General features: G+C 43.0%; 1 protein-coding gene across 5 annotated transcripts; it reads right to left on the reverse strand.

The window, feature by feature from the left end:
* Nucleotides 1–2,459: 2,459 nt before the first annotated feature.
* HAT1 (histone acetyltransferase 1) lies at nt 2,460–117,734 on the reverse strand. Of its 5 annotated transcripts, XM_030209531.1 has the most exons (12): nt 117,037–117,356; nt 97,192–97,357; nt 89,865–89,936; nt 82,915–82,990; nt 69,457–69,577; nt 55,889–56,068; nt 55,352–55,473; nt 54,746–54,850; nt 53,960–54,066; nt 36,535–36,686; nt 12,982–13,098; nt 2,460–3,284 (listed from the first exon to the last, which is right to left on the reverse strand). In XM_030209531.1, the coding sequence occupies exons 3-12, from the start codon at nt 89,923–89,925 to the stop codon at nt 3,117–3,119; spliced, it is 1,209 nt and encodes a 402-aa protein (XP_030065391.1). In that variant the 5' UTR covers nt 89,926–89,936; nt 97,192–97,357; nt 117,037–117,356; the 3' UTR covers nt 2,460–3,116. The 5 variants fall into 5 exon arrangements, with proteins under 5 accessions (XP_030065391.1, XP_030065388.1, XP_030065387.1 ...); XM_030209528.1 differs by lacking the exons at nt 97,192–97,357; nt 117,037–117,356 and adding an exon at nt 117,434–117,734; XM_030209527.1 differs by lacking the exons at nt 97,192–97,357; nt 117,037–117,356 and adding an exon at nt 117,386–117,734.
* Nucleotides 117,735–144,179: the final 26,445 nt, after the last annotated feature.

The raw sequence follows: 144,179 nt of genomic DNA on the forward strand, positions 1-144,179 counted from the left end.
TCTCATAATCTCATCCCAATATAATACATATAAACCCACAAACAAACACCCCAGGTTACACCCTTCCTATCTCAGAAGACCTGAAAATTTTCGGTGTTACAATCGACCGGAACCTATCACTAGAGAACCAAGCAAAATCTACAATAAAGAAAATGTTTCACTCAATGTGGAAACTCAAACGAGTGAAACCATTCTTCCCGAGGGATACATTCCGCAACCTGATACAATTAATGGTACTAAGCCAGGCAGACTACTGCAATGGAATTTATGCGGGATGCAAAGAACAAATCATAAAGAAACTTCATACCGCTCAAAACACAGCAGCCAGACTTATATTTGGAAAAAAGTGTTTTGATAGCGCCAAACCCCTCCGAGACAAAACTGCACTGGCTCCCAATCAAAGAACGCATTGCTTTCAAAATCTGCACCATGGTTCATAAAATCATTTACGGTGAAGCCCCAGGATACATGACAGACCTCATAGACCAACCAACCAGAAACACAACAGGCTCAGCACGAACATACCTAAATCTCCAAGCTGCAAAGGCCTCAAATACAAATCAACGTATGCATCCAGCTTTTCCTATTTAAGCGCACAACTATGGAATGCACTGCCAAAAGTCGTAAAAACGTATGACCACCTAACATTCCAGAAATCACTAAAAACAAACCTGTTCAAAAAGGCATACCCCACCGACCCAACATAAAGACTGAATACCTGCAACACAACAAAACCAAAGCACGTAATAGACATACTTAACTCTTCCTCTCTAAGATCCCCAATGTGTATATCATACACGTACCTTATTGTACCATAATATCACCTTGTATTTGTTCATACCGGAATTGGCAAACGCCGATACGGTACAATGTAAGCCATATTGAGCCTGCAAATAGGTGGGAAAATGTGGAATACAAATGTTAACAAATAAATAAATAAAACTTTTAAAATACAACAGTCTTAATACTCATTTCATGTACTTTCTTTATGAACTTCCATGAACAACCAAATGGCACCTCGATGTCTTAACAGCTATTTATTAGTTCTTCCAACCAATCAGATTAGGCTAGCAACTGGATTGGTACTAGTCTTCTACAAAATTCCTCATCAATATATAACCTTTTGTGATTTTCAAAATGGACCAGCTTTCTAACTCATCTGAACAATGAAAGTTCAATTCCTTAGTTTTGACTTTTTGAGAAGTGGTAGTACTCACACTCATTTTCTAATAATTTAAAGCTCAGAAGGGTTTTATGCTGATAGATGATTTCGTGAGTACAAATTTGCCCAATATATATCTGAGGCTTTTTCTTCTAAAATAACCGCTTTATTTAGTGAGATTACATGAACATTAGTCAAGTGGAGCATTTTGTTTATATACATTTCAACAAGGAAGTCAGCTAGGAGGACTGTACTCTCATCATGTCTCACTAGAAGGGAGAAGGTGAGGCTTTCCCTTCCAATGAGAGAAAGCTTTCTCCGAGTATGTGTGGACAGTCAAGAGGAGACTCTGAGAAGCTGAATTCCAGGAGAATGAGAATTCCAAAATCCACTGTAGGTAACATAGGGATACATAGGAAAAAAGCAACAGAACCTGAGGTTATATAGAAAAAAGGTAATAGAATTTGGAAAACTAGTGACAAAAAATAAACTTTCAAAAAGTTGGACCAGCAAACAAAAAAGTGGCAAATATACAAATAGAGCAGGAAATATAAAGTAGAAAACCTCAACAATCATAATAAAAGGAACATAACTTGAACCAAAAGATGTGAAATTGGTAACTGTGATACAGGATTAGTGGATTACACATACAAATGGAAAGCACAGACTGAAGCATAGAACTGTAGACAATTTCCCATCTTGTAGCTGGCTGGTACATGCTGATGTCTTTACAGAGAAAGACACAATAGAGGTAGCACAGCTCATCTATTGGAAACTGTATAACTGTTATAACATTGCAGACCTAGAGGACTAGCGAGATCACAACCTTGAAAAAACTGCAGAGAATAAAGGCATTGTAAGCACATGGCGCACTGATAAACCAATGGAAGCTAGAGAGTCAGACTTAGTGATAAAGGAGAACAAAGGTATTACTAAATATAAGCATCAGAAGATAATCAAGTAGCAAAAGATGCAATCTGAGCAAGAAAATATGTTAGAAAGATATAGATATAACTCCAATTGTTTTGGGCACTACCACCTTATTAAGAACTTATACGGACATAGTGTGTTGCCTGGGTGTATTACACATCTTGCAAGATCCCAAAAGAAAGTCTTTTAGTAATTTAATACTTGCATTGTGACAGTCAATCCAAAAGACTGAGATCATACTGAGAATCTGGAATAAGAATAAAGTATGTTCCTGCCATAGTATGTGCAAAGTAAAACTCTTCTAGAGACGCTACCACTGAGAAAACACATGGAGATTGATCTATAAGGACAGTAACTGTGCCCACAATAACTGCTGTTTAATTTTTATTTTAAAAATGTATACAGTCTAGGGGTCGATATTCAGCCAGCAGTGGTGATTTTTTTAGCCAACGTTATTCCCGGATCTTCAGTGTTAGACCATGTACAGGCAGCTAAGTGCTGCTACATATCAGAGGATAGCCTTGCACAAGTGATTTAACCGGCCCGGAGCCGTTTCTGGCTGGTTAAATCACTTTGAATATCGACTCCTTAAGATCTAACATATGATGACTAAAAATAAAAGAACTAGAAAAAATGCCAAATAAGAAAACAATAAGGAGAACACTGATATTCTGAAGAATCTACCCAACACTTGCCTTTCACCTGTCAGTTCTGTTTTAGTATTTACCATCTCTTGCTTTCACCCGCAGTTCTTTAAAAAACACAAGCACTAACTTGTTAGATTAAGTGAAAACAGCAATTTAAGTGTGTCTTAGAAGCACAATAATATATACACATTTTATTTTATCAATAAGAAAACAGATATATCTATTTTCAATCTATAGTACTGACACAAAAATATCAAATACAAAGAAAACCAGCAAAGAAAGGCATGTATAATATGAACAAAACCACACTGACAATTTTGTTAAACAGTGACACAGTGTATGGAAACTTGTAAAGCTCTGTACAGAAAAGTTGATTCTTATGCCTGAGCCAACCGTTCTATGACTCTTCGGTAGTCTGAAATGAGCTGCTGGTAGCTCTCTTCCAACTGTTCATGTTGCATGTTGAGGTCTATTTGGTTCATCTGGTTTGTCAGCTCTTCAGGTTTTAGACATTTCCTCATCTTGGCAAGCTCTCTCTGGTTTTTCTAAGAGGTTAAATAACAGTTGTATTAATAAGGCTGATCTTAATCATTGTTGATTATCCCTCTCTCTGGTGATTATTATTTTATCTGCTTTTTAAACAATAAAGATTGACATATAGCAACACCTAAATATTCCTAGTGACGGTTGGGTAAAGAATTTATTAAGCTAGGGAAAGGGATTTCATATTAGAATTATTTTGAGATTTACATGCTGAATGCAAACTGACCTTTTCTAAGTAACCACACATGTATACAAATATACCAACTAACATATAAAGAGACACCTATTTCAGTTATTAGGGTATGAATGCACATGTGATGTGCTTTAAAAAAATCAAGAGATAAGCACACACATGGTTTACAAGTAAAGAACATGGTACACTCGCCCAAAAAGGCAGACAAATACCACATACAATCCATAAAGTAAAGTTAGTCTGCTTTATTGAAAATTCAAAAACAGGACCTGACACCCCCCCCCCCCCAATTCTCTCCCTTTATTCTTACCACTCTCCCCATTAAAAAAAAAAAATATATATATATATATATATATATATATATATATATATTACATAGCGAGAGCCACGCTGGCTCAATCCTGTGGTTATAACTATCTGGTTTCTTTAAACATATAAGAGAGACAAAAGCAAGTTATGTTAGGAGCCAAAAAGCATGACCTAGTGACATCACAGGCTATGGGGTAACCAGATTGAGAAGTTGTAGCTTGCTGGTTCCAGAAACTATTGGGTCAGTGCTGGGAAGTTCACTGTGGCCAAATACCATAAAGAAAAGCCGCAGGGGCCTGTGTGGCTGAAAGTCAGGGCAACAAACTCACTGGTTTATTATAAAACTTGGTGGTACAAGATGCAGATGAGCGGAGGTGGTTAAGTATTGGATAGTACATAACCAATAAAGACAACACAAACATCAATCTGTTTAAGAAGTTATAGTACACAGTCAAGTTTCCATGGCAGGCAGTTGGATATATACTAGTGCAGGCCTGGTGGGGGGAAGAGGGGCAGGAATCCCCTCCAAGATCAGCAGCAGCTCTTTCAGAAACTGATTTACTAAGGCTCTTTTCCTATTCTGTGTCTGTGAGCCTAGAGCCTTTTGCAGAGGCACCTCAAGGGACAGCAGCATGGCCCTGATAGATTAAACAAATAGGCAATTGCCTCTATCTCACATATCACCATGGCCTGGTTCCTCACCAGTCTCTCTAATACACACCCCTCCCCAACGCCTTCACCCAGTCTCTCTCTCGCTCTCTCATACACCCCCCAAGCCTTCACCCAGTCTCTCTCTCATACACCCTCCAAGCCTTCACCTAGTTCCTTCTCTCTCATGCACCCCCCCAAGTCTTCACCCAATCACTCTCTTTCTCCCTCATAAACCCCTCAAGCCTTCACCCAGTCTCTCTCCTAAACGCCCCCCCCCCCCCCCCCCCAAGCCTTCACCCAGTCTCTCTCTCTCTCTCTTTTACACCCCCCAAGCCTCTCTCTTTCTCATATACACCCCAGACTTCACCCAGTCTCTCTCTCTCATATCCCCCTCCACACCTTTACTCAGTCTCTCTCTCTCCTAACGCCTTATAAATTTGTCTTACGGCCTGCCCCACCCTCCAACCATAGTTATCTGTCTCACAGGGCCCTGCTTTCCAACAGTTGTCTGTCTCATAGATCCCCACCCCACACTACTACTACTACCACCACCACCACCACCACCAAGGCTCTTTAAAAGTTTTTAAAGATTGTAGCTAGGCTGGAAACTCTTCCTCTGCATGCTGCTCCACTTGGGCTGTTTCTGTTGCTGCTACTCTGATTTCTCCACTTGTGTCTACTTTCACCGGGAAAGAAGGAAAACCGCGGGAGAGACTGTGGTCCACTATGTATGACAGTCCACGCAAAAGAGCAGAGAGACCAGCAAGGCATCTCCAATAACAACAGGAAGACGAAGATACAGTAGAAAAACTTTATTTTATAATGCCCGACATGGCACTGTGTTTCAGTAAAGTGCCTGCCTCAGGGGTCTACAATAAACAAATCAATTATAAAACAATGAATTATAAACAAACAGTAATATATTTAAAAAGTATACATACTTACATAAAAGAACGTGTGTGTAAATAAATCAATAAGTTGTAAAATAATGAATTATAAACAAATATATTAAAAAAGTATACATACATAAAAACGTGTGCAAATATGCACCTATGAGTATTGATAGAAAATATACATAAATATGAAAGAATGCATAAGTATGAAAATACCAAATGTGTATATAGTAATCATGGTGTTAATAATGTAAACACATATAAAAAGATAAAACCGCCTTATTATGAAATAGAAAAAAAGTGTTTCTATTATCACAAATATCATACATTTAAGTCACAATTGGAAAAAGGTATGAAGACATGTAGTGAGCATGACATTTATAAAATGAAACTGTGAGCACATAGGTGTTATCAGAAATGAAAAGAAACCTGAAAGGAAACACACCTTGAGAGACCTAAACACTGGCTGTCTGTAATGGGAAGAGGAATATATGAATATATGAGAAAGAGAGCCGACAAGTAAGTAGAACACAGAAAAAAGGAAAGGTGAAAATTAATGAAGAGACCGAGGTACTATATGTGAGGGGAGAAGGTGAGCATAAAAAAAGATGTGGAGAGAAAACCGTCGCATTAAGTGACAGACGCATAAATCTGTGAGAAGGGAAACAAAACACGAAAACGGCAGCAGTGGGAAAAAGACATTTAGGGTGACACAGAAGGAAAAAGCCAGATCACTAACACGAACCGTAGAAAAGAGAAACGAGGAAATGGTGCTAGAGGAGGCCAGGTGAAGGTACACAAAGGAAAGGAGCCCAGAACACTGACAGGGAGCCATGGTAAAAAGTGGGTCCCCAAGTGTCAAGAAGGTCTGAAAAAAAAGGGGCGCTAAAAAAGCGAGGAAAAGGCAAGCTTACCTTTAGAAAGATGCTCAGAGCGAGGAAAACCGAAAACAAGGGAACACAATACAGGTACATAGTACATAAGTAGTGCCATACTGGGAAAGACCAAAGGTCCATCTAGCCCAGCATCCTGTCACCGACAGTGGCCAATCCAGGTCAAGGGCACCTGGCACGCTCCCCAAACGTAAAAACATTCCAGACAAGTTATACCTAAAAATGAGGAATTTTTCCAGTCCATTTAATAGCGGTCTATGGACTTGTCCTTTAGGAATCTATCTAACCCCTTTTTAAACTCCGTCAAGCTAACCGCCCGTACCACGTTCTCCGGCAATGAATTCCAGAGTCTAATTACACGTTGGGTGAAGAAAAATTTTCTCCGATTCGTTTTAAATTTACCACACTGTAGCTTCAACTCATGCCCTCTAGTCCTAGTATTTTTGGATAGCGTGAACAGTCGCTTCACATCCACCCGATCCATTCCACTCATTATTTTATACACTTCTATCATATCTCCCCTCAGCCGTCTCTTCTCCAAGCTGAAAAGCCCTAGCCTTCTCAGCCTCTCTTCATAGGAAAGTCGTCCCATCCCCACTATCATTTTCGTCGCCCTTCGCTGTACCTTTTCCAATTCTACTATATCTTTTTTGAGATACGGAGACCAGTACTGAACACAATACTCCAGGTGCGGTCGCACCATGGAGCGATACAACGGCATTATTGCTAAGAAAGCGGTATGTACTGTGTAAAAAGCAGCATAGTGCAGAGGGGGTTTAAAAAGAAAAAAGGCGCCAAAAAGAAAAAGAAAAAAAGAGGACTATGACATCAGCAATGACATTTACAGGTAGAGGGGACGAGTGTGCAGGAGTGAGTAGGAGGGAAAAATGCTACTGGTCCAACTCTAAAAGGGAGAGAAATATCTATATAAATAAAATCCCCCCTCAAACGTTCTGAAGCTCAAATCCCCCCTCAAACATTCTGAACCTCACTCCCTGACAGTGAACCACTGAACTCCTGTACTGTTTGTAGGCTAGGCTATCACCCTCACTCATAGACCCGCCCTCAGCCACGCCCCATCTGCACATAAAAAGCAACCTCAACGTTCTAAGGCTCACTTTGTGGCTTCAGGGTTCGTAAGTTCGAAGCTCTGTAACCACTTTTACTAACCATCTATCTGTGCCCCGCCCTCACGTCACAACGTTATGATGTCAAGGGTGGGTCATAATGAACACAAGCTCTTTCCACTCCCCAACGCAGCCGTCATTCCCATACACTACCTACGCGTCGACCCCCCCCCCCCCCTCCAAAATCCAACCCCCCGTCTTACTCTCACAGATGCCCCTGCACGTCACCCCCCTCCAAAAACGACAAACCACTCCCATCGGTCTCTCAGCCATCCCTCCACCCGCGCAACGGTACTCCCCTCCCCGACATAGGCCCTGCCCATCCCCCTACGTGCACGGTCGCCCCCCCCTCCAAAATCGCTAGCCCCCATCTGCTACCCTCCCTTCCTCTTACTGGGGTCCCGGCGCAAGAACTGAGGGGCAAGGTAGATCGCAAATTCTGCTGCCTTCTGTTGTCTTCGCTATGAGCTCTGTGCCCTGACTCTCTGGTCCCGCCCAACAGGAAATGAGGGCGGGACCAGACAGTCAGGGCACAGAGCTCATAGCGAACACAACGGAAGGCAGCAGAATCTCCGAACTACCTTGCCCTTCAGTTCTGCTGCTGCGGCTGGGACCCCGGTAAGAGGAGGGGAGGGTAGTAGAGGGGGGTTGCCGATTTTGGAGGGGGGGCCGCCGTGCACGTCCGCGGGATGGGCAGGGCCTATGCCGGCCATCGGAGGACCTTGCTAGCGCCCGTTTCATTCCTGCCAGAAACGGGCCTTCATTACTAGTAATACAGAAAAGAAAAAGATACTAAATGGAAATGTAAAGATGAAAATACTTATGGGATAAGGAGAAGGAAAGATCACAAATAAACAAAGACAAGAAGAAATGAAGGAATTAGTGCACTGAGATGCACGTGTGTATTCATACCCACACAGCCACCTGGTAAAACTTCGCTCTCCTCACCACCGAAAAAATTTCCCATGCGATTAATAGGTTCTTCAACACTCACTGCAAATTGGACACCTGCCACAGCTACCTAATCCACCCCCGATCGCTTCATAACAGATCTCACATCCCACCTAAACTTCATGCTCTAACAAGGTCTCTTCCCTAAGGAAAATGGCAACATCCTACTCACCCCTATACCAAAAGATCCCAAGAAAAAAAAACAAGTGAACTCACCAATTACCACCCAATAGCATCTATCCCACTAGCAGTCAAACTGATGGAAAGTATGGTAACCAAACAACTTACCAACTACACAAACAAATTCTTAATATTACACGAATCACAATCAGGATTTCACCCCCTCCACAGCACCCAAACAGTACTAACCACTCTCCTGGCCAAATTCAAGCAGGAAATAGCAACAGGTAAAAGCATACTCCTCCTCCAATTCGATATGTCTAGTGCATTCGACATGGTGAACCACAATATACTAACTAAGACTCCTAGACTACTTCGGGATTGGTGGAAATATACTTAGTTGGATCAAGGGTTTCCTAACCACCAGAACATACCAAGTGAAATCAATCTCACATACATCATCACCGTGGAAAGCAGACTGCGGAGTACCTCAAGTATCACCACTATCACCGATCATTTTCAACCTAATGATGACCCCACTAGCCAAGTCCTTATCCATCCAAGGCCTCAACATCTATGTAGACAACGTTACAATATACATTCCTTTCATGATCTGACAGAAATCACTAACGAAATCAAGCTCAGATTGAATACCATGAACTCATGGGCAAAAGCATTCCAACTAAAACTCAATAAAGAAAAAACACACTGTCTCATCCTCTCATCCCAACACAACACATACACACCCACAAACTTAGACACCCCAGATTACACCCTCCCTATCTCTGATAGCCTGAAAATCCTCAGTGTTACAATCGACCGTAACCTCACACTTGAGAGCCAAGTTAACTCTACAACCAAGAAAATGTTCCACTCAATGTGGAAACTCAAACGCGTGAAACATTCCGCAACCTGATACAATCAATGGTACTAAGCCATGCTGACTATTACAATGGAATTTATGCGGGATGCAAAGAGCAACTCATAAAGAAACTTCAGACCGATCAAAACACAGCAGCCAGGCTAATATTTGGAAAAACGCGATTCGAAAGCGCCAAACCCCTTCGAGAAAAACTACACTGGATCCCAATCAAAGAACGTATTGCTTTCAAAATCTGCACTCTGGTTCACAAAATTATCTATGGCGAAGCCCCGGGATACATGACTGACCTCATAGACCTACCAACCAGAAACACAATCGGATCAACATGAACATACTTAAATCTCCACTAGCTGCAAAGGACTCAAGTACAAATCAACTTATGCATCCAGCTTCTCCTACATAAACACACAACTGTGGAATGCACTACCCAAAAGCCGTGAAAACAACGTACAACCACCTTAACTTCCGGAAATCACTAAAGACCAACCTGTTCGAAAAGGCATATCCTACCGTCCCAACTTAAGTGCCTGGATCCTGCAACACAACGAAACCTAAGCTTGTAATGAGCACCACATAACTCTTCTTCTCTACGATTCCCAATTGTGTCTGTAACACATGAACCTTATCCAACCTAACATTACTCTGTATTTGTTTCTCCACCGGAGTTGGCGAACGCCTTCACAGTACTATGTAAGCCACATTGAGCCTGCAAATCGGTGGGAAAATGTGGGATACAAATGTAACAAATAAATAAATATACACATATATCTATATGTATATATATATATATATGTGTTATGTACATGTCCATAGCATACATGCACATGCATGCACAAATATATAGTTCATGTAAAATACTAAATGATGGATAAAATAATTGCTATAGAGAAGGAAAAATAGTTAAACAGATATTTTAATGTGTATTCTTATGTATTATTGCTCATACCTATGCTAATGCTCAAAGGTTGTATTGGAGAGTGTGATCATATAAATGAATAGGAAAAGAGAGGGTAGAAAACAATGACATTTGTGCAAGTAAACATGGGTATATGTATATACATATATTTACATACAATATGTATAAAAATATAGAAATATTAAAAATATATAAAAAATGTCCATACACACCCACATTAAGATCCACATATCTTTGCGTGCTAATAAGTGTACATACCAGTGCCTATATCGAATGCATATGTAAAAGACAAGTGCAACTGTAACCATAAAATAAATAAAAATAAATATACATAAGATATATCAACAACCTTTCCTTTTTTTCTGTGTTCTACTTACTTGTTGGCACTCTTTCTCATATAGTCATATATTCCTCTCCCCATTACTGGCAGCCAGTGTTTAGGACTCTCAAGTCTATAAACATTCATATCAAGGTGCATTTCCTTTCATGTTTATTTTCACTTCTGATAACAACCTATGTGCTCACAGTTTCATTTTATAAATGTCATGCTCACTACATTTATTTTGGTCTTTCTTCTTGTCTTTTTTTCATATCTTTTTCCAATTGTGACCTAAATGTATGATATTTGTGATAACAGAAACACTTTTTTTTCTGTTTCATAATAAGGCAGTTTTATCTTTTTATATGAGTTTGTTTACATTATAAATGCCATGATTACTATATGCACATTTGGTATTTTCATACTCATGCATTCTTTCATATTTATGTATTTTTTTAAATCAATACTCATATTTGCACACACACGTTCTTTTATATAAGTATGTATACTTTTTTTATATATATTACTGTTTGTTTATAATTCATTGTTTTATAATTTATTGATTTGTTTATGGTAGACCCCTAAGGCAGGCACTTTGCCGAAACACGGTGCTGTGTCAGGTATTATAAAATAAAGTTTTTCTACTGTATCTTCATCTTCCTGTTGTTATTGGGGGTGCCACCACTCCCACTGCTCCGCTCTCAATTTTTTTGATAGTGCTGCTGCTGCTGCTACTACTACCCATTATCTTCTCTCATTACCATTCATTTTTCACATGGGCTGTAAAACCACTCCAGAAGAACGCTGGTGTCAAGAGGGGCGCTGAATGCCAACGTTGACCAAAGAAAGGCTGCTTGCCTTGCCCACCAATGAGATGCTGCTTTTATTGTCAAACAAGGCAAGCAACTTCTCTTTGGTGCACAAAGCAAGCAGCATCTCATTGGCAGACAAGGAGAGGTTGCCTGCCTTGCTGAAAAGGCATTTTTTTGTGACGCTGTTGGGCCTGCAAACATTAGGCACCAGTCCGATTGTTAGTCACCTGGGGTCGAGCCCTGTCCTAGTGCATGGATTAACATAGTATACGGTAACAGAACAGTTAGCACTGTGAATTAAAATGACTGGATTAGATAAGGGTATATTCTGGGAACTAACCAGTGAACACTATTGCCTTGGTCTCACCATAGTGGGCTTTTATCCAGTAGTAATTTCTCTCCCAGAAATATATATATATATATATATATATATATATATATATATATATAATCTGCTGAGTGAAAAGTTACTAAAAGTGGGATATGTGACTTATTAATACCACAAAATAGAGAAATATCAACTGCATAATCTTGCAAAATTTCAATCTCAGTTATTATGGACTAATAACATCTTTAAAAATGAGTAATCAAGAAAAAAGTAATTAATCCAGAAATCACATACCCCACTTTAGGTACCTGCAGTTTTGGAGCTGTAGAACATGTAAAACATCAAAGTTGTGAAAAACAAATTGCATAGATTGCCTATGCATACTACATCTTATGAAATCTAGAAAGAAGCTCTTTGGCCTGATGCAAGAACTACAGTGACAGCAATAACTTTGAGAGACATAGATCATATTCCACATACCTTGGCTTAGGAGTGTGGTTCATTACTGTCATGGTATGCTCAAAGCTATCCCATTTGGAGACATTGCCCCCAAAAACATTCAACATGGACTATCTATGCTCTAATGCATTTGCTGAGACAGGCCAGATGCTAAAGGCAAGAATCAACTCACACGCAAATCAACCTCCACAGAGAAGATAGAGGTGATGCCTCTGTGGGGAAAAAATGTTTGGACAAAACCATTGTATCCATGACTTTATGAGAAGGACACATGAAAAGTCAAAGTAAAAACAATCCAGGAACTTAATGTTGTCAATTACTGTACTTCACTATTAAAGCAAAAATATGAAAATAGTATGACATTTTAAATAACCTCAACTTGAACTCCCTCACCCCAAGCATTTTCTTTTAGAAAGATGCCAAGTTGCCCCTCTTCTTGTGAGCTCCTCTCCAAACTACTTGATGACTCTGAAATATGATGAAAAAGTTAGACGCCCCCTCCCCCCCACTAAAGCAAGGATCTACTTCCATACAAGCTTGGTAAAGCTAGGTCCATCTATCTCAAAGCTTTAAGGGGGTGGGGGGAAGATACATTGCAAACCTTATGCATTTCTGTTGATTTTGCTTCCTTATACCTCTCCAGATAACTCGCTAGCCTTGAAAAACGCATCCCTAAGGACTCTACCTCCATTCAAAGTTTGGTGAAGTTAGTTCCAGGATTATAATCTTAATGCACATTTTAACATCTGAAAAGTTTGTTCTACTGAAGCAAGACTAAAGATTAATAACATGAAAACATCAGATACGGGACAAATAGTTTACGTAAGTAAAAGTCATGTACAGACCTTGAATGGACCAATCAATCGTCTTTTGATATCCAGCCTATACAATCGAGCTTTTTCTGTATCACTCATATCTGTCACACGCATTCGAAGGATTTCATATATCCGTCTACAGTGTTGCTGTTCAAAACAAAAAGAACAAGAACCAAATAAGATCTTGTCAAATGAAAACCTCAATTCCTAAGTAAAAGGTTTCTAAATCTCATCCTTGAGGACCACCACATAGATCCATTTATCAATGCAACAAAAATAGGCATGTTAAGCATAGTGATCTTGTGGAAGTAATTAACCTACAGCTTGTGCATTTCCTTACCTCCAAGATTATTAAACCCCAGAGTTATTAGGGAAAGAGTACCTATGTGAAGATTTTCGTAATACTTTCAAATTGATCTTGGTATTATATCAATAACTTGAGACAGAGCACCCCTCGATTTGGCTCACAGATCTAGATGGAAGGAGGAACTGGGGACCCAGTATGGGGAGTATAATTGGAAAGCAATGGAAGAGGCATTGCCTCACATATCAAGGGCTGCCAATCTGCAGAAGAATGGGGTTAAAAATATGTATTATGGTATCTCATCCACGCTAGGCTCCATCATCTTTTTCTCCGTTACATTGGAGAAAGTGTGTATGCTCCTGCCCTAAGGCTAGAGAATTTTGGAAAGCAGTGCAATGCAGAATCAATCAATTTATTGTTTATATAGCACTGCATCCCTGAAACGGGTTCACCACAATTTACAACAATTCAATATTGTGTATCTGGATTTTCAGAAGGCATTTGACAAAGTACCTCATGAAAGACTCCAGAGGAAATTGGAGAGTCATGGGATAGGAGGTAGTGTTCTACTGTGGATTAAAAACTGGTTAAAAGAAAACAGAGAGTAGTGTTAAATGGTCAGTATTCTCAATGGAGAACGGTAGTTAGTGGGGTTCCCCAGGGGTCTGTGCTGGGACCGCTGCTTTTTAACATATTTATAAATGATCTAGAGATGGGAGTAACTAGTGAGGTAATTAAATTTGCTGATGACACAAAGTTATTCAAAGTTGTTAAATTGCTGGAGAATTGTGAAAAATTACAAGAGGACCTTATGAGACTGGGTGTCTAAATGGCAGATGATATTTAATGTAAGCAAGTGGGAAAAAGGAACCCGAATTATAGCTACATCATGCAAGGTTCCACGTTAGGAGTCACAGACCAAGAAAGGGATCTAGGTGTTGTTGTTGATGATACGTTGAAACCTTCTGCTCAGTGTGCTGCTGCGGCGGCGGCTAAGAAAGCAAATAGAATGTTAGGTATTATTAGGAAAGGAATGGAAAACAAAAGTGAGGACGTTATAATGCTTTTGTATCGGTCCATGGTGTAACTGCACCTCAACTATTGTGTTCAATTCTGGTTGCTGTATCTCAAAAAAGATATAGTGGAATTAGAAAAGGTGCAGAGAAGGGTGACAAAAATGATAAAGGGGATGGGACGACTTCCCTATGAGGAAAGGCTGAAGCAGCTAGGGCTTTTCAGCTTGGAGAAAAGGCGCCTGAGGGGAGATATGATAGAGGTCTATAAAATAATGAGTGGAGTGGAACGGGTAGATGTGAAGCGTCTGTTTATGCTTTCCAACTAGGACTAGGGGGCATGCAATGAAGCTACAATGTAGTAAATTTAAAACGAATTGGAGAAAATATTTCTTCACTCAACGTGTAATTAAACTCTGGAATTCGTTGCCAGAGAATGTGGTAAAGGTGGTTAGTTTAGGGGAGTTTAAAAAAGGTTTGGATGGCTTCCTGAAGAAAAAGTCCATAGACCATTATTAAATGGACTTGGGGAAAATCCACTATTTCTGGTATAAGCAGTAATGTTTTGTACTTTTTTGTGATCTTGCCAGATCTGGATTGGCCATTAATTAAATTGACTTGGGAAAATTCACTGCTTATTTCTGGGATAAGCATCAAAAATGTATTGAGCTTTTCTGATCTTGCCAGGTATTTGTGACCTAGATTGGCCACTGTTGGAAACAGGATACTGGGCTTGATGGACCTTTGGTCTTTCCCAGTATGGCAATACTTAGGTACTTATGTAATACAAAAACCATCCACATTGTAAAATAAAACAAAGCAACAATAAACTGAATAAATCATTAATCATCAAATGAAAACAGTTTTCAATCTCTTCCTAAAGACAATGTAAGATGTCCAGGCATATATATTTGGCAAAAGGACTAGTTTCAGGAGTGCTCAGATTTCAACAGAACCTTATTCAATATTGTTTAAATGCAGCTCAACTAATTTGGCAACTGCCTGGAAAATGGAGAGAGTGTAACCTATATATAAATGGATCACCAAACTTTGATACAATGTGAACATGGAGAAGCTTACAGCCCAGCAAGACTTTGGATGAATGGGAACAAATTTGGGGCCATTTCCTTACTCATTGCTCTTAGGATAATTTGGGCATAAATAATTTGGACTTGATACCACCGCACTCCTTTGTTATTTTTGTTTTTATTTGCTGGGGTTGAGGAGCTGAGAGAATATTTTTGAAGCTGGGGTGGGTGGGAGGAACTACTTTTTTCTAAAAAATTGGAGGCAACTGTTTGGGGCTAACTTTGTGAGGGTATTTGCTTTGTTCTGAAAGTGTTCTGTTTATTGTCCTTGTTTATTCCAGTGTTGTATATTTAACCTTCAATAAAAAGGCCTCTAATTTGTTTTAAATTATGCACGTTAAATCTGGTTCTCAAATAAGACTACCAGTCACTCTTGATTTAAGGGGAATATTATTCAATTCAGAGGCTTGTTTTTAGCAACACGTGTTTTCTTCCTGGATGTGTCCTTGATCATGAAGGTGACACTCATTGGTTGCCTTCAATCCTATGCATGGGTTAGATCTGACCAATCAGTCCATAAGGAAACAGGGGTTACTTTTCTCTGTGTAAGAAGTAGCGGAAAGGAGTAGGGCATTTTTGTCAGGCATAATCAGGCTGTCAGCCCCCGTTCCATGCAACCCATGCCAAGCTGGGAAAAACAATAGGCAAGACTGCTCCCATCCTAGATGTGTTCAATGTAGGCACTGGCTTTCTGCTCCAGAAGGGATCTGTGCTGGGTAAAAGTAAATGATGCTGGTATCTCTGCTGTTGCCCATTTCCCAACAAACAGAGTCCTGTTGGTGCTAATCATCTATTCTCTTCACAGCCTGGTCTGGGAAGAGTGTGAGGCCAGTTGTTAAGTACATCTATCCCTCTCTCTCCTGCCTGGTTCAGGTTACACGTTTTGAATCGAGCAGGAGGAAGAGGAGCAGGACAGAAGCCCTCCACCACAGGCTCAGCACCTTTTACAACCTGAGTGGTGAAGAAGGTGACAGGCCAAGAAGATAACAGGAGCAGCCAAACACAAAGTGGGAACTTGGGAGAAGAAGACCAAAGCAGGGGAACCTTCCCATGATATTGCTACTGTGAGCTGGACTGAACTGAACTGATCCATTGTTGCAACTCCAGGGAGAATGCTTTTTAATGCAGTCCTGGAGGCTCACCTATTTAAAAAAAAAAAAAAGATGTCTTGTTTTCAAGACATCCATATGACTATCCATGTATCAGAGACCAAAGCATATGCAAGTACCTAATGCATATTTATTGCAAATATTTTGGAAAACACACACACACACACACACACACAAAGACCTGTCTGAGGCCTAAAGTCTAGTTTCAGAAACTCTCTTCTACATACGCATCATGGTTTTGCTCCTCATATATACATAGCTTTGTTTATAATGTTGGTGACTTATGACGACTGTGACTTATATAGGGCTTATTAAGGATTCTGTGTTTTAGCCCTACTGCTTCCAAAAGCTACTGTAAACTACCATAACATGTGCTGTGATGGGTATAACACTGATGTGGTGTTCAAAGCAAAGAATAAGAAGAGGAGTTATTTCTTTCAACTGAAAAAAAAAAAAAAGGTATAGCATCTCTTTTCCCCCTTGTCTGAAAAAAGGAAAGGCAATTCATACATCAGCTAAGGATGTCTGCTTTATCTTGAAGATCTGTATCCTAGCCATCAGTTTTTGAGTATTTTTAGCCTATAATATTCACTGCACATTTCAGTCACAAATGCAAATCTCTACTTGTTATATGCATAATGGGACTGTTCATTATGTGTCCCTTTTTTCAGTCACTTAGGGCAGTGGTTCTCAGATCTGATCCTTGAGAACTTGGTTGTCAAGAGAGTCGCAATGAATATTTATAACATATTTGCATACACTTGGTCTGCCAGATTTTTGGCAGGCAACTCGGGGGGGGGGGGGGGGGGGCTCCTATTATCAGAGGTCTCCATAAAAATGCCATACAATTCCCCCTCCTCAACACCTCCTTCTTATTGTTAACCCTATGTTTGTCTGGGGTCCTCCACACCAGAAGGCAGGGGGACCTTCTATAAAAGTATGCTTCTATTTTTTGGGTTATTTTTCTAGTGGAGAGTGTTGCTATAAAATCATGAGACAGCACGTGCAGGCAAACAATGTCAGGACTGTAAAACCTGCTTGGGAGGATGGATTTTGTCTGGTAGCTCATTTAAAATCTTACTTTCCCTGCTCTGAATCTGTAGAAATAAAGGTTAGCAAACAAGCTGTAGGTGTTATATTTATTTAAAGTCCAATAAAATGTATCCATGACAAGCTTTCAAGAAGTAACCCTCTTTTCACCAGGTGAGTGAAGGAACATAAGTTACATCCACAATAACTCTTGAAGGCTTGTCACAGATAGTGAAGTTGCTCACCTGTAGCAGATGTTCTCCAAAAACAGCAAGACAAAAATATTCATATGTACGGGTGACGTCATCCAATAGAGCACAGTGCAGGAACATTCCCAGCTTCTTCTCTAGAAACGTTTGGGAGTCCTACCACTCAGGCGTGTGCGCCTTCCCCCGCCTGCTGTGACTGCATGGGACCAGTCTATTAAAAGGTTAATAGAAGAGAAGGGTGGGATATGTGAATATGTATCCTGCTGCCCTCAGAGAACACCTACTACAGGTGAATAAACCGTTTTCTCAGAGGACAAGCAGGACATAATATTGACACGTGGAATTCCTAGCTACCAGTGTGTTCGAAAATAGAAAGGGAAAAAATGAACGAGGCCTGCAGCAATCTAAGGTCTATAAGTTAAAACAAAAAATAAATGTTTTGTCTTTTCAAACAGCCTGAAACAGAAACAAAATGGGCCTAGGGTGGTGGAGTTGGATTCTAGACCCCGAATAGATTCTGTAGGACTGATTGACCAAGCTGACTGTTGCGTCAGGAATCTTGTTCTAAACAGCAGTGAGATGTGAGTGTGGACTGATGATGCTGCTGCAGTTCTGCAAATGATGTGAATAAGGTTGAGCTCAAGTGAGCTACTGACACAGCCACGGCATGACCCTCTGGAGTCAGCCCATCTTAGGCATAAGTAAAGGAAATGCAGTCTGTCAGCCAACTGGATACAGTATATTTGCAGATGACTGTCCCCAACCTCTTAAGGTCAAAAGAAATAAAAAGTTGGGTGAACTGTGTCTATGGGCTTTAATCTGCTCTAGACAAGCCGTTGATGCTCTCTTGCAATCAAGGTGTGCAGTTTCCCTTTTGCTGGGATGGGCATGTAAAACAATTGACAGGACAACTGACTAAGATGGAATTCTGACACAGTCTTAGGAAGGAACCTTGGATGTGTGCAAGAACTACTCAGTTATGATGAAATCTTGTGTAAGGTGGGTCAGTCACTAGAGCCTAGATCAAAGTTACTCTGCAGGCTGAAGTGACCACCACCAAGAACAATACCTTCCAGGTCAAAAACGATATGGAGATCCCATGACACTGTAGAAGATTTGACAGAGTCTGAGTAAGAGCAAACCTTTCATGAATCAAACTAGAAGCTGTTCAGAGATGGTCCTACGATCCACAGGGTGAAGGTAATTGCCAATTGCACTGAGGTGAACTCTACATAAGTACATAAGTATTGCCACACTGGGACAGACCAAAGGTCCTTCAAGCCCAGTATCCTGTTTCCAACAGTGGCCAATCCAGGTCACAAATACCTGGCAAGATCAGAAAAACTCAATACATTTTTGATGTTTATCACAGAAATAAGCAGTGGATTTTCCCAAGTCAATTTAATAATGGTCTATGGACTTTTCCGCCGTCCAAACCCTTTTTAAACCCTGCTAAGCTAACCGCCTTTACCACATTCTCTGGCAACAAATTCCAGGGTTTAATTACACGTTGAGTGAAGAAAAATTTTCTCTGATTCATATTAAATTTACTACTTTGTAGCTTCATTGAATGCCCCCTAGTCCTTGTATTTTTGGAAAAAGTAAACAAACGGTTCATGTCTACCCATTCCACTCCACTCATTATTTTATAGACTTCTATCATATCTCCCCTCAGCCGTCTCTTCTCCAACCTGAAGAGCCCTAGACACTTCAGCCTTTCCTCATAGGGATGTAGACACTTCAGCCTTTCCTCATAGGGAAGTCGTCCTATCCCCTTTATCATTTTCGTCGCCCTTCTCTATACCTTTTCTAATTCCACTATATCTTTTTTGAGATGCGGTGACCAGGATTGAACACAATATTAAAGGTGCAGTTGCACCATGGACCGATACAAAGGCATTATAATGTCCTCACTTTTGTTTTCCATTCCTTTCCCAATAATGCCTAACATTCTATTTGCTTTCTTAGCCGCCGCAGCACACTGAGCACAACGTTTCAACGTATCATCAACGACGACACCACAATCTCTTTCTTGGTCTGTGACTCCTAACATGGAACCTTGCATTATGTAGCTATAGTTCAGGTTCCTCTTTCCCACATGCATCACTTTGCACTTGCTCAAAAGTTGATCGAGACCAGACTGACAAGTGAAGGTAGTGCTGAAGCAGTTTTTGTGTTGGGCAGGAAAAGGAGTCTAAGGCCTTGCCCTCACATCAGACAGCAAACCTCCTCCACTTAAAGTTGAAAGACCTCATAATAGAATCTTTCCTGGAAGCAAGCAGGACTTGGAGACACCCTTGTACAGTTTGAGTGAATCAACTACTACCTTCTCAACATCCAAGCTGTGAGGACCAGGGATTGAAGACTGGGATGGAGAAGTAATCCCTCTTTCTGAGTGATGAAGGTCAGAAAGCAGTTTAGTCTCCTGGTTCTTCAGAAGCTAGCTCCAGAAGTAGAGGGAACCATATCTGCCTCAGCCAATAGGTGGCAACGAGGACTATGGTCCCCTTGTCCTGCTTGAGTTTCAACAAAGTCCTCACTATGAGAGAAATGGGAGGAAGACCTATTCCCCAATGAAGGAGAAAGGTATCCAAGACTAGGAGCAGGACTGAGGAATTTTGTTGTTGAGATGACTGGCAAGGGATCCACTGAGTGAATGCCCCACTCTCAGAAGATCTCCCAGGCTATGCCCATGCTAAGGGGCCACTAGTGAGGTTTTATCACTTTGCTCAGCCTGTCTGCATTTACCAGCTAGGTAAGTGAATCTGAGCAGCATCCCATTCCGGGAGGCACAGGTCCACAAACCTAACACTTCCTGACACAGAAGGTACGAGCCTCTGCTCCCAGCCAATCTCTGAAAGCTTTTAGAGCATTCCATACTGCTCAAAGTTCCAGGAGGTTGATATGCAGCTGGGATTCCTGGGAGGACCACAAGACACCAAGTATGAAACCCATCCACATGCACTCCCTAGCCTAGGTTGGATGCATCCACTGTCACTGTCTTCTGTGGAAGAGCAATTTGGAATGGAAGTCCCTGAATCAAATTGGACCAAACAGTCTATCACAAGAGAGACTCACACAGAGGAGGAGTGATATTGACAATGTCCACTAGATTCGGGCCACTGGGAAGATAGGGTCCACTGAGCAGTTCTCAAATGAAGATGAGCCATGGGTGTCACATGGACAGTGAAGGCCATATGGCTGCTGGCTCTGGCGGACCTGGGCTGCAATAAAGTAGAAAGGCCCAGCCTTGAACTCCAATCTTTGGACGAGGAGCAGATGGGACTTTGGGTACAGTGAAACACCGCTTGTACACGCACCATTATTGCACAGGACAAGATTATGTGCAACAGCAACATGCCTCCCAATGAAGCCGAGTTTGTACACCGTACAACATGGTAATCCTCGATATCTAAAAAGTGCTTTTTGGCAACTTTTGTAAGAGAACGCAAAAGGCAAATTTGCTTATACCTGGGTTTATGAGTACTTTTTGGTGACACTTATAAGAGAACTCTGGAGGTAGGTGGGAGGCAGCCAAAAAACCTGGTTATGTGAGTGCATCTATGGTGACTTTTGTAAGACAACTCCAGAAGCAGATTTGCTTATACATGCATCAATAGTACGAGGTTCCAAGATCTTTGCCTCCCATCTACTGTGTACTATTGGTGCTCTAATGTAGTTGATAATAAACCCTAGTAGCTCCAACACCTGACTAGTTCTGGATATGGATTCCTGAGCCCCCGCCCCTGAATGTGCTCTTGATCAGCCAACTGTCCAGGTAGTTTCAAGTTTATTAGAGGCTTATACCCTGTCCATCAAATAATACCTGAGCGACTTACAATCCTAATAGCTAAAAAGAGGAGGGGAGTGTAGTGAGAGCAAAACCATGAGGATGGTGGAGGAAATACAATAATGACAGAAAAGGTGGGGAGGGCAAAAGGAGAGTAACTCTGTGACATCCAGGATACAATCAGGTTCTGAGCACGAAAGACGCACTGTGTATTTTAGCTAATGGCATCCTTAAATGGAAAGATTTTTAGATCATTCTTAAAAGCAGATAGGGAGGATGACAGGTGTAGGTGGGTTAGCAGTTTGTTCCAGAGTTCTTCACTTTGAACTGAAAAGATGGATTGTCGTGTAGCGTCGTAATGGATGTCTCGAAAGGAAGGGATTACCAGCTGGTTTTCTTGGACTGAACGAAGTGTACTTGAGGGGCAATAAGGGGTGAGGAAAGTGGGATAGGTAGGCTGGCTCACCTGAGAAGTGAATCTTATAGACAAGGAGCAGAAGTTTGTAAGTGATGCGATAAGTCAATGGAAGTCAGTGTGCTGCTTTCAGGAGGGGAGCAACATTTTCAAATTTATTATGGCCAGTAAATGACTTTAATTGCTGTGTTTTGTACTAGCTGTAAATACCGTAGGTCCTTAATGCAAATTCCCTTGTATAGAGAGTTGTAGTAATTGAGTTGACTAATGACTAAAGAGCATATGAGGATATTGATGGCTAAAGAGTGCAGAAGAGTTTTGATGGAGCAAATAGTGCGGAGTTTGAAAAATGATTATTTGACTATTGTAGATATTTGGGGAATGAGCAAAATACCTGAATCAATGAGAACCCCCAGTATTCTGATGCTCCCAACTACAGAAACTGAAGTGGAACATAATTATATTGGGACTTCTCTAACGAGGCTGCAGGCAGGTTTGTACACTGAAGCTTAGATTTGTCTGGGTTTAGCACAAGTTTATTTTCAGTAAGCCAGTTACTTTAATTTTCTGGTACTGATGTGCTATATGTGTTTAGGGTTTGTTGTATCTAATGTACAGAGAATTTATATGTCATCCGCGCAGACATAGGAAGTGAGTTCTAGGGATTGGAGAAGCATCGGAAAAGGCAACAGGAAAAGACTGAAAAGTGTCGGAGCTAAGACTGAACCCTATGGAACCCCAGAGGGGAGTGGAAGTGGTGTTGCTTATTTGGAATGTATATGAATGGCCGAATAGGTAAGAAGCCAGCCATTCAAGAGCAGTGTCTCGTAGGCCCAATTGCTGAAGCCTAGTGAGGAGGATAGTGTGGTCAATTAGGTCAAATGCTGCCGTGAGAGATAATAGGAGAACTGAAGTAGACTGATCAAAATGGTAGCGTACATAGGTTGTGAGTCCAAGAAGGGATGTTTTGGTGCTGTGGTGGGGGCAAAAGCCTGCTTGATTGGGGTGAAGGGCTGGTATTTTGTCAAGAAAATCATGAAGTTGAGAATGAATGAGATTCTCTGTTATTTTGGTTATGAAAGGAAGATTGGTGATTGGGCGATAGTTTCTATATTCTTGGGTTGATTGTGATTTGTTCTTAAGTTTAGGTCTGATTGTGGCCCGCTTCCAAGAAGGGGGGGGGGGGGGGGGAAGTAATACTGATCAAGACTTTTGGAGATCATGGAATGAATGTAAGGAAGGAGAGAATCAGAGAACTTTTTAATAAAGGATGACGGGATAGGGTCTGATGGGGCAGTGATAGATCTCATGATTTTAACAGTATGTAGAGATGGCAAAGAGAGAGAGAGGGGTAAATTAATCCAAAGTACTACAATGGAGCGAACTGGAGAGGGCAAGTGTAGTGGCAGGATTAGTAGCACCACTGGAAGGTGCAGCAGTAGAGGCACGCAAAGGAAGCAGTTTGTTTTAAAAATGAGATGACAAAATCTGGGCTGTGGGCATGGTGCTTATGGGGGGAGACTTATTCGTCAGGACAGTAAGAGACGTAAGTACTTTATATAAAGTGGCTGTGTTGGGGGCCTTAGAGATCTTCTTCTTTGTGTAGTATGTCCTTTTTGCAGCCAGAAGGTAGAAAGAGTGCTTTGGGTGCACTGGTGATGCCAAATATAAGCCTGGCTGCTGTGTTTTGGGCGGTTTGAAGGTTTTTTTTACGATTTGATCTTTGCATCCCGCATAGATTCCATTACAGTAGTCTGCATGGCTTAGTACCATTGTTTGTATCAGGTTTCAAAATATTTCCGTCGGGAAGAATGGTTTCATGCGTTTGAGTTTACACATTAAGAAAAACATTTTTTTTTATGGTGGATTTTGCTTGGGTCTCAAGTGAGAGGTTATGGTTAATTGTTACTCTGAGAATTTTCAGGCTGTCTGAGATAGGGAGGGTGTATCCTGGGGTGTTGATGCTTGTGGGTTTGTATGTATTGTATTGTGATGAGATGATGAGACAGTGTGTTTTTTCTGTATTGAGTTTTAGTTGGAATGCGTTAGCCCATGAGTTCATGGTGTTTAAGCTGAGCTTGATTTCGTTGGTGATTTCTGCTAAGTCACGTTGAAGGGGTGATGATACGTTTGATTTTGATTTCACTTGATATGTTCTTGTGGTTAGAAAGCCCTTGATCCAATTAAGAGTACTGCCATCGATTCTGAAGTGTTCTAGAAGTCTTAGTATGTTGTGGTTGACCATGTCGAATGCACTTGACATGTCAAATTGGAGGAGGAGAATGCTTTTGCCTATTGCTGTTTCCTGCTTGAATTTGGTTAGGAGCGTAAGTAGTACTGTTTCGGTAGTACGTAGGGGTCAAAATCCTGATTGTGACTCATGTAGTATAGTGAATTTGTTTATGTAGTCGTTGAGTTGCTTGGTCACCAGACCTTCCATTAGCTTGACTACTAATGAGATAGATGCTACTAAGCGGTAGTTGGTAATGTCGTCTGGTTTTTTTTCTTGGTATCTTTTGGTATTGGAGTGAGCAGGATGTTGCCTTTTTCTTTAGGGTAGGTACCCAGCTGCAGCATGAAGTTTAAGTGGGATGTGAGATCTGTTATGAAGCGATGGGGGGCAGATTGTATTAGGTAGCTGGGACAGGTGTCCACTTGACAGTGGCTACTGGAGTATTTTTTAATCGCCTGGGTGACTGTATCGTTGCTGAGGGGGGCGAAATTTGACCATATTCGGTCAGCAGGGTATTCACCAGGGGTTGGGTCTAGACCATTAATGAAGTTTTCTATGTCCATGTTGTTCCTAGGTAGGGCTTTGCGTAGATTCACGATTTTTTCATTGAAATATTTAGAAAGTTGTCTGCAGATGGGATGTCAGTGTTGGTTGTGGTGACCGGCGTTGTGTCCAGTAGTTTGTTCGCTAGATGGTATAGTTTCTTTGTGTTTTTGTAGTCCGGCCCAATTTTAGTTTTGTAGTACGACCTTTTGGTCTGCCTTATTGCGTATTTGTATTTCCTTTGTAGTTGTTTCCAAGCGTTTAGTGTGTGTTCGATTTTCATTCTTTTCCACGAGCGTTCCAGTTTCCTAGATTGTGTTTTTAGTTTTTTCATGCGAGCACCCAGGCTCACTCAAAACAATGAACACTGGTCAACTGGGCCTCGCAACGGTGAGGACATAACACAGATTGACCTGAAACCATAAACAACTGAGAGTGCAGCCTGGAACAGAACAAAAATGGGTCTAGGGGGGTGGAGTTGGATTCTAAACCCCGAACAGATTCTGCAGCACCAACTGACCAAACCGACTGTTGCGTCGGGTATCCTGCTGGAGGCAGTAGTGAGATGTGAATGTGTGGACTGATGACCACATTGCAGCCTTGCAAATCTCCTCAATGGAGCCTGACTTTAAGTGAGCTACTGACGCAGCCATGGCTCTAACATTGTGAGCCGTGACATGGCCCTCCAGAGTCAGCCCAGCTTGGGCATAAGTGAAGGAAATGCAATCTGCTAGCCAATTGAAGATTGTGCATTTTCCGATGGCGACTCCTCTCCTGTTGGGATCAAAAGAGACAAACAACTGGGCAGACTGTCTAAAGGGCTTCATCCGCTCCACGTAAAAGGCCAATGCTCTCTTGCAGTCCAAGGTATGCTTTCGCCAGGGTGGGTATGAGGACGGGGAAAGAATGTTGGCAAGACAATTGACTGGTTCAGATGGAACTCTGACACCACCTTTGGCAGGAACTTAGGGTGTATGCGGAGGACTACTCTGTTGTGATGAAACTTGATATAAGGTGCATGCACTAACAAGGCCTGAAGCTCACTGACTCTGCGAGCTGAAGTTAACTGCCACCAAGAAAATGACCTTCCAGATCAAGTACTTCAGATGGCAGGAATTCAGTGGCTCAAAAGGAGCTTTCATCAGCTGGGTGAGAACGACGTTGAGATCCCATGACACTGGTGGAGGTTTGACATGGGGTCTTGGACAAAAGCAAACCTCTCATGAAGGGAACAACTAAAGGCTGTCCAGAGATAGGCTTACCCTCTACACGGCGGTGATAAGCACTAATCGCACTAAGGTGAACTCTTATGGAGTTGGTCTTGAGACCAGACTCTGACAAGTGTAGAAGGTATTCAAGCAGGGTCTGTGTAGGACAAGAAAAAGGATGTACGGCCTTGCTGTCACACCAGACGGCAAACCTCCTCCATTTGAAAGAGTAACACCTCTTTATGGAATCTTTTCTAGATGCAAGCAAGACTCGGGAGACACCCTCTGAAAGACCCAAGGAGGCGAACTCTAAGTTCTCAACATCCAGGCCGTGAGAGCCAGAGACTGGAGGTTGGGATGTAGAAGCGACCCCTCATTCTGAGTGATGAGGGCTGGAAAACTCTCCAATCTCCATGGTTCTTCGGAGGACAGAAGAAGAGGAAACCAAATCTGACGTGGCCAGAAAGGTGCTATCAGGATCATGGTTCCGCAGTCTTGCTTGAGTTTCAGCAAAGTCTTCCCTACTAGAGGTATGGGAGGATACGCATACAGAAGAGGCCTGTCCCCCAATGCAGGAGAAAGGCATCTGACGCTAGTCTGCCGTGGTCCTGAAGCCTGGAACAGAACTGAGGGACCTTGTGATTGATCTGAGTGGCAAAAAGATCCACCGAGGGGGTGCCCCATGCTCGGAAGATCTTGCAGACTACGCCGTTTAGAGACCACTTGTGAGGTTGCATTATCCTGCTCAGTCTGTCGGCCAGACTGTTGTTTACACCTGCCAGATAAGTGGCTTGGAGAAACATGCCGTGACGGCGTGCCCAAAGCCACATCTGGACGCCTTCCTGACACAGAGGGCGAGATCCGGTGCCCCCCTGCTTGTTGGTGTAGTACATGGCAACCTGATTGTCTGTCTGAATTAAGATGACTTGGTTGGACAGCCAATCTCTGAAAGCCTTTAGAGCATTCCAGATCGCTCTTAATTCCAGGAGGTTGATCTGCAGACCTTTTTCCTGAAAGGACCAGGCTCCCTGAGTGTGGAGCCCATCTACATGAGCTCCCCACCCCAGGAGAGATGCATCCATCAGCACTTTCTGTGGCTGAGGAACTTGGAATGGTCGCTCCATGGTCAAATTGGATCGAATCGTCCACCACTGAAGAGAATGCCAAAAGCTGGTGGACAGTTGGACTACATCTTCTAGATCCCCCACAGCTTGAAACCACTGGGCAGCTAAGGTCCATTGAGCTGATCTCATATGTAGACGTGCCATGGGAGTTACATGAACTGTACAGGCCATGTGCCCCAGAAGTCTCAACATCTGCCGAGCTGTGACCTGCTGGGACACTCGAACCAGGGACAGAAGGCTGTCCGCCCTTGCCTCGGGAAGATAAGCTCGAGCTGTCTGAGTGTTCAACAGGGCTCCAATGAATTCCAATTTTTGGACTGGGGTGAGATGGGACTTGGGATAATTTATGACAAACCCCAGTAGCTCTAGCACCCGAATAGTCATTTGCATGGACTCCAGAGCACCCTCCTCCGAGGTGCTCTTCACCAGCCAATCGTCGAGATAAGGGAACACATGCACTCCCAGTCTGCGTAGCGATGCAGCAACTACAGCTAGGCATTTGATAAACACTATGGGTGCAGACGCCAGGCCAAAAGGCAGTACACGGTACTGAAAGTGCTGTGTTCCTAGCCGAAATTGAAGATACTTCCTGTGAGCTGGGAGCATCGAGATGTGGGTGTAAGCATCCTTTAAGTCCAGAGAGCATAGCCAATCGTTTTCCTGAATCATGGGAAGAAGGGTACCCAGGGAAACCATCCTGAACTTTTCTCGGACTAGAAATTTGTTCAGGCCCTTAGGTCTAGGATGGGACGCATCTCCCCTGTTTTCTTTTGCACAAGGAAGTACCTGGAATAGAATCGCAGCCCTTCTTCCCCTGGTGGAATGGGTTCGACCGCTTGGGCCTGTAGAAGGGCGGAGAGTTCCTCTGCAAGTACCTGTTTGTGCTGGGAACTGTAAGAATGAGCTCCTGGTGGATAATTTGGAGGTTTGGATTCCAGATTGAGGGTGTATCCTGACCAGACTATTTGAAGAACCCACCGATTGGAGGTTATGAGAGGCCACCTTTGGTGAAAAATATCAACCTCCCCCCGACCGGCAAGTCATCTGGCACAGACACTTTTTCTGAGGCTATGCTGAACTGGAGCCAGTCAAAAGCCCGTCCCTTGCTTTTGCTGGGGAGCCGCAGAGGCCTTAGGTGCATGCTGTTGACGAGAACGAGCATGCTGGGACTGAGCCTGGACAGGCTGCCGAGAAGCAGAAGTGTAGCTCCGCCTAGCATAGGAATAGGGAGCACGCCTCTTCTCTCCAAAAAAACCTCCTAGATGAGGAGGTAGTAGCAAAAGACGCCCGGCAGGAGACAGAATCCATAGCATCATTGTGCTTTTTGAGCTGGTCAACCAGATCCTCTACTTTCTCACCAAAAAGGTTATCCCCCCCCCCCCCCCCCCGGCAAGGAACATCTGCCATCCACTGCTGGACCGAATTATCCAGGTCAGAGATACGCAGCCATGAGAGTCTGCACATCACTATACCTTGGGCAGCGATTCTGGATGTTACATCAAAAGTGTCAAACGTACCCCTGGCCAGGAATTTTCGACACGCCTTCTACTGCCTGACCACCTGGCGAAAAGGCTCGGCCTGTTCCGGAGGGAGCACATCAACCAAGCTAGACAGTTGCCTCACCAAGTTCCGCAAGAGGATGCTCGTGAAGACCTGGTATGTCTGGATTTTGGCAGCGAGCATAGTGGCCTGATACGCCTTCCTCCCAACAGAGTCCAAGGTTCTAGATTCTCTGCCTGGGGCGCCATGGCATAGTCCCTAGTACTCTTGGCTCTTTTGAGACCGGAGTCCACCACCATGGAATTGTGAGGTAGCTGAGACTTCATCAATCCAGGTTCCCCGTGGATCCAATATTGGAGTGGAGGAGTGGCCTAGTGGTTAGGGTGGTGGACTTTGGTCCTGGGGAACTGAGTTCAATTCCCACTTCAGGCACTGGCAGCTCCTTGTGACTCTGGGCAAGTCACTTAACCCTCCATTGCCCCATGTAAGCTGCATTGAGCCTGCCATGAGTGGGAAAGTGCGGGGTACAAATGAAATAAAACAAAACAAAAAATTCAGTTCTTTTTGGGATCACAGGGTTCGACAGAGGGAACAACCAGTTTTGCATAAGGACTTCCTTCAGTACATTATGCAAAGGAGCCGTTGCAGCCTCTCTAGGTGGAGAAGGATAATCCATGACCTCGAGCATCTCAGCCCTGGGTTCATCCTCAACCTCCATAGGGAAGGGAATAGCCGCAGCCATTTCCCGGACAAAGGAGGTAAAGGATAGACTCTCCGGTGTAGACAGTCTCCTGTCTGGTGGAGGGGAAGGTTCAGAAGGAATCCCAAAGGACTCATCAGAAGAAAAGTACCTGGGATCATCCTCTTCCTCCCACGAGTGCTCATCTTCAGTATCGGACAAGACATCTCTCAGAGCAGTCCGAAACTGAGCCTGCCTCGACACCGAGAAGTCGACGCCTGCCTGGACTCCAGTGAAGCTTCCTCCACCGACGTCGAAGGAGAGTCGACCTGGGTGGCAGCCAACACCGATGCCGCAGGCGGCACCGAGGTCGGGGACCTCACCACAGGCGACGGTACGGAAGGTGCAAGCAGCCCCGACACCAAAGCAGCCTGGTGCAGTAACTGTTCCAGCAGCTCTGGAAGCAAGGCCCTGATGCGCTCATCGAGAGCCGCCTTCGGACAAGGCTGCGGGGTCGGGATAGGAGCCAGTGGCAGAATCTGTCGACGCTCGGGAGCAGGTACCGGGCTGCTAGACCAACGCATAGGTACCTCCTGAATAGAGGGGGAGCGATCCTCTCGGCGCCGACACTTCTCCGGTGTCGAATCACTCGACGCCCCAGAGCTCCCGGCACTGTATGTCAAAGGAGAACGATGACGGTGCTTCTTCGCCTTTGCTCAACGCCCGTCATCAAGACTCCTCAGTACTGATGAGGAAGACGTGGAATCCTCACGTCTCCTCGGGGCCGGGGCCGAAGAAGGTCGGTCCCGGGGGGCCTGCATAACAGGAGGCCTCGAGACAGGTGGACAGCACGAGTTGGTTGTTCCACAGCCATTACCTTCGCTCCCGATGTCGCCAACCTCGGTACCGATGTCGGACTGGACTGAGCCCCAAACTTCTCTCGTTAGGCCTCTCGAGACGCTTTGGTCCATTTCTTCATGCGAAGACACAGACTACAAGCGGCTGGGCTGTGGTCGGGCCCAAGGCACCGGATACACCAAGCGTGAGTATCGGTACCCGAGATAGTCCGGTTGCACAGAGTACAACGTTTGAAGCTGCTGGGTGTCTTCGATGAAATGGAAGAAAAAACAGCTTCAGCGAAATCAAAAGACATGATCGTGCCTGTTAAAAGAAAAAAAGGTAATGAAAAGAAGGGAGCAAGCTGGCCGCGTCGAAAAACAAAGGAAACTTAAAACAGGGCAAAAAACAGTAAAGAAAAACTATGGGAGTTTTTTTTTTTTAAACTGTGAATTCTAACAAAAAAGAAAGAAAAAAAGACAAAAGTCAATGCAGAAAACTCTTTCCCGGGCCTGCGAGGAGCAGGAAAAAGTCAACTGCACCTCACCGCGGAGAAAAAATAACTGAGTGAGAATGCTCACGCGACGGGCGGGAAGACGGCCACGCATGTGCGCCAGAAGACTCTGGAAAAGTTTTTTTTAACATTTTGCTGGCAAAATTGCCAGTTTCCCGGGCTGACGCGGACGTCAACCCACATGTGAGAACAAGGAGCCTGCTTGTCCTCAGAGAATAAAGGCTTCCAAGTGCCACTACTGTGAAGGGGTGGAGCAGATGGAAGGGGAAGGAGTGAGGCAGCTCAAGAGCAAAAGGAGACAGAACAGAGCCTTGCCTTTATTACTTCCCCAGAGAGAGAGAAGAGAAAGGTTAGTGTCCCCTGAAAAATGGAGGAGAGAAAAAGACTACACTACCCAGCAGCCCCGGCGCAAGCCCTGGTACAGAGATTACCTTCCCCAGCAGGTCACAGGGGAGAACTCTGACAAGGCAAGGGAGGGGCCCCTGGAGGGTAATCAAGTGAAAGAGGAACAGCTGAAAAGTGGGTGGTATGAGGAACCCATGGAGTGGCAAGAGGCTGAGGGGAGTGAGAGAGAGGGGAACCCAGAGGAGCCGATGGACCTCACAGCCTGGGCTCATTCCTTAGGAAAAAAGCTGAAAAAGCAGGTGAACTCGTGGTATGGCAGCTGGGTTGTAAGAAGAAAGAGAAAGGGTCATGAGGGAGGAGGATCAGTGTATTGAGAGTGACCCAAGAAAGGGTGGGACCTTTTTGTTCTCCCCCAAAGCGAGTTCAGGCTGTTATGAACTGTGTGTTAAAGGTGCTGTTTGAAGAGAGATTATTGACTCCCCCTGTGTGAACTGTTCACAGCGGGAGGAAGCTGGTTGTGGGAAAGTGTTTGCTCAAGCCTGAAGAAGTGGTTTATTAGGAACTGTTTATTGGGACTGTTTGCCAAAGCACCAGGAGGAAACCGGGAGCAGTTTCTTTCTTTTTCTTGTGTTTTTTTTCCTTCACGGACATTCTTCCCCTTTTCAAAGGGGAGGGGGAGAAGGAGAGCACGGGGCTGTAGACTGCTTAAGGTGGAACAAACTGAGTTCTGGAAACAGTGGAGTGGAGTTGGGTTTACCCCTGTTGTGCTAGTGCCCTGAGAGGAGAAACAAAGGGGATTGTGTTTTGGATGCCTGCTTTATTTTTGTGTTGAAACTGCTGGACTGTGAATCCCAGAAGGAAAATAAAGAGACTTGCTGATTTTCTTTTGAGTTTGATTTCTGCAAGCCCTGCCTTGTGGACTACAGTGGGATAGGAGGTTGGGACATGAATCCTGGGTTGTAGCCGGATTGTCCAAGGCAGAGGCATGATCCCGCGGACCCCGAAGGGAGGGGCAGATCTTTCACACTACATGGGGTGTTTTACAGCAAGGCCTATGAAGCTTTAGATTCCAACAAGGAAACCATCATGCTTACTTACTGGAAGATAGTGACAATATGCAATGTAATTGACTATGTTGGCACAGCCTGGGATGGCATCACTACTATAAACAATTGTTGTAAAAAACTTGGCCGGACTGTGTAACAAACTTTTGAGGGCTTTGAAGGTGTAGCAGAAAATATGAATAGAAATGTGGAAATCATCAAGCACTTCGTGCGAAAAATCTGCAGAGGTGGCTTTGAAAACATGATACAAAAAAGATGTTGAGGAAATTTTGGCAGAGACTGCAACAGAGCCCAGTAATGAAGACCTGGGCATGATGGCGGAACAAGACATCAGACGCAGAGATAACAATGAAGAGATGGCTCTCACGTTGGCAAAAATAGTAGAATCAATGCTGGAAATGTTCAGTGACATGGAGGAATGTGATCCCATGCTGGAGCGCAGTCTAAAATTTAAGCATCTTGCAAGCTCTGTGGTTGCCCCTTACACTTAAGGATTGAGAAGGAAAGTCAAGCAGACAAGGATGACACTGTTTTTTCAGTCAGTGAATTGTGAGACCCAAGCACCTAAGGTTGATCTGGCAGAAGTAGACCCCTAAAGTAGATCTACTATCTACATCATCTACTATCATTCTGGAGTTGCAAGGCTGTCCCCTCTCCAGAGGTCAATCAGACAGAAGTCGACCTGCCAAAACCGACACCTTCATCGTCTCCATCTATGCAGGAGGAGCAAACTTGTGTGTCTGCTTCGCAAACAGATCTGTAGCATTCTAGTTGTTTAGGTGTTATATTCAAACACTTGTTTTCATAATTTACAGTACAGCATTTATTAATCTGTAATTGATTACTGTTGTGTAAAGTTGTTTTTTTTTTTTTGGGGGGGGGGGGGGGGGTTCCAAGCAGTATTTTCATAATGGTGCTATTTCTTTATGTTTGTTTCCCAGTCTGCACTGTAGCATTTTAGTTCTGCAGCTGTGTTTTGTTATAAACATATAAAATATGGTGACAAAACCAAGGTATATATTCAGCATTGGTTGATGAGTACACTAATTGCTTACTGCTGTGGCAATACTGCACAGTATTAATTTTCCAGCACTGTTCTGTGCAATTTCTTTAACAATGTTACTACTGTAAATGGTACAGCAATATGCAACATACTGTATGTTCTCAGCAAGCACAGTAAAAAATAAATAAAAAAATTATTTCCAGTACAGGTTTTGGTTACATGCTGTCCCATGCAGGAAACTAACCCTGTATTTCCCATAGGAATAATTATTCATTTTCCGCGGTTTTGTGAAAACATAGGTATAGCTGGATCCTAACCCCTATTTTCCAATATGGACACTGTTTCGGTGTTCGCAATGTTTTATATTAACCATAACTTCATGAATAGGAAGAACACACTATCTGTTCAGGGCCCTTATGTCTAGCATGGGATAGAATCACCCTGTCTTCTTGGGCAACAGGAAGAAGTAAAATACTTTCCCTTTTTCCCCTGGTGGAATGGGCTTCACCGCACTGCCCTGTAAAAGGGAAGAGAGCGCCTAAGAAAGCAGTTCCTGGTGATGACAGCTTAGTTTAGATGCTCTTGGGGAACAATATGGAAGAGGATTTCACCAATGAAGTGTGTAACCCATGAGATACAACTGCATACCATGGAGGTAAGGTATGCACATCTATCTCATGCATATTCATTATGAATATCCTGAAAACCTGACTAGCTAGGTGTGTCCCAAGGACTAGTTTGAGAACCCCTGCCTTAGACAGTAGTAGGGCCTCCTATGGTCAGTGTCCAAAAATCTCCTGGAAGGGGAGGGTGCAGTGGGAAGCAGGCCAGGAAAGCAACTTGATAGTAGCATGTTTCTTAATGAGGTCTGCAACCTCCTCCACCTTCTCCCCCCAAAAGGTTACCAATCTAGCAAGGGACATCCACCAGCTGCTCCTGAACTACTGGCTCCAGGTCAGAGGCACGCAGCCAGGCAAGTCCACACGTTCCAATACTCACAGCAGAGGCCCTGGACAACATATCAAAAGCATCACAGGTTGCCTGAGCCATGTGTTTCCAACACTCCTGCTGCTTAACTACTAACTGGAGGAGTTCTGCCAGCCTTCTTAGGCGATAGAGTGTCTGCAAATTCTGCCACATCGTTCACCAAGGACTTCAAGTACATTCTCATGGATAGCTGGTAAGACCGTATGCAGGAGGTCAGCACAGCATTCTGATAAACCTTCCTCACCAAAAGAGTCCAAGGTCCGAGCATCTACCCTCGGGGACGCCAACGAGCGAGACTTGGCATCCTTGGTTCTTTTGAGAGTGGACTCAACAACCATAGAGTGGTGTGGCAGCTACAGCTTTTCTAAGTCTGGGAACCTTTTAGAATCTATACATAGAATCAGCCTTCTTGTGAATGGGTTGGGGGTGGTGTCTCCCAGAGTCTCATCTGAGCAGCCTTGAGGATGCTGTGAACGGGCACTGTCACAGCTTCCTTAGGAGGGACCACAAAGTCAAGGATATACAACTTTTCAGCTCTGGGCTCATCCTCAACTTCAAACTTGAATGGGATGACCTCTGCCATCACCCTTATAAAACCAGCAAAGGAGAACTCCTCAGGAGGAATCTTTCTCCTTTTATGTGGTAGGGAAGGGTCTGATGAAAGTTACAGGGATTCCCCTTCTGAGAGGTCCTCTGGTTCTTCCTCAGATGCCCAGGAGTGGTCCAATTTAGACTCAGGGTAGTAGTCCTCTGTTGGAGTCCTCACTGGGGAAGCTCAGCACCAGGCACAGTGCAGGACCTGGACCTCAAGAAATCTTCCTCCCCCGAGAGACTGGACACCAACACCATCTCAGCTGGCACTAACCTTGATCCCCCCCTTTGGGCATCAGTGTCAGTGTACTGCCAAGAGTGAATGCATGGACCTCCAGGATCGGATGGACCAACATCAGGTCCAACACCAACAGCCTCAATTGTTCGGCATCATGTCAGGCTAGAAATCGCCCCAGCTCCTCCTGGAGTATGATCTCTATTCCACTCCTTGGTGACAGACAACAGCAAAGGTGAGAACTCAAGTCCAAAGAAGGAATCCAGTTGGGATGATCAAGTCCAAAGAAGGAATCAAGGCCAAATCGTAAACTGGCCCCTGTCTGGTGGAGGTTGGTACACTGGCATAAATTTCTTGGAAGGAGAGCAGTCCTCATGACGTGGGTGTTTCTTGGGTGTTGGCGACAGCAATGCACCGGTACACCTGGGGCGGTGCTTCAAAGAGGACCAATGCTGGTGCTTCTTGGCCTCTGCCCAAGGCACAGGATAAGGGTCCATCAGTGCTGACGAGGACACTGTCAAATCCTGACGAGTCCTTGGTGCCAGATCCAAGGATGCTCGGCTCCGGTGGGTGCTGCTGACACTTGATGTTGAGGCAGGCAGAAACCTCCTTGATACCAACACATTCCCAATGTCTGATGCAGCTCCCAGGGCCATGGGGACCGATGTCAATGTTGATGGAACAGACTTCTCAGCACCAATAAAAGTTCTGCACTGTTCTCAAGTGTCCTTTTGGTCATTTATGGACAGAAATGACAAGAGAGCTTCATGATTAGTTAGCCCCCAGACATTTAGTGAAAATGTACTTTATTTCTGTTATATCTTTAAACAGAATGGTTGGGATCAGGCTTGTTCCAGATAATAAATTCTTCTGAGATCAACAGAACCATATGAAGACAAATACTTTTCAGAAAAAAACAGAAATTTTCCAACAGAACATCAGTTTATATTTAAATCTGTTTATTGAAATATAACAACAAACAATGTAGCATCCTATACAAATGTTAAACAACAGAAGGGCGAACAAATTCATATATAACACAGTTGCGAGTATGGCTCCCGTAAGTTTTGTGCCTTTAGCTCAATTGTATAGATATCTTACATGATTGCAAGTTAACAGTGTAAATCAGATTTGCACTCATTAAAATTGAATTGTGTCTTTGGTACTGTAGTTTTTTTTTAGAAATAAAACCCATTGTGTATTGGCAAGCTAACCAGTCCACAGTCCTTCCTTTATAATGAGATCTTCGTTATTAAGCAATACTAGCAATGTCTCTAAAGTTCTGCATTATATCGAGGGAGCACTGTATATTCTTGTAGGATATTTCATGTTTCATTTTATTTTTTTGTTTATACATATTGTTCCAGTTCATTCAGCTTCTAAGTGCAACTGTTACATTTATGTGAACGGATGTCAAGCATTAGAACCCTTTAAAGTAAGACGTAAAACATCATTAAATCCATTTGTATTCTAACATAGAAAAGGCAAGCAGCCCCTACTTTAATAACTGCTTTTTTGTTTGTTTTTTTTCTCCTCAGCTAAGTTTGTGCTACATTTCAGTTTTGTTCTTCACACAGTAAATTATCTTGGGGCTCTTCTCTGCAGCACAATCCATGCATGTTCACATCTAACAAACAATTGTTTATGTTTTTCACAATGTGCCAAATGGTATATAATACAGTATAGTAAAGTATGTGGCTTATGGTGGATTAAAAAATTGAACACACAAAAACCCACAAACATCTCAACCTAAGAAAAAATACCTTGTTTATTTTGAGTTTCTGTTGTGTCTCCATCACCATTTCTTTACTGAAACCTTGAAATAACTTCTCATTGGAAAAGCACGGCAGATCTTGGCAAAGTTTCACAAGTACAAAGTCTCTTAGCTTCACATAGTTTTCAGATGGATCTTCAGCTGGGATAAAAATAAAAATGATCATGACTGTGCCATATATCACAGTATTCTTGCTTCCTGCCTTACATTTCCAAACATCTTGATACTTGGTGCAGATATTTCTACCAAAATACATAGGCTAATCATCTTTAAAATCACAGCATATACTTCACAACTTATTGTTCACTATAAAAGAGGCAACAAATCTGTTAAGCCATGATCCCAACAGGTTTTAATTTGGAATGCATCAGCAATAGCCTGTAGCTAAAAATGCAAGAAGACCCCAGTAAATAACATTTATAGATAAATATCGCAACTCTGAGGCATCCTTTCTTTGTCTGACTCAATCAATGACAGCTCTAGCAACCATATTAATCCTGATGGAAACTGAATTCACTGAAGTTTGATACCTTTTACCAGTCTAAGAAGCGATCCAAATGGGTAATTCTTCTGTTTGTCTAGTAAAAGATATCGTAACCAGAACTAAGGTATGAAAAACACAAAAAATTATCCCAAAATTAAATCATGCAAGTCAACACTTTGTAAAGACAATTTTCTATTAGAAAGGGTATGAACCTAAATTTCCTCCGATTTTGAGATGAGCATACCATAGGAATAAAAATTGCCTTCAAGTAAAAAAACAAAACAAAACCCCAACACACATGTGGAGGAACAGATGTCACTGACAGGCATGGACACCTAAGGAGGCACTCCAATCTGGGATGCTGAATCTTTCCCCCCAAAATGTTGGAAATAGCCCCTAGTAAAAAAAGGCGATTAGCACACGGGAAAAAAGCGGCAGAGCAGCGACTGACAAAAAAGAAATCAGATGAGGTTAGACCGGTGAACAGAGTCAAGTGAAAGGAGAACTCAAAGTGGGCCAAGTGGCATCATGCTTGCGGCCTTGGTGGAGATGGAGGGATCAGATTCAGATGACTAGCAGCAGAGTGTCAACCCAAGCAGTGCAACTGGCATAACAAGGGAGGACACAAGAGGGTGAACTGCAAAGATCAATGCCAAAATTATATCAGTTAAAGGGGATATTAAAGAAGTTTTGAGAGATATGAGTTGATCTGGTAGAGTTTAGACAAGATATGGTGAAACTAAAGCAGTTCACAGAGTATTTCCAAAAGATCAACAGTGATCCTATTAATAAAAACAGAAGATCTTGAAAATAAATAAATAAATATCCGCATCAGCGGGATCCCAGACACTGAAGAATATTGCAGTGCAGTTGCAATAGTCCAAAAGATATTACAGTGTGGTAGGGAGTGCGGACAGTGATGAATCGAGCAAGAGTATAAGAGTGAAAATGGACACGGCCCACAGGGTTCTAGGATCCAGGAAACATACACTTCTCAGGGACAACATGGCCTGTCTAAACAACTTTCAGGAGAAAGGGACACTGCTTAGTAAAGCCAGAGCAACAGGAACTTTTCACTAGAATAATCACAATACCAAGAATGCTTCAGAAGAAAATTTAAAGAGGTTACTGCTCTTTTAAAAAGGGAAAGTGTGTGCCTCACCCTTCCCAATCTTTGCAAACATTGTGAATTTTAGTCTTCAATAATTTGCCCTCTAGAATCCCTAACCCTCCCTTTTTTGTGTGTACTCCATTTGAAGCTAGTAGTATAATGGTAAATTCCTGGCTAGCTAAATATTGCTCACGTCTCCTCAAGGGTAGGTCTCTTGAATCAGACAAATATCTACCTGTTATCATTTCAGCTCTTTAAATAAAAGCCCATATTTGCCAGTACATCCAGCGGCAACAACCATTTTATCTAGTTATCTAGAGAAGGGTTTGTTGTCAAGTTAAAATCTACAACTAGTACCTCCTTGAAGCCTAGAACTCTTCAAAGGATCAGTACAGCCCTCTGTAAAATATTCTGGGAATTGGGAACATTCTGACATCCAAATTCCTAACTAGATGTCCTATGCAAAATGAAGCTTCACAAGTTGTAGTATTTTGTACTTAAGTAACATCTTTGCACACACTTTCCAATTTAGAATTTTTATGAGTGTTTGAGCACAGAATTCTTTTTCCACACAGAATATGTAATTAAAACGTCTACCAGTATAAGCTATAAAAAAAATCATTTGTTTTCAGAAGGCAGTTGTGCAACTGAAGATGTAAATTCCCCATAAATTTTAAAATTATCCATTCCTACTCTAGTTGAAATCATTTTCTTACACTTCTTCTGACTTCATATGCAATTTTTCCTTAAGCCCTTCATCTTTATTTCTATTAACTGCTGTTACTGCTCTATCTTATCTGTCTATACATTCTACCTTCACTTAAATCCTATGCTATTAAGGTGTTTTAATGTGTATTATGTTGACATTATAAGTAGCATACTATGCCATTAATTGGGGCAATTCTGTATGGCATCTAGAGATAGGCACTAGGTACTATTGTATAAGGTAGCACCTAAGCGCCATAGCATCCAACTGCAAGTGGGGGGGAGGGGGTATACATGTGGGCAGAGAATGGGCAGCCATGGGCGTGTCGTTTATAAAATACTATAAATTACATGTCACTTGGGACATCTAGGCACGCCATCTTACTCTTGCAATTGACATGGCATAAAAGGGCATACCTAAACATAGGCATGCCAATGCTGACCTTATGCTAGTATTCTATAGTGGAATCTTGGTGCCCAAGATGCCATTATCGACCTGACGCCACGCATACAGCATTGGGGCACCTAGACTGGGGTGTTATAGAATTACCCTCAATATGTATTATTATTTGAATATGTTTACTGCTGTTAATTGTCTATAGCAGCATTTTTCAACCATTGTGCCACAGTAGATCCCCACATGTGCCACAGGGATCTCCTCTGGCATATCCTTCCCTGGCTCTGCAGCTGTAGGAGCTCCCTGCTTTCTTCCTCTCTTTGCAGCTCCAAGCGACTGGTACTACTCTCAGTGTGCAGTAGAGGCTGGGGGTGCAGCTGCCCGGCTGATGATGCCAGAGGTGTGGACGGGCGCCGAGGCCCATGCAGGAGGTAGCACTGCAGCCCTGAGGCAGGGAGGAAGCTGCAGCTGGTTGTCAGTGACAAGCTGGCATGGAAAGGATGCCTGAGCGATGGCCTGGGTTCAGCAATGCTTCCTGCTCCACCTCCTAAGGGAGTGTACGAGCCTCTCGGTGACTTCCTACCTACCAAGGTCCTCCAAGACGTCCAAGTACCGCCTCCTCCCTTCAATAATTCAACAGCTACACTTGCTTTCTGCATGGGCTGATGCAACAAGGCTCACACTAACACATGCACAGGCCAGCAGCATCAGATCACCTGATCTACTGGTGCATGAATGTTGTGACTTCCACGTGCAGCTGGCCCGTGCATGTGTCAGTGTGATCCCTGCTGCATTAGCTTGGGCAGAGAACACGTGTGGTGCTGAATTACTGAAGGGAGGAGGAGGACTTGTGCAGTGCCAGTTAACTGTGGTTTGCCACTAATAAGTGATGTTCTGAGTCTCAGATGAAGAATGAAAGAAGTGTGGAATGTGGGTGCAGGGAGGGAGGCTGGAAAAAATATGGCTGGTATATGGCTGCAGAGAGGGGGACTGGAAAGGTGAATGGTGTGGGGGCCTTGAAAAAAGGTGAATGTTGTGTGTTTGTGTGTGCAGGGGGGGCCTGGAAAAAAGGTGGATGGAGTGTGTGCATGCAGGTGGGGGCTAGAAAAATGGTGTGTGTATGTGTGTGTAGGGGAAAATGGTGAATGGTGTATGGGTACAGAGAGGGGGTCTGGAAAAAATATGGATGGTGTGTGTGTGCTGGGGTGGGGCTAGAAAAAAAGGTGGATGGTGTGTGTGTGTATAGGGGGAACTGGAAAAAAGGTGGACAGAGTGGGGGGGCTGGAAAAAGGTGGATGAAGTGTGTGCATGTGTGTGTGTACCATGGGAATGGAGTAGAGGTCTGTATGAAAGTGCACAGGGAACTGTAATGGGGGGGGGGGGGGGGGTGGCGAGGTAATTTCATGCCTGGGGGAGATGCCAGCCCTTATAATAAGGGAATTCTGTGCAAAAAGTTACAAATAAGGTGTGCAGTATGTTGCAGCATTTTAAATTTTTCTTTGCACAGAATTCCCCCTGGAGTATAGGCTTCCACTGCTTCTACAAATTCTTCTCCTTTTACAGCTTGTCAGAGGATATCCCCAGAACCCTACTGTTGGTTTTGTACTGCTTCCTTCTGGTTTTCAAGATTTTTGCTAGTAGACTTTTGAATGCATGTTATTTGTGGCTAAATGTTTAAAACTTTAATTATTGAACTTTAAACAAAATCTTAATATTCATTTGTTAAATGATAAAAAAATATATAGCCGAAAAAAACTGATGGTGTGCCTTGACAATTTTTGCACCTTGTAAGTGTGCATTAGATGAAAATAAACACACCATCTTGTTGAACTTCCCCTGCATAATGCTTTCTTCGGAGCCAGGGATTACCTAAGACTCCACTTTCCAAATTGAAAAAGTGTTGTCTACAAATCAGTTCTTTCAACACTTATCAGGGCACTAAATGTTGGAAATCTCGCCCAAAATCTACATAATTACATGCAGTTTTGTAAAATGTTAAGAAACATTTCTTTTCACAGTTTATCATCAATGATTTATGAATTCCAGGATTAATTAACTTGCATGTTATCTTGCATATCACTTATGAACTATGTCCTTACTTATCTGAATGGTGCATGCTGTATCTTCTCTTATTTGTCTATACTTCAAATATCGACTGTATTGTAAGATGATCATTGTACACTTATTATTACCTACTTTATCTCAATTGTTAGCCATGTTGAACTCAAGTATAACTTGGGATAACGTGGGGTATAAATGTCTTAAATAAATAAGTAAATAAATAGAAAGAATTGGGAAATTCAAAAAATTATATATGAACAGGAACATAGTGTATACATACCAATATTGCTGCTTTGCAATTATGAAAAACAGATCATGAAATTTGTATTAAAAGCATATTATATATATTTATATTGTGTGTGTATGTGTGTGAAATTATATCTTCCCTGATAATTTTCTTTCAGTCCTATCAGATCAGTTATAGGTTATGTCCATCAGCTAGCAGATGGAGACAGAAAAAATAGTTCTCGTGATTTGCCCCTTAAGGGTATCGAGCAGCCATGAATGTTCAGTATTTTGAATAGGCAAGCAGTGGTGCACCTGACCATGGTGATGAACAGTGATGAAATTTGACCATTTGTCCTAACCATCCACCAAATCCAAGAAAGGAGGAAGCATATATGCAACTAGTATACAGGCATTTCACTGATGTAGGAGACATGCGAGACAGAGCACTTAGATAACATCTGAAAACTGAATGCATAAAACCTAACAAGAGCAAGAGAGGAAGGAATCCAGTGGAAGAATTGGGCGGGTGTCTGGACTGGTCTGATAGGACCAGCTTCTGTGCAGGAGTGGCTTCCAGAGAAGCCGCCAGCTTCTATACGGGAGTGGGTTCCTGAGCCTCTGTGGCTTACTTGTGCCGGCCTACGCTAGCTCCTGCCCTGTTCTGGACATAGGCCTGTTTGGGCCAGTCACTTTTTCTCCTTAATAGGGTTCAGTCTATCGTAGATTCCCACTATGAACCAAGGGCTCACTACCATGAAACATAACAAGCGTATTTCAAGGTCACATGCTGAAGAGTTGCAGCATGTAAGAAGCTGTGTTCTTTTATTTTCTATGTATTATGATGTTAGTTTTTGTAAGTTGTTGCACAATATAAATAAACTTGGAAAAAAGATTACCATTCTTGCCCATCCTTAATGTTTATTCACATTTTATTCTCTGATGAGAACTGTTAGGTCCTCACAGCTGTTGCTAAATATGTCTAGTCAGATTAAGATACCTGTACTAAACAAGCTTTTGCCTACTTTGCACCATATGCTTGGATAGTTCTTGCCTTGTATCTAAAAGGTATAGATTTGACTATTAAAAAAAAAAAAAAAAAAAAAAAAAGGCTAAAACCTCATCATTGGGGGATGGCTTTTACCTGAATTCAGAAAACTCTTCAACAGAATACTTGGGGATTATTCTGAAGTTTTAGAAGATCAAAAAAAACATCAAAACTGGATTACTGCAATGCACTATACAATGGTCTGACTACAAAGGGCCTGCACCAGCTCCAGTTGATTCAGAATGCAGCAGCAAGACTCATAGAAGGTTGCAAGCGACGTGACCATACCACACCATTTTTGCAAAAACTTCATTGGCTACCAGTACAATACAGGGCTAAATTTAAAACTCTTTGTCTGATCTTCTAGGCCATGAAAGGAAATGAACCTGAGTACCTGAAAAATAGGATGATCCTCCACACACTGCCCAGGACACTAAGGTCCTCCCAAGGACTTTCACTAACCACACCCTCTCCAAAAGACATTACACGATAAGATACCCGCAAGTGAGCCTTCTCTGGAGTAGCCCCCACACTCTGGAATGCACTGCCTGAAACGCTGCGCTTAACACAAGACTATCTCTACTTCAGGAAGCAGGTGAAAGCTTGGCTCTTCAACCAGGCCTTTACTGGAAGAAGTAACTAACTCATTAGTCTCACTCACACACACAAGGAGTGACTCGGGCTGCATATACTGCAGCACGACAAGTTTATCCACTCTTACTCTAGCTGAGATAACATTTAACCATTTCTCTGACCTCATGTGCAACTCATGTGACATGGAAGACAATGATGCACCAGTTTTTATTTAGGATTTTAATTAAGTGTTTTTATTAGTATAAATTTTGAGCTTTTAAATGGTGAGGCAGGCAAATAAAGTGGAAATAAATACATGAACGAAAGAAGTCTGATTATCATGTCCAGCCTTTTGTAGGAATAACAATTTGAACTCAACATGAACAACAGAGATGAAAACAATTGCATGGCTAGAATAAACAATACCTTCCTGCGTGCAGCTTCCTTCGCTCACAAATGGTGCTTTTCTCCTTCATACAAAGTCTCATAACAGTGTGTCTCAAGCCAGCCCTGGAGAACCCCCTAACCTGTCTAGTTTTCAGGACATATACAAAACATATGCATGAGACAGATTGCATGAGCATATTTTGTGGATATCTTGAAAACCAGATTGGCTAGGAGGTACTCCAGGACTGGCTAAACAAACACTGCCCTACAATATCTTAACAAATTGAAAAGTGTATATTCACAGAAGTGCATCTCAACCCTTTCCTGATGGTGCACCTTGCCAGCTGGGAATTATGAAAGTGAATATGCGCGAGCTAGATTTGCGCACAGTGGTTCTTCAATAGATTTATTTCATACATATATTTATTGTGGTATGCCTAAACACCTAACTAACTAGGTGTGTCTCCAGAAGACAATTGAGAACCACAAACGATGCAATTTTCCTTCCACTGTTATCAGATGGACTCATTTGTGTGTGGGACAAGTGAAGAAGAAAGTGTGTGTCTGTGTGTGATGAAGGAGTTTAAGGAGGGGAGGGGTGTGTGTGATGAAGGAGTTTAAGGAGGGGAGGGGTGTGTGTGATGAAGGAGTTTAAGGAGGGGAGGGGTGTGTGTGATGAAGGAGTTTAAGGAGGGGAAGGGTGTGTGTGATGGAGTTTAAGGGGGGAAGCGGTATGTGATGAAGGATTTTAAGGGTGTGTGTGTGTGTTGGAGAGGTATATGTGTGGGGGTTGTACTGTATATGTTGGAAAGAGGTAAGGACTGGCATGTTTATAAGGGGTGGAGGGACAGACCTAAGTGTGTATCTGTATAGGGGGAGGGTGGTCTGTATATGTGTATGTTTCTGTGCAGGGGGAACGAGGGACTGATTTTGTATGTATGGGAGGGAGCTGTACAACTTCCACATTGCTACCTTCCCCTTCTCTCTCCCCTTTTATTCTCTAGCCATGGGTACTCCTCCCACCTTCCCTTTTCACTAGCTCAAATGCACTGAGCCCAGCAATACTGGCCTTGACAGACAGCCTCAGATTGCACTTTCTCCCTGCAGCAACCATTCATCCCCTAATAGTCCCTGCCAACTGAGGAAGAAAGAGGTCCTCCTGCTGCCACATCTCCTCTATTTTTTGGGTAGCAAAGCCTGGTCTTCCCATCATTCCATAGCTCCTTCTCTCCTCTTCTGAGTCCCTATGCATGTTTGCACATGTGTAATGTGTGTGCATACAGACAGACTTTTGACAACAAATGCTATCACATCATTCAAAATGTGGCTTATACATTTGCACTTTAATACGCATACTAGCAGAGGGGGGGGGGGTTGTTGATTTTTTTTTTTAACAAAATGTGAGGGCACCATGAGCTGAAACAAAATCCACTCGTGTCAAAGATATTCCTTCAGGATTGTTGCAGTTGTCTGGGTCTTGCTGCATCTGAGTAACTGGAACCGATGTTTCAGCCATCGTGCTGTGGCTTTCCTTCAGGGCACCCTGCAGAAAGCTACAGCACAATGGCTGAAACATCAGTTCTATTTACTCAGACACAGCAAGAACCCCACAACTGCAACAATCATGATGCCAGCTGCGGAAGCCTAAGAGAACAAGTTCTTTCAGCATTACAAGAGAAAGATGAAGAAGTAAGAAGCTATAAATCAATGGTAAAAGGTCGCCATATGCACATTAAAGTAGAAGTCTGAATGGTACAAAATCTGCAGAAAGAACATAATTTTTATCTCTAAAGTAGATAGAACAGCCACTTCTTGGCAATCCACACTACTGGGCTGATCAGAACAAACATTCTCTCTGGTCTCACTGGGATGGAACAGAATATAAAACAAACATAATAGTATACAGTGTAATTAGCCACATTCTCTGCAGGAAGCCTCTTCAAAAGGTATTGATTTAACCAGTGGCAGTATATATTCAGCACAATTCAGCTGAGGTTTACTGCTCCCATTGAGTTAACAAAATGCAGTGTCTAGTATGATCAATAACTGAAATGTCATTTGAAAAAGTACTACAGAATCATTTACTAACAACACGTGATAACGCCGATACCTTGTGTTATCGGTCACAGGACCCATTAGCAGATAACTGTTATATACTAACCATTAATAAAAAGTTTCCCCACATGTTTAATATACTACAGTGCTTGCACTGTTATGCTGAAAAAGCTACTTTTATTAATTTATTTTCTTATTCAATGGTGCAAGCAAGATGAGAAGGCAGGAGGCAGTTGTATATGTCCCTACCACTGAGGTCCAGCAGGAACCTCCCAACATTAGAAAGATACGTGTACTCTTAGTTTGGGGGGAGGGATCTACCATTTCAGATATGTCTGCCTGAATAATCTGTAAAATACAGAATATGGTTGACCACTTCATTGTTACCTGCACAGAATATTAATACTAAACCCAATAGATGAACTCTTATCCACCAGAACTGCCAGGTTTGGGAAAGGGAAATGGGATATGATATAACGCCTTTCTGAGGTTTTTTGCAACTACATTCAAAGCGGTTTACATATATTCAGGTACTTATTTTTTCTACCAGGGGCAATGGAGGGTTAAGTGACTTGCCCATAGTCACAAGGAGCTGCAGTGGGAACTGAACTCAGTTCCCCAGGATCAAAGTCCACTGCACTAACCACTAGGCTACTCCACCACCGAGATAATGCTTAGGTCAGCAGAGGAAGCTTTGCTCTGCAGAAGCAATTACAGAGTTAAAAAGGGTATTTAAGCCTGGTTCTTTTGCTACAAAACCTTTGCTGCACTGTACAGAAAACAGAGAAGTTGCAGATCTTATATGTTACCCTTCAGAGAGTAGCATTACACTAATAATCTATCATAGATTGCATCCCAAGAAGCCTCTCCTTACTATCCAAATTAACACCAGAAACTACTTCTTCACAGTTCTCCATATATCCATCAAACAGCAGGGCCCCCTACTGCCTTCACTAGTGTTTACATACCCCTTCAACCTTTATTCTTTCTTTCTCTCTCCACCTTCTATAGAGAATACAGTACATAGTATTCTTAAAAGTCCAATCAGTGTGTCCCATAGGTTTCACCATTCGAGCCAAACATGAGTCTCCCATATTACCCCAGATCCATTTTTCTTCAGGGACGTTGTAGAGAAGTTCCACCTCCAGTCTGGCAGGGAGGAGGGAATCGCCTAAAAGGAGAGCATCACCCTTGGGGATATGGGAGGCAACCCTGTAACCAGGACCTGCCCACCAGGGGATGCAATACCCTCTTGCACCAAGGATGTGTCTCCAGGAGCTTCTGCCTAGGACAGAATATTTAGGACAGCCACTGAAGTTGGTGATTCGATCATCAGACATGTAGATAGCTGGGTGGCTGGTGGACGTGAAGATCACCTGGTCACTTGCCTGTCTGGTGCAAAGGATTTAAGATAGTGCTGGGGAGAAGCCAGTTGTCTTGGTACATGTGGGTACCAATCACATAGGAACATGTCGGAGGGAGGTTCTGGAAGCCAAATTTAGGCTCTTAGGTAGAAAGCTGAAATCCAGATCCTCCAAGGTAGCATTTTCAGAATGCTCCCCGTTCCATGAACAGGATCCTAGAGGCAGGCAGAGCTCTGAAGTCTCAATATGTGGTTGAAACAATGTTGCAGGGATTTAGATTTGTTAGAACTGGGCAACATTCTGGGAAAGGGGGAGCCTATTCTGAAAGGATGGACTCCACCTTAACCGAGATGGAACCAGGCTGCTGCCACTAACATTTAAAAAAGAAGATAAAGCAGCTTTTAAACTGAAATGGGGAGAAGCTGACAGTCGCCCAGGAACGCATGGGCTGGTGTGGAGTATCTTTGAAGGATACTATTGAAACAGAACATTTAGGGAATCCCAAGAGAGGTTTCAACAATGGTGAAAGAAACCCAGGAGTGTTTAAGGGGAGAGTAGAGTAAAAAATGCAAATTATTCCCATCAACTTCTTAAGCACCTTATAAATGCAAGAACCCCCCCCCCCCCCCCACACACACACACACACAAAATTTGAATTGCTGTATACAAATTATAGAAGCCTATGAGAGATTTAGAGTACAAAGCACTAAATGAAGAGGAAGATATGATAGGCATCTCAGAAACCTGGTCGAAGGAGGACACTGTGTTAACTGGGTACAAATTATATCGCAATGATTTGGGGGGGGGGGGGATTGCACTATATGTTAAACAGGGAATTGAGTCAGGCAAAATAAATATTCAACATTAAACAGATAGTAGCCCTAATGGATAGACATTCATTTGTGAAGAGAAGGAGTATACTGGTAGAGCTGTACTACTGTCCGCTAGGATAGAACGACCAGACAGGTGAATAAGTGTTTACAGAAATTAGGAAAGCTGGCAAACTGGGCAACAGTATAATAATGGGTGATTTCAATTATCCCAGTATTGACTGGCTAAATATCAGGGAGTGCTAGGGAGGTAAAATTCCTAGATGTAATAAATGATTGCTTCTTGAAGCAATTGGTCCAGGAACCGACAAGAGGAGGAGCTATTTTAGATTTAGTCCTTAGTAAAATGCAGGGTATAGTACAAGAGGTAATGGTGTCGCTATGCTCATATTACCCCTCTCCTCAACTCACTTCATTGTCTCCTTATGTTTCCACATACAGTTCAAACTCCTCTTATTGACTTTCAACTGCATTCACTCCGCAGTGCCTCAGTACCTCTCCACTCTTATCTCTCCCTACATTCCTCCATGGGAACTCCATTCATTGGGTAAATCTCTCTTAGTTCAAATCTGTTTATTGAAAGAATAACGAGGCATATCCAAACAAAAGAAATAACACAAACTGTATAGGGAGATTAGTTTCTTATAGCCCCCTTTCATGATAAAACCAAACACAGTCAGTCCACCCATCAGACCTTCTATTCCCCACCCCCTTAATCCTATCCCCCCCCCCCCCCCCAAAGAAATACTGATTAAGTGGAACCAAGAAAGCTTCAGTACACTCTACTATCTTCTGCCAGGTGTATACATATTATTCAGAATCATACTCCTTGCCATCTGTGTGAGAGATTGTACATATGGATCCCATACAGACAAGTGTGCTCTCTGTTAGTGGAAAGTGCTGCATCCCTCGCCTCCCACAATGCCAGGAGATGAACCCTGAACTGCCAGGTCTAAATAGATGGAGGCTCCAGGGATACCCAGGAACCTAGGATGCATTTTTTCCCTATGACAAACTTTAAAATTAGTGTCTTCTGTGGCTTGCCCAAGTCACTGGGCCCCTCCCTTAAATCAAATATAACCAAGTTGGGTAAATCTCACTTATCTGTAGCTTCTCCTCCACTGCCAACTACAGACTCCGTTCTTTTAATCTTGCTGCACCATATGCCTGGAATAGACTTCCTGAGTCAGTACGTCAAGCTCCATCTCTGGCCAGCTTCAAATCTAGGCTAAAAGCCCATCTTTTTGAGACTGCATTTAACTCCTAACCCCTATTCACTTGTTCAGTACCCATATCCATTTTATCATTCCCACCTTAAGTAATTCCCTTATTCCTTATTTGTCCTGTTTGTCTGTCCTGGTTAGATTGTAAGCTCTGTCGAGCAGGGACTGTCTCTTTATGTTCAAGTGTATAGTGCTGCATACATCTAGTAGCACTATAGAAATGATAAGTAGTAGTAGTTGGATCTGCTGGGAAACACTGATCATAACAATCAAATCTGAGTGAATATCTGGAGTGAAGTCACAAAGGAAATCTACTGTAGCAGAATTTAATTTTCAAAAGGGCAACATGATAAAATGAGGAAAATGGTTAGAAAGAAGCTAAAAGGATCAGCTGCAAAGTTTAAGACTTTAAATCAGGCATGGACACTGTTTAAAAATACTATCTTGGAAGCCCAGACCAGATGTATTTCATGTATTTACAAAGGTGGAAAGAAGAGCAAACAACAGCCAGTATGGTTAAAAGGTGACGTGAAGGAGGCTCAAAGAATGCAAAAAGGACCCGAATGAAAAAAAATAAGAAGCAATATAAGCACTGGCAAGTCAGATGCAAAGCATTGATAAAGAAGGGTAAAAGAGAATATAAAGAGAAACTTGCTACGGAGTCAAAAACTCACAGTAACAACATTTTCAGGTACATCAGAAGCAGAAAGGCTGTGCGGGAATCTGTGGGACCATTAGATCATGAAGGAGCAAAAGAGGCACTCAGGAAAGACAAGGTCATAGTGGAGAAACTGAACAAATTCTTTGCTTCAGTCTTTAAGGAAGACGATGTAACGTCGCTTACATTGCAAAGTATTCGCTTACATATGGCAACATAAACCACCTAGAGTAAGGGCAGCTATTATGTTTCAACATAAAGACAGGGGGGGCATGGGAGTACCCAATTTCCTCCAATACTATCAAGCTGCCCAATTACGCGTGCTGGTGGCATGGGGTTCCAAAGCTTTAAAGCCCTGGATACAAATAGAGCAATATTGGATGGGTATGAAGAACTTAGATACAATACTATGGGTCACACAGAGGCAATTACTAACATATATAGGAGGGGCGCCACTGGCAATACGGTTCCCCTTACAAACTTGGAATACCCTAAGGCAAAAATTTTTCCCAGGAAGGAAACACTTTAGGCGTATGAAGATACAGACAGCAATGGGAAGTCCTATAGGGACAGCTGATAATGTGTTTAGGATTTGGAAACATAAGGGATTAGAGGCTTTGAACCAGATATGGGAAGAAGGGACTATGATTCCATTTGCAGAAATACAAGAAGAATATGAGCTTCCAGGGTCACACCACTATCATTACACTAGAATCCACGATTATATAAATAGGAGGGCAAAAAAGGAATTGAATATGGAAGATACTGCCTTAGAGATAGCTATGGGAGGAAGTTATCAAAGAGGATGCATATCTCGGCTATACAAAGCATTGGGATCATATAATAATCCATTAACATATTACACCCAAAGGTGGGAGAAAGATTTAAAGATAAGCTATGATACCAACAAGTGGGATAAGGCACTGAGGAATATGCTAAGAGTTTCTATCTCTAGCTCACTGATAGAAAATGGATATAAAATGCTCTACCAATGGTACATGACTCCTCACAAAATAGCAAAAATGTATAAGAAAGGTAATGGATGGTGTTGGAGGGGGTGCGAGGAGAAGGGTGATATGACTCACATATGGTGGACATGCCCTAAGGCACAGAACTACTGGCGTGAACTAATCCAAACGCTAGAAAAAATCATAGGGAAACCATATGATTTTAAGGCAGAGACATGTCTACTACATTTTCAACCAGCAAACATCCCCATGGAAACATACCGGCTGGCATCGATGTGGCTAGTCGCAGGAAAAATTACAATGGCATCGGCATGGAAGCAGCCCACGATGCCACCAGTGATAAAGGTGACACACAAGATGGACTATCTTTATCAAATGTCTAAAATGACAGCGATAAAGTCAGGACGGATCACGCAATTTTATAAACAATGGGACAAATATTCGACATGGAGACGGACAGCGGGTGTGGATTTAGACACGCCAAAAATAATAGTAACTCCTTGATATCGAACTGGGCCCAAACAACAATATGTGGACATTATGGTCATTATCGATAACATATGCAGGGGGGGAGGGAAGGGAGGGAGGTTGGAACATGTAAGAAGGTGAACTAGATGTTGTTATGAGCATTTGTACTTTATTTGTTGAAAACTTAATAAAAATACTTTAAAAAAAAAAAAGGAAGACGATGTAAGAGATCTACCTGTACTAGAAAAGGTTTTCAAGGGTGATGATGCGGAAGAACTGAAAAATCTCGGTGAACCTGGAAGATGCACTGAATCAAAATCGACAAATTAAAGAGTAGTAAATCACCTGGACCAGATGGCATGCACCCAACGATACTGAAAGAACTCAAGCATGAAATTGCTGATCGGTTTGATGATCTGCAACCTGCGTTAAAATCGTCCATAGTACCTGAAAATTGGAGGGTGGCCAATGTAAAGCTGATTTTTAAAAAAAAGGTTCTGGAGTGATCCGGAAAATTACAGACCGGTAAGCCTGACTTCAGTGCCTGGCAAAATAGTGGAAACAAAGAATAAAATTATGTACCACATAGACAAACATGGTTTAATGGGACAGAGTCAGTATAGATTCAGCCAAGGGAAGTCTTGCCTCACCAATTTGCTTCATTTCTTTGACGGCGTGAATAAACATGTCGATAAAGGTGAGCCAGTTGACATAGTGTATCTAGATTTTCAGAAAGCTTTTAACTAATTTTCTCAGGAGTCTCTCATAAGGAATTTAAAGATCCATGGGATAGAAGGCAACAGTCTGTTGTGGATTAGGAATTGGTTATTTGACAGAAAACAGAGGGTAGGGTTAAATGGCCATTTTTCTCAACGGAGGAGACTGAATAGTGGAGCCTGCAGGGATCTGTACTGGCACAGATGCTATTTAACATATTTATAAATGATCTGGAAATCAACAACTACAAGTGAGGTGATTAAATTTGCAGATGACACCAAACTATTCAAAGTTGTTAAAACACATGTGGACTGTGAAAAATTGCAGGAAGACCTTAGGAAATTGGAAGATTGGGCATCCAAATAGCAGATGAAATATAATGTGGACAAATACAAAGTGACGCACATTGGGAAGAATAATCCAAATCAGAGTTACCCGATGCTAGGGTCCACCTTGGGAGTTAGCACCCAAGAAAAACATCTATGTGTCATTATAGATAATACATAGAAATTTTCTGTTTAGTGTGCGGCGGCAGCAGCCAAAAAAGCAAACAGGATGTTAGGAATTATTAGGAAAGGGTCAGTATATAAGACCAAGAATATTATAATGCCTCTGTATCGCTGCATAGTGCAACCTCACCTTGAGTACTGCTTGCAATTCTGGTTGCTGTATCTCAAGAAAAGATATAGCGGAATTAGAAAAGGTTCAAAAGAGCAAACGAAATGATAAAGGGGATGGAGCTCCTCTCCTAAGAGGAAAGACTAAAGAGGTTAGGACTCTTCAGCCTAAAAAGAGATGGCTGAGGGGAGATATGATTGAGGTCTACAAAATCCTGAGTCACGTAGAATGGGTAAAAATGAATCGATTTTTTACTCTTTTAAGAAGTACAAAAACTAGGGGACACTCAGAGTTACATAAAAATACTTTTAAAACAAATAGGAGCAAATTTTTCACTCAGTGAATAGTTAAGCTCTGGAACTCGTTGCCAGAGGATGCAGTAACAGCAGTTGGCATATCTGGGTTTAAAAAAAAAAAAGTTTAGACAAGTTCCTGGAGGAAAAGTCCATAGTCTGCTATTGAGATAGACATGGGGAAGCCACTGCTTGCCCTGGGATTGGTAGCATGAAATGTTGCTACTATTTGGGTTTCTTTGGCTACTGTTGGAAACAGGATACTGGGCTAGATGACTCAGTATGGATATTATGTTCATGATTAAGTCTCTCAACATTACATTGTTTAATTTCATATAAAAATGCTTAGTTATATGATCATAAAATATAGAAGCAGGATGTTGCTCTGGCATTTTTGCTTTTTTTTTTTTTTTTTATAAAACAATTATCTGGAATCAGATGGCTCAAGCCAAGTGGCCTTATCTGCTTTTTACAAAAAGACTTAAAACAAGAACATGTAACAAATCCTGGATTTATTCCTTCCAGCGCCATTTTAAATTCTCATTAACAAAGGACTATTTTTATGAAGTTACTCTTTTCCTGCCAACAGCTTTCTAAAGGTTGCAAGCAGTGCCAGTAGTTTGAGATACATATTCATTCTCACACTCACTTTTTAAAGGTATAGAAAGCAGTATGTTATGAAGTCCCTCAGGTAAGAGTTTCAGAGCTCATTTACTGACCCTAATTTATATTACACAGATCAACTCCAGAGGGATGTTTTCTTTGACACAATGCAAGTTTTTACAGCAAGTGTTGGCAGCAAATTTGAGAGACTGAGATCACGCCCCTCATACCCTGGCTTAGGAGTGAGATTCATTCCTCTTATAGTATACACAAAACTAACCCATTTGGAGAAATTGCCCCTGAGAGAAATCAACTGCATACAGTATCTGGATGAAATTGAGCAATGTTAACTCAGTCTCAATCAGATAGATGTGGGAAAGCCACTGCTTTTCCCTAGAATCAATAGCATGAATCTTGCTACTATTTGGGATTCTGTCAGGTACTTGTGACCTGAATTGGCCACTGTTGGAAGAAGGATACTGGGCTAGATGACCATTGGTCTGACCCAGTATGGCTATTCTTTTGTTCAGGTCAGAGTTTCCAATATATTTGCTCTTTGCAACTAGTCAATATGGAAAGTCATATTTAGCGTATGTATCTAATTCTACAACTGTCACACATTGTACCTGTAATATCCATCACCTTGGGAGAGGAAATGTAGTATCTATGAACAGATTCCAAAAGCTGAGCTCCATGGCCTTCTCCTTGGAACGGAGGTAAAACCAGCATCTGGCTATATAGCAGGGAAAAAAATTATTATTATTTTTTTTTTTTTTGGTAAAACTAAACAAGAACAAAATATTTTTGAAGAATATGGACGCACCCCCAAAATGGTACTGTATGATGAATTTCATTTAAAAAACATTCTGACAATGAAAGCCAAATATTAATTCTGTAATGAAATTACATTACAGAGCAAAACGTATTTCATTTAATTAATGCAACACAAATTTGGAGGTTTCTGTGCTCTCTGAATATATTAAATAGATGCAAGGTGTCCCATTTTAGGAACACACTCATACAATTGATAGCTTTCTTTTGTTAAGTTCCACTGTATAAATTAACATATTTAATCAAATAGTTCTGCCACACTAAATAACTATTGCAAGCAAACCAGAAAATAACTACATCCAAACCATCTCTTGTCATAACAGGTAATGTAAGTCAATTTTTAATTCTATTATGTCAGTACATATAATTCAACTTAAAAAAATAAAAATATATTTTGATTTATTTGCAACAAGCTCAATGGGAGCTGATGAAATAAATAGCAGTGCATTTACTTATTAAATCAAGAAGGGTTTTTTCCCTTTTTTTTTTTAAATCACAACCATTATATAAGCAGAACTGGGAACTTCAGCAGCGCTCTCCTCTGAAATAAAAGACAAGGCACGTGTTACACTGCCAATTACCTTACACGTGGCCGGGTTTTGTCTGGGTACACATAGTAATTATAGACTGTCATGTAGCCTACGGTCGCAAAGAGCGTAGCTCCGTCCTTATTATACTTCTCAAATCTGCAGATAAAACAGAGAGCCAAGCAGGTCAATTACAGTCGCGCTCCCATGCAGTGTCCATTTTCTTTTCCATTCTCCGGCTGGATTTTCAGTGTCAGCAAGCTACTCTGCGAGGCCCAACGGCTACACCTGCTATGCTCTGAATGAACAATTCACTTAATTGGTGTGCAGCAACTTGGATAAATCAGACCTCTTTACATCACTTCAGTGCACTTGCCTATTGTAAAGATGAATAGGTGGCAAGTAAAAGAAAACACAGGCAAAGCTCATTTTACTGTTTAAGCCTACATTCAGAGCTCCAACAGACAACGGCATTTAATTCAGCTCTATTCTGAAGGTCTCCCCACGCATAATGAAGGAAAACTCAGAGCTCCAGAAACAATGGCTTTTCTTTCCTGGGAAAAATATCATTATACTGTCCCAAATAATTGGCAAGCTACAATTAAAATGAAAGCTTTGTGGAGGTAATAAGGTCTACTGTTGCTTTAGAACTGTACTTACACTAGAAAGTAGTCCCATCTTTCATCGTCCACATCAATAAAGCTAGCCGTTTCAATAAACAACATTAAGAAGGTCTGAAGCCTTTCATGGTACTCTCGAAAGCCCGGACAGGTCATGTCCGCCTAGGGAAACAGCCACAAAAAAAATCAGGTGAAACTCATCACCAGAGCGCCCCAAAAACACACTTGCACTCTCCTGTGGGAAAAAGTTTGTATCAGGAGAATTCACCAGTGCAACACCGCACATGGAGTGCTAAAGACACAGGCATCCTCTCACACACAGCACTAAGGGCCATGTTTACTAAAGCTTAGTGTGCCTTAAGCACTGTATAGCCTATATGAATAAAATGGGCTGCACAGCACTTAACATGTGCTAAGCTTTAGTAAACACAGCCCCCTAAAAGATGTATCTGTATGCTGCAGCTGGGCCAAAAGTAAACAGCACCAAACAAAATAAAACAATATCAAAGCATCTGGGAAAAAAATCCATTTGTGACCCGTAGCCATGCTGTAACCTTAATTTTAACATTCTTATTACCTTGCAGATCTGATAGGTAATATCTTCCCCAGCTTCCTCATTATGGACAGAATATGTGTGAAGTATTGTCCCAAAGGGCCTGAAATTCACCTCTTTTTCCAGCAAAGAGATAAAGTCATCCATATTAGTACAAAATACAGGAGGAATTATTTCTCGAATTTTGCTTTCAACATCATCTGCCTGAAGTAGAAACAAAAGAAGATAATTCAAAATTAAGAATCACAGAAGCAATTCTATATGAAGAATGGTCATACACAGATCAACCTGCAGAGTTTAGAGTTCTACAACCAAAAATACATAAACCAGGCATGAATTTCAAGCCTCACTGTATTAACCAAAAACAAGAAGAAAAATAGGTTACTTATGAGACTTGTTCACTAAAATTGAACAGGGAAGTGGATTAGTGAGAAAAAGAAGTTCAACCTGTGATCTTTACAAATGGAATACATCCACAAATTGACACATGCACTAATGTGTTTTTCATGCAAGTACAGGTCACTGACAAGGCTAAGTAAAGGAAACAAGTAAAGGCCAATCTCAGACTCCATCTTTTTTGCTCACTAGTGAAAATCAGGGATGTTTCTGAAAGAGACACAATAGCTCTACAAATGAGGCTGCTGGTTCATGCCACTTGCATACCCCCAAGCTGAAGTATATCCATAAAGCATTTATGCCATCTAGTACATCCCACCTCCGTGGCAAAGGAACAGGTGCACCAATGACAGTGAAACAAACAGAAGTCCTAGAAACAAGAGCTAAATAGCAGAAAGGATCCCTCCTTTATCTATACATATTTTAAAATTATCATCAAAATATTACACAATTCTAATTTTCTTGAACAGTTTTTAACAACATCAGTTTGCAAGAGGAAAAAAAAAGACAAGGCCATCTAAGGCATCATAAGCAGATCTCAGAATTAAGCTTGTTAAACAGGCACAGTCACTGTTCAGACTGTCAGCTGAGCAGACTTCATATTCCCTTTCAGATCCTAGAAAGGCCACTTGAGTGAATACATTTGCTACTTATCTTTAACCATGAATATTTGATGAAGTCCCACAATAACGTATTACTGCTTCTCACCAGGCAATAAAACTTAATGAATTGGTCTCAACTTAACAAAACCATGCTCCTCAATACAGCCCCTAAAAGCCTGGAATTACATTCAACAAAATGAGCTTGCATTCTATTCAGACTTTTGGGAGGGGAAGAGATTGGGACAATAAGCCCAGGTTTTTACTCAATGGAGTTTGCTGCAAGTTCAGCTGTAATGTTTGTATTGTATCTATTTCCACAAGGACTGACACAAGAACACTGTGTGTTAACTTACTAAGCAGCTCTTTCACACCGTGTACATGCATGATGGGTATTAGTTCTAAACTAAGAATCTTGCTACTTAGCATTCAAAACAGGGAAATTAAGATGCTTAGGACAAAATACTCTACAAAAGGCTAATACAACATGCTACAAATTCCTTGTCCTTTCAACTATCATCCCCTAAGTAGAAGCAATGCACCTGCAGATGAAAAGCACTTTACTATCATTTAGTTACATTCTGATTTTAGAGAACCAAGCACGGCATGCAGCAAAAGCATTTAATGATTAGTACTGTTGCACCACCAACATTTATATTCAGCATCTCTATGTCTGCAAAATAAAATATTAAACAATATAGTTCTACCATCCTGTTTGAGTGCTTCCTATTTTCAGTTCTTATATTAGGCTATGCATCTATTTCATCTTTCGTGCAATAAAGAATTGTGGTATCTAATTAAACACAAATGCAGAACCATGTTTCCTTTCATGCTTTTTACAAAGCAAATAAATACTTTTCTTGTGAACCATCTAAACAAAAAGGAAAACAGACATTCATCCTCTTTCTCTCTAGAAAGTATAGTATAATCTAGATTCCTCAGTGGTTTACATACTAAACAAGAAATGTACTAACCAAAACCATTCACTACTTTTTTTCAACCTAGTCTCTTTGTCCAGGGCTATTCATTCTCACTCTCAGTAAAAAAACAAATAACCCCCCCCCCCCCCCAAAAAAAAAAAAACAACACAAAAACAAACCAGGTAATGCATTTGTCAGATATGATAGAAACACATAAAGAAAGAAATAACTACTACAGATATAGCCCATTTTAAAACCCAATAATTATTATTGCATCTGTAATTAAATCAGTTATATTGCTGTTGGGAATATGAACATTCTAGGAATATTTTAATAGAAATTGGATCACTATCTATCCCGATGACTCAGTGTAGCACGAGAAGCACAAAGGCAGATAATTTGGGATATGCTCCTGACTCAAGTTTACGCTCTGTGGGTAGATACAGTGTTCACAGCCTAAGGAAAAGAGGAGCACCCGTTATACTCAACCATCAACTACAGCAGGTGCAAGGAGAAACCCAAAGGAGAACTACAGCCTGGGCTCTCAGCCATGAGAGGTTCATACCGTGCCTGGCATACTTCCAAGCAGCAGGAGGTTGGGGGAATGGAAGAAATTAAAAGGCAAAAAAAAATCCAGGAGCTACAAATGGTAGCCCAATGGCACCAAAGCTTGAGGCACACAGTGAAAAAGTAATTACAGATCCCCCCCCAAACTCCCATTTCATTATATTTCATCAATATATGGGAAAATATTGGTACAAATGTTGGGAGCCAAACATGAGAACTGCAAGGTAAGGGAAGAGAAAGGTCTTCCAAAGGAAGGTTTTTTTGGGGGGGATCTGTGATTACTTTTTCATTGTGTGCCTCAAAGTCAAGAGAACAACAACTTTGTTTTTCTTGCCACAGTATGATGAGATCCCTTTCCCCCTTTAACTAGAGAGTGTTGTTGAGCCTTCACATTAAACCATGCCTATGTGCTAAACTTTATCGTCAACTTGAAATCATAGATTCCTGGTACTTAAAATAAAAACAAAAATTCAAACCCATAAGAGTTCACTTGTAAAGATTTCAAGAAAACTATTTTAAAAACACATTTATTTGAAATCTGTTTATTGGAGTATTAATTCAATGGCTCAACACTGCAGAAAAGACTTTTTATAATAACAATACTTAACAACCCTTTTACTACTGGCTCAATTTTTTAAAAAAACTTTCATGTTACACAGAGAGCCTTGTTTCTTATGGTCCCCTGGGTTAAATTCCCTCCCCCCCAAGTATTAGGAAGTGTGTCAGATTAGCAAGAAAAACAAATTATTTAACACATTTCTACAACAGAGACTAAAAATGTTTTTCCTTCAACTACCATGATCATAGAAACATAGCAGAATCTTCAAAATAAGCAGTAACTTGCCATAAAACAAACCCACTACCTCAAAAATTCACTGTATGGTCAAAGAGATTTTTTTGTAAGTTATGGGTCAGAAAGCAAGTAACTGATCATTCAATGGAAAGAAACATAAAAACTCCCCTCCAAAGGGACACCATCTTGTAGAGGTGGAGGGGCTTGTGTGTTTCAATGACTTAGAGGGCTATGCTGAAGGGTTACCCATATCAGACAGGCCTCTGAGGAGAAACCAGACAAAGAGTGTCCCAAACTGGGAGATTGGTAAGATGGTGACCTGAAGTTCGTATGCACAACGGCCCAGCTGCCCTCTGAAGTTTCATCTTCTTTATGTAAATTTCCTCTCTGCAATTGCAGTTACCTTAACTGAGAGGAAGGGGACAACCTGCGGTCAGCCGCCGATGGCCAGCGTTTTATCCCGAGCAGCAAGTGCGGGACCGCTGCGTGACAAACTGCCCACAGATGAAAGGGTTGACAAGTCCTTTGATTAGTGCCAGCGAAGGAGCGTCAACGCTCTTGGACCTAGAAAAAACAACTCCTTCACTCCCGAATTATTCAACCACCATGTCCAAAGGAGTGGAGGAGTGAGTTAGAGGTATATGCTAAACGGAGGACATTTACAGCAGAACCCGAATCGGCGGAACCACTCCTAAACACCTATGAGAAATCAACTTGGAGTTTTTGGCTCCCGTGGAGGTTACATTGAATACCATCTGGAAGGTGCTTCGGGACCTAACGGTGGCAGTGAATAATTTTGTTTCAGATATAATTTTATTAGAGAGTTACATGGACAATTCATCTGAACCCTTTCAGAGTAAAAAATTGATATAACAAATGATTCTACACAGTGGCGTAGCAAGGGCGGGGCGGTGGGGGCAGTCCGCCCCGGGTGTCATCGGGTGGGGGGGTGCTCTGCTCCCGCCGCTCCGCCTTAAAAAAATTTTTTTTTCGAAGTGCTGGAGAGTGGCAGGCAGCGCACCTCGCGTCTGCCCTGCTAGTAAAGAAGATCTCGCTGACGTCGTCACCCTTCCCACATTGAGTCCTGCCCCCCTCTGAGGCAACTTCCTATTACCACGAGGGCGGGCGGGACTCAGTGTGGGAAGAACGACGACGTCGACGAGATCTTCTTTACTAGCAGGGCGGACGCGAGGCGCACTGCCTGCCACTCTCCGGCGCTTCAAAAAAAATTTTTTGAGGCAGGACAGGGTAGGAGCAGCAGGAGAACGGATCTCAGCTGTCGGGTCGGGGGGGGGGGGACTCAGAGGGGAGAAGGGGATTGGGGAGGGGTGGGGGAGCTCAGAGAGGGGAGAAGGGGATTGGGGAGGGGTGGTGGAGCTCAGAGGGGTGCTTGAAGGGGATTAGGGAGGGTGGGAGAGCATCAAGGAGGGGAGAAGGGGATTGGGGAGGGGTGGGGAAGCTCAGAGGGGTGCTTAAAGGGGATTAGGGAGGGTGGGAGAGCATCAAGGAGGGGAGAAGGGGATTGGGGAGGGGTGGGGGAGCTCAGAGGGGTGCTTAAAGGGGATTAGGGAGGGTGGGGGAGCTCAGATGGATGCTCAGAGAGGGGAGAAGGGGGGGAGGGGAGTTCTCAGATGGGAGAAGGGATCTGAAGCTGGAACTGGGGTCTGACAAGGGGGCAGGAGGGAAAATGGGTCCATGCCTGGGGCAGGTGGGAGAATGGGTCTGGGGCTGAAAAGGGGGGATGCAAGGCATGTGGTGGATGAAGGGGGCTGAAACTGTGGGGACTAGGGGCTTTAAAGGGGACAGGGAGAACTGGCTGGGGCTGAAGCTCGGGACTGGTGAGAAAAAAGGGCTGGGGTTGAAACTAGGAGCTGAAAAGAGGACAGGGAGAAGTGGCTGGGGGCTGAAAAGGGGGGCAGGTGGGAGATGTGGGCTGGGGCTGGAACTAGGGGCAGGTGGAATAAGGGGGCTGGAACTGGGGGCTGAAAAGAGGGGGCAGAGAGAGAGGGGATAGAAGGGGGGAGCGTGAGGGAGGGCAGACCCTGGATGGATGGTAGAGGGAGGGCAGACAGATTGAAGGGGCAGAGAGAAAGGGCAGATGGTGGGTGGAAGGGGAGAGAGAAAGAGGGCAGACTGGGGCAAATGGTGGATGGAAGGGGCAGAGATAGAGGGTAGATGTTGATGGAAGGGGGAGAGAGAGATGGCAGACTGGGGCACATGGTGCATGGAAGAGGCAGAAGTGGATGGAAGGGAGAGAGGGCAGACAGTGGATGGAAGGGGCAGAGAGAGAGAGCAGACAGTGGATGGAAGGGGCAGAGAGAGAGGGCAGACAGTGGATGGAAGGGGCAGAGAGAGAGAGAGGGCAGACACTGGATGGCAGAGAGAGAGCGAAGACAGATGCTGGATAGAAGGAAGACAAGTGAAAAGATGAGGAAAGCAGAAACCAGAGACAACGAACTGTAAATATATATTTTTATTTTTTTGCTTTAGGATAAAGTAGTATTGTAGCTGTGTTAATAAATGTTTATAATAGAACATGTAAATAAGGTAATCTTTTTATTGGACTAATTTTAATACATTTTACTTTCGGAGAACAAAACCCCCTTCCTCAGGTCAGGATAGGACACTGTAACAGTACTATACTGAATTGACCTGAGGATGGAGGTTTTGGCCTCTGAAAGCTAAATGTATTGGTCCAATAAAATGATATTATTTGTGTTATTTCTATTTGTTAATTTGTAAAGTGGTGATTGATATTTGTTAGTTTTTCAAATTTACATCTGCTGTCTTTATATTTTGCACAGTACTAGAGGACATTTTCTGTTTCTGTGGTGTTGCACTGTATGCAGAGTCTGGCATCGGGGGTTCAGTTTAATTTTTGTCTAAATAGAAAGTTTATGATTACTTATTCTATAGTGGATTAGGGTGTATCTGTATTTGTGAAAAAGACATGGCTTTTGGTTGGCATTGACTGTGCAGGATCGATGATCTGTACTAATCTGTCTGTTTTCGTTTTACAATAGGTGAATTGATGTTCTAGTGCTCACTGTAGTGTTTAAGATGCTTTCCTTTTCCTTGTGTGACTCGTACAAATTACTGCTTATATGGTATGGTAGAATTGCTCTATAGGTCCTGAGTGTTTTGTATTCTCGGTATGCCTAGTACTGGATTTCGGGGGGGGGGGGGGGGGGGGTTAAAAAATGACCGGCCCCGGGTGTCAACTACCCTAGCTACGCCACTGATTCTACATAAGCAAGAAGTGGTTATGATAATAGACCAGAAATTTTGAATAATAAAATGAATATTGTTATAGATGATTAATATCGAGATTATTGTTTTTCCCAGAGTTCCGGGTATGACTCCTAAAGTTTTCCTCAGAAATATTTCCTCAAATTATTACTTTAAAAGGAGTGAAGCCTGTGAAAACTAGGATTACTTTAATCAGTGGGATTTGAATTAGAGACTTAAGTATAGGTATTGTTAAATAACTTCTGGTTTTTAAGAGAAAGAATGTAATCAGATGTATTATTTCTAACTAATATTGGACAATAAATATGTTTTTCAATGAAATGATTTGACTATACACCTTATTGGCCTTGAAGAAGCCAACCAGATGATCAATGTGGAATAATGAATTAGATGAGTAGTATCTGGGGATAATCAGGTTAATGCCACGGGGGTTTTTTTTTTTCTGTTTACTGTTTAATTGATCTCCTTATCTTGTTTCACTCTCCCTATTTGATGGTCTAATGAAGAGAATGGAATTACCTGACTGAAATAATTCCTACATATTATTTTCTCTGTATTTCCAGCAAGTTGTTTTATCGCTTGTAAAAATTTAAATGGTTATAAATAAAAAAATAAATAAAAAAAAGAAACATAAAAGCTGATTCCAATGCTGGGCCCCACCTGTGAGTGCTGCTGTAGCATTTTTAGACCCTAGGAGGAGGAATATGAGAAAATTAAGGTGATACCTAGTGACTGATCCAATAGTGGCAAAAGAAGTAGCTGTAAAGTGTCTTGTATTATTCTTTTCAGTCAGAGCAATTTGTTAAATTATTTCATCAATATATGGGAAAATATTGGTACAAAAATTGGGAGCCAAACATGAGAACTGCAAGGGAAGGGAAGGGAAGAGAAAGGTCTTCCAAAGGAAGACAAGAAAAAGAAAATAAAAACCTGTTACAGGTAAAACTGTATTAAATACAGCTGCACGACTGTAATAATAAATCACTTCTTTATGCTATTAGGATGCAATTACAAATTTTATGCTATTAGGATACAATTACAAATCGGGTTTTGCACTATCAGAAGGAAAAACAAAGTGAAGACTTAGTGTGATCAATGTCTATCAAAATATTGCACACAGCAAAAAGAGAAATTATGTCTTATCTGCTCATTTTCTTCCCTTTTGACCCACCAGATCAGTTCAGAACCTGTGGGTTGTGCCCATCGACCAGTGGATGGAGATATTGGGAAAAGTACGCAGGAATTTTTCTCTAAGGGCACTTAGGGCTTTAAGTATTTTGAATGTCTTACTTTCTCCTAATGTTCAGTTTTCTCCAACAGTTTACCTAAGTCCTGTTTAACAACAATATGAGTAAAGAAAAGGAACAGTTTCCAACCAGAACAGAAGAGCAAGATTACAGCAATTTAAAGCCAATTAAAAAATGGTGATATAATGGGGAATGCTCTGGATTGGTCTGGTGGAACTAAAGGAAAGGGAAGGCTCTCCACAGAGTGGATGAACACAAAATCCCACGGGGTAAAGATACAGAAAAACAAAGTGGGAAGTGGACCAGTGACTTCAGGACGCTGAGACTATGATGGTATATAAAGGAGTAAACTTTATTGTAGACTCGACACTGTGTTTTGTTTTTCCAGTTTGAAGTTACAGGCAGTTCTGTCCTGCTACACTTTAGTTTGACGATCGTGGAAGACTTTGATAAGACCAACAAGTATTGGATATTTTTTTTTTTTGCATCGTTCAAGACTAACCAGTAAATCAAAAAAACATTTTTTTAATCGCTCAAGACTCCTGAGGCAGGCCTGTGGCCGAAACACAGTACTGTGTCTCTACAATAACGTTTACTCCTTTATATACCATCATAGCCTCAGCGTCCTGAAGTCATTGGTCCACTTCCCACTTTGTTTTTCTGGAACTAAAGGAAAGAAAATTAGCACAAAAGACATAAATTTCTTCTACCTTAGCATCCTCACTAGACCAGTCCAGAACCAGTGGGATGTAGTAAAGTACTCCTCAAGATGAATGGAACTGTGAAATTCCTGCAAGAGTAAGTTCAAACCCAAACACAGCTAGCATTTGCATTCCTACCTCAAATCCAAAATGCCTTGCAAATGTACAAAAGAGACATCCATGTCACCATTCTGAAGACATTGACCATACTCGCCATGGTCATTTGCCCATAAGGTTGGAACATATTTGGTAGAAATAAAAAACTCAAACCTTTAGGAAGTTGCTTCCTAATAAATGCATACCAATAAAAACACATGCTTCTGTCCTTGAACAAAAAGTAGCCTGCAAGGCTGTTTTGTCATAGCTGGCTCCTGTTAGGATTAGTTCCGAGCTTATAAGAAGTGGACCCAGGCCCAAAAGAAAGGAACCCAGACATAGAAGAGAGCCAAAACTGACATCCAACTTCTGGGGACCACAGACCATAACTAACAGCTCCCAAGAAGGGTGAAAATAAATCAGTCCAACCTTCGAAATCTGGAAACAGCCACCTCATTTGGAAAGAAGGGGAACTGTTTTGATTGAAACAGTAGCTTATGACAACAAGCGAAAAATGTTTGCCCAATAAAGCTTGGATCGTAGAATCCTGAAAGGAAAAGGGACAGCTCCTAGAAAGACTGATTTGATGTCAAGAACCTTCAATGTCACTCTATTAACGGGCTGAAAAGACGGAAATCCTAGCACTTTGAGGACTAGAGGAACGTACAGAAAAATGTGTATGTGACATATTTCAGAGAATTGCAATAGAGCCAGATGAGTTGCCAGGAGGACCATAACAGAGGGCCTACAAGCATAAGAAAGGTGCAACTTAAAAGACCCCCAAGCCAATCTTCTTTATAGTCCATCCTAAATAAATACCATGATGAGAAGAACGCAGCAAGAAAGAAAATTGTGCTCTATGCGCAGCATGGCTCAAAAGTTGACACAGTCACATACACTCTATAAAGGTAGACCACTTCTAGTTTGAGGCAGTGTGGCACGGTCCTCCTGTGAGCAATGACAGTGCCTGAAGTGTGGCTGCTGAAGAGTGCAACTTTAAGAGAAAATGGAACTGAATTCTCCATGACAACCAGATCCTGAAAATGAGTTCCCTTCATTCAATTTGGAAAATTGCAGTGGTTGATCAATTTCAAAATGAGTTGGACGGACAAATCAAGATCTTCTGGTCTACACAAGAGCAATAAAACTACCATGCCTGAGTGAAATGGAATTGTCTGGATCAACTGTCCTAACCTCAGGCGCTTCCTTCAAGACCAAGGCTGCAAAAACACATCCAGACATTTGGATCCATTCTCCTTACATTGAGAAAGCAATGACAAACCTAGGAGTTGGCCTTTGCCATGATGTCTAGAAACATATATGCGTGCAAAGCTGCAGGAACATCTCCCATTCCCTCGGACTATGTGTATGTGTCATCTGAGAAAATCTGGTTGAAAATGTTATACTCTATTTATAGGTGCTGTTAACAGCAGTAGTAGAGCATCTCCGCCAAAGAAGCAAAAAGGTATACCTTCCAGTCACTACCACACTGTCATGCTTTCTTGCCTGTTGATGAAAGGAACTACAGTCACATAGTAGTAAACACCCTTACTGGTCTTCCGAGATGAGATCTAAGGCATGAAGAGCTAGACAAAACAAAAAGTGTACTACAAATGATAGCTCATCTAAGAACTGGTCCTGGCAGATCCGGTTTAGCTATATAAGCATAGCTGGGAAGTATTTAGATGAGGCATGAACAGTTGACAGACCATCTCAAACTAAGGGAAACATGCTTTTTGTATCAACTGAACCAAGGACCTTGCATCTCAGCCAATCAGGCTGATCTTTAATGAAAACACCATCCAAAGGGAGAGCCACCTGGCTCACCCCTTGGATCAGACTGAACACCTGAAACCAACCATTTCATATATACTCATATTTGCATCTGGACTAGATAACAATAGTAGCTGTGGGAATACGGCAACTAGCAAGACAGTAGAGAGTTCTGTAACAATCAGAGACAAACCAGCTCATGGGACTGATCTCAGTGTCTGCAATTAGTCACATCCTGAAAAGCAACTGGATTTCAGATTGAATTTGAATAACTTCTTCTTCCAAACAAAGATTATCCTTAACTTGATGACGAACCTTGCCCTTGAGAGAAATCTAGCTTGCTGGCACTCCCAAGATGGCACTAGAGTGACATGTGGCGATAAATTTTAAAGTATAAAATAAAAATACCAGTTACCTTTGCAAAAGTGTAACTACTTCTCCTTCTGCTACTCATCTGCATGTCAGACCACGGTAACAACGTTTGCAGTTCCGGCTGCATTGGGTGCCTCCACTGTAGGAGTAAGGAAGGCTCCAACTTAGAAGACAAATGCCTCATTTAGTCCTTTGGGGCCAATCTCTCCTCCTCCCTTGAATATGCATGCTGAGCAGCTAGAGCAATCTAAGGGGAAACCCAGGAGTGCATTTGGGTAAACTGTGCAGGTGGCTCAACTAATACCTCAATTGATGCCTGGTCAACACTGGTGCAGGAGGGAGAGGGTTCGAGGCAGGCACAGTGAGTGGCTTTGAAGAAACACCTACCAAAGTAGGTAGTACCCAAGTTGGTGACTTCCTTGCTCCCCTTGCCCCCCTTCAACCTCTTGTAAAGCCACTGGTTATTACTTTGGAGTCATCGTGGTCCACTCTGGAGAGACTCAACCAAGTATGCTCCTCTTTTGTTGGTCATCGCATCTCAAAAAAGATACAGTGGAATTAGAAAAAGTACAGAGAAAGGCAACGAAAATAATAAAGGGGATGGGTGACTTCCCTATGAGGAAAGTCTAAAACGGCTTGGGCTCTTCAGCTTGGAGAAAAGACGGCTGAGGGGAAATATGATAGAGGTATATAAAATAATGAGTGGAATAAAACAGGTAGATGTGAATCGCTTGTGTACTCTTTCCAAAAATACTAGGACTAGGGGGCACTAAATGAAGCTACAAAGTAGTAAATTTTAAACAAATTAGTAGCAACATTCCATGCTACCAATCCCTGGGTAAACAGTGGCTTCCCCCATGTCCATCTCATTAACAGACTATAAACTTTTCCTCCAGGAACTTGTCCAAATCTTTTTTTAAAACTAGATACACTAAACGCTATTATCACATTCTCCGGCAGTGAGTTCCAGAGCTTAACTATTCTTTGAGTGAAATAATATTTCCCCCTATTTGTTAATTTCATCGAGTGTTCCCTGGTCTTTGTACTTTTTGAAAGAGTGAAAAATCAATTCGTGAATCGATTTTTCACTCTTTCAAAAAGTACAAAGACCAGGGGACACTCAATGAAATTAAATAGGGGGAAATATTATTTCACTCAAAGAATAGTTAAGCTCTACACCACTCAGGATTTTACATACCTCAATCATACCCCCCCCCCCCCCCCCCCCCCCCCCCCCCCCACTTCAGCCATCCCTTTCCCAAGCTGGAGCTCTAACATCTTTAGCCTTTCCTCATATGGGAGGAGTTCCATTCCCTCTCTCATTTTGGTCATTCTTCTTTGAGCCTTTTCCAATTCCACTATATCTTTTTTGAGATATGGCGACCAAAACTGAATGCAATACTCAAGATGAGATCAAACCATGGAGCGATACAGAGCTTTGCTGATTATCCCAGACGGAGCGCTGCCCTGCGGAGACTGAGCCGGACTTTACCTTCAGCGACGAAACAACTCTCAAGGGCAGCAACGGAGCCATGCCTCGTCATCAGAAATGGAACTGTGCCCCAGAAAGGATCCGCAGCCATCAGGCACAGATGGTCATGTTTAGAGTCGGGACTAGGGCTGCATTCCACACATTAAAAAAAGGAAGGGTTTGCTCTCCATTCAGACATGCAGCCGTTCCATCCGACAGACAGAAAACTGGGAACAGCATCCTGAGACGGAACCAAACTGAGAATAAGACCAACGATGCATGAGTGGACCATGCTAGATATGGTGAAGTGGCCACCAGGTGTAGTCAGAACCGTGCTCCAAAGCCAAATACTAAGCAGTGAGGCATATGAAAAGGTGAAACTGTGCTGTACAGACTGCGATGGAGCCATGCTCCACATATACCAAGCTCCACAGCCATGAAAGAGCTGAATTCTGCCGATACCATAGATCCACGAGCTAGACAAGCAGCCGTAGCCATGCACTGAACTGAAGCTGTCACTGCGAGGCAAAGGCAGACAATGGCCACAGGAACTACCAGAGGCTGACACAGCTGGAGCTGCTAACAGCGAAGGAGTGCCTGTAGAAGCAAAGACACAATCAAGCCACATGCCCTGCAGAGAGAGAGAAAGAGAGAGAGAGCCTGACAGTATGTAGTAGGCAATGATGCCAGGCAGCCTGCGTAGCCCCCAACAGGAGGGTCCCCAAACAGCACCCATGAAAAGGCTGGTGAACGCGCCACAAACTGTCTTCCGCCGACCAGCAGCAAAAAATAGAAGACTGCAACCTGCCAGGTGCCCAGGGGGCATCCCACCTGGCACCTACTCTAAGCCGTAAGACTACAGCGGCCTGAAGGCCAATAATGCAAACGCGAAACAAAATGCTGACTGACCAAGGAGCACACCGCCCTATGGGGCAGAGTTCAGTTTGGTACTCTATCTCCACCTGCTGGTAAATGGTCATAACCCATAAGTCTCTGGATTTGTCTGCTGCTGATGCTAAGGAAAAAGTGTTATACACATATTAGGGAAGGGCACCCAGACATTTTTCATGTTTTTTTTTTCAGTTGGAAATGAATATCAGTAGGAGTGCAAACTACGCACACACAGTATGTTCTTTACGCATATAGTGTGCACTCTTTCCCAATATTATGTGAACCATCACCCATGCGTGTACCAACAGGAAAGAGTGTGCACTATGTGAACATTGTGATGCACTCTTACCAGCAAATGACATTTGTTTGAAACAACTGCCCATTCTTATTATATCTATATCCAAATACATACAGACATATATAGATGTACAGATAATCTATGCACACATTCGTATGCATAAAATCTGAATGTTTCCTATGTAAAAGTTATTGACATAAAACATTGTTCTAATTTTACCTGCACAGTGTCAAACTTTTCATCAACTTTGGAAGTATACTGGAGACGAAAAAGGGGCGAGAGGTTGCCAGCAGTATAATACAGAAATATCTGCAGTCCCTTATATCCAAAGGCAATTTCACTGGAGGAAGAGAAATACATGCAGATCAGTGAATGCAGTTACAACTGTTTGGTGAAAGTGTTCATATTAACACTCACATATTAAAGCTGCAATACTAATCAGATTCTTAACCGAGTACTTTTTTTTTTTTTTTAACAAACTACTTCCCTCTTGGAGTTTCATGTTTAGGCATTTCTTTGCCCCACTACATTTTATTTCAAATATATACTCTAAGATCACTCTTCATGCCTTTAGCAGGATTCTCCTGGGGATTAGCACCCTACTTTCCAGATGCATTTCACAAAAAAGCAAAACCACCTATTGTCGAGGGTCAGTGCATCCATCTTATCTGTGTATCTCTCCATACACATGTGCAAACATATGTGTACACATTAAAGCAAAAGAGCAAAGAAGGAGAAGTGAACTGTAGGATGGCCAGACTTTATCACAGTTACTGACAGAGAGGAACCAACAAATGATAACCATGAAATGTGTGTGTGTGTGTGTGTGGGGGGGGGGGGGGGGGGGGGGGGGGGAATGGGATGGCTTGAGAACTAAAACAGGACTATACCGAGCCAGAATCGCACCCACTTGGTTATGGCCAAGAGAAGGAGACAATGAACAGGAAGCAATTCTGGTACCCTCTCCTCCCTTGCACCTGCACAGCCCTCGGTACAGCCTTGGAGCTAAAAACAGTCTGCTCCTCACACGTACCCTTACTCCCAACCAGGAAAAAAAAACCTGTCCCGACATGCTGTCTGCCCACCTGTCAGCCAGCCTAAAGAGAGACACTTAATCATATCCCCAGACACAAGCATGCCTCACTTTGTTTACAGAGTAAGGAGGAAACAAACCATTTTACCACCCTAAGTATGCATTTTCCAACATGCTTTGGCTCAAAATGGTGGAAGTAAATAGAAACTAACTTTCCAACATGAATTAAATCAAAACCAGAATGAAAAAAGGAGGGATCTTAACAATCTTATTTCACTCTAAACAGTAATAAAAAAAATATGGTATTAATAATGCAGTTTTAGAGACATCCACTGTTTCTCAGAAAAACAAAACTATTTGATCTATTAGGATTTTAAAATTGTAAACTTCTGAAATATTAACAAACCACTGCCATCACATCTCAGACCCCAGAAGAGAAAATGACATATTTCACGCTTCCATATGCTTTTAAGAACATGATCTATAGGCCACAGACAAGCTGTGCTACTAGCTGACAGGTTTATTCATGGTAGAACACCAGCTTTGTCTAAGTCTTTGAAATATCACCTTCTATTGAAGCACAAATTAAGGCAGTTTACATATATAACTATTCAGGTACTTGCACTGTCCCAGATGGGCTCACAATCTAAGTATATTGTACCTGGGGCAATGGAGAGCTAAGTGTCTTGTCCAGGGTCACACCGAGCTGCAGAGAGAATTGAACCTGGTTCCCCAGGATCTTAACCCACTGCTGAACTTTAGGCAGCAGTGGGAATCGAACCTGGTTCCCCAGGTCTGCATCCCATTGCACTAACCATTAGGCCACTCTTCCACTTGCAAAAGAAGCAAGTTTTCTTGTTAGCCATAGCACATCCCAAAATATACTAAGTGAGACAAAAAAAATCTGATCAAAGAACATACTTCTAGTCAATCAAAGGAAAATACAATTTATGTTTTATATTAATTGATGATGAACTGAAGTAAATACCTCCAACAATCTGAATATACAAAGCTTCAAATATCAGAGCATATACAGTAAAACAAAAAGGTAGAATCAGCCATTAAACTTTGTAACATTTTCTCCCTCCCCACGTCTCCAACATCCCCCCAACCTAGTAAATGGTATTCTACAGCTTTATTCAATCGCCCAGCTTCCTGTATCATCTCTTCCCCCTACAAGTCCCTCCCTACACCACCCCCCAAGGTGGCTCCCCCAAGTCACTAAGAAGTTGAAATATTAGAAATTTAACAAACTACTCTGAGCTCTAGCAGACAACGTCAGCCAAAACAGCTCCCAAATTTGTTGGAATAAAGTCCCTGGGACACTGTCCAGTGATGCTATTCCTTGCCATTCTATCCATATCTGGAAAAGGAGTAATAACCGCCATCTTTGGAGAGTATGTCCTCTAGGTTCCAATCAATGCAGCAAAATGCCAAACAGTATTGCTTTGTGAAGAAATTTCTTAAATCCAAGAGGTACCAGGTCAGTGAGAACATACTGTCCAAACAATATAGGTGGGGCAAGTGTAATGGTATACAGATCCAGCAAGCTAGTATGTGGCCAACACCCTCCTCCAGAATCGAGAAACCATGGGGCAGTGCCAGAACATGTGCCCCAATGCTGCTGGTGTTATACCACACTTGTTACAAGCCACACTTGGAGTAATATTGTCTTGATAAGCTCTGTTTGGCACTATGTGAAGCCGCAATGCAATTTTATACAACATTTCCTTTAGGTCCATAAATATCGACAGTTTATGTAGCCCTAGTATATAGAGTTTCATATGTTCTGCTGATCCAGAGACCAACACTCTGTTAATGCAGCGTAGTTCAGATTCGGAGTAGTGTCTTTGAGATGTTGGTGGTACTTGCTGCTGTGATCCCAATGTATCAGCTTCCTCCAGTGTCTCCACTACGTCTTCCGTAAGGTCAGTCCAAGAAAGAGAGGACACATCGTGCCGAAGTTGTATATATGCAAAATAACACAAGTGTGGCAAATGATAGTTTTTCTGAAGTTCAGTAAAGGACATCATGCACCGCTAACCATCCACATGATGTGCCAGATACTGGAGACCCCTTCTTGCCCACCCCGTGAACACACTATGACCCTGCCCTGGGGGAAATGCTGGGTTATCACAGACACGCACTTTTACTGCAACTATGCTCTGCTGGAGCCAGTCAAAGCTTGTCCCTTAGGTGCATGCCGTTGAAGTGAACAAGTGCACTGGGGCCGAGCTTGATTAGGCTGGCAAGCCAAAAGATTGTACCTAAGCTTCGAATAGTAGTAGGGAGCATTCCTTAGCTTGCTAAAACCCCTCCTAGCTGAGGAGGTTGGTGCAGAAGGCATCCGGCAGGCAAAAGAAGAGATAGTATCAGTGTGTTTTTTTATTTAGTCAGCGACCTCTTCAACCTTCTCTTTAAAAACGTTATCCCCCCGGCAAGGGGCATCCACCAACAGCTGCTGAACAGAGTGTTCCAGATCTGAAACACGCAGCCGGATGCCACATCAAAAGTGTCGTAAGTGTCCCTGGCCAAGAACTTTCGATACACCTTCTGCTGCTTGACCAACTGGCGAAAAGGCTCGGCCTGCTCCGGAAAGAGCGCATCCACCAAGTCCAACAGCTGTCGCACCGAGTTTTGCAAGTAAACGCTCGTGAGGAGCTGATAGGATTGTATACGGGAGATGAGCATTGAAGCCTAGTACATCTTCCTCCCAAAAGAATCCAGGGTTCTAGCTTCTCTGCCTGGGGGTGCCGAGACATAGTCCCTAGTACTCCTGGCTCTCTTGGGTGCGGACTGCACCATCATAGAATTTTTAGGTAATTGAGGCCTAACAACAGGTTCACTGTGGATCCGATACTGGGTGTCAATCTTCTTGGGGATGACAGGGTCCAACAGAGGGGACTCTCAGTTCCTGATAAGGACTTCCTTGAGTACTGTTTTAATTGAACCCCTCTCTACGCCCCGGGGAGACCCTTTCCCACGGAGGTGTACAGAGGGTTTGTGCCTCCACAATCTGTTTGCGGCGGTGTGGAGGCATCAGAAGGCTCAGTTCCAATCTAATTCCCATGACCACAGCTTTCTGTCTATCTGGATTTAAATGAATCCTTGGCCATTTGTGTTCCCACATATATTATGAGTCCTTAAATTAGTGCAAAGAGTGTGTATTATTTGCATGTGGCTTAGTTTGTAGTATAAATGACAGGTGGAGAGTACTTGAAAATAGAGACAGAGATAGATTTCAGAAAGAAGGCTTTAATCTTACCAAGTTTTCAATCAAGTACAGACATCAAACAGATTCTGGGTTTAATTGCACAGAGCTCTGCCGTCCGAGAAGTGTTGGGGAAGGACTCCAACTCTCTGTCTAAATCTTATCTCTTTTATAGCCACAGATCCCAATGCAAGCCAATGGCAGGACCCATTTTTTCCTAATATTTCACAATTTCTGAGATCATATTTTCCTATCCGGCCAGGTGCTTCCGTTCTAGCTATTGCAAGTTATTGTGCAATTTCCTCTTTTGTCAACATGTTTTCTCTTCTGCCAGAACATCTTATTTTTAGCATATCAGTTTCACTTCCTCTTTTTTTTTTTATCATCTTATGATCTAAGTTTCATCTTATAGGAAGACAAACTCCATTTTAATAAGTGCTACATTCAATTTGTACCTGATTTTGTTAAGACTCATCTATAAGGCCATTAGTAGGTTATCAGGCCTAGTCAGTGCTTTTCAGCTGTACAAAGCTATGTAGCTTGGCCCACCACTATTCCAGTGGATAGATCTTAAACTAGAACGCATATTAACTTGCAGGAAAAGCAAGTCCTTGCTCAGCCAGTCATAGATTTTTAAACCTAGCTGGTATTTTTACAGCCTGAGTCCTAACCTTCCACCCTTCCGGTGGGCATCCAGTGAGGGCCTCTTGCTGTAGTATAATTATACATTCCCCACTTGTCACCCCCTCTGGAGAGGGGTGACACAAAGCTCGTCAAGCTTGTCATCATCCATTCCAGAAGGTGGCAAGCTATCAACGAGAGGGGGAGTTTTGGTCTTACAAATTGTTAGAAGGTATGGTGCAAGATAGGAAACTTCATTCTCAGGTGATATATTATTTGGGCATATGGAATTCCCTTTATATTACCTAATCCCTTGGGCTTAATCCTGATGTCATCTCTCTTGAGGTTTTATGAATGGGACAAATCCATGAGTTCATCTACAAAATCCCATGAAGTATAGGTATGCGGGTACTAGCAATTTCAGATGGATCATACTAATAAACACTTTCAGGTCTGTATATGACGTCTGTTATATCTGTTGCATAGCGCATGGAGAGATAATCTAATGTATCTATCTCAGTGGTCCTCGGAAGGAATAGTGGTTTTGATTAAGCATTGTTATGGTGGCTCAACAAATATATGGTTAGTACTCAGATTGCAAGCTGTTTTAGGTTGTAGGTATTCAGAATCCTTAAACAGGTCGGAATTCCTGGACCTTACTATTACTCATCATTGGCATCCAATCATGAGCACTAAAAAGTGGATAGCAAGTATGTGGTTGCCTTATACAGCAAAAATGGTCAATCCTAGGAAAATTTATATTAACAAAGGTCATGCATGTATCTTGACATATGCATAATGACCTGGAAGTATGGGAAGCATTTTATATATCCGCTACCCCACTTGGAGCTTAGTCAAACCTACAGAAAGACATGCAGCTTAAGTAAGCCTACACCAAAGTTAAACAATTGCATAACTGGTTGATACCAACAGGGTTTACACCTTCATTATGATATCATAGCCAGTATTAGGGTTTGATGTTACCCTTGTATCTGAGCAATATCAACTTCAATTTAAATGACATAAACAGAAATAACGGGGAAACTCTTAGAAAAACAATTAGAACAATAAAGGAAATAATAGGAAAATAAAATAAAACCTTTTCAATATATAGACAGGATTACTGCTAAACTGAAAATAAAACAAAATATGAATCTATAATGTCCGTAAACAGCAACAGTAATTCTCAAATTAAGTATCAGTTCTAAATTCTCTTTCATCGATCATGGTTGAGGCGGTGGAAGCGCTGAAGAATCTGGGCGAAGATCTGGGTTTTCAGGCTGGCCTGCTGAAGGAAGTGGCTGGTCTTGAGATGGTTAGGCTGGTAACCTCAGGTTCTGTGGCTGAGTAAACCCGTATATCTTTCACATGGACCCACAACTTGTGATCCAGTAGTTTGCAAGGTGTAAAGATTATTGCCACAACCTTGGGGGATCTAACATCATTTGGGCCTGGATAGATCTTGAAGACGTACTTGTGGTGTACAAACTTGGATCTTTCCATGTCTTTATTCTAGGCATGCCCCATCATACTCAGTCCATCAAGAGTCAGAGGCTGGCAAAGGAATAAGCAAAATAACTGTATGCCTGAATGATACATTGCTATATCTTGGTGGGCATAATCAGCGTGAACTGAATAAGCAAAATAATATATAGATGTCAAGAGACATGAAAGACAATGTAAACATGGAGAAAACAGTGCTAATTAAGTGCAAAAGCAAAAGCGAAACCATAAGGGTTCAATAATGAAAAGCCAATTTACATAAATAGCAACAGTATATATGAATTTATATCTCCTGATTGGTAATTATACAGTACCTTGTGGACAGGGGCAGTCACAGTCTCCTTAGGAGGAGATGTGAAGTCCAGGACTTTGAGCATCTTAGTCCTGGTTATCCTCCACTTCCAAAGGAAATTAAATGGAATCAACCATTTCCTTAACAAAAGATGGAAATGAAAGGCTCTCCGGTGGAGACAGTCTCCTTTCAGATAGAGGGGAAGGTTCAAAGGGAATCCCATAAGACTCATCTGAGGAGAAGTATCTTGGTTCTTCCTCTGAATACCCTGAGCGCTCCTCCTCAGTGTCGGACAGTATCTCCCTATGGGACTGCCGAGACAGAACCTGCCTCAATGTAGAGGAACCGTGCCCTCGAGAGCGGTGTTGAGGAGCCAGCTCCAATCTCGACTCCGGTGAAGCTTCCTCTGCCAATGAGGGGGTACCAGCTTGGGTGGCAGTCGACACCAGGGCCACAAGTGGCTCCAGCATCGGAAGTCACATCGCAGGCTGAGAGCTAGGCGGAGCCGCAACGGGAGGTATGACAGGTGCAAGCACCAAATACCGTTGCACACCACTGCATAATGCCATCCAGCAGCTCTGGGAGCAAAGCCTGGATGCGCTCATCCAGGGTTGACACCAGGAAAAGCTGGGATGCCGGTTGAGGTGAAGGTTGCAGAACTGCTGGGGTCAATGTAGGAGCAGGATCTCGGCTGCCTAGAGACAGATGCACCAGCACCTCTTGTACGGAGGGAGAGCAATCCTCCCGGTGCCAACACTTCTCAGGTGCCGAATCCTTCGACTCCCCGGAGCTCCGGGCACCACGTGTCGAGGGTGACTGATGACGATGCTCCTTGGACTTTGCCTGAAGAGTGTCACCAAGGCTCCTCGGTGCAGATAAGGACTATGTTGAATCCACACGTCGCCTCGGGGTTGTATCCAATGATGTACGGTCCCGAGGGGCCTGCACAACAGGAGACCTCGAGACACGTGGAGACCCACTCAATGCCTCACTGCTCCCAGTGTTTAAGGGTCTCGAAGCAGCCATGCTTACCAACACTCCCGATGCCAGTGCGATGCTCGACGTTGATGCCGACACCTCCAACTTTGATGCAGATGTCAAGGAGCTGGACTTGGCTCCAAAACCTTTTTTCTCGTTGAGCCTCTCAGGAAATCTGGGTCTTCTTCTTCATGCGAAGAGAGAGAACAGAGTTATCAGGGCTATGGTCAGGCCCAAGACACTGCAGACGCCAAGAATGGGTGTTGTTCCCAGAGAAAGTCCGACCGCATGGGGTACGGTGCTTGAAGTCACTGGGAGTCTTCATGGACATGGACGGGAAAACATCGTTGGCTAAATTAAACGACTCGATGGTGTCTAAAAAAGGGGCAAGGCATGGCAAAGAAAGGAAAGAATCCAATGATGGCCCAATGATGTCGAAAAAGGAAGAAAACTTAAACCCAGGCAAAACAAATTAAGAAAATAAAAATGGCCTGATGACGTCGAAAAAGGAAGAAAGCTTAAACCCGGGCAAAACAAATTAAGAAACTAAAGGACGGGTTTAAAAATAAAAGCCAAATAAAGGCCACAAGAAAAATTAGGAAAAAAATAGCCAAAAGGCACTGAAAGCTCTCTAGAACTGGGCGACTGAGGAGAGGAAAAAAAAAAAAAAAAAAAGAGCACCTTATCTTCACGCGGAAAAAAAAAGAGAACTGAGACCATGTTCATGCTACAGGCGGGAAGGCACTTGCGCATGTGCAATGGAGCGCAGCTCACACTCCACAAAGCTCTATTTTTATCTTTGGCAAAATGCCGGACCAGGTGGCATGGATCGGCGTCACCCACTTGTGAGAAGATGGAAGCCTGCTTGTCCTCAGAGAATCCTAAATATCTTAATGCCGTATCTTACCAAGTTAATGGAAAAAAATCCCTGCCACTGCTTCTTTACTTGCGTGCTCAAAGGCATCATGTTAGATTTATCGTATTCGAGCTTAAACCCTGAAATTGTACCTGAAATTGTGACTCAGTAAGGTCAACATACCCGATAAGGAATCCTGGGGAAATGCTAACCCCACTGTAAGGTTGTCCACATATGCCAACACCTTAATCGGGTAGCCATCCAGTTCAACCCCCTTGATGTCCGGGGCTGTATTGAGCACCCTTAAAAATGGTTCTAAGGATAGTATAAAAAGGAGAGGCAACAGGGGACATCCTTGTCATGTGTTTGCTGGATGGAAATAGTAGACCATCCCCCGTTCACCAGTAATTGTGCTTGTGGCAAATGGTAAAGGGCCTGGACAGTGTAGGAACCAGCCTGAAGCCCCCACGCTGCCAACACCCGGAAAAGATATTGCCAGTGTACCTGATCAAACACGTTGACTGCATCCAAACTAATGAGCAGGGCAGGAACATCATTTTTTTGACAATATGACATAGCCAACATCAGATGCATTCTATTAAATACTGTTTGCCGCTCTGGGACAAATCCCACTTGCGCTGGGCCCACAAGGTCAAATAAGACCTTCTACAGTCAAGAGGCGAGGACTAAACACATAAAAATTATTATTAAAAAAAAAAAAAAAAAAGAGGCGAGGACTCTCGCTAACAACTTGAAATCCACATTTAACAGAGATATAGGGTGGTAAGATTCAGCTTCAGTCTGTGGCTTTCCTGACTTCGGGATTAAAGAAATAAGGGCCATGTTCTCATGCTATGGAAAGGTTCCATCCTCCACTACCGCATTATAATAATCCAACAGCGGACCCAAAATCTGCAAATGCAGGGTCTTATAAATTTCCCCAAGAAGCCATCCGCCCCCGGGACTGAATAAGGTTTCAGTTTTTTTGAGCACCTGCTGTTCTTTTGCTTGTAATGGGGCCCCTAAAAACTCTGTCTGCAACATAAAGTTGTGGCAACTCAGCACAATCCAGGAATACATCTCTATGACCTGATTAGCTACTGTCAGACGAGCTTTGTATAAGGCCCAAAAGTGTTCCACTAGTGTGGCTTCTATCATGTCCGGTCTGTTAGTTATATTCCATAAGCCGTCCTGTAGTGCCCCAATTGTCTGCATTCCTCCCCAAGATTTAATAATATGAGCTAACATCTTACCTGGCTTATTGCTATACACGTGAAAGCGAAATTTTTGGTATACCAGGCTTCTCTCAGTCTGCTCATGTATTAGAGAGTTTAAAGCTATTTGTGTAGTTAAGTATGCCTCCTTAGCTCGAGAACAGGGTGCCTGTAAATATACCCACCGCTCTCGGTGAAGCTTCTTTTCTAAGTGTTGTATACTCAACGCCACTTTTTTATGCCTGGTAGTTACATGAGCAATTATATCCCCTCCAAGCACCACTTTGGCTGTGCTCCAAAATAGCTGCGGGTGATCAGCATGTTTCTGATTATACATAACATACTCCTCCCATCGGGAGATTAGATAGGTCTGAAAATCCGTGCTACATATTAAGTAACTGGGAAAGCGCCAACCTGCCAGAATGAAACTTTGGGATGGAACTTCCAAATCAACCCACACCACTGAGTGGTCCGAAATCATTTCTAAATTGATATGAGCCTCTGTCACAGAAGAAAATAGACATGGGTTAGTCAGTATATAATCCAGGCGGGGAAAAGTATGGTGTGCTCTCGATCTGTGAGTGTAGTCTTTTTCTAATAGGTGGTATCCACTAACGTTAATGGAAAGGGGGAAAGGGAAATGGGACTTGATATACCGCCTTTCTGAGGTTTTTGCAACTACATTCAAAGCGGTTTACATATATTCAGGTACTTATTTTGTACCAGGGGCAATGGAAGGTTAAGTGACTTGCCCAGAGTGACAAGGAGCTGCAGTGGGAATCAAACTCAGTTCCCCAGACTCAAAGTCCACTGCACTAACCACTAGGCTACTGCTCCACTAGTTAAGGATTTACTAAATGCCCTAAGAACCCCATAGCATGGCCTGGCCTTTGTCCACCTAGTGCTGTGCTGTCCAAAACAGAGTCTGCTGTGATATTCATGTCTCCCAAGACTACCAGATCTTTTTTCTTGGTAAGGAAATAACTGGGCCAGGAGAGCTGAGAAAAAGGCATTGTCAAAAGGGGTAAGTCCATATAATGTTAAATACAGTTCCCGTCCCTGTAGCCACAGTTTACGTAATATATATCTCCCCTCTGTGTCCTTCATTACACCTTCGAGGTGCATGACAAGGATTTATGAATCAGCACTGCAACTCCCCCCCTACGACCCTTTGGAGAGGCAAAGTGCACCTCTCCAACCCAGGCCCTCTGAAGTTTCCTGTGCTCTTCATCTGTTAAGACGTGTCTTCTGCAAATAGGCAATGCCAGGCCCACTCCACCGCAAGACAGATAGGATTTTCTTTTTGCATTTTATGGGGGACACAATACCCCCCATATTCCAAGTTATTATAATTCTACTCTGGAAGGCTGACACAGCCTAGACATAATGAGACTAACAGAACCAAGCACATCAACTTCTCAACCAGTCTTGGTGCCCAGCCCTCACCTAGAACAGCATATATGTCTCATTTGACACCTTGATGCCAACTTTTATACTGGGGAGAGCCACCCCCAAGATTTTTTAATTCAACCACTCCCACATCACCAGTACCCACCCAATACAAACCCATTATCCCAGTCATCACTCCAATCCCTGCCCTCCCTCCTCCCACCCATCTAACCAGTTCTCTCCTCACTCATCCCCTTCCACCTGTCCTGTACTCTTAAAAGACAGATTACTAATCACATCTTTGCAGGGGATCCCCCACCCGCCACCCAACTTTTTACAAGATCAACAAAGTACTGTAGCCAAGTAAGCATTGCAATGAACAAACATAAGCAGTATTAAGTGTACATAAACTCATAACACCTGTAAATTCAGTTTATCTAGGCAGTTTGGGTGCTGGAAGCACTTTCAGGCAGTCTTGCACCTCTGCAGGATTATCAAATGTGAGCCACTGCCCATTCAGGTGAATTTTCAGAGCCACTGGGTAGGCCAATGTAAAGCGGAGGACTTTTGTGGGGCACTGAGCACACACCGGCGAGAATTTCCTATGGTCCTCCTAAAGTGCTGCTGAGTAATCTTGAAAGATCAGCATGGGAGCATCTTAATATTTGAGAGAATACCATTTCTGTCTAAAGCCTCTCAGGATCTCCATCTTGTGAATGTAGTTATGTATTTTCATTATTAACACCCGACGTTTCTGTCAATCCTGTTGATAATGTCCCACCCAGTAGGTGTGCGAACTCACGGCAAAGCGGACCTCTACTGTTGGAGAGAGCAAATTCTTTGTTTAGCCAGGTTTCCAACATAGAACTCAAATTCCATTCTGGGATGCATTCTGGCAGTCCTACAATGCATAGATTACTGCGCTGAGATCTGTTCTCTATATCTTCAAGCCATTCACGCTGTTCCTGCACCCTGCTCTCTAGAGCAGTTAAGAGTGTTCGTTGAAACTCCTGCCATTTCTTCTAGAGTGGATACTCGTTGCTCCAACTCTGATGTCCGGCGGGTCATATCAGCCAACAAAGACTTGAGGTGGACAGTTGTGTGATGAATTGGGCAAAGCGTGACTCCATTGCTGTTCATACTGCCTCTGTTAACTGGGCAACCTGTTGTTTTGTAAATGCTGAGGAGCCTTGTTGTTCTGCTGCCACCATCTTTTCTTCAGTGCCCCGCAGCTTCGTGGCTTCTTTTTTGGCTTTTGCCCCAGTTATCTCACTCCCTACTTTATAGAGATATTTGTCCATAGATCAGCCACAGTCAGATAGGAAGAGAAGCAGCAGCTAACTGGTAGCAAAACCTGTGGTTATAGGCATTAGGGTGCAGGACCCCAAAAAGAGACAGGAACACGTCTATCTCCCTCCATGCATTACGTGACCTCGGAAAATACAATTAAAAAGAATACTTTTACTTAAATCACTTAGCTCTATTACATTTTGGAACACTTTGTTTGTTCATTTAGCAGAAGAGAAAATGCCTTGAACACAGTGGGCCCTGTTTACCATGCCGTGCTCTAGTCCCTGCTAACGATAGAGACACCCATTATATTCCTATGGGTGTCTCTATCATTAGCGTGCGCTAAAAAGTTTGCGCGCCTACAGTGCGGCTTAGTAAACAGGGCCCAGTGTTTTTTTTCCCCATAACCAGAGAAATGCTTTCACATGACTTATATTGTGTTTTATATAACACAAATTAAAATTAGGACAATTCAAGCAGCTACTGCCAGAAGGTATTTTTTCTTTTAAAGGTTTTACTGTTTCAATACAGTACACAAATTCTCTTTCCAAATATTCACACTAGCATTCTTCAGGTTGAGAATGTAAACAAAATCTATTTGAGTTTGTATACTATGGATAAGAAGCCAACTGAATTTCGGTTTTAGATTCAGCATCAAAACCGATCCAAACTCCACGTTCAGGTTTTGGTCAAAAATGTCTGTGCATTTTAGACAAACTCGAAACTCACTCCCCCATCCCACCTGAGTCTCCAGCCCCTGCTGGTTCCAACTGCAAAATGTCTGTCACAGACTGCCATAGGAAGTCTCAGCAGCACAGGGCAGGAATGAGTGGGGTTCATTCCTGCCCCTTAAGAGGCCACTAAACCACCGGGGCTTCTTAAGGTAGGCCCAGGAAGGGCCTTCATGTGGTTGGGGTGGAGGAGTGATCATGGGGAGGGGCACGAAGAGAGATGTGGGCCACTGCCCGGGTTGGGCTCAGGAGGGGGGGGCAGTTTCATTTAGTTTCGGTTTCTAACAAAATCGAGTGGCCAATTTCGCTCACAGATTTGGTTTTGGAAGAAACCGAAGATCCTAGGTTTTATTATAAATTATACTTTACATATACATTTTATAAATCAAGAGTCAGGCAAACTTGTCTCATCATTCATCAACACAGTAGAACATCAAGTTGCTAGAAGTCATTTCATAAATGCAACAGCACTCAATTTACATCTTAGGAGATGAGAGCAACAGAATATTTTTTTTCCATACTCTATTCACTCTTTCCTACATTTTGCTGCACTACTCACTCATCTCCGAACAGCTGGTGAGTGTATTCCGGATGAAAAGTTGTATTCTCATCTTCCAGATCATCTGGGAAACGTACTATAAAAATGTAAAAGAAAAAAAAATTATGCTAAACACAGAGACTAGCAACAACCTATTTTAAAAAGCTTAATATGGTGTGGTCATTTCAAAGGCTTCCAGCATTACTATTAGTACTCTTTTCTACAGCAGTAATAGACATAGGCAGATACAGATAAAAGAATGACTTGCACAAAATAGCTATGATTATAACCCTAACATCAGTGGTACAATGGCATTAGGTTTCCAACAAGGCAGCCATGGTTAGAATCCTATGGTGCTCACTTTCAAAGCAGATGGATGTCTTAAAATTCCTTTAAAAAAGGCTTATCTGCTAAAAACATCCAAATCCTGATTTTGAAAATCAGAATTTGGACATTTCATACTGCAGGTCATCTAAATAACAAGGGGTGTGTTGTGGGCATGTTTTGGGCAGGACTAGGGAGGGCCCAAAAGTAGAACTGGGTCCAACAGGAATTTTCGAACGGGAAGAAACATCCATGTCTAAAAAGATGGGTGTTTTTATTTAGACCTGTTTCAGTCATGTCCAAGTTACAAAAATTGTTTTAATTGAGCAGTTGACTACTGGAAGGTTAAGGCATAACCCCTTAATTCCCACAGTGGTTGCTATCCCCCTTCCTCTCCCCTGAAAGTGAAACCAGAAAGGAAAACCAGGTTCTGTATCAACTGCAGGTATTATGGCCATTCTGAACAAATCGGCAAGCGGGTCAGAGTAGCAGCTTAGTTGTTAGTACAGTGGACTCTGAACCAAGGGGCTCAGGTTCAAGTCCCAATTCAAATTTTTTTTTTAATAATTCAGAGTCTTCAAGAAATAGAAAAGTACCTACTGTACCTAAATATATAAGACACCTGCAAGCTTGAAGGCTATTGACGTGGTGTACATTCAGGAACCTGTGTCCCTTGGTTTACCAGTCCACTGCACTAACCACTAGGCTACTCTTCTGTTTTGCAGGGATATCTGTGTGGCTATATTTTTTGAAAATTATGCTAGACAGACATTCATGTCCCTTTTTTGTCATTCATTTTGAACATTTTCAGTGCAAAAACATCTATCTCACAGCCATAACTGAACAGGAAATCTAGACCTTTTCCCTGTTTATGGCTGTAAAATGTTTTGTTTTGGTCTCTTTTTTAAGATGTTATGAACTGGACTTAAGACTTTTTAAAAATACCCCTCTATGTCAACAACTATTGGTTACATGAATACTTGGAGAATCTTGCTTATTTCAATAGGAATTTGGATTGTTACAAAAGGTGAAAAGCAAAAATAAAGAACTTGTAAGAACCAAAGAGGCAGTTCAAGTCTAGAACAGACTACCAGTGGAAGTGGTGGAGGCCAGCAATGTAACATAAGTAGTATCAGAGAACAAAGAACAAAATGCTCCCAGTATGCCCAGTATAGATTCAACCTTTTAGTAGATGTGCATATAACATTTCTAAAGCAAGCCAATACGAATTCCTCTCTGGTCCATGTCTTCCACCCAGGAAGAAACTTAAATTTCTATTAACCTACTGTAAAAGTGTGTATTTATGCACTATATTACAATATCCACTACCTTGTGGTACCTCAGGTTAGTAACCCTCACAATAAATTGTATGGTTGTTGAAGATGGGAATATCTTGCGTTCCTAGCCCCTACAACACAAGACAGTGGCCCCAAGTTGGTCCTGCTATGTTTTCATGGCCTGGGCCAACAATGTACAAAAACTAGCCTCCTTCACATCCCACTCTAGGGCCGAACTCCCAATCACTGATCCTTAATAAAGTGTAATAATCTCCCCCTCCTGGGTTCTATCTCATGAAACCTTTTCAAAACAAAGAATGCTCACCCCTCTCCCCCAATCCTGATCCCTTTTAGGATAATGACGGCAAACCCTCCAGATTAGAACCCCAAATCTATTTTAAACATTGTGTGCCTCCATATATTCCACACACCCCTTGTTTGGCTTCCTGACATTTAGCAACAATACCACAAATCTACTGCCAGAGATCTATAGGCACCATTTGTGAAGTCAGTAACTGGTGCAGAAACAACCAACAATTGCTCCAGTCCTCCACTTTCATCAATGATTATGTTTATTAGCTAGCCAGTAGTGATCCAAAAATGTTTAAAGGGATCTGAAGCGCATCATTGTACAGATTAGGAACAAAGGTGCAAGCTCAGGGGGGCACTCTTTATATAATTGAGACTGGGAGCAGGGAATAGCTGTGTCTATATCACCAAAGCACTGGCTCTAGTGCATAAGTGGACAGACGCTACAATGGGAAAGTTAACACTTTCAGGTGTGGTTAACGTTCAATAAATAATGCAGCTTGCAAAATTTACTAAAAGCTGTATTATGCATTTTGCACAATGAGCTGCACTGCATGCTTTGCAGCTCATTATTATTTAACATATGTTAAAGTGCATTACTGGCAAAGAGCATTATTTTGCCACAAAGTAACTTAGTAAACAGAACTCTTAGTTTGTAAGCTCACTGGACTTAAAGAATAACTACTGTACCTAAATGTTACTCACTTTGAGCTATCAATGACATAGCATGAGTTAAATCCATATTCCTAGAAGAATTCTGCGTGACTGCATAACACACAATAGGCACAGAATGCCCACTTCAACAGATTGCGTAGAATTCTGCACAGCATCAGCTGCTTTCTCCAACTCCCCCACAAACATTGTGTAGAAGGGAGAGGAAGTGAACCACTGCACATCAGGTCACTTCCTCCTTTGCCTACTTGGACTCAATTTTTTTCCATGGCCAGGATCTTCTAGCCACACCTCTGAATTTACGTCATGCTGACGTGACCGACCCGGCCATCCAATAGAAAATGCTCTAAAAAGTTTAAAGTGAGCATGCTCAAGGATTCCCACCCTTACCCACAGTAAATAAATGAAAATGACATATCACAGAGCTCAGTTTTTATTTTGTTCGTGGATACGGAACGACCCGTGTCCACTTTATTTTCAGTCACTCAGTCAAAATTCACGAATTTAATTTATCAGATATTTTATTTTCTATGTCTAACCAAAAGACAGGATTTAAACGTTGTGCTACTTGCACACGTAAATTATCTATTACTTAACCTCAGGTGTCTCCGTTGTTTGGGGGAGCACCATGATACACTTAATTGTTTTTCCTGTAAGAGCATGTCACAAAAGTCACTTGAAACTAGAGCTGAAAGAATATTTAGCTACTTCACATTCGGGAACTTCATCAGCAAGTTCGTCAAGGAAATGTTCTACTGCTCAATGTGTACCTTTACCGGCAGCTTCAGCTCCACAAAATGACACTTCAATCCCTGCTCTCCCCCTTGCCTCAGTGCCCAGGGATCAGGTGGCTTTATTTCCTGCTCTCTCCCTTGCTTTAATGCTCATGGATCAGGACTTCTCTTCACAAATTCTACAAAGTTTGTCAGTATCAGCTCAGTTGCCTGAGGTAATTTTTGCCGATTCTCTGCCTGATGCTGATCCTTCCACCTCGACTTTTCATTCTTTGAAATCAGCTGATTCAACAAGACCAGCCCTTTCTCAGAAATCGGCTTCTCGGCATCGATGTTGACATTCCTCAACGTCATCATCAAACACTCTAACTACCAGTCGATGTCAAGCTTCTTCGACCTCTTCTTCATCTTCTGACACTCCCCCAACCAAATGGAGCCGAGCTCACTCTCGGCATTGACACCATAAGTCTGCACGACATCGACACTCCAGGCATTCATTATCTTGTGCCTCTTCTAAATCTCACAAAAAGCACAGGAAGTAGATCACAATCATCTTCTTCTAATGAACAGTTATAGTTTATTCATTTACTCACACAGGTCTTACAAAATCAGCAGCCTGATAAACTTGCTGCTTCTATTCCTCCTAAAGCTAAAGAGGTTATTACACCTCAGTTGCTCTCATCTAAAACATCCTCTCACCATAATCTCCTCATAGACATGAATTATGGTCTGTCTCTCCTTCCAATTCTAGAAAAGATGATTTTTCTCCAAATTCACCAGTTCCATCGCAAGCTTCTTCAAATCATACTTTACAACCTATTCAGCCTGTTCAACAAATACCTTCTACTTCTAGTTCAGTCACCTAAACAAGATGTACTTCCATCTGTACAAGATGATTTTATTCAAAGTTTCTAGTTAAGTTTTTTTTTTTAATTGAAAGATTTTTTATTGAAAATTCTGTAGTGCCATACATAATATAGCTGAAAAACTGTTACCACATACAGAAGCTAATACACTTACCAGCTTATTTTCGAAGGAGAAGGGCGCCTATCTTTCGACACAGATCCTCAGGGATCTGTCCTGGGACCTCTTCTTTTATCCATCTATACTTCTTCCCTTGGTACTCTGATCTCATCCCGTAGTTTTCAGTATCATCTTTACGCTGATGACTCCCAGAGCTACCTCTCCACACCAGAAATCTCAGCAAGAATCGAGGCCAAAGTATCAGCCTGCCTGTCTGACATTGCTGCCTGGATGTCTCACCACCATCTGAAACTAAACATGACCAAGACTGAGCTTCTTATCTTCCCACCTAAACCAACTTCCCCCCTCTTCCCCCATTCTCTATTTCTGTGGATAACACTCTCATCAGTTCGTAACCTTGGGGTCATCTTCGACTCCTCCCTCTCCTTCTCTGCACATATTCAGCAGACTGATAAAACCTGTCGTTTCTTTCTCTATAATATCAACAAAATTCGTCCTTTCCTTTCTGAGCACACTACCAGAACCCTCATCCACACTCTTATCACCTCTCGCTTAGACTATTGCAACTTGCTTCTTACAGGTCTCCCACTCAGCCATCTCTCTCCTCTTCAATCTGTTCAAAATTCTGCTGCACGACTAATATTCCGCCAATGTTGCTCCTCAAGTCACTTCACTGGCTCCCTATCCGTTTCCGCATACAGTTCAAACTCCTCTTATTGACTTATAAGTGCATTCACTCTGCAGCTCCTCAGTACCTCTCCAGTCATTAATGTGTTGGTAGCCTCCAGAAAGCAGTCAACTAGAAGTTCTTATTCTTTCAAGTGGACCAGATTTCTGTTATGGTGTAGACCATGTAACATTAATCCAGTCTCTTGTTCAATTTCTCCATTATTAGATTATTTTCTATAACTTTCTAATTATGGTTTAGCTTGTTCTTCAGTTGAAGTTCATGTTGCAGCTATATCGGTTTTTCATGATCCTATTGAGGACACAAAAATAATAAGGCATCCTATAACCAAACGTTTTATAAGAGGATTACTTAACCTGAAACCTCCTATTCAAACTCCTCCAGTAGTGTGGGACTTGAATTTAGTACTAGAGATGCTAATGAGACCTCTATTTGGACCTTTGCAGTCTGCCACCTTCAAATTTCTAACCTGGAAGACTTTATTCCTTATTTCCATTACTTGAGCTCGAAGAATTGGAGAAATTCAAGCATTAGTGTATTATGATCCATATACTCAAATTTTGAATGATAAGGCAATAACTACGTCCTCATCCAAAAGTTTTGCCTAAGATAGTCTCCTTTTTTCATATTAATCAATTACATTACCAGTATTCTAACCACTTCCACATCAGAATACCCAACAAAGTCGTCTTCATACACCAGAGCATTGTCAGTTTACTTACAACATACATCACAGGTTCACAGACCTTCTCAATTATTTCTTTCTTATAATTCAAATCATCAACAACCAGTCTCTAAACGTACATCATCATCGTATATTGCCAATTGTATTCACTATTGCTATTCAACATCATCTCTTCAGCATCAGCCATTGACGCCTGTCACAGCCCATAGACTACGTTCAATGGCCGCTTCAACTGCATATTTACATACAGCACCTCTTCTAGATATCTGCAGAGCAGTAACATGGTCATCAGTGCATACGTTTTCAAGATTCAAACTTTGGGTTGACAATTCTTTAGGAAGCAATATAACGATAACTATCCTCCTCCTCCTATCACAGGTAACAATTTCATATTAGAGATCAGTTGATTGAATGTGAATTTTATCAGTCAGTATATATGTTACCTGTGTATGCTTGGGAGTCTTCAGAGATGTGGCTAGAAGATCCTATCCATGGAAAAATGTTAGTTGCTTACCTGTAACGGTAGTTTTCCATGGACAAGGGATCTTCTAGCCACACAATCCATCCCTACCCTCCCTAAGTTGTCACAGCTATTTTTATTAAACTGAGCTTTGTGATATGTCATATAGATAGATAGATAGATAGATAGATAGATAGATAGATAGATAGATAGATAGATAGATAGATAGATAGATAGATAGATAGATAGATAGATAGATAGATATACACACACACACTGTGGGTAGGGACGGGAATCCTTGAGCATGCTCACTTTAAACTTTTTAAAGCATTTTCTATTGGATGGCCAGGTTGGTCACATCAGCGTGACATAAATACAGAGGTGTGGCTAGAAGATCCCTTGTCCACGGAAAACTACCGTTACAGGTAAGCAACTAATATTTCTTCGGTGCTTTTCACACTACTAAACATCCGGGCTCTTAAGCCCTCTGCTTTCTCACTCTGTACCTCTCTTTCCTTGCTCACAAATGGCATGACTCCCGCAGTTATGGTGCCAAAGCGCACTGCACCCCAACCTGCCACCGATGTTTGCCCTCTCTCTTCCCTACAGGGCACATTCAGGCTGCTTCCTGCTGACAGAGCCCGGGTCCTGTGAACCCGAGTGCCTTCCCTGACCAGCCCGGGAGCACTTCCGGGTCTGCAGGAACCTGCAGCCCCGCCCCCAAATGGCTCAACTCAGCCCCGGAGCTCCTGCAACCTGTCCCAATCCCCGGTAAGTATTTTTTAACCTGTTTACATAAAACGTCTTACTAATGTTTCATCATCAACATAGAACTTACCCAATTTCAGATCAATTGCTTCATTTGTGTTACATTTGAATTCTGCCAACTTCTTTTCCATACTGCTAAGCTCTGTGAAAACAGGACATAACACGTTTCCAGTGCAAAATATTTAAATATTAATTATAGAAAAGTGGCTATGAATGAAATAAAACAAAATCCTAATCTAAACAGAAACTGTTGTGATGTTTCCTTTAAAAGATAATGATTAGAGCTGCCCAACAAAGGAACTTCACTAGCCTCAAAAGTTTGCATTTTTAAACCTGTTAGCCTTTATAATAATAATAATAATAATAAAAGACATCACTATATACAATATATTTTCTTTCAATTTTAAAGTCAAGGTGGCACTCCCTTTCTACTTTCTGAAAATATTTAGTTTCAGATTTGACTCTCAAACTTGGTGAAAGAGGAGTGGGTTAAACCTAGAAGAGCACAGACCGTAAAATCTGGAATCACGCAGGTAAACAATTCAGAATCTGTGGACTCAGCAAACTTTGGATAAAATGTATGCAAGAGCAAGGTAAAAACTAAACACTGAAATTGACACAAGTTAACAAAATACCGAGGGACCAGTGTAGTAAGTTGTGCTATCCTTTAGTATAGCAGTTTACTCTTGATTTTCCTTTTCTAAACTTAATCCAGGTGCACTAAGTTTTTAATGTGGAAAAATCAGCAGTAAAAGCACCAAGCTAAAGGGTGGGTATGCAAAATGCTGAATCCAATATGCTCCTCATGTGAAAGATTATGCTCAATTTTGGTGCAGTGTTTTCCTTCCCCGATAGCACCAAGTAATGTAATCCAGGTCAGAGCTGAAGTAAGGCCCCAGATTGGGAGCAAAAGGGTCATCTGAGGTGAATGCACCACTTTACCTCAGAAGGCTGTTTTCAGGCAGGTTTCCCTAGTGACCCAGTGCCCCCCCCCCCCCGCCCTACTCCCTGTAAACATCTGCCTGGTGGCCAAATGGTCCTTAGAGCCTCCTATCCCCTATCATGGAAAGAGCTTCCTTGTGGCCCAAATGGGCCCTGACCCTCGACTCCCTGCACTAATTTTTGGGGCCTCTGTTGCCATCATGGACTTCGTATCAAATATCTGCACCAATCACCCAAATGTCCTATTAATAGGTGACATAAACCTGCACCTAGAAAAACAAAACACAAACACCAGGTCACTAACAAACTTCATAAACCAATGGAACTTCACAACAGCACAATGAGTCTCATCACACATAAAAGGACACCAATTAGACAAACTAGTCTACAGATTCTCAATGAGTAACAACCACATATTAACAAACCACACATGGGAAGAGGTACCATGGTCAAATCACGGCAAGCTCACTTTCACACTATAATGGAAAGAAAGCGGCAAGAAAAGAGAGCCAAGAACCCAACATACATTCACAGCCAGAGGAAAAGTAGACAACAACAATAAATGAACTCAATACCACCTGAGAAGAAACACTTCATGCAATGTGAAAACACAAAACAAAACAGCATCACTCAAAACAAAAAGCAACCAGATGCCTGGTTTAATGACAAACTACTACACATGAAGAAACTCTGTAGGAAACTCGAAAGAGCATGGGCAGCAAACAAAACCATATGGAGAAAAACCATAAGAACAAACAGCATAAAGAAAGCAAAAGCAAAACACTACAGCACATACACGAACCTTGACCAGACCAATATGAAAAAAATATTCGAACTCATGAACAAGCTACTGAAAACCCAGAACATATTGGCAACAACTGAAACACCACCAACTACAGACAAGATTGTTATTTTGTTTTTGAAGTATTGTGCAAACACAGGATCAAACCCTGCAAAACCACAAATAACATCACAGACTCCTACAGGAAAACACACAACAACCACACCGGAGTCTGTAACCACCTCTCCGGAACTATGTAAGCCACTTTAAGCCTATTAATAAGTGGGAAAAGGTGGGATAACAAATGTAACAAACAAACAAACAAACAAATAAATAAATAAATAAATAACCAGACTAAAAACTAGAATAGGAAGACAGCTGAGTCAAGCAGAAAAGGAAACCTTGTTCACAACCCAGGTCAGAAAGGAGTCCAGAACAGAATGTGAGAGAACAAGTTATTCTAGATCTGATACTAGTGACCTACCTAATGACAATGGGGACTTAGAACTGAGGAAAAATAAAACAGCCAACTGCCACAATCCCTTGACAGAGGCAACCAGAGCAACAGAATCGTAGCATGGATGTTGCAGCTACAAAAAACATCTGGGTGGTACAGCTGATAAAATAGCTGGGTGGCACAACCAAGTAGCTCATCAAGCAGCAATGCAACCCATCTAGGTGGAGCATGCAAACAACAGACCTATGTGGTGTAGATACACCTGACAGCTGGCAGGCACCCTTATGCAATACTGGCAGCTGAGGCAAACGAGTCCTACTTTTGTCTGGTACCACCAAGTAATAGAACCAGCAGGAGCAGTTGTGTGATACAGCTATCTGGAGCAGCAGATCAAGATAGATGACAGATGAAGCCAAGCAATATAATGTTGTAGGTATATAAATTAGCTGGTTGGTGAAGCCTAATATCAGAGCTGGCTGGAATAACTGTGCACCAGAGCTAGCTGGAGAGGTTACACACCAGAGGAGGATACAGTAGCTGTGCACATGAGATAGCTGGTATATCTATGTACTAGAGGTGGCTGATGTAACCATGGACCACGCTTAGCTGGAGTAACAAAACACTAGAGCTATCTGGTACAGCTGAGGCCTAGAGGTAGCAGGTGCTGCCATGCCTTACAGCCAGTTGGTGTAGCTGTACACCAGAACTAGCTGGTGTAGTCAAGCAGTAGAGCCAGACAGTGTAGCCATGCAGTATAACTGGCTGGGTTTACTGTGTATTAGAGCTAGCTGGTGTAGCCATGCACTAGATATTGTGGTATGATTAAAGTAGTAGAGTGTTCTTTTTATACCAGTAATTACTTTTTTGGTTTGTTTTTAAAGTCAACTGAAGTGATGTCAATTTTTTGATAATTTATATAGATATGTAAATAAATCTAATGCCATTATTGACCTGTCTTTTCTTTGTGACATTTTTATATGGAGGACTTTTACGATTTATACATTTATAATATATCCCCTGGTTTGATGTTTTGTTTTGAATTGCATTAAAGACATTTTATTTTTATTCTGGGGCCCTTCTTTCACTTATTTTTGAGACTGTGCTAATCTGCTGGATTAGATACTTGTGTGTTAAATTAAAATGATAATCATTGTCCCTATGCTTAGCATTATTTTCACCCTATGAGCCAAGTAATATGAATATTGTTATTGAGAGTTTTATTTTAATAAAGGCTCTATATGGTTAGGATTTTTATCTTGTTGAAGCTATACATTATGGGCAGTAATAATGATATTTAGGAGATTTTTATATGTTGACAGAGTATTGCAGTAAATGCACTGAATCAGTGTATTGTGGAAACCTATGTGGTAAAGTTTGCATTCTTCTTCTTATTATTATTATTATATAATCTATTTTAATGATCTTTCTTATACATTTATTGATTTTATGATATTTATTGTTTGTACACCCGTGATGAAGGTTTTTCCAAAACTTGGCCAGGTTGGGTCCTGTTTCAATTAAAATTGACATTTGGATAAACTCTTGCAGTGTTTGTCCTTCCTTGGATCAAAGTTGCTGTTTGGTTGTCTGTCAAGCATTTGTGTAACATAGTTGGCTGAAGCAATTGACCAGATCAGTATGTGCCTTATTGAGCTGAGATGCAGTTGTTCAATAAAATTAAAAGGTGCAAAAGTGCAATAGAAGTGTTTAGAGACACTGTGCCATATAGCTTGCTGGTGGCATTAGATAAAGCAGTGGCTGGAGGTGGTATGGAATAGCTTTGGCCAGTGTGCAATACTAGAGAGCAAAGATATTGTAGAACAGTGTTTCACAAGTCCAGTCTTGGAGTATGCCTTGCCAGTCAGGTTTTCAGAATATCCACGAAGAATATACATGAACTTGATTTGCATGCACAGCCTCCATTATATGCAAATCTCTTTCAAGCATATTCATTGTGGATATCCTGAAAACCTGACTGGCAAAGGATACTCAAGGACCAGACCTGGGAAACACCGTTGTAGAAAACCAACACAGATAAACTTTTGCACTGCAGCATAAAGCTAGCTGTCCCAGCAATGCAAGACTGCCAATTTCTATCACTTTAGAAACGAGTTGATCAGGCAATGTCACATTGTACATCCAGGCACAATGAACTACTTCTCAAGGCAGGCAACACAGAAGAGTGAAGTAAAATATGGCCCCTTTGAAAGAGCCCAGTGCCACCACTTGTCAACATAGCTATTTTATAGCGTCAAAGTTGCTATTTCCTAGGACAGTGTTTCCCAAGTCGGTCCTGGAGTACCCCCTTATCAGTCAGGTCTTCAGGATATCCACAAATAATACAAAGTATGGTATGGCATACTACTTACAATGTCAACACAATATGTAATTGATAGAGCATTATAATTGATAGTGAAGGGTAAAGCAAAGATGTAACATATAGAGAGTAAGACAGTAGGAAGAGATAGAAAGTAAAGTGACTGATTTAAAGAAAGTTGAACATGAATACGGAGAGATGGTCAAATATTATCTTAGCTAGGGTAGGAGTAGATAAACATGTCCTGCTGCAGTATATGCAGACCGAGTCACTCCTTGTGTGTGTGAGTGAGACTAACGAGTTAGTTACTTCTTTCAGTAAAGGCCTGGTTGAACAGCCAAGCTTTCACCTGCTTCCTGAAGTAGAGATAGTCTTGTGTTAAGCGAAGCCTTTCAGACAGTGCATTTAACTGCTTTAAACTGCTCAATGATATTGCAATGTGCTCTGGCATCCCTGAAATATTCACAGTAGTGAATTGCACTGCTTTTTATAGGAAATAAACAAAAGAAAAGGTCCTAAGGTTATGAGTATTGAAGCCATATGAAAAGCATGAGCCTGGAGTAACTCAGGGATCTATCATCTGTGGTACAAACATGAATGAAGCTGAACAATTTAAAAGTTATTGGGTGAGGGGCAGAGGCAATTGAGAGGAATAGAGGTGTGCAGATACAGACATGACAATATGACTAGCTTCTCTATGGGAGACCAGGCTAAATTTATTTTTCTGGGTAACCAGAAGAGGAGTTCCCTGACTGGCTAATAAGGGTAATAGATGTGGATATGAATGTGTGGTCAGCAGCAAAGGCAGACACAAGTAAGAAATGAGTAAATCTCCTAGAAGATGTTGATGGCAATATGTTCAAAACAAACAGACCTGCCAGCTAAGCAAGATCAGACAACAGAAAGAAATATATGAAATGTGGAGCATGTAGTATGTGTGACATTATGGATGAATGTGAAATTTTCACTAATCCTATGGACTTGAAACAATATCATCTACAGTCAAATACAAATTGTCAATCAACACATGTAGTATATGTCTTGCGATGCCCATGCAATAAAATATACTTAGGCAAAACGAGCAGGACTTTATATGTCCGGCTAATAGAACACAAGTAGTGTATATCCACCCACAAGTTAGGAGCTCCTTTAGTTCAACACTGTAAGGAAACTCATGCCTTTAAAGATTTTAGATGCTGCATTATACAGCAGGTGGCACCTCCCTCTCGGGGGGGGGGGGGGGGTAGGGGCGATCATGACAGGAAACTGACTCATTGTGAACAACGCTGGATACATGCCCTACAATCAATAGCACCTAAGGGGCTGAATTCCACTATTGAGTGGACAGCATTCCTTTAAGATTCTTTTGAGACTCTTTTTCTGAGATATATCTCTGTGAGATTTTGTTTTGCCAATGGTTTGGATTAAGCACAAGTTTGTCCTTTCAGAGACACCATAACTAGCCTCAACCAGCTGACTAGAACACACCCTAGTTTCCATGGTATTTAAATGAGAAGCCATTTTGTAGGAACTGTTGGTCCTGCTGTACAGTAAGAGTGTTGGAGAGTCTATTATGACATTAAAGTAGTAAGGTTAGATTTTGGGCTTTGACTTACTTTGTTTTTTAGGCATGTCTATACCCTTAAGAAAGCGGTGGAGCGAAACGGGTCCCCGTTGGAAGACAAGAGTAAAGACGTGAGACCATCCAGCATTTAAAGCTAAGTCAAAGGAAGTTTTCTTTTTGTGAAAAGTTACCTGAATAACAATTTGAAGGAGGTTTTTTTAGGTCAATGATGATTTTAGCCTGAGATATGCCTTATGATTTCTTCATGTATATGAGCAAGCTGGCATTTTGAGACCTTTTTCCTCCATAATTAAGTGAATCTCTCAACACATGTGTCAATATATATATAATTGAAGTCAGTCTATTGATGGCAATATGTTGCCATTTCCAGAAGCAACAAGCCCTTGCACATGTTCCACTGCTGCTCCCTGATAATGTAATAAATGTGCATTTAGTCAACATCTTTTCATGATTTCTGCATATGCTACATTGTATTCTAAAAGTATCAGTATCAAGAACAGCCAAGTTTCACCAAGAAACATTAAGACTTAATGAACAAAACAAAGTTAACTAAGAAAAATACACCCAGAATAGCGCCTTCCAAAGTAGAAATTTGTAACACTTCATTCCAGACTCAAAGTTGTTACATATCTTGCACACCGATCACAGCACTGCCTTGATTATAGCCAAAACAGAAAGAATTTTGGATGTACATTTTCATTTTTAGCACATATTAAAAATTTTAGTGTGCAGTAAACAAAATAGCATTCACTAATACATTCTAACGCATGTTACTTCTTTTAGCACAAACCAAAACAAAAGGGGCCCTTTCACTAACTATGCTAAGTATTAGAGCCTGTTAACTGATATACTAGAAAATGCAGCATGCTGTCACTGTAGCAGGTAGTATGGATGCATTTAGCGCCATTAGAGGCCTCGGACAAAGGCATCCACAAAAACGTCAATACAATTACTGAGTGCTAAAGATTTTTCTTATGCAGTAACTGTACAGGAAGACGCTGGAAATGCCCCAGTCACCATACAGGCTTGGCACCTACCATGCAGTAGCTGCAAAACTTTAACACACTTTAGTAAAAGGGCTCCAAGAAAGTCAGCATTCTCTCTGCATACTCTTAATACTATGGTGAAATATAAATGAATACAATCTGTCATTCTGTTTGATTAATTCACAAATTAAATGAATTGGTTTATGGGGATTAAATTAGGAGAAAAGACAACATGCCAAGAAATGATGTTCGTTGTTAAGAGTTCCTAGATTTACCAAATATTCTTTCATGCAAGTATGGGACATACTATTGAAATAAAGTTACAGTACCTCTGACATATCAGAGTTGTCAAACATTCCTCTCCAACCTCAAAAGAAATTTTAATTGTTTTTCCACCTCGGAGCATTTTTCTCTTTTCCTGGCCAGTGCTATTAAGATCTGAGTTTTCTATTTGTTGCATCTACAGTAGCTTTTCAACTTTCTCCCATACTTGCTCTTTGGTTACAGGAAATCACATTGCACAGCAAAGAGGTAGGGGAGCAAAAAGGAAAACAGATATGTCAGCAGTGTTTTAGTTGTGCTAATTTAATGTACACCAATACATACACTCCACTCTTTTGGAAAATAATTTGTATCTGTTCTGTCCAATTGTTTTATTGTACTGAAACTCATGTACATGTGTTTTACATGGTTGGTCTAGTACTTTGAAATGCCTTGTCACTCCATGCTCATCTAAAGGAAAATTTTATTTCCCTTAGCAAGAAAGTGAAAAGCCTACTTTCACAGAAGTGAAGCAATTTTCAAAGTTTCAACAATAGAGAAAACTATGCTAATACATGCATCTCTATTACATTCCCAGAAGAGACTCCAATAACAATAAGATGGAGACCTAGTCTGATATTTTAAACAAAGCCTTGGACAAGCTAGTCCCAAAATCATTAGCTGTCCATGGGTGGGAATAATGTGGGATATACAGTGGGGGAAATAAGTATTTGATCCCTTGCTGATTTTGTAAGTTTGCCCACTGACAAAGACATGAGCAGCCCATAATTGAAGGGTAGGTTATTGGTAACAGTGAGAGATAGCACATCACAAATTAAATCCGGAAAATCACATTGTGGAAAGTATATGAATTTATTTGCATTCTGCAGAGGGAAATAAGTATTTGATCCCCCACCAACCAGTAAGAGATCTGGCCCCTACAGACCAGGTAGATGCTCCAAATCAACTCGTTACCTGCATGACAGACAGCTGTCGGCAATGGTCACCTGTATGAAAGACACCTGTCCACAGACTCAGTGAATCAGTCAGACTCTAACCTCTACAAAATGGCCAAGAGCAAGGAGCTGTCTAAGGATGTCAGGGACAAGATCATACACCTGCACAAGGCTGGAATGGGCTACAAAACCATCAGTAAGACGCTGGGCGAGAAGGAGACAACTGTTGGTGCCATAGTAAGAAAATGGAAGAAGTACAAAATGACTGTCAATCGACAAAGATCTGGGGCTCCACGCAAAATCTCACCTCGTGGGGTATCCTTGATCATGAGGAAGGTTAGAAATCAGCCTACAACTACAAGGGGGGAACTTGTCAATGATCTCAAGGCAGCTGGGACCACTGTCACCACGAAAACCATTGGTAACACATTACGACATAACGGATTGCAATCCTGCAGTGCCCGCAAGGTCCCCCTGCTCCGGAAGGCACATGTGACGGCCCGTCTGAAGTTTGCCAGTGAACACCTGGATGATACCGAGAGTGATTGGGAGAAGGTGCTGTGGTCAGATGAGACAAAAATTGAGCTCTTTGGCATGAACTCAACTCGCCGTGTTTGGAGGAAGAGAAATGCTGCCTATGACCCAAAGAACACCGTCCCCACTGTCAAGCATGGAGGTGGAAATGTTATGTTTTGGGGGTGTTTCTCTGCTAAGGGCACAGGACTACTTCACCGCATCAATGGGAGAATGGATGGGGCCATGTACCGTACAATTCTGAGTGACAACCTCCTTCCCTCCGCCAGGGCCTTAAAAATGGGTCGTGGCTGGGTCTTCCAGCACGACAATGACCCAAAACATACAGCCAAGGCAACAAAGGAGTGGCTCAGGAAGAAGCACATTAGGGTCATGGAGTGGCCTAGCCAGTCACCAGACCTTAATCCCATTGAAAACTTATGGAGGGAGCTGAAGCTGCGAGTTGCCAAGCGACAGCCCAGAACTCTTAATGATTTAGAGATGATCTGCAAAGAGGAGTGGACCAAAATTCCTCCTGACATGTGTGCAAACCTCATCATCAACTACAGAAGACGTCTGACCGCTGTGCTTGCCAACAAGGGTTTTGCCACCAAGTATTAGGTCTTGTTTGCCAGAGGGATTAAATACTTATTTCCCTCTGCAGAATGCAAATAAATTCATATACTTTCCACAATGTGATTTTCCGGATTTAATTTGTGATGTGCTATCTCTCACTGTTACCAATAACCTACCCTTCAATTATGGGCTGCTCATGTCTTTGTCAGTGGGCAAACTTACAAAATCAGCAAGGGATCAAATACTTATTTCCCCCACTGTAAATGCCATAAATAAATAAATTATGTAAAATCAACTAGACCCTGGTTTACAAAAGATCTGACTTCATCAGTTTGGGCGCAGATGGAGAAATCAGCTATTGCGGTGAACTTCTCTGTATAAGGAAACCCTAGCTAAATATGAACTGATAAAAAATGTTATAAGGAACTTTGTTTCTAAATTGATAAGAAGAGATCTTCTCATCCAACTGTATCGTACAATTTATTCTCTCTCTCCTGAGGAAAAATATGTAAAGTCCTCTACTGATATCACCCCTGACCGTTTACTAAAGAAATGTTCTTTGGACAAATAATATACTGCAAGCTATAGACCAATCTCTAATTTACCTTTTCCATCCAAATTTTTAGAAAAAGAAGTAGTGACTCAGGTACTACGCTTTTGGAATTCCATTAATGATTTCATCCTTATCAATCTGGTTTTCACGAAGGTCACAATATGGAGACCATTTTGGTAAAGATATTGGATGAAATTATAGTCTATAGAGACAATCTAAGAGATGTAATGATCATTCAGTTTGACCTTACCACAGCTTTTGATGTAATTGATCACTCTCTCCTGTTGACAAAACTGGAACAGACTGGCATCTCCGGTGCAGTTATGAATTGGTTCCAATCATATTTCTCAGGATGGATGAATCAGGTATATGTTAATGGTCATCTTTCATAGCTACACCTTTTTATGGGATCTTATGAGATCTACCAAGGCTCTGTGTTGGCTTCCATATTTAATATATTTCTAGCACTTCCTGCATTAATTCAGGACCTGGGGCTACATGTGCTTTTTTTTATGCAAATGATATTGTTGGTTGTAGCTCACAACTCTTGGGACAATACATTCTAGATTAGCTTAGAGGAGAAACTAGGTAAGATTAATACCTGGCTGGATAAGTGGATAAGTTAGGGCCTTGTTTACTAAGGAGCGCTAGCGTTTTTAATGCATTCTAAAAATTAATGTGTACTAATGCTAGAGATACCCATAGGAATATATGGGTGTCTCTAGCGTTAGCGCGTGCTAATTTTTAGAGCACGCTAAAAACACTAGCGTGCCTACAGCGTGGCTTAGTAAACAGGGCCCTAAGACTGCTTTTGAATCCCACTAAATGCAAGGTGCTTTGGATATCCAGTACAGTGTCACCCCTTTTAACTCCAAAGATTGCTAAATGTCCCATATTTGTTGTTAAGAACTCATAATATCTTTAGGTGTGATATGGGATTCCCAATTTACATTTTCATCATACATTTCAAAGGTAATTAAATGTTTATAGTTTTACCTGAGAAAAATTTGCTCAATAAAGCACTTCTTAGATATGCAGTCAACTAAGATTCTTTTGACACTTTAGCAATCAGTAAATTTGATTTCTGTAATTCACTTTTTGCTGATGTCCTTTCAATTGTTGGTGTTTTTCTTACTGTTTTCTTAATAATTTTATAAGTTTTCATTGTTTATAATTTGTATGTTCACCGCTGTTATACTGTATATTAAAACAGCAGTATATTAATCATTAGATATAAATAAAACGTAACAAATACCAGATAAAATGCTTACAATTAATACAAGATACAACTGTTAGATTTCTTTACAGTGTTAGGTTTAATGAACACGTTATACCACTACTGCAAGAACACCAGCTTTGAGGGAGAACATTAAATTTAAGATCTTGATACTAGTTCACAGAGCCTATTATATGAGCATTCTGCTGTATCTCCGTATCTTACTGGTATCTTACCAACCATCTCGTACTTTAAGGTCTTCTCAGAACTACTTGGTTATACTATCCCATAAGACACTATGGTTCGATTCAGCATGTTCTATGGCATTTAGCCTTGTGGCTCCAACACTGGAATTCTCTCCAGTTAGAACTGTGTAGAGAAGTACCTTAACATACATTTTAAAAAGGGTTGAAAACATGTTTTTAGGCAGGTTTTTGATCCAATGCAATTAATCACATTTTTATTACACCATATACCCCCGGATTCTATATATTGTGCTGAGATTAACACGCAGAAATTGACGCATATTCCATAACAATGTGCACAACCTAATTGGTTAATAAGCCAATCAGCACTAATTGCCAATTAACAAGCAACTGACACTAATTGGCATTAATTAGAATTTATATGCAGAACTGTCTAAGAATGTTCTATAATGTGCTGTGTGTAAATTCTAAAGTTGCATAGTAAAAAGGGGGCATGGCCATGGGTGGGTCGTGGGCATTTCTAAACCTATGCATGACGTTATAGAATACACTTGATCTGTGTGTTATTTAGGCATCGGCACTTATACCAGGATTTACTTTACAGGATGGAGTTGGTCCAGAGGGCAGCTACAAAATTGGTAAACGGTCTCTGCCATACAACATATGGGGACAGGCTTATGGATCTCAACATGTATACGATGGAAGAGAGACGGGAGAGGCATTAATACACAAGAGGTGAGCCTTTTTCAAATGAAGGAAAACTCTGGAATGAGAGGGCATAGGATGAAGAGAAAATAGGCTTAGGAAGAATCTAAGGGAATACTGTTTCACGGAAAGAGTGGTGGATGCGTGGAATAGACTGTATTGGAATTCAAGAAAGCACGGGACAGGCACGTGGAATCCCTTAGAAAAAGGAGGAGCTAGTGGTTATTCAGGAAGGACAGACTGGATGAGTCATTTGGCCCCTATCTGCCGTCATGATCCTATGTTTCTATGTTAACTGCCTGTGACTACATTTATTTGTGTGGACCAGCGCTCAGCTTATTCTATAAACCATGTAGAAATTTAGGCTTATTCTATAAAAGTATGCCTAAATTAAGGCGTACTTCATAGAATGTGCTTAGGCGAAATTCATTTCTGTGCCAAATTTTTAGGCGTGATATATAGCCATACATCTAGTAACGCTGTAGAAATGATAAGTAGTAGTAGAATCTAGTTCATAATGTATGATTATTCAGAATTTCAATGCAGTTTTGATTTGTAGGGAATGCGGTCACAATGACATCAAATTTCTGGATTATTTTTAGTCACTAATATTGGGACTATTTTGTTTCCTTATGTATCACAGCTTTTGTGTGTGCACTGATTATACACTGTTGCCCTATAAATCACTTCCTTCTGTTTAGTTGTATGAAAATGTGTATGTTTTAGGAGTTTTAGTGTTCCATTTTGCTCTTTTAGGGCTCTTTTTTACAAAGCTATGGTAGCGATCACAGCGTGACAAAGCTCATAAGAATTAAATGGGCTTTGTCGCATTTGGTGCACTGCTAATCACTAGCACGGCTTTCTAAAAGGAGCCTTTATTCTGGTAAACCTCTTTGATATGGTTAATGAAGGGTGGTATATCAAGTACCCTAAAATAAAATAAATATGTTTTCTTTTAAATTTCATATCATTTTAGGATTACTTTGATGGTTGTATCTTTATATATCACTCAATGTGATGTATTATTTATGTTTTATTGTAAGACACCTGAACCTAATATAAATTGGAGAAACACAAATGTTTTTAAATAAATACTTAGAGGAACAAGTAGAAAAGACTGTAAAGGTAGTAGGTTCTGGTAGCACACTATATATATATATATTTTTTTTTTTTTTGTAATGTACAATACCAAAACAGTGTTATAGAATCACTTGTGATACCTTTCAATCTATTTTTAGTTGTTTGTTACCACTTTCAAGCAATTACAGCCTTCATAAGCTATGCTGAAGTAGCCGACATTAGCTTTAAAAGCTTAGTTGAACTCAGCAAGGGTGGCCTATCTTTCTTCAAATCTACTCTTTTTCACTGTGTCCAGTACTGAAGTAAATGCTTGCAAAAGTGATCTAATCACTATAAATGCTCTGAATTGCAAATTTAGTTTATATGAGCACATTGTGAGAGAAAATATTACTTACTATTCTAAGCCTTTGCTTGGTTCACGTGTTTTAAATTTATTTTCCCTATTGTGATGCATCACAATAAAAAAATAAATTGAAATTAACAGAGATGACTTATCCCTGCTAACCCAGTTCCCACTGAGTCATTACCTCATTTACATTGTTGCTGCATTAAAGAAGTAAACATTTTAACCATTTTCATTTCACCAATAGTGAAAAGGATCCACTTTGTTATCTTCAAAAATTCTTATGATTATTTTTCTTCCTCACCATGAACATGAGCATGAAAGAATTTGATTTTTTAGTCAAAGAAGTAGATACCCCTTGTAGATATGATGCAAATTTAAATTATTAGCTGCTCAATTTAAACAGCCACTTTAGTTTGCTATACAAATATGTTTCATCCCTCAGTGGGAACTTCTCTACAGTCTTCAAATATGAGGATGATCCAATGGAAAGAGTGCTCATTTGAATTCTATGCCACTGGGCAATGCAGAATTTGCACAGATTTCCCCACTGCACAGATTTTATCTTTGGTTCCACAGAAAATGCAAGATCAGGGGGAATGACAAGAATGAGCCAAAATCCAGACTTACCTAGCATAAGTACAGCATGGAAAAAGAGTCAGCTCAGGTAGACTACTGGAAGAGAAAGAGGACCAGGACCACTCTAAACGCCCCCTAAACTCTTGATCTTTCAGTGAACAGCATCTCCTAGGACTGCTTTGCTTGAAACAAGGAACAGCGCCTTCTTTTGTATAGTGCCAACCTTATGGAAAGTCTTACCATCCCAAGTGAGATTCGAACTATCTTACCTCAAATTTCACAAAGCTCTTAAAACATACCTTTTTCAGAAAGCATTTGGTGATATTTTAACAACTTGCAGCGACAAACTGAGAGTTCACTGACCCTCTTTTTTTTTTACCTCTATTTTTCCCTTGACATGTGTTTGTTAGCTATCCTATAATGTTTTGCATTCCTTTCACGCTCTATTTTAATTAACTGTATTTGATTGTGAACCACCCTGTGATGTTTCCAGGAAGGGTGGTATAGCAAACTGAAATAAACCATAAAGGAAGAGTAGTAGAACTTCCTATGATTGGATCTTCTAGCCTCAGTCAGACAGTAGTTCCTTCTCTCTTTTTTTGACATGTATTTTGATTGAGAAAAGCCAATGGGCAGCACTGGCTCCTCTCCCCCCCCCCCCCCCCCCCCCCCCACTGCATGTTAGAGAAGAGATAAGCTAGTGCTGCTGACAGAAGCAGAACAGCTTCTCAGCAGAGCCCCAGCAGCAGCACAATCAAAGTTACCACACTGTGTGATTAAGGTGCGGTCCCAACCTCTCCCTTCCCCTACTGAAGCTACCTTATCAGGAGCAGACTGACCATTTTCATTATCATTTTGGTCGCTCTTCTTTGATCCTTTTCTAATTCCAATATATCTTTTTTAAGATATGGTGGCCAAAATTGACCGCACTATTCAAGGTGAGGTTGACCCATGGAGCAATACAAAAGCATTTTAGTATTCTTGGTCTTATTTGCCATCGCATTACTAATAATATCTTGCATCCCGTTTGCTGTTTTGGCCAGAGCCGCGGCCACACACTAGTGCTATCCAATTCACAATTTTGAATCGTCGATTTCTTTTGGGCATTTCAATTCAAATCGATTCAGGAAAAAAAAAAAAAAAAAAAAGACAAGAATCCCCATTCAGGACTTCCTCACCTCCCGCCTGCTGTCACCAAGCCACTACAGCTGCTTCCCTCTCTCCCTCCTTCTTGCTGTCACTCAACCCACTGCTGCTGCTTCCCTCAGCAGCAGTAGCAACAAGATAAACTTACTCAGGGCCGGTCTCTCTATTGGCACAGGCTGATGGCTCTGCCCCGGAACAGGAGGAAGTGACGAGGGGGGCGGGACTGGCAGACGTGCCAAGCCGGCAATGGACAGTCCTAGTAGTCTCTGTTTCCCCTCCCCAATGCAGCAGTCATCCCCGTACACTCAAAACAGAGCAAACCAACCAATCAGCTGCTGTATCCAAGTTGTCATTCTTTACTGCTAGTAGCATTTTTATTTAGTCTCAGTTGTATTTTCAAACATGCCAGCTTGTGTAGCATACGGATGTACACAAAGTATAACAACAGAATAACTTTTCATAGTTTGTTATAAATCGTAATCAGTGTATCATTTGGAGAGGCCGATTATAGGGACACTCTAGCACATTATATTTGTGCAGAGATTTTTTTTTCTGTAATATATATTTATTTCTTCAAGTCTGGTTGTAAAAGGCTTTTCTTTTTTTCTTTGGGGGGGGGGGGGGGGAGTTAATCTTTGTCTCCTGGCTGTGTGTTTATATATGGATTAAGTTAACCAAGTCAATGTCAAGCTTCCTAATATGATTTGATAACAGCGTTTTCTCAGCTATTACCCAAATGCAAACACAATTATAATGTTAATTAACAAGTTTTGGATGTTACTGAATTCTATTATTGTCTCACTGTTTTGGGCACAGTATGTCATCAAACCAATGGACTACATTAAAAGGAAAAGATGGCATGTGGGAACTTGCTCCTTTTGTTTTGTGGAATGCAGTGACATATGGTAAAATTATGTATCATACCTGATAATTTTCTTTCCATTAATCATAGCAGATCAATCCATAGACTGGTGGGTTGTGTCCATCTACCAGCAGGTGGAGATAGACAGCAATCCTTTGCCTCCCTATATGTGGTCATGTGCTGCCGGAAACTCCTCAGTATGTCGATATCAAAGCTCCATCCGCAGGACTCAGCACTAAGAGAATTACACCCACAAAGGGACACTCTGCCCAGCTCACCACCACCGAAGCGGGGGAGGGGAATCCGTCCAGCTCATCCCCGCGAAGCGGGGGAGGGACACCACACCCGCCGATGCGGGGGGATCTGGCTTATCCTGCTACCACAACCACGGGAGGAGCTGGCTTACCCAAACACCGCTGAAGTGGGAGGGATACAAAGCTACCCTACTGCCACACGAAGTGGGAGGGAGCACAGGCATAATTTAGTTATCAATCCAGCCACCGCCAAAACGGAGGGAGAGGAAGCAGCAGCTCACTGTAACACAAAATCATTTCAACTAAAGGAAAATCCAATTGGAAGAACTTGAACACGAAGTCCTCCTGAACAGGAACTGAAGACTAAACTTGAACCTGAAATATAACCAGAACAAAAATACAGATGTCTGGGCGGGGCTATGGATTGATCTACTATGATTAATGGAAAGAAAATTATCAGGTATGATACATAATTTTACCTTCCATTTCATCAAGCAGATCAATCCATAGACTGGTGGGATGTACTGAAGCAGTAATCACCCAGGGCGGGACATGGAAATCCCTGAATGCAACACTTAAGCTCCAAACGGGGCCTCGGCCCGAGCAGCCACATCCAAGCGGTAATGTCGTGAGAAGTTATGAACCGACGCCCAAGTTGCCACTCTACAAATCTCTTCCAAGGAGACGGATCTGGACTCTGCCATCGAGGCCGCCTGTGCTCTAGTAGAGTGCGCCTTCAGCTGAATAAGCGGAAGCTTCCCTGCAGCCACAATTGTCTCCTTGACCCAACGTGCCACAGTAGGCTTAGATGCCTGCAGACCCTTACGAGGGCCTGCGAACAGCATGAACAGGTGATCTAACTTCCGGAAGTCATTGGTTACTTCCAAGTATCGGATGATGACTCGCCTCTCATCCAGACATTTGAGAGCAGGGTACTCCTCTGGGTAATCCTCCCTATGAAAGGAGGGTAGACAAAGCTGCTGATTCACATGGAAGCGAGAAACAATCTTGGGCAGAAAGGAAGGCACTAGGCGAATCGACACTCCTGCCTCAGTGAACCGCAGGAACAGCTCTCGACACGAGAGTGCCTGGAGCTCGGAAACTCTTCTGGCTGAAGTGATAGCCACCAAAAAGACCACTTTCAACGTCAGGTCCTTCAGTGATGCCCTCGACAAGGGCTCAAAGGGCGGCTTCTGCAAGGCCCTTAGCACCAGATTGAGATTCCACGTAGGCACTATCGAGTGCAGAGGAGGGCGCAGGTGATTAACTCCTTTGAGGAAGCCCACCACATCTGGCTGCAAAGCAAGGGAAGCACCCTTCAGACGGCTCCGAAAGCAAGCTAGAGCCGCCACCTGGACTTTCAGCGAACTGAGTGACAGGCCTTTCTCCAGACCCTCTTGCAGGAACGCCAACACTGAAGATATTGGAGCAGTGAAGGGCGATAGAGAGATTGCCTCGCACCACGATGCAAAGCTACGCCAAACCCTGGCGAAAGTAGTAGAAGTAGAGCGCTTCCTCGCTCTCAGCATAGTGGCGATGACCTTGTCTGAGAAGCCCTTCTTCCTCAGCCGCTTCTGCTCAAGGGCCAAGCCATAAGACCAAAGGGGGAGGGATCCTCCATCACCACGGGACCCTGATGCAAAAGGCCCCGCTGGCAGCCTCAGAGGGCCGTCCACCGACAGCCTGATTAAGTCCGCATACCAGGGGCGTCCGGACAAATCCGTACCCACCAGGATCACCCGGCCCGGTTGCTTTGCCACCCGGCCTAGAACTCTGCCCATCATGGGCCAGGGCGGGAACACAGAGAAGCTCTTGTGCCGGCCAATGCCTGAGAAGGGCATCGACTCCCAGAGATTGAGGGTCCCGCCCTCTGCTGAAGAACCGCGCTCGGCTGGCCCCAGCGCTTCGTGATGTCCAAGAACGCCCGAGCCGACAGCTGCCACTCTCCGGGATCCAAAATATGGCGACTGAGAAAGTCCGCCTTGACATTCATGACTCCCGCAATGTGGGCCGCCGACAGCTGTTCCAGATTCGCTTCCGCCCACAGGCATAGCTTCATGGCCTCCTTGGCTAGAGGGACACTCCTGGTACCTCCCTGGTGATTGACATAGGCCACAGCCGTGGCATTGTCCGACAGGACCCGTACTGGCCTCAGCACCAGGACCGGGAGAAACTCTAGAAGCACCAACCGAATGGCTCGGAGTTCCAGGAGGTTGATAGACCACTTTGCCTCCGCAGGAGACCATAGCCCCTGCGCTGGTCTTCCCAGGCAGTGGGCTCCCCAGCCCGTCAAACAGGCGTCCGTCGTGACAACCCACTCCGGGGTCGTGAGAGGCATTCCTGCGGACCGCTTGTCTGGCCTCAGCCACCAACTCAGCGCCTTGCGCACCGCTGGATCCAAGGGAAGGCGTACAGCGTAATCCTCAGAAACTGGAGTCCACCGCCGCAGAAGAGAGTGCTGTAGTGGTCTCATATGGGCACTACCTCCATCGTGGCCGTCATGGAGCCCAACAGCTGCACATAGTCCCAAGCCCGAAGGGTAGAGGATGCTAGGAACTGGTCCACCTGGGTCCGAAGCTTGACGCTCCGGTTGTCTGGCAGGAACACTCTGCCCACTTGGGTGTCGAATCGAACTCCCAGATACTCCAGGGACTGAGTTGGGCGCAGCTGACTTTTCTCCCAGTTGACGATCCATCCCAGGGAGCTCAGAAGAGCAATAACCCTGCCCGTAGCTCTCCCACACTCTGCATAATTGGGGCTCGGATCAGCCAGTCATCCAGATAGGGATGGACTTGCACTCCTTCCTTGCGGAGGTAAGCCGAGATGACCACCATTACTTTGGAGAAGGTCCGCGGAGCAGTAGCCAACCCGAACGGGAGGGCTCTGAACTGGAAGTGGCAGCCCAGGACTGCAAAGCGCAGGAAGCGCTGATGAGGCGGCTAGATGGGAATATGTAAGTAAGCTTCTTTGATGTCCAAGGATGCCAAGAATTCTCCTTTTTTCACCGCAGCTATTGCGTAGCGGAGAGTCCCCATGCGCAAGTGCCGTATTTTCAAGGCCCGATTGACTCCCTTGAGGTCGAGAATAGGCGAAACAGAACCTCCCTTCTTTGGCACCACAAAGTAAATGGAGTAACGTCCCTTGCCAAGTTGATCTACTGGCACTGGGACCACCGCGCCCAGGCGGATCAGGTTGTCCAAAGTCTGCTGCACTGCCGCTACTTAGACTGGAGACTTGCAGGGAGAGTTCACAAACCCGTCTCTCAAGGGCCGGCAGTACTCCAACTTGTAGCCGTCTCTGATGACTTCCTCAACCCAAGCGTCTGATGTTACCCTGGTACACTCTCCCAGAAACGAGGATAGCCATCCTCCTCCTATCTGCTCTGGGCCATGGACCAGGGCCCCGTCATTGGGTACGAGACCCTGGGGGAGGGCCAGAGGATGAACCTCCGGGACGGCGGTCCCTGCGAAAGGAATGCTGCTTGGGGGAGAAGTTCCGCTTGAAGGAAGAGGAGGAAGAGGAGGTCGACTTGCCTGGGCGATACCGACGGGCTTCCTGAAATCGGCCCTTGGAGGAACCAAGGCGAGCACTGCCGGCCTGTGCCCTGACCTCCGGCAACCTCTTGCCCTTAGACATGCCGAGCTCCGTCACAATCTTGTCCAGTTCGCCCCCAAAGAGCAGCTTGCCTTTAAAAGGCAACTTGGCTAGGCGAGATTTTGAGGCATGGTCAGCCGACCAGTGCTTAAGCCAGAGCCACCGCAGGGCAGAGACTGTCTGAGCCATACCTTTAGACGAGGCTCTCAAGACATCATACAGCAAGTCTGCCAAGTAGGCCAAGCCCGACTCCAGGGCCGTCCAGTCCGCCCTCAAGGAAGAATCCGAGGGGGAAGCCCGCTGCAAAACAGTCAGGCACGCTCTGGCCACATAGGAGCCGCAAACCGAGGCTTGCAAACTCAGGGCGGCCGCCTCAAAGGCCAACTTTAAGGCTGCCTCCAATCTCCTGTCCTGAGCGTCCTTAAGGGCAGTGCCACCTTCCACCGGCAGAGCCGTTTTCTTAGTCACCGCAGTGATTAAAGAATCCACTGTAGGCCAGAGAAAGGCTTCCTGTTCCCCCTCAGGCAGAGGATACAGACGGGACATAGCCCTGGCTACTTTAAGGCTCGCTTCAGGGGAATCCCATTGAGCCAAAATTAAAGTCTGCATGGCTTCATGAACGTGGAAGGTTCTGGGCGGGTGCTTAGTTCCTAGCATAATGGCTGAGCCAGCTGAGGCTGAGAGAGGGCCTTCCTCTGGAGAGGAAATGTTCAAAATGCTCATGGCCTGCACTAACAGGTTGTGCAAATCCTCTGAGCGAAAAAGCCGTGCTGCAGAGGGGTCATCCGCTCCATCCGAGCGGGGATCAGTCTCCTCCAAAGAATCCCCTAAGGACCTTTTGGGAGAACTCAGATATATTGCCCTCAACCACATCAGAGGAGACAGAGTCCCCTAGGGCCTGGAGATCCACCCGAGGGTGCTTGATCATGGAGGCCTCATCACCCTTATCAGACAGGGGAGCAGGGGCAGCGTTTTGCAAAAGAAAAGCCTGATGCAGCAGCAAAATGAACTCAGGGGAGAACCCCCCCCAGTCTGTGCACTTCTGCAGCCTGGGCCACGGCCCTAGAGGCACTCTCAACCTGCGGTCCCAAGAGCGGGGGAGAGGCGCGCTGCGCATCCAAAATGGCGTCCGGCGTGACACTCCGCGAAGGAGCCGCGCAGGAAGAATGGCGCTTTAATTTCGCCGCCTTCTTACCGTCGCCCAAGTCAAGGGCGACCATAGGATTGTCTCCCACCTCGAGGGCGGCCCAAGAAGAAGCTTTCCGAGCAGCGTGACCGGCCAAAACCAGGAGGGCAGCCAGCAGGGGATGGGCGCCTAAGGCGGGAAAACCCGCCGCACAGGAGGAAAAATCGGGGAACTCTCCCGACTCCGAAAAGGGGCCCAAAAAAGGCGACTCTGCCTTCGAACCCCCTGCTTCCCCGCTAGACGCGCGCACGCGGTCCAGGGAGCATCTTTCGCGCCCTTGCCCTCTGACGTCATAAGCCACGAGGAGACTGTTCGGGGAACCCCCTGCCCACTATAAAAGGTAAAATTACCTGCTTCTCGCTCCGAGCTGCAACGAATTGGTGTCCCAGTGAGCAGCTGCAATAAATGCCATTTTTGGAGGTTTAAAAAAAAAAAAGACGTTTTTGGTTTTTTTTTTTCAACTGAGCCAGCGGGAGGGGGGAGAAAAGGAGGGACCTGGCACCACCAGGTTTGCACTTGCTCAGGAAGAGCCCTCAACCCCAGGTACTCAACAAAACCTAAATGAATAGGCTTGAAGACCTAGCCAGAGCTGCTGCTGTGTGTGACCACCACCTGCTTAGATAGAGAACATACTGAGGAGTTTCCGGCAGCACATGACCACATATAGGGAGGCAAAGGATTGCTCTCTCTCTCTCTCTCCACCTGCTGGTAGATGGACACAACCCACCAGTCTATGGATTGATCTGCTTGATGAAATGGAATATAAAAACAACTTGCCCAGTACTATTCCACAGAGAACTACTGAATAATGAGGGAAGGGCTTCCTTCATTCTGAAGTTCTGTTCATTATCCAGTCCTTACATGCTTTTTTTTGTTGTTGTGTTAAAGTTTTTTTTGTTTTGTTTTTTTTTAAAAAGAAATGTCATGCAGCTCTTATTCGATTGCTTTTTTGGGTGAAGGAAGCAACTTCATGGCAGGAATAGTTTAAAATTTCCTTTCTGCTCTAAAATTGGTGACTTCCCTTGGCTGAATCCATGCTGACACTGTCCCATTAAACCATGTTTGTTAATATGCTCCATAATTTTATTCTTTATAATAGTTTCTATTTCGCTTGGCCCTGAAGTCGGGTTTACCGGTCTCTAATTTCTCGGATCACCCTGGCACTCTTTTAAAAATCAGCACTACACTGGCCATCCTCCAATCTTCATGTACTACAGACAATTTTAAATGGCAGCTTACAGATCACTAACAGTAGATCAGAAATTTCATGTTCGAATTCTTTCAGTACCCTAGGGCAGTGGTTCCCAAACTTGGTCCTGGAGGCATCCCAGTCAGTCAGGTTTTCAGTATATCCACAGTGAATATTCATGAGATCGATTTGCATGCAGTAGAGGCAGTGAATCCAAATCTCTCTCATGAATATTCATGTGGGTATCCTGAAAACCTGACTGGCTGTGGTGCCTCCAGGACCAGGTTTAAGAACCACTGACCTTGAGTGCATGCCATCCCATCCAGGTGATTTACTACTCTTTAATGTCGATTTGCCTCAGTATGTCTTCCAGGTTCACTACAATGTCACCCTTGAAAACCAAATGGTACAGGTAAATCTCACATCTTCTTCCATAACGACCGAAGCAAAGAATTCACTCAGTCTCTCTGCTATGGCCTTGTCCTCCCTGAGTGCACCTTTTGCTCCTTCATGATCTAATGGTTCCATGGATTCCCTCACAGGCTTTCTGTTTCTGATGTACCTGAAAAAGTTGTTACTGTGTGCTTTTGCCTCTGCGGCAAGTTTCTTTTCATATCCGCTTCTGGCCTTCTTTATCAATGCTTTGCGTCTAACTTGCCGGCGTTTATATTGCTTCTTTTTTTTTTTGCAGTCATTTATTTTGTCTAGGAATTTTATCTCCCTAGTGCTCCCGATATAACATTTATCCAGTCAATCTTGGGTAACTGAACTCACACATTATTATAATGTTGCCCAATTTGTCAGCTTTCCTAATTTCTATAAACATTTACCTGGCTGTTTGTTCTATCCTGGCTATCCATAATGATCCCATGCTGCTATCTGTTTCATGTGGAATGTTTATTTAGAGACTCCCTCCTCCAAGGCAGCACAGAGGCTGCCAGACTGGAAGTGAAACTTCTCTACAACTGCTGCCTGCATCTTAGTATTATTGAGTTGTTTAATTAAAACTTGTTGCACTAAGGATATTAGACTAATATAAACAGCCTTAAAATTATATGGTATACTGTGTCATTTATTTAGTGTTTGTTTCTCAGAAAGTAATGTAACGTAATTAAAACTCTGTAATGGAAACTCCCTTCTTGTTATCCTACTTAGAATAATTGACTATTAATGAAGACATGCTTGGGAGGTGGGTGGAAATGAATCCTGAACTAGGCCCTGCTGTGCCCAGAGGCTATCTGTTAATGCTGTAGGCTGTAACCTTTAAGTTTCTACCTCTGGCAAAAAGTTCAATTTTAGAAGTATAGGGAAATGGGTTTTACACTATGGAAACTAGTTAATAAAGTCTGTTTTTCTAAATTCAAACTATCAATAAGCCTACAATGTCTCTTATCACCCATCTTTAAATCACCAAAGCACAAAGCAAAATAATGTTCACTTACCTAGAGAAATGTCACGAGGAATGGGCTGAGGACCCCTGATCTAGTATCTTCTATGTCCTAACCCCTGGTAAGCCTTTTCTTGGCTGGGAGGTGCACGGTGGAGGTGCCCAGCTGAAGAGGAAACAGCACATTTTCTTTCTTCCTCCAAACTACCTGTTCCTCTGATACTATTCCCACCCACCTACTTAATACTGTATCGCCTACTGTCATCCCTTTTATCTGTCATACCCACAATCTTTCATTTTCCACTGCAACTGTTCCTGATGCCTTCAAAGATGCTGTAGTCACACCACTCCTCAAAAAACCTTCATTGGACCCTACCTGTCCTTCCAACTATCGCCCTATCTTCCTCCTCCTCCCTTTCCTATCCAAGATACTTGAACGTGCTGTTCACCGCAGTTGTCTTCACTTTCTTTCATCTCAAGCTATTCTTGATCCACTTCAATCTGGCTTTCACCCTCTTCATTCAACTGAAACAGTACTTGCTAAAGTCTCCAATGACCTGTTCCTGGCCAGATTCAAAAGTCTCTATTCTATCCTCATCCTTTTCCATCTATTTGCTGCTTTTGACACTGTTGATCACCGTCTACTCCTTGATACGCTGTCCTCACTTGGATTTCAGGGCTCTGTTCTTTCCTGGTTTTCTTCTCATCTCTCCCATCGTACTTTTAGTGTATACTCTGGTGGATCCTCCTATCCCGTTATCAGTTGGTATACCTCAGGGATCTATCCTGGGACCTCTTCTTTTCTCCATCTATACTTCTTCCCTTGGTACTCTGATCTCATCCCATGGTTTTCAGTATCACCTTTATACCGATGACTTCCAGATCTACATCTCCACACCAGAAATTTCAGCAGGAATCCAGGCCAAAGTATCAGTCTGCCTGTCTGACATTTCTGCCTGGATGTCTCACCGCCATCTGAAACTAAACACGACCAAGACTGAGCTTCTTATCTTTCCACCTAAACCAACTTCTCCTCTTCTCCCATTCTCTATCTCTGTGGGTAACACTCTCATCCTCCCTGTCTCATCAGCTCTTAACCTTGGTGTCATCTTCTACTCCTCTCTCTCCTTCTCTGCACATATTCAACAGACTGCTAAAACCTGTCGTGTCTTTCTCTGTATCATCACCAAAATCCATCCTTTCCTTTGAGCACACACTATACTCTTATCACCTCTCGCTTAGTCTATTGCAACTCACAGGTCTCCCACTTATCCATCTCTCTCCCCTTCAATCTGTTCAAAATTCTGCTGAATGACATATTCCGCTAGTGTCGCTATGCTCATATTAGCCCTCTCCTCAAGTCACTTCACTGGCTCCCTAATCATTTCCACATACAGTTCAAACTCCTGTTATTGACTTGCATGTGCATTCACTCTGCAGCTCCTCAGTACCTCTCCACCCCTCCCTGGGAACTCCATTTACTGGGTAAATCTCTCTTATCTGCACCCTTCACCTCCACTGCTAACTCCAGACTCCGTTCCTTTTATCTTGCTGCACCATATGCCTGGAATAGACTTCCTGAGCCGGTATGTCAAACTCCATCTCTGGCTGTCTTCATATCTAGACTAAAAGCCCACCTTTTCGATGCTGCTTTTATCTCCTAACCCTTACTCACTTGTTCAGTACCCATGTTTTATCATTCCCACCTTAGTAATTCCCTTGTCTGTCCCTTGTAAGCTCTGTTGAGCAGGGACTGTCTCTTCATGTCCGGCACTGTGTATGTTTACTAGCACTATAGAAATAAGCAGTAGTAAATCCTGAATCCCTCTCCCCTTTTAATACTACTCCTTTCTATTTCCTCTTCCTGACCTCCATATTGAGGTCCACTGCTACTACCTCTCAGCATCACCCCTCCCTGTGGCATTAGTGCTGCTGAAGGTAAATGGGGTTATAGGTAATCTGAGAATACATTTTTGGGGGTGGCAGTGGTAGCAAGCACACAGTGTACTTTGCCCTAACACTGGGATGCAGCACGACAATCTTGTTCTCCAGTTACCCCATTTGGCATGGAAGCAGAAATGCTTAAGCACATTACATATTATCATTAAGCTTATATTCTCAAAGACAGAACATAAAATAAATTAACAGCATATGTCTGACACTTCTAAGTAGAAACAATATTCAATTGAGCTGCCCTGAATCTTACAAAAATGCTCAAAACATTCAGGATGAAGTCCTTATACCAGTTACTTGGTTGAAGACTCAGACAGAATTTTGCTTAGATACTTTTATGAAATAAAGATGAGATTTTATAGCATGAAAGTCCATTTACACAAGTACATAAGTAATGTCACACTGGGAAAAGACCAAGGGTCCATCGAGCCCAGCATCCTGTCCACGACAGCAGCCAATCCAGGCCAAGGGTACCTGGCAAGCTTCCCAAACGTACAAACATTCTATACATATTATTCCTGGAATTGTGGATTTTTCCCAAGTCCATTTATTTCCTGTTACTGAGGCTACCCAAGCTAGGAAACAGATTTTTGCTTTTGAGATGTAGGGGCCGATGTAACAAAGTGCTGTAGCCTTTCCACACAGCTTAGCGCAGCTTCTGCACAACTGCGAGTACCCTATGTTAAAACAAGTTCTGCACATTAGCTACTTGTGCGCAGACACACAAGCCGACATCAGTGCATAGGTCATTTAAATCTCAAGTTAATGAATGCATTAGCTATTAAACTAGACATGAAGTACACAAAAGACCCATTACTGGATTTTTTTTAACACTGAGGTTTTAATGCAGTTCTCTTTGATTGCACCTCTCTAGGGCTTACCCTGTGTTTATGAATAAAGTGTACGATAGATGTTACTGGCACATATAGTATAATTATTTCCTTTTTTTTTTGGTTAATGGTAGATTTGGGTTCTTCCTCTTTCTTTTGAGGGGGTGGGGCTATCGTACCACATACATACTTTTATGTTTACTTCTTTTCTCATATGAAGTTTGTCAGATTCCACAACTATAGCTATTTTAATCGTTTAGCAACTTTACCAGGACACTGCAAATCAAGATTTCCTTCTATCCAGTATGGTAAGTAGACACAGCGTCACCGTTACTTGCAACTAAGTTTTACAGCAGATGGCAGCTCATCGGAAGTCTTAGTTTCAAAATTTAAACATTAAAAAGTGGTTTCTATTATCTCCTCCCATGAACCTCACAGCTATACGGCCAAGGACTAGCACCAGTTTCCTGTATATAAAAAAGATGAGAAAGGCCGCGGAAAAGTTAATTAGAAAGTGGTTCACCAGACCCTGCCAAAATAAGAGCAGAAATACTAAGTCACACACATGCGGCTGCCCTGACACTCTCCACACGCCAAGCGCCCCTCTTCACACGCATTCGGCAAACCATTCAGGAACCAAGAGGGACCAGTCTCCCCTCACCGTGGTCCGCCATCTCTCCCTTCTTCTTTCACTCTCCCCAGTCCAACATGTGTCTTTCTCTCCTCCCTGCCCGCAATCCAACACCTCTCCTTCAAACTCCCCTCCGGTCCCGTCAAGCTCATACCTGGGATCGCCCACTACCAGCCCCGCAGCTTTTCCTTCTTCAGTGCCCTGTCCCCCTCTGACACAACTTCTCTCCCTCAGAAGCTCCCGCCTGCCATGCCGGAAACAGGAAGTCGCCTCAGAGAGGCGAGCACTACTGCGTGCTGGACGCTGGAGAATTGAAAAAGTTGCATCAGAGGAGGAGGGCGGGATGCCGAAGAAGCTACTAGGCCTATTGCGGGCGATCTCAAAGACAAGTTCGGTACAGAGCTACAGGGGAACGTGGCTTGCGCGAGAATCCAGAGGGGATAAGTGGTTCCTGCGGAATTCCCGGGAGAGTGTACGAGCCTCTCAGTGACCAACTACCTTACCCAGATTCCTCCGATGTCTAAGTACCGCCTCCTCTTCCTGTGACCTACCGACAATACTGCGCAGCCGCACTTGCTTTCTGCCGGGCAAATACGGGAACAACACGCTGACACTGATACATGCAAAGAAGTTTGGACAGATGCATGGGCCAGCAGCATCAGAGGCCGCTTGAAGTACAGTGGCGTGCGTATGGCGACGTCCATGTGCAGTCAGTGCCAGTAGATCAGGTGATGAACTCTCATGTCGTTGCCCCATGCATGTGTTAGTTTGAGACTTGCAGCCTCAGTCCGAGCAGAGAGTGAGGCTGTATTGAATTACTGAAAGGAGGACTTGCTGCACAGTTCTAGTCAACCGTCGTTTTCCACCAAAGTGGTAAGTGTTAAGTACCTGTACCGTATGCTGCTGTTTGCAAAAGTGCCGGTACTGCAATAATTTTATTGGTAAAACGTATGCATAGACTTTACGCCTTGTAGCGCGGTAGAAATGCTAAATAGTAGTAGTAGTAGAGGTGGAGTTAAAGGCAGACCGCAGGCCAGCATATTTTATAGGTAGAACATGAAATTAAGGTGCTCTGAGTATAATCTAGGCCAATTAAATAAAAGCTCTACTTTTATATGCATGTGTGGTGACAAAGTTACTACTTGTATGTGGTAATCCCCAGATCGGGCTGGACAATATTCTAAAGATTGGAGATATTTTCAAGAGCTGGAAAACATTCCATGAATTAGAGATGCTTTAAAATAACTTGGTTTTTTGAAGAGTGAATCAATGGACTTCCATATCATCAAGCTGATCAATCCATAGACTGGTGGGTTGTGTCCATCTACCAGCAGGTGGAGATAGAGAGCAAACTTTTGCCTCCCTATATGTGGTCATGTGCTGCCGGAAACTCCTCAGTATGTTCTCTATCTCAGCAGGTGGTGGTCACACACAGCAGCAGCTCTGGCTAGGCCTCCAAGCCTAATTTTTAGGTTTTGTTGAGTGCCTGGGGTTGAGGGCTCTTTTGAGCAAGTGCAAACCTGGTGGTGCCAGGTCCCTCCTTTTCTCCCCCCTCCCACTGGCTCCGTTAAAAAAAAAAAAAAAAATTTGAACGTCTTTAAAGGCGTTTATTTCGACGTTTATTTAAACGTTCATTGCAGCTACTCACTGGGACACCAGGTCGTTACAGCTCGGAGCGGAAAGCAGGTAATTTTTACCTTTTTATAGCGGGCAGGGGGTTCCCCGATTTATCTCCACGTGGCATATGGCGTCGGAGGGCGAGGGCGTAAAGAGTCGCTCCCCGGATCGCTTGGGCGCTTCTAGAGGGGATGCGGGGGTCTTAAAGCCTGATTCGCCCTTGTTGGGTGACAGTTTCGTGACCGATGAATGTCCCGGTCCTTCCTCCGGCGTGGCGGTTTTTCCCGCCATAAACGCCCATCCCCCGCTCCTCGCCTCCGCCATCTTGGCCGGCCACGCGGCTCGGACGGCTTCTTCTTAGGCCGCCCTTGAGGTTGGAGACATTAATGCCATGAACGCCCTTAATTTGGGCGACGGCACAAAAGCGGCTAAAGTTAAGCGCCGTTCTTCCCGCGCGGCTCCTTCGCGGAGTGTCGCGCCGGATGCCATTTTGGATGCGCAGCATATCTCTCCCCCGCTCTTGCGAGCGCCGGTTGAGGGTGCGTCTAGGGCTGTTGCCCAGGCTGCGGAAGTACACAGTCTGGGGGGTTTCTCCCCCGAGTTTGTTTTGCTGCTGCATCAGGCCTTCCTTATGCAAAACGCTGCCCCTGCTCCCTCGTCTGGTAAAGAGGTTGAGGTTCCCAGAGGTAAACGCCCTCGGGTTGATTCCCAGGCCTTGGAGGACTTTGTCTCCTCCGATGTAGATGAGGGCAGCGTATCTGAGGTCTCCCAACGGTCCTTTGCGGATTCCTTGGAGGAGACGGATTCCCGCTCGGATGGAGCGGATGACCCCTCTGCAGCGCGGCTTTTTAGCTCAGAGGATTTGCCCAACCTGTTGGTACAGGCCATGGACACTTTGAAGATTTCCTCTCCGGAGGACGTCTCTCCCTCAGCCCCTGTTGGCTCTGCCATTATGCTGGGGACGAAGCGCCCGCCTAGAACCTTCCACGTGCATGATGCCATGCACACCTTAATTTCGGCTCAATGGGATGTCCCGGAAGCGAGCCTTAAAGTGGCTAGGGCTATATCCCGCCTCTATCCTTTGACTGAAAGTGAACGTGAGGCCTATCTGTGGCCTACCGTGGATTCTTTAATCACTGCGGTGACTAAGAAAACGGCGTTGCCGGTGGAAGGTGGCACGGCCCTAAAGGATGCCCAAGACAGAAGATTGGAGGCGGCCTTAAGGTCGTCCTTTGAGGCAGCTGCTTTAAGTTTGCAGGCCTCAATTTGCGGCTCCTATGTGGCCAGGGCGTGCCTGACTATGGTGCAGCGGGCTTCCCCCTCGGATCATTCCTTGAGGGCTGATTGGCCGGCCCTGGAATCGGGCTTAGCCTATTTGGCAGACTTGCTGTATGATGTCTTGAGGGCCTCAGCGAAAGGCATGGCTCAGACAATCTCTGCGCGGCGGTGGCTTTGGCTGAAACATTGGTCTGCTGACCACGCCTCTAAATCCCGCCTGGCTAGATTGCCTTTTAAAGGCAAGCTGCTCTTTGGGGTCGAGCTGGACTAAATCGTGACCGATCTCGGCACGTCTAAGGGCAAGAAGTTACCAGAGGTCAGGGCTCGGGCTAGTGCTCGTCCCGGTACCTCCAGAGGACGGTTTCAGGAAGCCCGTCGGTACCGCCCGAGCAGGTCGGGTTCCTCTGCCCCCTCTTCCTTTAAGAGGAATTTCTCCCCCAAGCAGCATTCCTTTCGCAGAGACCGCCGTCCCGGAGGTGCTCCCTCCGGTCCTCCCCCAGGGTCTCGTACCCAATGACGGGGCCTTGGTCCACGCCCCAGTGCAGATTGGAGGACGGCTGTCCTCGTTTCTGGGCGAGTGGACCACAATAACTTCAGACGCTTGGGTGCTGGAAGTCATCAGAGACGGCTACAAACTAGAGTTCTGCCGACCCTTAAGAGACGGGTTTGTACTCTCTCCCTGCAAGTCTCCGGTCAAAGCTGTGGCAGTGCAGCAGACCTTGGACAATCTGATCCGCCTGGGTGCGGTCGTTCCGGTGCCAAAAAGTCAACTTGGCAAGGGGCGTTACTCCATTTACTTTGTGGTACCAAAGAAAGGAGGTTCTGTCCGGCCTATCCTCGACCTCAAAGGGGTCAATCGGGCCTTGAAAGTGCGGCACTTTCGCATGGAGACTCTCCGCTCTGTTATAGCGGCAGTGAAGGCAGGAGAGTTCTTGGCTTCCTTGGACATCAAGGAAGCGTACCTGCATATTCCCATCTGGCCTCCTCTTCAACGCTTTCTGCGTTTTGCAGTCCTGGGACGACACTTCCAGTTCAGAGCCCTCCCGTTCGGGTTGGCTACTGCTCTGCGGACCTTTTCCAAAGTAATGGTGGTCATCGCGGCCTTCCTTATCTGGACGACTGGTTGATCCGAGCCCCCTCTTATGCAGAGTGCGGCAAAGCTGTGGACCGGGTAGTTGCTCTTTTGAGCTCCCTGGGATGGATCATCAACTGGGAGAAGAGCCAGCTGCGCCCGACTCAGTCCCTGGAGTACCTGGGAGTTCGATTCGACACCCAAGTGGCCACGATGGATGTAGTGCCCTGGGCCAGGGCTCATATGAGACCACTTCAACACTCTTTGCTGCAGCGCTGGACTCCGATGTCGGAGGATTATGCTGTGCGCCTTCCCTTGGACCCAGCAGTGCGCAAGGCGCTGAGCTGGTGGATGCAGACAGACAAGTTGTCTGCGGGAATGCCTCTGGTGACCCCGGAGTGGATTGTTGTCACGACGGACGCCTCTTTGTCGGGCTGGGGAGCCCACTGCTTGAGAAGGACAGCGCAGGGGCTCTGGTCTCCTGCAGAGGCAAAGTGGTCTATCAACCTCCTGGAACTCAGAGCCATTCGGTTGGCGCTTTTGGAGTTCATCCCGGTACTGGTGTTGAAGCCTGTACGGGTCCTGTCGGACAATGCCACGGCTGTGGCCTATGTCAACCGCCAGGGAGGTACCAAGAGCGCCCCTCTAGCCAAGGAGGCTATGAATCTCTGCCAGTGGGCGGAAGCGAACCTGGAGCAGCTGTCAGCGGCCCACATTGCCGGAGTCATGAATGTCAAGGCGGACTTTCTCAGTCGCCATACCTTGGAGCCCGGAGAGTGGCAGCTATCTGCTCAGGCGTTCTTGGACATCACGAAGCGCTGGGGCCAGCCGAGCCTAGATCTGATGGCGTCATCGGCCAATTGCCAAGTGCCGCGCTTTTTCAGCAGAGGACGGGACCCTCGATCCCTGGGAGTAGATGCTCTTCTCCAACAGTGGCCGACACAAGAGCTTCTCTATGTGTTCCCACCCTGGCCCATGTTGGGCAGGGTGCTAGACCGGTTGGCAAAGCATCCCGGCAGGGTAATCCTGGTGGGTCCGGATTGGCCCAGACGTCCCTGGTATGCGGACTTGATCAGGCTCTCAGTCGACGATCCTCTGCGGCTGCCAGTGGAGCAGGGCCTGTTACATCAGGGTCCCGTGGTGATGGAGGATCCCTCCCCCTTTGGTCTTACGGCCTGGCTATTGAGCGGCCGTAAGGGTTTCTCAGACAAGGTCATCGCCACTATGCTGAGAGCGAGGAAGCGCTCTACTTCTACTGCTTACGCCAGGGTTTGGCGTATCTTTGCAGCGTGGTGTGAAGCAGGCTCACTTTCTCCCTTCACTGCTCCAATTTCTTCAGTGTTGGCGTTCCTGCAAGAAGGTCTGGAGATAGGCCTGTCGCTCAGTTCCCTTAAAGTCCAGGTAGCGGCTCTGGCTTGCTTCAGGGGCCGCCTGAAGGGTGCTTCCCTGGCTTCGCAGCCAGATGTGTTGCGCTTTCTCAAGGGAGTTAATCACCTGCGCCCTCCTCTGCACTCAGTGGTGCCTGCGTGGAATCTCAACCTGGTGCTAAGAGCTTTGCAGAAGCCGCCTTTTGAACCCTTGTCGAGGGCATCTCTGAAAGACCTGACGTTGAAAGCAGTCTTTTTGGTGGCTATCACTTCAGCCAGAAGAGTTTCCGAGCTCCAGGCGCTCTCATGTCGAGAGCCCTTTCTGCAGTTCACTGAGGCAGGAGTGACTATTCGCACAGTGCCTTCCTTCCTGCCCAAGATTGTTTCTCGCTTCCATGTGAATCAGCAGCTCTGTCTCCCTTCCTTTCGTAGGGAGGACTACCCAGAGGAGTACTCTGCTCTTAAATATCTGGATGTGAGATGAGTCATCATCAGATACTTGGAAGTGACCAATGATTTCCGGAAATCGGATCATCTGTTTGTCCTGTTTGGAGGTCCTCGTAAGGGTCTGCAGGCTGCTAAGCCTACAGTGGCAAGATGGGTCAAGGAAGCCATTGCAGCGGCTTATGTGGCCGCGGGCAAGGTGCCGCCTATCCAGCTGAAGGCTCACTCCACTAGAGCTCAGGCGGCCTCGATGGCAGAGGCCGGATCCGTTTCCTTGGAAGAGATATGCAAGGCGGCAACTTGGGCTTCGGCTCATACATTCTCCAAACATTACCGCTTGACTGTGGCTGCACGGGCGGAGGCCCGGTTTGGAGCTTCAGTGTTGAGGTCAGGGATTTCAATGTCCCGCCCTGGGTGAGTACTGCTTCGGTACATCCCACCAGTCTATGGATTGATCAGCTTGATGATATGGAAGGTAAAATTATGTATCATACCTGATAATTTTCTTTCCATTAATCATAGCTGATCAATCCATAGCCCCTCCCAGATATCTGTACTGTTTTTATTCTGGTTGCATTTCAGGTTCAAGTTTAGTCTTCAGTTACTTCAGAAAGACTTCGTGTTCAAGTTTTTTCACTTGGATTCTTAAAGAGTTGAGACGAGTTTGTGTTACAGTGAGCTGCTGCATTCCTCTCCCCTCCGTTTTACGGGGCTGGATTGAGACTTAAAATTCTGCCGGCACTCCCTCCCGCTTCGTGCGGCTGTAGGGCAGCTTTGTACCCCTCCCGCTTCGGCGGTGTTAGGGTCAGTCAGCTCCTCCCGCGGTTGCGGTTGCAGGATAAGCCAGATCCCCCCGCATCGGCGGGTGTGGTGTCCCTCCCCCGCTCCGCGGGGATGAGCTGGACGGATTCCCCTCCCCCACTTGTGTGAGGATGAGCTGGGTTAATTCCCCTCCCCCGTTTCGGCGGTGGTGAGCTGGGCAGAGTGTCCCTTCGTGGGTGTAATTCTCTAAGTGCTGAGTCCTGCGGATGGAGCTTTGATATCGACATACTGAGGAGTTTCCGGCAGCACATGACCACATATAGGGAGGCAAAAGTTTGCTCTCTATCTCCACCTGCTGGTAGATGGACACAACCCACCAGTCTATGGATTGATCAGCTATGATTAATGGAAAGAAAATTATCAGGTATGATACATAATTTTACCTTCCATGTAGAAGACTAGATTATCTCTATCAATTGGACAATCGGTTCAGATGCAACTAGAGGATATCTGCATTTGTAATAATTGAAGGGTTTAACATGGAAGAACTCTTCAGGTTTTAGGAGTTAGTGAATACTGTGTATAGCAAATGAGGGTGGGGGAAACAGTTCACTTTTTATATAATGTGGTATTATTTGATTTAATAAATTTTGTTTGTATATTCATTTTGTATTTTTTTTATTATTTTGAACTTCCTATACATATTATGTATGTTTTGATTACTAAGTGGTGTCAGCTTTCCCTGGATTCACTGGGGAGAGAGCATAGGATGCCTCTGGGTGGGAAGCCCAGCCGAAGGGGGTGTGGTGTTGAAATAAATTGTAGAAAATGGGATAGTTATTTGATTGGAATTCGTTGCCAGAGAATGTGGTAAAGAGGTTAGCTTAGCGGAGTTTAAAAAAGGTTTGGACGACTTCCTAAAGGAAAAGTCCATAGACCATTATTAAATTGACTTGGGGAAAATCCACTATTTCTGGGGTGAGCAGTATAATATGTTTTGTACTTTTTTGTGATCTGGATTGGCCACTGTTTGAAACAGGATGCTGGACTTGATGGACCTTTGGTCTTTCCCAACATGGCAATACTTATGTACTTATATATTGATGGAGTTTGGAAGTAATATAGATTCTGAGTTTTGGGGGAAGTGGTCTTTGGTTGCTTACCCCTGCTGGGGCGCTTGGAGGAGAGGGGGATCCCAAAGTGGCTAAATAAACTCTGACTGAATTGAGGAGTAGTTTGTCCCGTTCAGTGGCAATTGAGTGAGTGCTTAGGGTGGGTAAGGGGAACTCAACCTGAAAGCAGAAACCAGGACAGGAGAAGCTTGTTCAAGGCCAGGTTACAGCTCCAGAAGTGCATGGCTGGAAGAAGGACAGCCTAAGGGATCTGTACCTGAGGGAAGTGGATTGTGATCAGAGAAATGGAAGCGCAGCCTTGGTTTATTACCACTCTCTGGGATGGGTAAAGGACAGGAGACTTTGTAAATATGTAAATACTGCAGTTACCCACCCAGAAGATCAAGTTTAAAAAAAGGATTGACATACTACACAATCTTGAATGGACAGTTCTACTGTTCAGATCAAAATATAAAGGTTTATTTACCTGTCAGTTGCATAAAGTTCAGTAAAATTGAATTTGCATTAAATCAACATCCCTGGAATGCTGTGAAGGTCTTTTGAAGCGGATTCGAGGACACTTGCTCCCTGGACTGGTAAAGCATCATTGAAAAGTCCCACTTAAAATTAAGTATCACTTTATTCTTTTTGTTTTTTATTTATTAATGTTTGTTTCCATGCTTTAAAATAGACTAATAAATAATCACACCACTTTATCCATGTAGACTTGCATTAAAATTTTTAACGCAGTTAACGCATTGCTTTCTCCCTTCACCTGTATCCAGCTTTGCCCCATCTCGTCCTTCCTCCCTGGTACTCTACCTTACCCTATCTCTTCCCTCCTCCCCTGTACTCTGCATTGCCTCATCTTGTCTTCCTGTTCTCTCCCCTTCCCGCTGGCTCACTCATTTTAGGCAATCTGAAGCTCCTGCACCGGTCCGCTGTTTATCTTCACTGCAGCTATGGCAGCGGCACCAGCAGTAAGCAAAAGGCAGGCACGCTGCCTCTGGCTCTATGGGACCCTGAAACAGGAAGTTGATGTAACTTCAGGGAGGATTAGATTGAACCCTTACATGTAAAAAAAAATGCATTAGAGGCTCTGGAAGAGACCCATTTACAAAATATGTATTCTCAATTCATATTTTCAAATTAATAAAGTGCCTTTGCTTATTTGGAAATATTAATTGGGAAGAATACATACTTTGTAAATGGGTCTCTGCCAGAGCCTCTAATGTATTTCAGTAGCGTAATTTAAATGAAATAACTATTTCTGAAGGTTATGAGTATGAGTGGGGGTGGCTTAGATTCCAGTAGGGACAGATGGGGATAAGTGAAACATAGAAACAAGAGAAAAATATAGGCCGATAAAGACCATAGTCTGCCCATCCATGCAATCTACTCTCCCTATTACTCCCTTAGAGATCCTATGTACTTGTCCCATTCTCTCTTGTATTCAGGTACTGTTTTAATCTCACCAACTGAAGTGGCCAAATATAATTAGGCAGTTGCTATTTGTATTATTGGAGGAAAAAGCCTCTGTATTCCCGATTCAGAACATCATAACATCTGTTAGACCGGGGTGGAATCTTCATCGGCTGAAAAACCTCCAAGTAAAACTTTAATTGGCAAATAATCACATCAAAACGAACACTTATCTTAGTGCCACAAACCAAACTGCACCTGCGGCACTAAGATAAGTTCGTTTTGATGTGATTATTTGCCAATTAAAGTTTTACTGGAGGTTTTTCAGCCGATGAAGATTCCACTCCGGTCTAACAGACGTTATGATGTTCTGAATCGGGAATACAGAGACTTTTTCCTCCAATAATACAAATAGCAACTGCCTAATTATATTTGGCCACTTCAGTTGGTGGAATAGCATTTGTTTCGAATCATTGTGGCAGCATCCAATTTTTGAATAAAGCTACTGTTTTAATCTCCACCACTTCCACCGGTATGCCATTCCATGAATTCACCACCGTTTTGTGAAGAAGTATTTCCTCAGGTTACTTTTGAGTCTGTCCCCTTTCAACTTCACCCTATGCCCCCTCGTTCCAGAACTTCCTTTCAGTTGAAAGAGACTTGCATTCTGTGCCTTTAAGATGCATAGGTATTTAAATGTCACCATCAAATCTCTGCTCTCTTGCCTTTCTTCCAAAGTATACATATTGAGATCTTTAAGTCTTTCCCCATATGCTTTATGAGGAAGACCACTGTCGTTTTAGTAGCTGTTCTCTGGATCAACTCTGTACTGTTTGAATCTTTTTGAAGGTTCGGTCTCCAGAATTGTACACAACATTCTAAATGAGGGCTCATCAGAGTCTTATACAGGGGAATCATCACCTCCTTTTTCTACTGGCCATTCCTCTCCCTATGCACCTAAGCATCCTTATAGCTCTTGCCGTCAGCTTTTCTATCTGTTTGGCCACCTTAAGATCATCACATACGATCACACCCAAGTCCCGCTCCTCTTTGGTAAACAAAAGTTCTTCACCCCCCCCCCCCCCCCCCCCCCCAAAACCGTACCATTCCTTCAGGTTTTTGCAGCCCAAATGCATGACTCTGCATTTTTTTAGCATTAACTCTTAGCTGTCAAATTCCAGATCATTCCTCTAACTTTGCAGAGTCCTTCCTCATGTTATCCACACCATCAGGGGTATCTACCGTATTGCAGATTTTGGTATCATCCGCAAAGGGGCAAACCTTATCAGACAGCTCTTCAGCAATATTGCTTACAAAAATGTTAAAAACAACCGGCCCAAGAACCGAACCTTGTAGCGCACCACTACAGATTGAGCTCCATTTACCACTACCGTCTGTCATCTTCCACTAAACCAGTTCTTAACCCACTGAGTCACCTTAGGGCCCATACCGAGTCCACTCAATTTATTTATTGTCTATACGGAACCATGTCAAAGACTTTGCTAAATACACCACATCGAGTGCTCTCTCTCAATTCAACACTCTGGTCACCCAGTCAAAGAAATTAATCAGATTTGTTTGACAAGACCTGCCTCAAATGAAACCATGTTGCCTCAGGTCCAGTAATCCATTGGATTCCAAAAACTTTACTAATTTCTGTTCTAAAAGTGTTTCTATTAATTTACTTACCACAGAAGTCAGATTTACTGGCCTGTAGCTCCCAATCTTTTCTTTACTTCTGCTTTTGTGGAGAGGGACCACATCTGCTCTTTTCCAGTCCCCCGGGACTACTCCCAACTCTAGAGAATATAGGCACCCTGTATAAGAGGCTTGGGGAGGCCCCAACTGCACCCTTTCTTGCCCACCGGTCCACTGCCTTCCTGTACTGCATTGCCCTCTGTCACTTTTCTATCCTGCCGCTGCCTTATAACACCTTTTAGTTCCTTTCCATTTCTACCTCTGCTGAGTCCGCGCAAATAAACAAGGAGTGAAGACATGCAGGACTTCGACTCTCCCTGCACCGCTAATGTTTCCTCTGCCGGTCCCGCCTCCTCTGACGTAAACTTCCAGGATAGGCAGAGGAAACAGTACTTTTGCAGGGAGAGTCACGGTCCCACGCGACTTCACGCCTTGTTTATTTTGTGGACCTGGCAGTGGTGAAAATGGGAGTTAGGGAGCCAAAAGGTTTTGAACGGTGGTGGGGGTTAGGGGAGTGAGTGAGAAATAGAGAGGATGGCGGTGAAATGCTAGCTTATGGTTGGGGTGGGGAGGGGAGGACAGAAATGGGGCAAGACTGGATGGGTGGGGAGAGAAAAACAGAAAAAGCAGGGGTAGTGCTAGATGGGGTAAAACCAAGGAGGTTTGATAACATGGGGCATTACTGGATGGGAGGGGGTAGAGAGTGGCAGAGGCAAAGCTTGATGGGATGAAGATAGAGACAGTAGAGAGGGGAAATACTATATGGGGGAGACAGAACTAGAGATAGTCAATTCTGGATGGGGGAAGATAGAGACAGGCAATGCTGGGTGGTGGTGGGGAGGAGAGGAGACACATCTGTAAAAATATAGAATGGCATTCCTCATCAGATAAGGTCTATTTTTCTTATCTTTTAATTAGAAAACATTTGAAAGTGGGGTTTTTTTTTGTATTCTGATATTGATTCAATTTAGAATGTTTTATATTCTTTTAGTGTGTCATTTTGTAATTCCATCTGATTGAGATGTCTCCTTATTGTAATCCGCAATGAATACTTGTGGAGATACAGCGGAATATAAGCAAAGATTGGCTTGGATTCAAGATGGGGGGGAGAGACGGAGGCAGTACTCTATGAGGAAAGAGAAAGAAAGACAGACAGGAGCAATACTGCATGGAAAGAGACAGGATAGTTCTGAATGGTGTAAGGGAGGAGAGGGATATAGAGAGACAGGGCAATGCTGAATGGTAGGACAAGAGAGAAAGGAGATATGGAGGCTGGAGAGAGTGAGAGAACGAAGAGAGAAGATGCTAGATGGCAAGGGAAGAAAGACAGAGGAGATGGTGGATGGCAGGCAGAGACTGACGAGAGGATAGTCTGGATAATAGGGGAAGAGGGAGACAGACGAGATGCTGAATGGTGGTAGAGGGAATGACAGAAGATACTGGATGGCAGGGGAAGAGAGAGAGAGAGGAAAAAGACTGGGGAATAAGAAAGAGTGAGAGAGTCAGGGTGAAGGAAAAATGGAAAGCTGTAAGTAGACACAGTACAAAGAGGTAGATCAAAGACCAGATAATATGAATGAAATCTGAATGGATAGAAAGGCAGAAAAAAATGGAAGAAAGCTGAAAGGAACCGATCAGTGTTGGAGTTGGATGAAGTGGAGGAAGTGAGAAGGAAGGAGAAAAAATGACAAATGGAAAGGAGACGCTTGGAAAGAGTTAAAAGAAGACAGAAAAGCAGTAACAGAGACTGGGGCCAACACAAAAATAAATAAATGGCCAGACTGCAAAGGCAGAAAAAAGTTTTATTTTAAATTTAGGATGAAGTAATGTGGTAGCCTTAGAAGTTAATAAATACAAACAAAAAAACAAACCCCAGTAAATAAGGTAATACCTTTTTATTTGTCTAAATACTTTTTTAAACTAGGCTTTGGAGGCCAAACCTTCTTCAGGTCAGGAAAGTATACTGCTGTTGTAGTATGTTTGTTCTGGCTTAAGGATCTGTACTAATCCAGCTTGTTTAGTTTTCCAGTAGGTGTATTGATGTTCTAGTGCTCACTGCAATGTTGATGGTACTGCCTTTTCTGAGGAAGGCCCTTGTGTGACTTTGGAAGTTAATACTGCTATGGCATGGAATGGTAGAATTTGCTTTATAGGTCCTGAGTGATTTTGTAGGGTTTTGTATTGCTGCACAGTGTGCCAGGTACAGGATTTTGGATTTAGATTTAGCTCACACCTCTTTCAGTTGTAGCTCAATGTGAGTTATATTCAGGTACAGTAGGTACTTTCCTATATCTAAAGGGCTTGCAATCTGTTTGTACAAGAAGCAATAGAAAATAAGGGACTTATCCAAGATTTCAAGGAGCAATAGTGGGATTTGAACCCTAGCTTCCCTGGTTCTCAGACTGCTGCTCTAAGTATTAAGTATTAGATACAGCTAATACATATAAAACATTCTAAATATGTTTGGTAATTCAACAATATACTAAAGGCCAGCAGGTCTGAAGCTCGATGGCCATTTAGCAACCTACCAGAAAAAAACCCTCAGGCATTTTATAGTCGCCATTAACCACAAGATTTTTTAATTTTGGTAACATTTGTACCCCACGCTTTTCCACTCATGGCAGGCTCAATGCGGCTTACATGGGGCAACGGAAGGTTAAGTAACTTGCCCAGAGTCACAAGGAGCTGCCTGTGCCTGAAGTGGGAATCGAACTCAGTTCCTCAGGACCAAAGTCCACCACCCTAACCACTAGGCCACTCCTCTGTTAGCGTTGCTGAATATATTTGTTTACAACAGGAAGATGCTGTACTTGAGCGCTACGGCTGACGGGAAGTCAAGCGTTAAAGTACTTGCATATATTTCTAAAATACTGCAAATATTATTCTGTTTCAATATGTTGTATTATTTTGGTGCATTATTTTGATTTTTTTTTTTTGCACATAATTCTTAGAGTGTACTCAGTGTGCATATTACCATCAGTAATGGAGGTACTGGGGAGACAGTTGATACAGCTGTCTAGAGCCACAAAATGAAGAACTCGTTGCTTACTATGTTCAAAAGCGTCCCACTATTCTTTTACTGCCGATATATGCATTGCCTTCCACTCCAAAGATTTTAGTTTGCTCCGTTCCATTGCACTCTGCCCCATAGCCTTACCTTAGCCCCACCCACTTTAGCCTCCCCAAATAGCTGAGTCACCAACCACCTATGCTAGAGAAGCATTGAAAAGGTCAGCCAGCAGAGCCACGAGAACTTCCTTAAGATCCTTTAGTACCCTCAGATGTATGCCATCCAGCCCCATTGCTTTGTCCACCTTTAGTTTAGCCAATTTCTCATGAACGCAGTCCTCTGAAAATCGTTCAAAGACTACCACCCATTCATTCCTATGTGTGTTTGTCTCCTGCGATCCTGCTCCTAGCCTTTCAGCTGTGAACGCAGAACAGGAATATTTTTTATGCAATTCTGCCTTATCTTTATCAGCTTCTACATATTCCTCCCCTTCATCTTTGAGTCTCACAATGCCAATAGGGCAGGATAGAAAGACTAAAATAAGCTTGAAATCATAGTTATGATGCTAGGGTCCATCTTGTGGGGGGGGGGGGGGGGGGGGTTAGCACCCAAGAAAAGATCTAGGTGGTGTTGTAGACAATATGCGCAAATCTTCTGCCCAGTGTGCGGTGGTGGCCAAAAAAGCAAACAGGATGCTAGGAATGATTAGGAAAGGGATGGTAAATAAGACTAAGAATACTATAATGCCTCTGTATCGTTAAAGTGTGACCTCACCTTGAGTACTGCGTTCAGTTCTGGTCGCTGTATCTCAAAAAAGATATAGCAAAATTAGAAAAGTTTCAAAGAAGAGTGACCAAAATCATAGAGGATGGAACTCCTCTCATATGAAGAAAGGCTAAAGAGGTTAGGGATCCTCAGCTTGGAAAATAGATGGCTGAGGGGAGATATGATTTGAAGTCTACAAAATTCTGAGTGGTGTAGAACCAGTAGACGCAAATCGACTTTTTTTTTTACTGTTTGAAAAATTACAAAGACTAAGAGACGCTCAATTAAGTTACATGGAAATACTTTTCAAACAAATAGGAGGAAGTATTTTTTCACTCAGTGAATAGTTAAGCTCTGGAACTCGTTGCAGAAGTTGTGGTAACAGCGGTTAGCATATCTGGGGTTAAAAAAAGGTTTGAACAAGTTTCTGGAGTAAAGTCCATAGTCTGCTATTGAGACAGACATGGGGAAGCCACTGCTTGCCTTAGGATTGGTAGCAATGAATCTTGCTACTATTTCGGTTTCTGCCAGGTACTTGTGACCTGGATTAGTCACTGTTGGAAACAGGATACTGGCTATTCTTATGTTCTTAATGCCGCTTTTGTACTTCCATCACCTATTAGTAGTACTTCCCCTTTCAAAGCTATATTTGATTGGTCATCAGTTAAATCTCTGTCCGTTTCTTCTGTCTTTTGCCATTCCTTCTTTCCAGCTTGACTCGCAGTGCCTGTTCCTTACCCTGTAGGTCCTGCCGTTGTGTGGCTTTATATTATATTTGTTTGAACTTTAGTTTGTACTTCGTTCCCTCTCTTTTTTAATATTATATTTAACATATAATGCCACTTCCCATAGATGTTCGGTGGCTCAGCTGTTTTGGGAGGCAAAGTGGACGTGGCCGGGCATGAGGCCTGAGTCTATAAATATGTATCAAATGCCAAAGAATAAAGTTGCAAGAAATTTAAACGGTGTAACCTTCAATAGATTATATATAGAATTGAATTAAAGCAGATTGAAACGTGTTTGTAGATTATGCCTACGTATTCATAGAGGCCTGCAGTCAGTCTGTATTTCTTCTCTCTTACACATTCCACTTGCCCTGAGTCAACACGCCTATGGAAACAATTCAACTGTATTTAAAGATCCCTCAAGAGGCTGTGTCTCATAATTTAGGTTCTAAAACCCTTTCTGATGTTTTGGTGTAACCTCAGTAAGGTCAACGCACAGTCCCTCCAGTGCAAAACACTATACACAAACTTGTGCAAAAGCATACTCGGAACCTTACCAAACTATAACAACACTAACTCCCAGGACAGGAAGAGCTACAACCTTATGCGTGAAAAGGCACCACTGTAAATATTACACCGGGCCCTAAAACACCATTACACTACCTAGTGAAAAAAAAACAAATAGGACTGTAACAAGATCTCTGTGCAAATACTACATGCCAGCAGAATACTGCGTCTTGGTCACACATGAAAAATATATAACAGATATGACACAAGGGCTGGAGATCAATAAAAGATATGAAGGCAAAACACTGAACTGGAAACCTCAAGAAGTCAGATTCAGCATACAGCAATACTAGAGAAATTTAAACTAAAATTCAAAATATCACAGATGCACATTTACAAAAGCTGATATATTGTTTCCAACCTTTGTTGTCCGAGCATTTTGTTTTTCTATTCACTTATTATTTATTACATTTGTATCCCGCACTTTCCCACTAAAAGCAGGCTCAATGCAGCTTACATAGTAATAGGTAACACAGAATTTTGTTATGTAAAGTAGGAAATTAAATATCACATAATAATCCCAGTGTCTGTTTTATGCGTTTCTCTGCTTTGTTTTCTTTTCTTTGCAGTGTCTCCTGTCCATTTGACATTTTTTCTCTTTCCATGTCCACCATCCTCGTGTGTGTGTTTATTCATCCTGTCCACCATCTCTCCTCTGTGGATCTGTCCCTATCCTTCCTCAAGTTTCAGCATCTACCCTCAAAGTGTCCCGATCCAGCCCTTATAGTCAGCAGTTTCCCCTCTGTGTTTGTTTTGCCTTGTCCTGCATTTCCCCCTCTTTGTCACTATTCCCTCCTCTGATCAGCATTGCTTCTCTGTGTCCCAACCCCCCCCCCACCCCCACCCCCAGTCATCTGCTCCTCCTCTGTCCTTATCACTTTCTTTCTAGACCTGGCATCTCTTCTCTGTCTCCCCATCTCTCTCCTCTCTAACCTTCATACCACACCACACCCTGGGGCCAGGATGTCTCCTTCTCTCCTCTCCCCCACAGTTCAATATGTCTTCCTCCTAGGTCTTCAGGGTTTCCCCACTTTTTTTCCCTAGTCAGTCAGCCAGTCAGTCTTTCTCCCCCCCCCCCCCCCCCCCCCACCACCACCAAGCTGGAACAGCATCTATCCCTCTCCCTTCAGCACCTCTTCCTGACTCTGTCCCTCCCTCCATCTGCAAGTACAGCATTTCTCCCCTTTTATTCTCCCCGCCCCCACTGTTCCAGCATATCTCTCTCTCTCCCCCTCCCGCTCCCCGCGGTGCTTGCTAACCTGTTTTAATTGCTGCCAGCAGGGGCACTGCAGCAATTGAAAGGCGCTGCCTGGGTGCCTCGATCTTCCCTGTGATGTGTTCTGCCTCTTCTGATGTAATTTGCCTTTCAGTCGCTGTGGTACCCCTGTCGGCAGTGATTACGGCAGGTTAGCAAGCACTGTTGAACCGCAGGAAATGTTTTTTAAAAAATTAGCGTTATGTTGGTCACCTTCCAATCTTTGAGTACCATGGATGATAATGACATGTTATAGGCCACTAATAGTAGATCGGCCCTTAACTCCTTGTCCAGGTGGCAGCTCTCTTGCTTCTAGGGCAAAGTCCAGGGCTCATCCTTGGCAGCCCACCTGGATGTGCTGAGGTCAAACATTTCAGCCCTCCTTTGAGAGCTGCTCTTTCTCAGTGGGACCTGTTTTTATCCTTAGTATTCTGGGGAACCCCTCCTTTGAGCCTTTGAAGCATGCTACCCTGAAGGATCTTACTCTGAAGATGGTGTTACTAGTGGTACTTTGTTTGACAAGATGGGTCTTCATATTTCAGGCTTTATTCTGGAAGGATCCTTATCTGTCTTTCACGGAGCACTCTATTTTTACTCAAAGTGATCTCTGTTCATCTCACTCAGGTGGTGGTTCTGCCAGCCATCGAGAAGAATATGGTTCTGACTCCTTCAACAAGGTCCATAAGCTGGATGTGTGGATGGGAGTATTAGGGTATTTGAAGATGACTAATCCCTTTCAAAGGTCTGATAAGCTTTTTTTTCTCTGTTTCAGGGGCCCGCAGAAGGGGGAAGTGGCATCCAAGGCCCCCCAAGGCATGCTGGATTAAACTGGTCATTGAGGCAGCCTCCATAGTGAGGTGCAACGTTGTTGTGGTTGAGCTGCAAGCTAACCTGTCCCGAGCCCAGGCAGCATCCTGGGTGGAAGCTCAAGCCATTCCACAAGAAGATATCTGCAAAGCGATAACCTGATCTTTGCTGCATTACAAATCAGTCATTCTGGCCAAACAGGATGCAGCCTTTGGCAGGGCACTAATTCAAGGGGCCTTGTCTTACCACCTACTGTTAAGGGACTGCTCTTGTACATTCCTTTTGGTGTGGACTGGTTCAATGGGACAATAAGGAAAGTGGTATTTATTCATGCCTGTTAATTTGAGTCCTATTAGTCGCTCTGGTACCCGTCCTGGAAGACTGTTGTATTAAAGATTGTTTAGGATTTCCATTCTGTTCCTTCTTTGCTTGAAGCAGGGAATTGTAATTATTAATTAGGTTCTACAGGGGTTATCCCTATGAGGAACACTTGTTTTTTTTTTTGTCTGTATCAGTGTTCCCTCTAAGGAGCGACCTACTGTGTGCAAAAAGTTTTTCTAGCAAGCACAGGAAATAGCCCAACAGCCAAAAAAGAGTGGTCCATCTATAAAAGGCAAAAGCTATTCTAGTTGGATAGGCAGTACCTTAAAAGGTGGAGGACAAAAGATTTTTTTTTTTACTTATTCGACAGCTTTTTAATTTATTTGAAAGCTTCCCATATGTAGATAAAATATCATGAAATAAAAATTGAATATCACTAAAACAGCTTCAAACAGTAATAAGTGGCCAACATGGATTTAGTGAAGGGAAATCTTGCTTCACCAATCTACTACATTTCTTTGAAGGGATGAACGAACATGTGGATAAAGGTGAGCTGGTCGATATTGTGTATCTGGATTTTCAAAAGGTGTTTGGCAAAGTACCTCGTGAAAGACTCCAGAGGAAATTGGAAAGGCATGGGATAGGAGGTAGTGTTCTATTGTGGATTAAAAACTGGTTAAAGGCTAGAAAAGAGAAAGTAGGGTTAAATGGTCAGTATTCTCATTGCAGAAGGGTAGGTAGTGGGGTTCCGCAGGAGTCTGTGTTGGAACTGCTGCTTTTAACATATTTATAAATTATCTAGATATGGTAATAACTAGTGAGGTAATTCAATTTGGTGACGACACAAAGTTATTCAAAGTTATTAAGGCGCAAGAAGATTGTGAAAAATTACAAGAGGACCTTATGAGACTGGGCATCCAAATGGCAGATGATGTTTAATGTGAGCAAGTGCAAAGTGCTGCATGTGGGAAAAAGGAACCCAAACTATAGCTACGTAATGCAAGGTTCCATGTTAGGAGTCACTGACCAGGAAAAGGATCTAGGAGTCATCGTTGACGATACTTTGAAACCGTCTTCTCAGTATGCTGTGGTGGCAAAGAAAGCAAATAGAATGTTAAGTATTATTTGAAAAGGAATGGAAAATAAAAATGAGGATGTTATAAGGCCTTTGTATCGCTCCATGGTGCGACCGCACCTTGAATACTGTGTGCAATTCTGGTCACCGCATCTCAAACAAGATATAGTGGCATTAGTAAAGGTACAGAGGCAATGAAAATGATAAAGGGGATGGGACAACTTTCCTATAAGGAGAGACTGAAACAGCTTGGGCTCTTCAACTTGGAGAAAAGACAGCTGAGAGGAGGTATAATAGAGGTATATAAAATAATAAGTGGAGTGGAACGGGTAGACGTGAATCGCTTGTCTACTCTTTCCAAAATACTAGCACTGGGGGGGCACACTGTGAAGCTACAAAGTAGTAAATTTAAAACAAATCTGAGAAAATGTTTCTTCACTGAACATGTAATTAAACTCTGGAATTCATTGCCAGAGAATGTAGTAAAAGTTAGCAGGGTTTAAAAAAGGTTTAGATCACTTCCTAAAAGAAAAGTCCATAAGTCATTATTAAGATGTACTTGGGGAAAATCCACTGCTTATTTCTAGCATAACCAGCATAAAATGCACTTTTTTGGGATCTTGCCAGGTACTTGTAACCTGGATTGGCCACTGTTGGAAAAGGATGCTGGGCTTGATGGACCTTTGATCTGTCCCAGTATGGCAACGCTTATGTTCTTATGTTTATTCCATTGGAACAGTGGGAACACAAGACATGGATTTTGACTTTGAGTTTACTTATGTGACAGTCATCTGATGAACTTGGCATCACTGTATGGGAGATTTCAAGATAAATCAGAGTTTCCCATCTGTGCACACAGGTTATAGAACCCATTATAACACTTCATCTGCAAAATATGCTCATGAAGTAAACACAAAGAAGAGGTAACTAATAGAAATTGGAAAGGTTGCATGGAAGCATTTAATTTAGATAAAGAGTCTTTTCGTTGCAACATGTCTTCAACACATGTCAAATATGATAAAATATAGCAGAAGCGCTTTTCAGCCTTTATATATACAAGCTGTAATGACCGGCTTAAATTCATAATCCAAATATTTAGAATTTAATGGTCATTGTTTAGTTAACTAGAAATCCAGCAATTTTATGCTAAGATATATTTCTATTGTATTTTTGCTGCCTGCATTTCATTTTCCTTTCTTTTTAGGATGCCTTCTAGAACGCTGGAAGTGATAGACTAAGATGGATATCCCTGGAGTTAAAAAAAAAAGTGTTGGCCTTTCTCAGATGATGGTCCACACTACCCAAGGGATGCATTCAAAGTCAATGTGAACTTGACCAATGAGCAAGAACAGCAGATATGCCGGAAGAAGATGGGGAAGAAATTTTGTGAAAACAACATTGTAGAAGTGATGAACAGGCATGAATACCTACCACAGATGCCAACACAGTCAGAAGTGGACAATGTTGTGGGAGGTTGTTTTTTTTTGGGGGGGGGGGTAGCAATTTACATATTACACTATACGCTACTACTACTACTTAACATTTCTAAAGCGCTACTAGGGTTACGCAGCGCTGTACAATTTACATAGAGGGACAGTCCCTGCTCAAAGAGCTTACAATCTAGAAGACAAGTGAACGGTCAAATTGGGGCAGTCTGGATTTACTGAACGGTAAGAGTTAAGTGCTGAACGCAGCAATGAAGAGGTGGGTTTTAAGCAGAGACTTGAAGATGGGCAGGGAGGGGGCTTGGCGTATGGACTCAGGAAGGTTGTTCCAAGCATAGGGTGAGGCAAGGCAGAATGAGCGGAGCCTGGAGTTGGCGGTGGTGGAGAAGGGTACAGAGAGGAGGGATTTGTCCTGTGAACGGAGGTTTCGGGCGGGAACGTAAGGTGTGATGAGGGTAGAAAGGTAGTGAGGGCCAGCAGACTGAGTGCATTTGTAGGTAAGAAGGTGTAGAGGTGCTAAAAACATAAACTATTAAAAATGTAATTGCATATAATAAAGAAAAGATGTATCTCAATAACATCTATCAACCCACACTAGGAGGAAGACCACAACAGAAAATTGAGAAGAAATAGAAATTTAAAAAAATAGCAAAAAAGCACTATGTTTAGGAGTATTTAGTTTTAAAACAGACACAAATCTTAAACAACATATTATATGTGTTACAAACTAGAGACCCCTCCACTGGAATAGTGGTGGGCCGAGCTCTATAGCCTAGGCTGCTAAAAAGCACTGACTAGGCCAGAAATCTGATGATGGCCTTGCAGCTAAGTACTTGCTGAAGCAGGGCCCGGTGGCAAGCCTTATCAGGATCTGGTGTGACATCCAAATACAGTGTAAGGGCCAAGATGAAGGAATAAATGACTAGGATATTAGAAAGTTAGGTCAATAAAATGGAGTCTGGTTTTGCAAGATGGCGTCCTGTTCATGAAATATGAATACTTGTCTCTGTATCTTAGAAAAGTTGTTTACAACTCAGGAAGTTACAGTTATGAAGAAATAGGTGAAAGGAGGGAGGAATGGGCTTCTGATCTGCGGTTGAGCTAACTGTCAGAAAGTATGATTCACATATGAAAAAAATGTGAAAAAAATGTGTGCCCATTAGGTTTAATGGGCAAGGAGAGAGGGTATTTAAGATCTACCAATCTAGGCGGAGTTTGGATTTTTTTCCCCAACTCTACCCAGAGGGCAGAACTACGGTCGGTCAACCTGAGACTTAGACTGGTGAGCGTGCCAGATTGATTGAACTTGCATTGGGTAAGAATTAAAATCATTATTACCACCTATCTCCCTTGTTGGTATTCATTTCTTGGTTACATACCTATTTCTCTGAAAACACCTACACAGACAAAATTATTCTCTATGATATCCACATAAGTGAGGAAACTCCTACCCAATTACCCATAATATGGGAGCGTAGATACACAAAGATGCACTTAGGTGTTAGGAGTGAGAAAGCCGAGATCTCATTTTACAGACTTAGAATGAGCCTTCTGAAACCCTCTGTACACCTCCGTGGGCACGGGTCCAACGGAGATATAGAGAGGGGTACATAAAAACAGTATACACTCGAAGCTCCCTCTTACTATTAATAAAGGTGACTGGAGGTTTGAGAAATATATCTCATAACTATATTTGACTAGACATTTGCACTGTATTGGACAATAGTTTTGACAGAAGTTTAAAGATTGTTCAACCTTGTATAAAATCTTCTACCGAGTTACACATTCACATGGTACATTTGTCACCACTACAGTGAGGAAACTAATCAAGGCCGTGCTGGCTGTCCAGCTAAAGCTACTCATCATTCAGCTTTACTGGAAGCTTTTGTAGTTAGCCTCAGTTTGCTGTAGCTGATGTAACTGACACAGGCTACTTTTAGCCAGCTGGAATGGACAGAACACCTACCTGCCTGAGAGGACATGGTTTTTTAATCAGTCCAGAGGGTGGCTACAAAATTGGTAAGCAGTTTTGGTCATAAAACATATAGGGACAGGCTTAGGAACCTCAACATGTATACACTAGATGAGAGGCGGGAGAGAGGGGATATGATAGAAACGTTTAAATACCTCAGTGGCATTAATGTACAGAAGGTGAGCCTTTTTCAAATGTAGGAAAACTCTGGAATGAGGGGGGCATACGATGAAGTTAAGAGGAAATAGGCTTAGGAGGAATTTAAGAAAATACTCTTTCACGGAAAAGGTGGTGAAAGCATAGAATGGCCTCCCGGTGGAGGTTGTGAAGACTAGGACTGTGTCAGAATTTAAGAAAGCGTGGGACAAGCATGTGGGATCCCTTAGGGAAGAAAGTTAGTGGTTACTGAGGATGGGCAGACTGGATGGGCCACTTGGCCCTTATCTGCTGTCATGTTTCGCTGTTTCTACTTGGTTTTGTTGAGAACTCATCATTCCTTAAAAACCATGAATGAGACAATTGTGGGCATCTCCATCTACTTTCTTCTTTTTTTTTTTTTTCCTGTACGTTTTAGAACTTTGTGGTGCTTTGCACTGAGAAACCAGGTCCCAGGAGTTTCTGTCTTCAGATATCTCAAGAAGACAATGCTATTATCTTACCATTTTTCACTGTGCACAGCAGCGCCTCTGGTAGTACACTTTGACCCTGTGTCATCATTTCCTGCCAGTTCAAGCTGAAAAGCATGCCAAGGCTGAGGAAGGTTGTTTGCTGTGTAGTATCTCTCTGAACTGCATTCATCCTTACTGTTGGTAACATCTTATTTCAGCCGTGCTATTATCGTACAATCTTTCACTGTGCATAGCAGCATCTCTGGCAGTTCAGCTTGGCCCCACCTACTCTGTGTCATCACTTCCTGCCTGTTCAAGCTGAAAAGTATGCCGCCAAAGAAGCCTGTCACCTCTTTGGGGGTAACTTTGTCAGAAGGGAGGGGGCATAGCATTAATCTATATTCATTCCTCAATGTTCTGAAGAAGTTCACTTTTATGTCATCTTTGTTATAGGTGTTATCCTGTACTATTCAGGATGACTCTTTAGAAAATTCACTGTGCTATATCCTATTTAATTGTCCGCCAGGAAAATGGGAAATTTCTAATGAGAACTTTATGGGTTTTATATCTGCAGTTAATATGGAATATGCCAGTATCTTACTAGGGGACTTGATTCCCCATTTAGAACAAAGTACTGATCCAAAGGTCAAGACAGTAAATTCCTTTTTAAGCTCGTTAAATATGATATTACCCCATCTGTTATCACACATTCAGAGGGTCATCAGGTATGTCTCTTTACATGTAAAACTAACACTTGATAATTTTTTGGTGTCAGAACAATGTTGAGACTCAATCATTTGATCTGATCATTATCCTATATAATAATTCTCACCTCCAATGTTCTGTGCCTGGGACCATAGCTCCCTAGGCTGGAGGTGGTCTGCTAGGCAGACACGCACTGATGTCATGACAGCTGATTCCAAGGCAAGGGGAGGAGTAGGGAAATGCGCAGCGTGTTTCCCTACTCCTCCCCCTGCCTCTGAAACAGCTGTCACCCCCCCCCCCCCCCGTGCTAGGGCCCCCTCGACCCCCCCCCCCCCGCAAACCTGTTGCCCCCCGGACTGCTGAAAACTGCCCCCCTCCGCCGTTGTGTACTACCTGTGCTGACGGGGGACCCAAACCCCCGACAGCCGAAGTGTTGTTGTGCCCTTCACGTTCCTTCCTCAGCTTCTCCGGAAGTTCCTCTGTGTGCGTCTGACGTCAGACGCAAGACGCACGCAGAAGAACTTCCACCAGAGAAGATAAGGAAGGAACGCCAAGGGCACAACAGCACTTCGGCTGACGGGGGTTTGGGTCCCCCATCAGCACAGGTAGTACACAACGGCGGCGGGGGTGGGTTTTCGGCGGTACGGGGGGGGTGACAGGTTCGCCGATGGGAGGGGCGAGGGGGCCGTAGCGTAGGGGGGGTGGGGGGAGGAATTGCCTGCCTAGGGCCCGTTTCCTTGGCTTCAAAAATGGGCCTTTTTTACTAGTAGACTATATAACTCAATGGAAGGAAATTTAAGAAACAATTTTCAGCATGTCAACTGATACATTATACTACAAGAGATAACATTGATAATACTTTCTGGAGTAGGATAGATGATAGCTTAGTTAATTTGTTATACTATACTGGAATGATCACAGCAGAAAAATCTTAGATGAAATAGCACCACCGATTAAGAAAAAGTGACCTGATAAAGGGTTCCTTTTACAACGGCACGCTAGCAGTTTTAGGGCACACTGATTAGCATGCGCTAAACACTAGTGACACCCATAGAAATATATGGGTGACAACATTTAGCACGTGCTTATTTTTAGCACTCGCTAAAAATGCTAGTGTGCCTTTGTAAAAGGGCCCCAAAGTGAGGCAACCTTGGTTGAACGAAGAACTTTTGAAAATTAAGATTTTGTAGGAAACTTGTAAGAAAATGGACAAAGGTTCAGACAGAGGAAAACAGATTGCAATGGAAGGCAGCAGTAAATTATAAATCAAAGGTTAAATAGGCTGTGTTATCCTACTTTACATCTTTGATTAGAAAGGAAGGTTTTGATGTCAAAAATTATTTATCATATTGAATAAGTTAACCAACTCTTTATGCACTGATAATCTTCCCCTTCTGCTGAGGATCTTGCCTTATTTTTCACGGGTAAAATTGATAAAATCAGACAAGCCCTTATTCCTTGTCCATTTGATTAACAGATTTAGGTGATATCTCTCCTGGAAATAATTAAAGCATAGTGTCGGATAGAAACTGAACCCCTTTTACCCCTCCTTCATAAACTTTAGTTACCATGTATTTGAAAAAATACTCCACACTTTTCATTGGACAACTGCTCAGTATATTTAATGAGAAATGTCTCAGGAAGTTTTATTAAATAGCAAACCCACTGTATGGTATAAATGCTTAAGACAGGTATCAGTATAATATGACCAATATTGCAAAGAAAAGAACCAATCATTAAGCAGTCCTTTTTAACGACCAATAATATAAGTAATTAAAGACCGGTGGCATCTCTATCTCTATTAACTATTGCACAAAAATAGTTCTAGGTACCTTGCTATTAGAGATTAGCAGAGAGCTTAGTCATGGTAAGTGAGGATGACATGGATCACAAAATCCTGTTGAACTGAAGTCATTATGGTATACATGGAGGGGCATAATTGAACGAAAACGTCTATCTCCATGGGCGTTTATCTCCGAGAACGGGTCCGTGAAGGGGCGGACCGAACCGTATTTTCAGAAAAAATAGACGTCCATGTTTTATTCGACAATTTGTGAGCTGGGTGTTTTGTTTTTCAGCGATAATGGAAAATGAAAGCGCCCAGCTCAAAAATGAATAAATCCAAGGCATTTGTTCGTGGGAGGGGCCAGGATTCATAGTGCACTGGTCCCCCTCACATGCCAGGACACCAACCGGGCACCCTAGGGGGCACTTTTACAAAAACAAAATCCTGTTGAACTGAAGTCATTATGGTATACATGGAGGGGCATAATTGAACGAAAACGTCTATCTCCATGGGCGTTTATCTCCGAGAACGGGTCCGTGAAGGGGCGGACCGAACCGTATTTTCAGAAAAAATAGACGTCCATGTTTTATTCGACAATTTGTGAGCTGGGTGTTTTTGTTTTTCAGCGATAATGGAAAATGAAAGCGCCCAGCTCAAAAATGAATAAATCCAAGGCATTTGTTCGTGGGAGGGGCCAGGATTCATAGTGCACTGGTCCCCCTCACATGCCAGGACACCAACCGGGCACCCTAGGGGGCACTTTTACAAAAACAAAAAAAAAGGTAAAAGAGCTCCCAGGTGCATAGCACCCTTCCCTTGTGTGTTGAGCCCCCCAAATCCCCCTCAAAACCCACTGCCCACAAGTCTACACCATTACTATAGCCCTAAGGGGTGAAGGAGGGCACCTACGTGTGGGTACAGTGGGTTTGGGGGGGGTTGGACGACTAAGCATTAAGCAGCACAATTGTAACAGGTAGGGGGGGATGGGCCTGGGTCCACCTGCCTGAAGTCCACTGCACCCCCTAACAACTGCTCCAGGGACCTGCATACTGCTGCCAGGGAGGTGGGTATGACATTTGAGGGTGAAAATAAAAAGTTGTGAAACATCATTTTTTTGTGGTGGGAGGGGGTTAGTGACCACTGGGGGAGTCAGGGGAGGTCATCCCCGATTCCCTCTGGTGGTAATCTGGTCATTTAGGGCACTTTTTGGGGCCTTATTCGTGAAAAAAACAGGGTCCGGGAAAAGTGCCCTAAATTCTAGCTACAAACGCATACTTTTTTTCCATTATCGGCAAAAGGCGCCCATCTCTGTTCGGGTGATAACCATGCCCCAGTCCTGCCTTCACCACGCCTCCGACACGCCCCCGTCAACTTTGTACGCTTCCGTGATAGAGTGCAGTTGAAAACGTCCAAGTTCGGCTTTCGATTATACCGCGTTATTCGTTTTTGTGGGATAAACGTCCATCTCCCAATTTAGGTCGGAA

The sequence above is a fragment of the Microcaecilia unicolor genome, chromosome 7 (genome assembly GCF_901765095.1).
Source record: "Microcaecilia unicolor chromosome 7, aMicUni1.1, whole genome shotgun sequence".
In the NCBI taxonomy this organism is placed as follows: domain Eukaryota; kingdom Metazoa; phylum Chordata; class Amphibia; order Gymnophiona; family Siphonopidae; genus Microcaecilia; species Microcaecilia unicolor.

What these genes read in the sequence shown, in the direction of transcription:
- HAT1 (XM_030209527.1), bottom strand. Translation starts at nt 117,638, where the DNA reads ATGGGGCAACGACATGAGAGTTCATCACCTGATCTACTGGCACTGACT. An exon ending in TAGACATCGGAGGAATCTGG is followed by an intron (nt 89,937 to 117,385) that starts GTAAGGTAGTTG and finishes CTGTTTTCACAG; the next exon opens with AGCTTAGCAGTATGGAAAAG. An exon ending in AAAACCCGGCCACGTGTAAG is followed by an intron (nt 54,067 to 54,745) that starts GTAATTGGCAGT and finishes CCTGCTATATAG; the next exon opens with CCAGATGCTGGTTTTACCTC.